The sequence below is a fragment of the Condylostylus longicornis genome, unplaced genomic scaffold (genome assembly GCF_029603195.1).
Source record: "Condylostylus longicornis isolate FDR11 unplaced genomic scaffold, ASM2960319v2 ptg000126l, whole genome shotgun sequence".
Taxonomy (NCBI): Eukaryota; Metazoa; Arthropoda; class Insecta; order Diptera; family Dolichopodidae; genus Condylostylus; species Condylostylus longicornis.
The window spans coordinates 50,415-194,593 of record NW_026578094.1 but is presented as its reverse complement, the minus strand read 5'-3'; the positions used below and the strand labels follow the sequence as shown (position 1 = coordinate 194,593).

General features: G+C 32.5%; 1 protein-coding gene across 3 annotated transcripts; it reads left to right on the top strand.

Moving 5' to 3' along the window:
* The first annotated feature begins 52,858 nt into the window (after nt 1-52,858).
* Nucleotides 52,859-137,002, top strand: LOC129614907 (inactive hydroxysteroid dehydrogenase-like protein 1). 3 transcript variants are annotated; one of them, XM_055529872.1, is made up of 5 exons: nt 52,860-53,366; nt 90,967-91,089; nt 91,155-91,265; nt 135,671-135,894; nt 136,415-137,002. In XM_055529872.1, the coding sequence occupies exons 1-5, from the start codon at nt 53,156-53,158 to the stop codon at nt 136,766-136,768; spliced, it is 1,023 nt and encodes a 340-aa protein (XP_055385847.1). In that variant the 5' UTR covers nt 52,860-53,155; the 3' UTR covers nt 136,769-137,002. The 3 variants fall into 3 exon arrangements, with proteins under 3 accessions (XP_055385849.1, XP_055385847.1, XP_055385848.1); XM_055529873.1 differs by having other exon boundaries at nt 52,861-53,366; nt 135,674-135,894; XM_055529874.1 differs by lacking the exon at nt 91,155-91,265 and having other exon boundaries at nt 52,859-53,366; nt 135,674-135,894.
* The last annotated feature ends 7,177 nt before the right edge of the window (nt 137,003-144,179 follow it).

Here is a 144,179-nt window from a genome sequence, read left to right as displayed (position 1 = left end):
CATACAATCTACTATTGAAACACACAATAACAAGAACATATGTATTTATAGGATTGTGCCTATTGCACTAATTAAATTATGAATTTTATTAATACAACATCATAGTTGCGGAATTAATAAGAATGTGCTTATTACACTACTAATTTATCTTAATGGAAATTTCTTCATGCAACTGCAGAACAGATGGATGACGTAATCAGAGGAACGAGTTAAAGGCAGAAAAATTCATTAAAAAAATTTTTTCTCCTCGAACTGGACTCAAACCAGTGACCTACCGCTTTCTAGGCGGACGCTTTACCAACTGAGCTACAGAGGCATGAAGAAATTGCCAACGAAATGTTCTCTACATTGCTTATACTGTAATTCACATTATTACTAAGTATTTGTTTTGTTTACATTGATTGCTACATACAATCTACTATTGAAACACACAATAACAAGAACATATGTATTTATAGGATTGTGCCTATTGCACTAATTAAATTATGAATTTTACTAATACAACATCATAGTCGCGGAATTAATAAAAATGTGCTTATTACACTACTAATTTATCTTAATGGAAATTTCTTGATGCAACTGCAGAACAGATGGATGACGTAATCAAAGTAACGAGTTAAAGGCATAAAAATTCATTAAAAAAATTTTTCTCCTCGAACTGGACTCGAACCAGTGACCTACCGCTTTCTAGGCGGACGCTCTACCAACTGAGCTACAGAGGCATGAAGAAATTGCCAACGAAATGTTCTCTACATTGCTTATACTGTAATTCACATTATTACTTAGTATTTGTTTTGTTTACATTGATTGCTACATGCATTCTACTATTGAAACACACAATAACAAGAACATATGTATTTATAGGATTGTGCCTATTGCACTAATTAAATTATGAATTTTACTAATACAACATCATAGTTGCGGAATTAATAAAAATGTGCTTATTACACTACTAATTTATCTTAATGGAAATTTCTTCATGCAACTGCAGAACAGATGGATGACGTAATCAGAGGAACGAGTTAAAGGCAGAAAAATTCATTAAAAAAATTTTTTCTCCTCGAACTGGACTCAAACCAGTGACCTACCGCTTTCTAGGCGGACGCTTTACCAACTGAGCTACAGAGGCATGAAGAAATTGCCAACGAAATGTTCTCTACATTGCTTATACTGTAATTCACGTTATTACTAAGTATTTGTTTTGTTTACATTGATTGCTACATACAATCTACTATTGAAACACACAATAACAAGAACATATGTATTTATAGGATTGTGCCTATTGCACTAATTAAATTATGAATTTTATTAATACAACATCATAGTTGCGGAATTAATAAGAATGTGCTTATTACACTACTAATTTATCTTAATGGAAATTTCTTCATGCAATTGCAGAACAGATGGATGACGTAATCAAAGGAACGAGTTAAAGGCAGAAAAATTCATTAAAAAAATTTTTTCTCCTCGAACTGGACTCGAACCAGTGACCTACCGCTTTCTAGGCGGACGCTCTACCAACTGAGCTACAGAGGCATGAAGAAATTGCCGACGAAATGTTCTCTACATTGCTTATACTGTAATTTACATGATTACTAAGTATTTGTTTTGTGTACATTGATTGCTACATACAATCTACTATTGAAACACACAATAACAAGAAGATAGGTATTTATAGGATTGTACCTATCGCACTAATTAAATTATGAATTTTACTAATACAACATCATAGTTGCGGAATTAATAAGAATATGCTTATTACACTACTAATTTATCTTAATGGAAATTTCTTGATGCAACTGCAGAACAGATGGATGACGTAATCAAAGGAACGAGTTAAAGGCAGAAAAATTCATTAAAAAAATTTTTCTCCTCGAACTGGACTCGAACCAGTGACCTACCGCTTTCTAGGCGGACGCTCTACCAACTGAGCTACAGAGGCATGAAGAAATTGCCAACGAAATGTTCTCTACATTGCTTATACTGTAATTCACATGATTACTTAGTATTTGTTTTGTTTACATTGATTGCTACATGCAATCTACTATTGAAACACACAATAACAAGAACATATGTATTTATAGGATTGTGCCTATTGCACTAGTTAAATTATGAATTTTACTAATACAACATCATAGTTGCGGAATTAATAAAAATGTGCTTATTACACTACTAATTTATCTTAATGGAAATTTCTTCATGCAACTGCAGAACAGATGGATGACGTAATCAGAGGAACGAGTTAAAGGCAGAAAAATTCATTAAAAAAATTTTTTCTCCTCGAACTGGACTCAAACCAGTGACCTACCGCTTTCTAGGCGGACGCTTTACCAACTGAGCTACAGAGGCATGAAGAAATTGCCAACGAAATGTTCTCTACATTGCTTATACTGTAATTCACATGATTACTAAGTATTTGTTTTGTTTACATTGATTGCTACATACAATCTACTATTGAAACACACAATAACAAGAACATATGTATTTATAGGATTGTGCCTATTGCACTAATTAAATTATGAATTTTATTAATACAACATCATAGTTGCGGAATTAATAAGAATGTGCTTATTACACTACTAATTTATCTTAATGGAAATTTCTTCATGCAATTGCAGAACAGATGGATGACGTAATCAAAGGAACGAGTTAAAGGCAGAAAAATTCATTAAAAAAATTTTTTCTCCTCGAACTGGACTCGAACCAGTGACCTACCGCTTTCTAGGCGGACGCTCTACCAACTGAGCTACAGAGGCATGAAGAAATTGCCGACGAAATGTTCTCTACATTGCTTATACTGTAATTTACATGATTACTAAGTATTTGTTTTGTTTACATTGATTGCTACATACAATCTACTATTGAAACACACAATAACAAGAACATATGTATTTATAGGATTGTACCTATTGCACTAATTAAATTATGAATTTTACTACTACAACGTAATCAAAGGAACGAGTTAAAGGCAGAAAAGTTCATTAAAAAAATTTTTTCTCCTCGAACTGGACTCAAACCAGTGACCTACCGCTTTCTAGGCGGACGCTCTACCAACTGAGCTACAGAGGCATGAAGAAATTGCCGACGAAATGTTCTCTACATTGCTTATACTGTAATTTACATGATTACTAAGTATTTGTTTTGTTTACATTGATTGCTACATACAATCTACTATTGAAACACACAATAACAAGAACATATGTATTTATAGGATTGTGCCTATTGCACTAATTAAATTATGAATTTTACTAATACAACATCATAGTTGCGGAATTAATAAAAATGTGCTTATTACACTACTAATTTATCTTAATGGAAATTTCTTCATGCAACTGCAGAACAGATGGATGACGTAATCAGAGGAACGAGTTAAAGGCAGAAAAATTCATTAAAAAAATTTTTTCTCCTCGAACTGGACTCAAACCAGTGACCTACCGCTTTCTAGGCGGACGCTTTACCAACTGAGCTACAGAGGCATGAAGAAATTGCCAACGAAATGTTCTCTACATTGCTTATACTGTAATTCACGTTATTACTAAGTATTTGTTTTGTTTACATTGATTGCTACATACAATCTACTATTGAAACACACAATAACAAGAACATATGTATTTATAGGATTGTGCCTATTGCACTAATTAAATTATGAATTTTATTAATACAACATCATAGTTGCGGAATTAATAAGAATGTGCTTATTACACTACTAATTTATCTTAATGGAAATTTCTTCATGCAATTGCAGAACAGATGGATGACGTAATCAAAGGAACGAGTTAAAGGCAGAAAAATTCATTAAAAAAATTTTTTCTCCTCGAACTGGACTCGAACCAGTGACCTACCGCTTTCTAGGCGGACGCTCTACCAACTGAGCTACAGAGGCATGAAGAAATTGCCGACGAAATGTTCTCTACATTGCTTATACTGTAATTTACATGATTACTAAGTATTTGTTTTGTGTACATTGATTGCTACATACAATCTACTATTGAAACACACAATAACAAGAAGATAGGTATTTATAGGATTGTACCTATCGCACTAATTAAATTATGAATTTTACTAATACAACATCATAGTTGCGGAATTAATAAGAATATGCTTATTACACTACTAATTTATCTTAATGGAAATTTCTTGATGCAACTGCAGAACAGATGGATGACGTAATCAAAGGAACGAGTTAAAGGCAGAAAAATTCATTAAAAAAATTTTTCTCCTCGAACTGGACTCGAACCAGTGACCTACCGCTTTCTAGGCGGACGCTCTACCAACTGAGCTACAGAGGCATGAAGAAATTGCCAACGAAATGTTCTCTACATTGCTTATACTGTAATTCACATGATTACTTAGTATTTGTTTTGTTTACATTGATTGCTACATGCAATCTACTATTGAAACACACAATAACAAGAACATATGTATTTATAGGATTGTGCCTATTGCACTAGTTAAATTATGAATTTTACTAATACAACATCATAGTTGCGGAATTAATAAAAATGTGCTTATTACACTACTAATTTATCTTAATGGAAATTTCTTCATGCAACTGCAGAACAGATGGATGACGTAATCAGAGGAACGAGTTAAAGGCAGAAAAATTCATTAAAAAAATTTTTTCTCCTCGAACTGGACTCAAACCAGTGACCTACCGCTTTCTAGGCGGACGCTTTACCAACTGAGCTACAGAGGCATGAAGAAATTGCCAACGAAATGTTCTCTACATTGCTTATACTGTAATTCACATTATTACTAAGTATTTGTTTTGTTTACATTGATTGCTACATACAATCTACTATTGAAACACACAATAACAAGAACATATGTATTTATAGGATTGTGCCTATTGCACTAATTAAATTATGAATTTTATTAATACAACATCATAGTTGCGGAATTAATAAGAATGTGCTTATTACACTACTAATTTATCTTAATGGAAATTTCTTCATGCAATTGCAGAACAGATGGATGACGTAATCAAAGGAACGAGTTGAAGGCAGAAAAATTCATTAAAAAAATTTTTTCTCCTCGAACTGGACTCGAACCAGTGACCTACCGCTTTCTAGGCGGACGCTCTACCAACTGAGCTACAGAGGCATGAAGAAATTGACGACGAAATGTTCTCTACATTGCTTATACTGTAATTTACATGATTACTAAGTATTTGTTTTGTTTACATTGATTGCTACATACAATCTACTATTGAAACACACAATAACAAGAACATATGTATTTATAGGATTGTACCTATTGCACTAATTAAATTATGAATTTTACTACTACAACGTAATCAAAGGAACGAGTTAAAGGCAGAAAAGTTCATTAAAAAAATTTTTTCTCCTCGAACTGGACTCAAACCAGTGACCTACCGCTTTCTAGGCGGACGCTTTACCAACTGAGCTACAGAGGCATGAAGAAATTGCCAACGAAATGTTCTCTACATTGCTTATACTGTAATTCACATGATTACTTAGTATTTGTTTTGTTTACATTGATTGCTACATGCAATCTACTATTCAAACACACAATAACAAGAACATATGTATTTATAGGATTGTGCCTATTGCACTAATTAAATTATGAATTTTACTAATACAACATCATAGTTGCGGAATTAATAAAAATGTGCTTATTACACTACTAATTTATCTTAATGGAAATTTCTTCATGCAACTGCAGAACAGATGGATGACGTAATTAGAGGAACGAGTTAAAGGCAGAAAAGTTCATTAAAAAAATTTTTTCTCCTCGAACTGGACTCAAACCAGTGACCTACCGCTTTCTAGGCGGACGCTTTACCAACTGAGCTACAGAGGCATGAAGAAATTGCCAACGAAATGTTCTCTACATTGCTTATACTGTAATTCACATGATTACTTAGTATTTGTTTTGTTTACATTGATTGCTACATGCAATCTACTATTCAAACACACAATAACAAGAACATATGTATTTATAGGATTGTGCCTATTGCACTAATTAAATTATGAATTTTACTAATACAACATCATAGTTGCGGAATTAATAAGAATATGCTTATTACACTACTAATTTATCTTAATGGAAATTTCTTGATGCAACTGCAGAACAAATGGATGACGTAATCAAAGGAACGAGTTAAAGGCAGAAAAATTCATTAAAAAAATTTTTCTCCTCGAACTGGACTCGAACCAGTGACCTACCGCTTTCTAGGCGGACGCTCTACCAACTGAGCTACAGAGGCATGAAGAAATTGCCGACGAAATGTTCTCTACATTGCTTATACTGTAATTCACATGATTACTTAGTATTTGTTTTGTTTACATTGATTGCTACATGCAATCTACTATTGAAACGCACAATAACAAGAACATATGTATTTATATGATTGTGCCTATTGTACTAATTAAATTATGAATTTTACTAATACAACATCATAGTTGCGGAATTAATAAAAATGTGCTTATTACACTACTAATTTATCTTAATGGAAATTTCTTCATGCAACTGCAGAACAGATGGATGACGTAATCAGAGGAACGAGTTAAAGGCAGAAAAATTCATTAAAAAAATTTTTCTCCTCGAACTGGACTCAAACCAGTGACCTACCGCTTTCTAGGCGGACGCTTTACCAACTGAGCTACAGAGGCATGAAGAAATTGCCGACGAAATGTTCTCTACATTGCTTATACTGTAATTCACATGATTACTTAGTATTTGTTTTGTTTACATTGATTGCTACATGCAATCTACTATTGAAACACACAATAACAAGAACATATGTATTTATAGGATTGTGCCTATTGCACTAATTAAATTATGAATTTTACTAATACAACATCATAGTTGCGGAATTAATAAAAATGTGCTTATTACACTACTAATTTATCTTAATGGAAATTTCTTCATGCAACTGCAGAACAGATGGATGACGTAATCAAGGGAACGAGTTAAAGGCAGAAAAATTCATTAAAAAAATTTTTCTCCTCGAACTGGACTCGAACCAGTGACCTACCGCTTTCTAGGCGGACGCTCTACCAACTTAGCTACAGAGGCATGAAGAAATTGCCGACGAAATGTTCTCTACATTGCTTATACTGTAATTCACATGATTACTAAGTATTTGTTTTGTTTACATTGATTGCTACATACAATCTACTATTGAAACACACAATAACAAGAACATATGTATTTATAGGATTGTGCCTATTGCACTAATTAAATTATGAATTTTACTAATACAACATCATAGTTCCGGAATTAATAAAAATGTGCTTATTACACTACTAATTTATATTAATGGAAATTTGTTCATGCAACTGCAGAACAGATGGATGACGTAATCAAAGGTACGAGTTAAAGGCAGAAAAATTCATTAAAAAAAAATTTTCTCCTCGAACTGGACTCGAACCAGTGACCTACCGCTTTCTGGTCGGACGCTCTACCAACTGAGCTACAGAGGCATGAAGAAATTGCCGACGAAATGTTCTCTACATTGCTTATACTGTAATTCACATGATTACTAAGTATTTGTTTTGTTTACATTGATTGCTACATACAATCTACTACTGAAACACACAATAACAAGAACATATGTATTTATAGGATTGTGCCTATTGCACTAATTAAATTATGAATTTTACTAATACAACATCATAGTTCCGGAATTAATAAAAATGTGCTTATTACACTACTAATTTATATTAATGGAAATTTCTTCATGCAACTGCAGAACAGATGGATGACGTAATCAAAGGTACGAGTTAAAGGCAGAAAAATTCATTAAAAAAATTTTTTCTCCTCGAACTGGACTCGAACCAGTGATCTACCGCTTTCTAGGCGGACGCTCTACCAACTGAGCTACAGAGGCATGAAGAAATTGCCGACGAAATGTTCTCTACATTGCTTATACTGTAATTCACATGATTACTAAGTATTTGTTTTGTTTACATTGATTGCTACATACAATCTACTACTGAAACACACAATAACAAGAACATATGTATTTATAGGATTGTGCCTATTGCACTAATTAAATTATGAATTTTACTAATACAACATCATAGTTGCGGAATTAATAAAAATGTGCTTATTACACTACTAATTTATTTTAATGGAAATTTCTTCATGCAACTGCAGAACAGATGGATGACGTAATCAAAGGAACGAGTTAAAAGCAGAAAAATTCATTAAAAAAATTTTTCTCCTCGAACTGGACTCGAACCAGTGACCTACCGCTTTCTAGGCGGACGCTCTACCAACTGAGCTACAGAGGCATGAAGAAATTGCCGACAAAATGTTCTCTACATTGCTTATACTGTAATTCACATGATTACTAAGTATTTGTTTTGTTTACATTGATTGCTACATACAATCTACTATTGAAACACACAATAACAAGAACAAATGTATTTATAGGATTGTGCCTATTGCACTAATTAAATTATGAATTTTACTAATACAACATCATAGTTCCGGAATTAATAAAAATGTGCTTATTACACTACTAATTTATCTTAATGGAAATTTCTTCATGCAACTGCAGAACAGATGGATGACGTAATCAAAGGTACGAGTTAAAGGCAGAAAAATTCATTAAAAAAAATTTTTCTCCTCGAACTGGACTCAAACCAGTGACCTACCGCTTTCTGGTCGGACGCTCTACCAACTGAGCTACAGAGGCATGAAGAAATTGCCGACGAAATGTTCTCTACATTGCTTATACTGTAATTCACATGATTACTAAGTATTTGTTTTGTTTACATTGATTGCTACATACAATCTACTATTGAAACACACAATAACAAGAACATATGTATTTATAGGATTGTGCCTATTGCACTAATTAAATTATGAATTTTACTAATACAACATCATAGTTCCGGAATTAATAAAAATGTGCTTATTACACTACTAATTTATCTTAATGGAAATTTCTTCATGCAACTGCAGAACAGATGGATGACGTAATCAAAGGTACAAGTTAAAGGCAGAAAAATTCATTAAAAAAAATTTTTCTCCCCGAACTGGACTCGAACCAGTGACCTACAGCTTTCTAGGCGGACGCTCTACCAACTGAGCTACAGAGGCATGAAGAAATTACCGACGAAATGTTCTCTACATTGCTTATACTGTAATTCACATGATTACTAAGTATTTGTTTTGTTTACATTGATCGCTACATACAATCTACTATTGAAACACCCAATAACAAGAACATATGTATTTATAGGATTGTGCCTATTGCACTAATTAAATTATGAATTTTACTAATACAACATCATAATTGCGGAATTAATAAGAATGTGCTTATTACACTACCAATTTATCTTAATGGAAATTTCTTCATGCAACTGCAGAACAGATGGATGACGTAATCAGAGGAACGAGTTAAAGGCAGAAAAATTCATTAAAAAAATTTTTTCTCCTCGAACTGGACTCAAACCAGTGACCTACCGCTTTCTAGGCGGACGCTTTACCAACTGAGCTACAGAGGCATGAAGAAATTGCCGACGAAATGTTCTCTACATTGCTTATACTGTAATTCACATGATTACTAAGTATTTGTTTTGTTTACATTGATTGCTACATACAATCTACTATTGAAACACACAATAACAAGAACATATGTATTTATAGGATTGTGCCTATTGCACTAATTAAATTATGAATTTTACTAATACAACATCATAGTTGCGGAATTAATAAGAATATGCTTATTACACTACTAACTTATCTTAATGGAAATTTCTTCATGCAACTGCAGAACAGATGGATGACGTAATCAAAGGAACGAGTTAAAGGCAGAAAAATTCATTAAAAAATTTTTTCTCCTCGAACTGGACTCGAACCAGTGACCTACCGCTTTCTAGGCGGACGCTCTACCAACTGAGCTACAGAGGCATGAAGAAATTGCCGACGAAATGTTCTCTACATTGCTTATACTGTAATTCACATGATTACTAAGTATTTGTTTTGTTTACATTAATTGCTACATACAATCTACTACTGAAACACACAATAACAAGAACATATGTATTTATAGGATTGTGCCTATAGCACTAATTAAATTATGAATTTTACTAATACAACATCATAGTTGCGGAATTAATAAAAATGTGCTTATTACACTACTAATTTATCTTAATGGAAATTTCTTCATGCAACTGCAGAGCAGATGAATGACGTAATCAAAGGAACGAGTTAAAGGCAGAAAAATTCATTAAAAAAATTTTTTCTCCTCGAACTGGACTCGAACCAGTGACCTACCGCTTTCTAGGCAGACGCTCTACCAACTGAGCTACAGAGGCATGAAGAAATTGCCGACGAAATGTTCTCTACATTGCTTATACTGTAATTTACATGATTACTAAGTATTTGTTTTGTTTACATTAATTGCTACATACAATCTACTACTGAAACACACAATAACAAGAACATATGTATTTATAGGATTGTGCCTATTGCAATAATTAAATTATGAATTTTACTAATACAACATCATAGTTGCGGAATTAATAAGAATGTGCTTATTACACTACTAATTTATCTTAATGAAAATTTCTTCATGCAACTGCAGAACAGATGGATGACGTAATCAAAGGAACGAGTTAAAGGCAGAAAAATTCATTAAAAAAATTTTTTCTCCTCGAACTGGACTCGAAACAGTGACCTACCGCTTTCTAGGCGGACGCTCTACCAACTGAGCTACAGAGGCATGAAGAAATTGCCAACGAAATGTTCTCTACATTGCTTATACTGTAATTCACATGATTACTAAGTATTTGTTTTGTTTAAATTGATTGCTACATGCAATCTACTATTGAAACACACAATAATAAGAACATATGTATTTATAGGATTGTGCCTATTGCACTAATTAAATTACTAATTTTACTAATACAACATCATTGTTGCGGAATTAATAAGAATGTGCTTATTACACTACTAATTTATCTTAATGGAAATTTCTTCATGCAACTGCAGAACAGATGGATGACGTAATCAAAGGAACGAGTTAAAGGCAGAAAAATTCATTAAAAAAATGTTTTCTCCTCGAACTGGAGTCGAACCAGTGACCTACCGCTTTCTAGGCGGACGCTCTACCAACTGAGCTACAGAGGCATGAAGAAATTGCCGACGAAATGTTCTCTACATTGCTTATACTGTAATTCACATGATTACTAAGTATTTGTTTTGTTTACATTGATTGCTACATACAATCTTCTATTGAAACACACAATAACAAGAACATATGTATTTATAGGATTGTGCCTATTGCACTAATTAAATTATGAATTTTACTAATACAACATCATAGTTGCAGAATTAATAGGAATATGCTTATTACACTACTAATATATCTTTAATGGAAGTTTCTTCATGCAATAGGCACAATCCTATAAATACATATGTTCTTGTCATTGTGTGTTTCAATAGTAGATTGTATGTAGCAATCAATGTAAACAAAACAAATACTTAGTAATAATGTGAATTACAGTATAAGCAATGTAGAGAACATTTCGTCGGCAATTTCTTCATGCCTCTGTAGCTCAGTTGGTAGAGCGTCCGCCTAGAAAGCGGTAGGTCACTGGTTCGAGTCCAGTTCGAGGAGAAAAAATTTTTTTTAATGAATTTTTCTGCCTTTAACTTGTACCTTTGATTACGTCATCCATCTGTTCTGCAGTTGCATGAAGAAATTTCCATTAAGATAAATTAGTAGTGTAATAAGCACATTTTTATTAATTCCGGAACTATGATGTTGTATTAGTAAAATTCGTAATTTAATTAGTGCAATAGGCACAATCCTATAAATACATATGTTCTTGTTATTGTGTGTTGCAATAGTAGATTGAATGTAGCAATCAATGTAAACAAAACAAATACTTAGTAATCTTGTGAATTACAGTATAAGCAATGTAGAGAACATTTCGTCGGCAATTTATTCATGCCTCTGTAGCTCAGTTGGTAGAGCGTCCGCCTAGAAAGCGGTAGGTCACTGGTTCGAGTCCAGTTCGAGGAGAAAAATTTTTTTTAATGAATTTTTCTGCCTGTAACTTGTTCCTTTGATTACGTCATCCATCTGTTCTGCAGTTGCATGAAAAAATTTCTATTAAGATAAATTAGTAGTGTAATAACCACATTATTATTAATTCCGCAACTATGATGTTGAATTAGTAAAATTCATAATTTAATTAGTGCAATAGGCACAATCCTATAAATACATATGTTCTTGTTATTGTGTGTTTCATTAGTAGATTGTATGTAGCAATCAATGTAAACAAAACAAATACTAAGTAATAATGTGAATTACAGTATAAGCAATGTAGAGAACATTTCGTTGGCAATTTCTTCATGCCTTTGTAGCTCAGTTGGTAGAGCGTCCGCCTAGAAAGCGGTAGGTCACTGGTTCGAGGAGAAAAAATTTTTTTAATGAATTTTTCTGCCTTTAACTCGTTCCTTTGATTACGTCATCCATCTGTTCTGCAGTTGCATGAAGAAATGTCCATTAAGATAAATTGGTAGTGTAATAAGCACATTCTTATTAATTCCGCAACTATGATGTTGTATTAGTAAAATTCATAATTTTATTAGTGCAATAGGCACAATCCATTAAATACATATGTTCTTGTTATTGTATGTTTCATTAGTAGATTGTATGTAGCAATCAATGTAAACAAAACAAATACTTAGTAATAATGTGAATTACAGTATAAGCAATGTAGAGAACATTTCGTCGGCAATTTCTTCATGCCTCTGTAGTTGAGTTGGTAGAGCGTCCGCCTAGAAAGCGGTAGGTCACTGGTTCGAGGTGAAAAAATTTTTTTAATGAATTTTTCTGCCTTTAACTCGTTCCTTTGATTACGTCATCCATCTGTTCTGCAGTTGCATGAAGAAATTTTCATTAAGATAAATTGGTAGTGTAATAAGCACATTCTTATTAATTCCGCAACTATGATGTTGTATTAGTAAAATTCATAATTTAATTAGTGCAATACGCACAATCCTATAAATACATATGTTCTTGTTATTGTGTGTTTCAATAGTAGATTGTATGTAGCAATCAATGTAAACAAAACAAATACTTAGTAATCATGTGAATTACAGTGTAAGCAATGTAGAGAACATTTCGTCGGCAATTTCTTCATGACTCTGTAGCTCAGTTGGTAGAGCGTCCGCCTAGAAAGCGGTAGGTCACTGGTTCGAGTCCAGTTCGAGGAGAAAAAAATTTTTTAATGAATTTTTCTGCCTTTAACTTGTTCCTTTGATTACGTCATCCATCTGTTCTGCAGTTGCATGAAGAAATTTCCATTAAGATAAATTGGTAGTGTAATAAGCACATTCTTATTAATTCCGCAACTATGATGTTGTATTAGTAAAATTCATAATTTAATTAGTGCAATAGGCACAATCCTATAAATACATATGTTCTTGTTATTGTGTGTTTCATTAGTAGATTGTATGTAGCAATCAATGTAAACAAAACAAATACTTAGTAATAATGTGAATTACAGTATAAGCAATGTAGAGAACATTTCGTCGGCAATTTCTTCATGCTTTTGTAGCTCAGTTGGTAGAGCGTCCGCCTAGAAAGCGGTAGGTCACTGGTTCGAGGAGAAAAAAATTTTTTAATGAATTTTTCTGCCTTTAACTCGTTCCTTTGATTACGTCATCCATCTGTTCTGCAGTTGCATGAAGAAATTTCCATTAAGATAAATTGGTAGTGTAATAAGCACATTCTTATTAATTCCGGAACTATGATGTTGTATTAGTAAAATTCATAATTTAATTAGTGCAATAGGCACAATCCTATAAATACATATGTTCTTGTTATTGTGTGTTTCAATAGTAGATTGTATGTACCAATCAATGTAAACAAAACAAATACTTAGTAATAATGTGAATTACAGTATAAGCAATGTAGAGAACATTTCGTCGGCAATTTCTTCATGCCTCTGCAGTTTAGTTGGTAGAGCGTTCGCCTAGAAAGCGGTAGGTCACTGGTTCGAGGAGAAAAAATTTTTTTAATGAATTTTTTTGCCTTTAACTTGTTCCATTGATTACGTCATCCATCAGTTCTGCAGCTGCATGAAGAAATTTCCATTAAGATAAATTAGTAGTGTAATAAGCACATTCTTATTAATTCCGCAACTATGATGTTGTATTAGTAAAATTCATAATTAGATAGAGTTTTGCCTCTAGGGTCCCAGAAAAATCTGATATTGGAACTTTTTAACCCCGAAATAGCTCTATTTTAAGATTTTCTGAAAAAATTTTTGTATAACAAAAGCATGTTTTTCTTTTATACTTTTTATAATTAGAAACACAAAGCAAGAAATAAATGATATGTTTTACGTTATTATTAGAAACACAAACCGAGAAATAAATAATATTTGAAAATTATAATGATCTCACATTTTTTTGGTTCGGAAAATCGAATTAATCTTAACGTAAATAAATGTCAGCTTTTGTGGAAGACATCAGATGTTTTGTGGCACCTGAATAATAATGCTTCATTTGTTGTTGTTTTCGATATGTTTCGTCACCATTCACCAAGCTTTAAAAAAATATACATACATAATATAATATATGTATGTACGTACGTAGTTAGAATTTTATTTTTATTGTTTCAAGCGAAAAACTGTAAAATGCTAAATTTTAATTTATTCATATGTACATACATATATATGAATAAAATTATTATTTTTTTTTTGCCTAATCCTTTTCTTTATTTGAAAAATTACATTCATATGTACATACATATATTTGAATACAATTATTATTTTATTTTTGCCTAAACCTTTTCTTTATTTGAAAAATTTATTTCTATATTTTCACCCGCAGTTTTAAAAAAATAGGTATACAATCATAATTATGTATGTTTATGCTCAAAATTTTATTCCTAATTTTTTGGGCAAAAAATTTTAAAATGTTCAATTCTAATACATTCATGTACATACACATATATTTGAATAAAAATATTATTTTATTTATGCCTAAAAGTTTTCTTTATTTGAAAAATTCTTTATGTATATTACCCCCATGATTTAATAATTATTATGTGTTTCTATATGACAAACCAGAGTATTGAATATTATTCAATTCATATATGAAGCTTAAAAAAAATTAGATGGAAAGCTTTAAAAAAAAATATACATACATATATATGTACTTAACTATTATAACAATATTTTTTTGGAAATTTTCTTTAAACTTTTATAATAATATTTATCTGTTATATATTAAATAAAAATAAAACAAACATTTTAAACAAACTAAAAAAATGCGACAATACCCAGGCAAGCATAGATCCAATAACCTTCTGGTTATCAGACTACCACGCTACCCACTAGGCTACGCAGTACCTTGAATTTCCCTTTATAATTCTATATTTTACTTATATTTTGTATAATTCTTCAAAAACCATCCTATTTTACATTATATATATGTGTAGCTACTTCTCAGGTGTCAAAAAGTACGCGTACACCTAAGCAAGGGCTAGAGACACCCTCCCAAAATGCTTTTTGACCGCTTTTTACAAAATGCTACTACATCTTGTAGGGGTAATTTTTTTACTTTCGGAGGTATAAATATTGTATGTAAATTCATATTTGGAAGTGTGAGTTATAACAAACAGTGAACCCTTTTTTGAGAAAATTGTAAAGATTCAATAAAATCTACATTGTTTTTTAATCTATATTATATTTTACAAGATTTTTCCAGTTCATGAACAGGTATATGTATACCTGTTTTTGTTATTTATATCTAATAAATAACAAAAACAAAAAAATGAAAATAGCAAAAGAGAATACTGGGTAGATAAATTACTCAATTGATTATGCATACTGTAAAACAAAAAATGAAAAGCGAAAAGCGAAAAGCGAAAGAGAATAAAAAAAGAGTAGTAATATTTTTTTTGTTTTTTTGCTTTACTACCATAAACAAAAATAAAAAGCGAAATATTTTAAATGAGTTAAGTAAGAGTAAAATAATATTTTGTTGTTGTATTTAACATGGAATGGAATTAAAAAAAATAAAACTAAAAATTGTGAGAGATATAAGAACACGAATAACGTTGCGTTACGTACTTATCTAGATAACGTTGTTTATTAGGAAATTTTTCGTTCTTAATTGTTAACTAATTCTTACTTTGAATTTTAATCATATCTATGTAATTAACAGTGACACATATTACATCTTAAAATTTATTAAATTAAAAATATTTCCATTACTTTTATTTATCATTAGTATTCAAACCAATATGATATTTATGCATATACAAGTATATACCTGCATATGTATACCATAATATGTACAAATTTTTCTAAACTTATTTTAAAATTGATTGCCACAATCCTGTTTTTACAACAGATAATGCTGCTTATAAGCCCCTAGTAGGTATGTACGTACGTATTTATGTATGTATTTTTTTCGCGATCTGCTGCAAAATGTATTAGTAAGCAAAACATAAGTGTACAATAAATTTATTGACAATATATTTTTAAGACAAAATTTAATAAGAAAATGTTATTCTATTGCATTAAACTTCTTACAAATAGGGTATTTTTAAAAAAATATTTAGAATGGAAACTCGCTGATATTGATTTGTAAGGGTGAAGCTTTTTACCGACCGTGTTGTGTATACAATAGGTAGGTTATGTGATGGCAACAAATTTTGCATATCGAGTTTTCGGTGGGAATGCACTTCTCCATAGTAGGGAAGTGTAAATAAACTATTTTTGCAACCTGTCGGTCTGTCGGTCTGTGTGTGCACGCGTGTATCTCAAGTTCTGCCGATTTTACATTTTTCACTATATCTACGGAACGAATTCATGGAATTTCTTGAAATTTGATATTTGAGTTCTGGTTGTCACCGAAAATAACTGGCAAACATTTCAGGGTATTCGGGTAGCACAAAGCGAAACTCTGCTAAGAGCCAATTTTACATTTTTCTAGGTATGTTAACTATAAGCGTGCTAATGTCTTAAAAATTGGAAAGAAGTATTTACAAGACATTTTTGTAATATTCTTTAACACTTTCACTTAACTAGACAATAGACAATGCGGTCGGTTATGTGCTGATCACATCAGATTTTTTAATTTTATTTTAAAAAAAATAAATGTTAGTATTAGTATTAACTCAATCTACATTCACGCGTTTTATTCGCATGTATTATAAAATCTAAATACATGCGTGCATGCATTTTAGTAGCGAATTATTTCATGCGTATACAGTAATTTATCGCTTAAAGTGCTTATTGTCAAAGGTACGAGTATTCTACGATTTTATGCGACATAAGTCAAATCTAGGTTCTAAAATAAATTGCTCAAAAGATATTAGATCTCAAAGGAACTAATTATTTGTTTAATTATGTACTTTTTCGTATTTATTTTTAAGAACTTTTCTTATTTTAAGCTGTATCTTACTATTTATTAGGAAAAAGACGTAGCTAAATGCATATTACGGGTGCGCTTTTGAAGAAAACAAGTAAACTTAAAATATCTCACACACAGAATGGAATACAATTTCACAACTACAGACATAATACTTGCAAAGCTTGCTATACAAGCACACACAACTAGTTATATATATATAGCTACTTCTCAGGTGGTAAAAAGTACGGGTACTTCTAGAAGGGCTAGAGACATGGGACAAAAGGCATTAGATAGAGTTTTGTCTCTAGGGTCCCAGAAAAATTTGATATTGGAACTTTTTAGCATCGAAATAGCTCTATTTTAAGATTTTATGAAAAAATTTTTGTATAACAAAAGCACGTTTTTCTTTTATACTTTTTATAATTAGAAACACAAAGCAAGAAATAAATGATATGTTTTACGTTATTATTAGAAACACAAACCGAGAAATAAATAATATTTGAAAATTATAATGATCTCACATATTTTCGGTGAAAATCAAAATCACAATTATTTCGATTTTTCGAAATCACAAGTGGTTTCGAAAAATCGAAATAATTTTAACGTAAATAAATGTCAGCTTTTGTCAAAGACATCAGATGTTTTGTGGCATCTGAATAATAATGCTTCATTTGTTGTTGTTTTCAATATTATGTTTCGTCACCATTTACCAAGCTTTTAAAAAATGTACATACAGAATATAATATATGTATGTACGTATGTAGTTAGAATTTTATTTTTATTTTTCCAAGCGAAAAACTGTAAAATGCTAAATTTTAATGCATTCATATGTACATACATATATTTGAATAAAATTATTATTTTGTTTTTGCCTAATCCTTTTCTTTATTTGAAAAATTACATTCATATGTACATACATATATTGAATACAATTATTATTGTATTTTTGCCTAAACCTTTTCTTTATTTGAAAAATTTATTTCTATATGTTCACCCGCAGTTCATAATTATGTAAAATAAACTTTTTTAGGTTAAATTTACTTTTATGTTAATGGAGAATAAAAATAATAATAATTTTTTTATTAAATCAAAGAGCTTATTTTATTTTTTAATGTGATCTCTTTGCGATCTAAATTTATTCTCCGATATAATTTTTATATAATTTTCTTCTAACTTATTCCTAATGAACTTTTATGCAAATTCTGCAATTTTACAATTGCGCGTGTTATAATTAAAACAAGTAAAAACGTTTCAGTCGGTATGAACCGATTGAATTATACCCTGCACCTTTCATTGTTGTATAGCAATTACTCAAACCTGTGAAACCATTCTATAGAAACTTCACGGATATGTCTGACCTATAACTGAACACACAACTACCAAGTTTCGTGAAACTGACTTTATTATTTTTCCAAATATTTAAAATTAGCTTTTGGAGTTGTATGGCAGGTACCCGAACGTGTCAAGCAATTCCACTAAAACTTCGCTAATATATCTGATCTATAATTGGACACACAACTGCCAAGTTTCAAGAATCTAACTTTATTACTTTTCCAAATATTTAAAATAAGCTTTTGGACTTGTATGGAAGCCAGTCGAACCTGTCAAGCAATTCCACCAAAACTTCAGAAATATCTTTGACCTATAATTGGACACACAAATGCCAAGTTTCATGAATCTGTCTTTATTATTTTTCCAAATATTTAAAATTAGCTTTTGGAGTTGTATGGCAGGTACCCGAACCTGCCAAGCAATTCCACTGAAACTTGGCAAGTATATCTGATCTATAATCAGACACACAACTGCCAAGTTTCATGAATCTAACTTTTTTATTTTTTCAAATATTTAAAGTTAGCTTTTGGACTTGTATGGGAGCTACTCGAACCTGTCAAGCAATTCCACCAAAACTTCAGAAATATCTTTGACCTATAATTGGACACAACTGCCAAGTTTCATGAATCTGACTTTATTATTTTTCCAAATATTTAAAATAAGCTTTTGGACTTGTATGGGAGCCACTCGAACCTATCAAGCAATTCCACCAAAGCTTCAGAAATATTTTTGACCTATAATTGGACACACGACTGCCAAGTTTCATGAATCTGACTTTATTATTTTGCCGAATATAAAAAATTTGCTGTTGGAGTTGTATGGCAGCCACCCGAACCGGTGCAGCTATCTCATTAAAATTTTTAGAGTATATGTAGAATATAATTGGACAAATTTATACAAAATTTTATATTTGTACCTTTATTAGTTTTTGAAATAAGTAAAATAAACTCTTTGAGTTGTATGGCAGCTACCCGAACCCGTTGTCCGAATTGGTCCAATAACAATAGGGTTCGTCCTTGGCACAAAAGAAGCAACTTGTGAAAGTTTGCTGTCGATTGCATTATTCGTTTTTGAGTTATCATGCGATCGGACGGACGGACGGATGGACATGTCTAAATCAACGCAGAATTTTACGCTCCATACCGCAGATGACTCCTTCAAGTAGTTACAAACTCCATACCAAAGTTAATATACCCTTCACGAAGTGCAGGGTATAAAAATACAAAAATATTGTTGAATGCACAAAATGCCAATTTTGCGAATAAAATTTTAGAATTTAAATTAAAAAATTGTAATATGAAACTTAACATTTTTCGTGTGTGAAAAAGTTGTCTCTGCCAACTATGGTATATCGTTAGCTCCGCTAACTCCTCCCCTCGCTAAATTCCGAACGTCCTGGTTGAATTTGTTGAATAATTTCGTTTATATTTGGAATTTCAAATTGCTTCGTTTTTTTTCTTGCATAATCTGATGCTAGTTACTATTGCTATCAAAACTAAAAGAAAAAGAATTATTATCCATTTATAATTATTATGGTTTGACAATTCATCATAAATTAAGCCTATGTGATTGGTATTATCGATATTCATTTTGTGTAAATACGGTAATGACAGCTTGGCTTCGTGATGAGTTTGTGATATTTTATGTATTTCGGTGTAAACATCAGGCAAGTTTATACGATTATTTCGATACAATGTACCGTTAATTTTTATGGTCTCTTTGAATTCTATTAGAACCATTCCATTGATTGTGACTTCCTGATTGTCCAATATTGTTGTTGGAGGGACGTTATTAAGAATAATCATGTCGTTTCTTATTTGGAGAATTGCTGGACTGTGATGCGAAGTTTCAGTTGGGCATAACGCTGTGTCCTGATTTAGTAACTGTTTGACACATTTTGAGTAAGATGGTTTGCAAATTTTTATGGATGCTGTTATGTTGCAATCACTTAGTGGTGTAAAGAAGTTTTCGCATTTCGCCGCTTTATTTGTCTCCATTTTAATGATAGTATCATTTCGTATCACCGGAAATATTGTAATGAAATTACAAGAATTTATAATTTTTTGTATTTTTAAAACGTAGTGAATTAGGTCATTATTTTGTAAAATTTTTATTTTTGTTACAGTAAGTAAATTATTAATACTAATTGGCAAATTGCCAAGATTGATTACATTTCTCAATTCAATTTCATCCAAAAGAAGTGGGTTTACAATATTGTTTCTTGCCAATACTATTGATATTGAAATTGTATTTAAATGGTTTATTATATGATTATTCCGATTAATTAGGAATTGTGCAACACGCTCTTGTCTACCATCTGAGTTGTCGAAGTCACGTAAGTCATTTTTGTAATTGTCACGTATTTTATTAATTTCGTCCGTAATTGTATTTATACGGTTCTGTAAAATTGAGTTTATTTTAGTCTGTCTGTTATTATTTTCTATTAGCACGTTATTTTTTGTGAGCAGGAGTTCATGATCGGGAATCATCATGATCGGGAGTTCCCGCTATAAATTTGAGAGCACTGCTAAGAAAATCTATTGATCTAGGCATGCGTTTTGGTATTTCTAACGTGTGAATTATGTGCGAGATTTCGCCCACTTGTTGTTCTAGAATACTTCGGTGCCATGATGCACTTGTCAATTTGTCCAGAAAGTCCCTGTTTTCGTCAGTTGTTTCCTTGTACTTTGTTAGGCTAGTTGTGTGAACAATATACGTAAAGGTATCATATAATGCTACATGTCCCTGTGTAATAGTTATAAAATTGGCCGATGAGTAGTCCAAAATTTTGGCCGTTATAAGCCGAATTAATAGGAATAGTAGTCTGAAAAATTAACGAAAGTTACTTTTATGAATTTTTTTACCATTTATTAGCACGGTTGTGCCCAAATCTTTTTCTACAATTTTCTCTACGTAAGTTTTAGAAAATTTAGTTCCTAAACGTTTATTTACGCGAAGAAAGATTTTATCACCGGGTTTGTATTTCCTTGTAATTGAATTAGAGTTCATTCTGTTTAGTACTTTTTCTTGAGATTGTGAAAGCTTAGCTTTATATTGTACTATTTGTGATTGTGAGTGCGGAGGTGAAGTATGTCTATGGGTTTTTCCTTTATAACAAAATGAAAGGTGTGGTTATATTTATAAGTTGATAAGAGTATTAATTCAGTGGGATCGATTATATTATGTTGTTCTTTAATACAACGAGCTATTTCCAGCAACGTCGAATGGAAACGTTAAATCTGTCCGTTGCTCTCACTATGTAATGTAGGTATAAAGAATTGTTCTATACTAAAGTGATCCCTTAATAATGTTTTAATGCTGTTTGAAGTAAAAGCTCTTTCATTGTCTGAAATAATGGTCTTGGTATTTTTAAATATTAACAAAATCTGTAGTAGAGCCTCTTTAATATCAATTATAGTTCTAAATGCTATCGGTTTAACTATGGCAAATTTAGACAATTTGCCAATACAGGTAAGAAAATGTTGCTTTTCAGTAATTAAAATATCAATATGTAAGACTTCACCAGGTAGATTTGGTATTGGTGTCTTACTGATTTCAGGTTTTGGGGGTTTTCGCTGATATTTATTTTCTGCACAAATCCCACAATTTTGTAATTATTGACCGTATCATACTTTCCATATTAGGGAAGTAGTATTCGTCAGTTATTTGTTTTAGATTTTCTTGAAGGGATCTGTGAGCCCTATTGTGTTCCGTGTTAATTGTTTCCAGTTGGTCGTCTTTATTTGTCAAGTCTATTACTAGTTTTTCAGTATGAATGAATTTTAACAGATATTCGTAACAGATATTGGGTAAGGGTAGCCCTTTGTGTATATGGGTTCGTTTGTGGTTGTCCTTATTGTAGCTTTAACTTTAGTGTTATATGGTAATTTTTCATTAGATTCAGCGAATACATCAAAATGTTTTTTCATTAAATGTTCGAAATCAAATAAAATTGTTCTAGGAATTGAATTATAATCTATTGTTACCGAATTTGCCTGTATTGAGGAAACATGCTGAAGTTTTTCCTCCCCCGATTTATAAGTAAGTATACCTGTTTTAAAATTAATATGTGCGTCCAACCCCTTTAAGAAATCATAGCCGATTATGGCATCGAAAGCTTTCAAAGCTGGAAGAATATAAAATGTGGACGTTTCGCCCAAAATGTTTATTTTACATTGATTCGTAATATAATTACTTCCATTTACAGACTTAACCACGAATGGTTTATTTACAGGGGTACCACCCCCTAGAAACGGTACATTTTGAATATAATTTTTAGAAGTCCCTGTATCTATCAATATTCGAAGCTCTTGACCATTCTTACTAGTTTTAGTAATGAACGGCAAGAGCGACCTTAGGCTAAAAAATGAACATCTTCGATTGGATCGAGGGTCTCACGTCCAAACGTCGATGAGACCGCAGAGTCGTGATCATATGTTTCCATATGATTTACTCTCGGAATCTTTAGAAACGGAGACCTCCCCGAGCCATGACCATCCCTCGGCCGCTTCATATTTATGGGTGGAGTATTAGGGTTAAATTGTTGTGGAGTGTTACGGTTAAATTGTTGTGGATTATTACGGTTAAATTGTTGTGGCGGCGCATTGTGATTGAATTGGGTAGTTTCTCTGAACTGTGAGCTTCCACGGTCAACTTCCTGCGTGCAAATTCGTAACGTCTATAATTAACCTCTAACTCTTGAGCTGTCTCAAGAGTTACTAAGTACTACTTACTAAATACTCTAAGAGCAGTCTCTCGAGCCCGCTCGTTAAGTGCTGTAGTTAAAGCCCTGTTTTGGCCACCAGTCATGATATTTTAATTGATAATTAAAGTTAATTGCTTGTCAACCATGTCGTAATATTCTGTCAGTGTTCGGTTTCCTTGTCTTAAGATACTGAGTTCGTTTTCTAGTACGTGCAAAGGTCGTTTGTCGGAATATTCCTGATCCAGCTTTGCCAAGATCGCATCGAAATTTAAAACGGTATTGAAGGCCGCCAAGGTCGCGTTTGCAGATCCCGTAATTTTGTTTCATAAAATTCCGGTAGCGATGTAGTAAGTTTCGGACCCATATGTATGGTAGTCCATGGCAAACCTCGCAGCGGTTCTCCAAGCAGGATATACCGCGGGTTCACCCCGAAATTCAGGCAGAGATTTGACTAAATCAAGGCTAGTGTGTGTCTCGCGAGTGCCATCAATTATTGAAACAGGTTGAAAAATCTGTGGTTAAACTTTCGATTGTTGCGGTCAAACTAGATATTTGAGCCGAAAGTTCATTTTTAGTTCGCTCAACAATTGTATTAACTAAGGTCTGTACTTGTTCTGGGGTTAAACTCACTTTTTAAATGGTAGACAAAGAAAAACTAAAAATAAAATATAAAAAGGAATAGTGGTGGCAAGATTACAAGTAATTAAAAATTTTCCACTGAATTTTTTTGTTTTCTAGTATATATTTTTTGTAAATTTTAAAATTTTTCACTTACTTTTTTTTATTTTTTCTTTTCTAGTATATTTTTATTTAATTTTAAAATGTGTTTCTTGGAAATTTTTCAATAAATTTTGTGAATATTTTTTTCGGTTACCCACTTCTATAGGGTAAATTTATAGAATTTTTATTTTGATTTATAATTTTTTATTTTTAGTAACTTTTATTTTATTTTATAAAAAAAAATTTCTTTTTATATTTATGAAAAATAATTTTTTATTTTTGGTAATTTTTATTTTAATTTATAGAAAAATTTTTTTTTATTTTTATGAGAAATTTAGTATTTAATCTTGACTTACAATTTCATGGGTTCTTGGGATGACCACAGTGTTAGCGAAAGGATACTATTATGATGTCTTGCTGTTGCTGGTCTAGGTTTTGTTGATGTTTGCGTCTTCTTCTGTGAGAATTTTGTTGAAACACCGCAATATCCTGACGTTAGTGCTGATTCAGCCTGGTTTGTGCCTGATCTTGTATTCGTTGTTTTAGCCTACTTTTTATAAGGCTTTGCATAAACTGTTTGATTCGGATTTAAACCGTGACACGTTCTAGTATTAACTTTCACACTGGGCCACGTTGGGCGCCAAATAAACTTTTTATGGTAAATTTACTTTTATGTTAATCGAGAACAAATATAATAATAATTTTTTTATTAAATCAAAGAGCTTATTTTATTTTTTAATGTGATCTCTTTGCGATCTAAATTTATTCTCTGATATAATTTTAATATAATTTTCTTCTATCTTATTCCTAATGAACTTTTATGCAAATTCTGCAATTTTACAATTGCGCGTGTTATAATTAAAAAAAATACAAAAATATTGTTGAATGCACAAAATGCCTATTTTGCGTTTTTTGCGAATAAAATTTTAGAATTTAAATTAAAAAATTGTAATATGAAACTTAATATTTTTCGTGTGTGAAAAAGTTGTCTCTGCCAACTATGGTATATCGTTAGCTCCGCTAACTTGTATGTTTATGCTTAAAATTTTATTTCTATTTTGGACAAAAACTTTTAAAATGTTCCATTCTAATACATTCATGTACATACATCTAAACCTTTTATTTATTTGAAAAATTCTTTATGTATATTACCCCCCTGATTTAATAATTATTATGTGTTTCTATACGCCAAACCACTGTTTTGAATATTATTCAATTCATATAGGAAGCCTAAAAAACAATTAGATGGAAAGCTTTAAAAAAAAATATACATATCTATTTATGTACTTAACTATTATAACAATATTTTTTTGGAAATTTTCTTTAAACTTTTATAATAATATTTATCTGTTATATATTAAAAAAAATAAAACAAAAAATTTAAACAAAATAAAAAAAAAATTTTTAAATAATCCAAAAAAAGAAAAATACGATAACGTCCCAGGCAAGCATCGATCTAATAACCTTCTGGTTATGAGACTACCACGCTACCCTCCAGGCTACGCAGTACCTTGAATTTTCCTTTATAATTCTATATTTTATTCATATTTCGTATAACTCATCAAAAACTATCATATTTTACATTATATATATGTAGCTACTTCTCAAGTAGCAAAAACTACGGGTATTTCTAGAAGGGCTAGAGACATGGGACAAAAGGCATTAGATAGGGTTTTGCCTCCAGGGTCCCAGAAAAATCTGACATTGGAACTTTTTAGCCCCGAAATAGCTCTATTTTAACATTTTCTGAAAAAATTTTTGTATAACAAAAGCACGTTTTTCTTTTATACTTTTTATAATTAGAAACACAAACCAAGAAATAAATGATACGTTTTACGTTATTTTTATTATTAGAAACACAAACCGAGAAATAAATAATATTTGAAAATTATAATGATCTCACATTTTTTGGTTCGGAAAATCGAAATAATTTTAACGTAAATAAATGTCAGCTTTTGTCAAAGACATCAGATGTTTTGTGGCATCTGAATAAAATATAATGAAGCAAGAAATAATATAATAATAAATAAGGTCTGAGTTAGATTTGTTCTCTTCTTATGTTGAGTTAGATTTTTATATGTTCCCAAAATGTTCAAAAATGTAAAACAGGCCCGCTAAAAAGTGCAGTTCCCGAGGCCTGATATATCCCAAAAGTTGATCAATCCGTGCCATGGTGGAAATAAACTTACATATAAAATTTCATCAAAATCGGTTCAGCCGAACTTGAGATACACGCATGCACACACAGACCAACAGACCGACAGGTTGCTAAAAATAGTTTATTTGCACTTCCCTATTATGGAGAAGTACGTTCCCACCGAAAACTCGATATGCAAAATTTGTTGCCATCGCATAACCTACCTATTGTATACACAATACGGTCGGTAAAAAGGTTGTTTGTATAAACTGTTTTTGTAAAATATTTTTTGGAAGTCAATTTTTTAAAATCTTTCACTTAACTAAATCTTTTTCACTTAACACAGTTTCAAAAAGTATTTCAATGTAAAAAATCTGATGTGGTCAGCACATAACCGACCGCATTGTGTATTGTCTAGTTAAATGAAAGTGTTACAGAATATTATAAAAATGTCTGTTAAATACTTCTTTCCAATTCGCTGTGTGCTACCCGAATTCCCTGAAATACTCGCCAGTTAGTTCCGATAACAACCAGAACTCAAATATCAAGTTTCAAGAAATTCCATCAATTTGTTCTGTGGATATGGTGAAAAATGTAAAATCGGCCCGCAAATCAGTTCTCGAGCTCTGATCTTTCCAAAAAAGTTATATGTTTATTGCTTTAATATGAGGAATTCATATATTAAATTTCAATGAAATCGGTTGATTATTTCTCTTTATATACACAAAAATGTATGCTTGGCCCGTAGTAAACGTCTAGTTGCCGATGCCTGATCTTTCCAAAAGTTAGGAATTTTTGCGTATGATCGAGCAAAGCTTATATATGAAATTTCAAGTAAATCGGTTGAATACTTTCTTCAAAATGGTGAAAAACATAAAATCAGCCCGCAAATCCTTTTTCGAGCCCTGATCTTTCCAAAAAATTTATATGTTCATCGTTTTAATACGAGGAGTTCATATATTAAATTTCAATGAATCATTCATAACAATGCGGTCGGTTATGTGCTGACCACATCAGATTTTTTTATATATTAAGACGAGATGTTACTAGTTAGATTTTCGAGATATACTCCAAATTGAAGAAGACGAGAAAATTAGTCCCAAAAAAGAAAAACTTAGAGTACTTAATGCAATTTATTGATCCTTTGGTTCACAAATTTTACAAAACGATTAAGACTGGTGGTTTAGCAGATAAGAGGGAGGGAGAATAAAAGACACTGTCACTTTTCTTAAATTTAATGAAACAATTATTTTTAAATTTTTGGAAATAATTTTTACTTGAAGTTTGTTCATTTTTTACCTCAATTTATGTTTCTTATGATAATGATCTGAAATACAGTTGGGTCAAACCAATGGAAAAAAAATTTCTTCTAAGGAAATGAACAATTTGTTAATGTCAAAAAGCCGCTAAAATTTGAAGCTTGTACAGGCTCGGGTCTAGAAGAAAAACCGCATCAAAAATTTGGAAAAAAGGACTTTAGATAACGGTAAATTTGAACGACTATTTTGTTTTTCTAAAGTTTAACTATAATATACCGCGCTAGGGGAAGCAAACCATTGCCTTTATGCATTTGCAAAATTTCAAAAAAGGTTATGGTTTCATTGCAACAAATTATAAGACTACTATTGGTTGTTTTACTTCAGATTATAAGTTAGTCGCTTCCCTTTTTAATTATCTTTCATTCAAAAAAAAAAAATTGTTTCAAAAAACTTCATAACTTTTTTCAAAATTTATTTTAAAGTTTTAAATTCATTTATCACGAAATCACAAAAAGACTTAAGTCATTTTTGCTTGAAGCCACTGAATTGTTTCATATCCAGTGTTGTAATATGACAAAAGAAGATTTCGAAACAGAAAAATATAAGTTGTGTATTTCTTGTAAAGAAAATTGTACGAAAAGAAAATCAACTAACGCAACTGGTCGCATCAGTAAACAAATCGAATGTTTCTGAATAAGAATATATCGGTATCCAATATGTTGGAATTATATCAAATTCGAAAGTTATTCGAAATTCAAAAGTTAGTCGGAAGCTGTTAGAAAGAAACTGTTGACGGGTCGATAGAAGAAAAGATGCAATTTCGAATTTAAAATATTAAAGATACAATTCAGAATAATTCAATATATTTATATTTGACATAAAAATAATGAAGCAGGAACAAAAACAAAAAGTACATAGAAATTAGGGGAGTTCAAAAAATTTTTAATTCTGATATGTTTGAAATTGTATATAACATAGTAAAAGTGTTAGAAATCGAATTGAAGCCTGAGGATGTTAGGGAAATAGAACGGAATTTTGCAAGATTCGCGGGAGTATCCTAATTGTAGTTATTTTAAAATAACATAGACATTAGGAAATAAACCATGAAAAGCATTAGATAGTAACAAAATATTTCCACGCATGAATCACTCGGAAATTATCTACATAGCCCCGAAATAGCCCTATTTTAAGATTTTCTGAAAAAATTTTTGTATAATAAAAGCACGTTTTTCTTTTATCCTTTTTATAATTAGAATCACAAACCAAGAAATAATATTATATTAAATAAGGTCTGAGTTAGATTTGTTTTTCTTCTTATGTTGAGTTAGATTTTTATAACGCGTGCAAAAAAGAACAAAACCCCAAAATTAAGCGTTTAGTGTTCGAAATAATACATGATCAGTATAGAATATTTTTTAATTTTTTATAATAAAAAATATTTCATAACGCTTAACATATTATTTTATGTGACATATAGTGTAGGTACTTTATGTCAATGGTTTAAAACTTGTTGACTATAGTTAAAATTAAACCTTACATTCAGCGACAAGTAAAATAGTTGCATTTTAAACCTACTTAACATTTTTTAACCGCGTTTAGGTTTTGAATTCTTTTATTTAACAGATAATTTTGTACGTCATTTCATTATTTACCTGCTACAAATGCTTTTTTTCAACCAACGGAGTTCCTATGTAAAAATAACACATTACTAGCTACCTGATCGATGATTGTTTTGCCTTTGTGATCTGGTTGTATTATCAAACAAAATATTGTTTTATTACGCCCTTATAAAACACATGTTATTTGGAAGATCAAATTTTTGTGTTTAACAAGAGTTTCCATTTTAATTATGGTATTACAAAGCAACACTTTTATTATACATTAGAAAACACATTTTGTTAGGAAACTCAAATTTTTATAATTTGTAAGGGTTTTCAATAAATAAAATTGGTACATCTGGGAATAACAATATTTTTTTATACTTTTTATTACTCTTTTCCGTGAGATCAAATTTTTTCGATTTCCAAATATTTATAAAATTTTTATTACATTGGAGGAAGTACTTTTTACAAATACAGTTATTTATTATTGTTTTTAAATATGCTAATGTTGGAAATTGTTAAATAAAGTAAAAATTATCCAACATAAGCTTTATCCGCGCTTAATAAATGTACGTTAAAAATTTTGGAACTGAACTGAAAACCGCATTTGACTTTGTTTATGGTGACTGTATTAGTGATCCTGGTCTTAAAATTTCTAAAAAACAATTCTTCAGGACCCGACGTAAATGACGAGCTCATTGAAATAAAAGAAAGTAGAAAAAGATGTTCAAAAAAATATAGAAAACTCGGTTCCAAAGCAAAGCAAATTAAAGTAATATTCAAGAGAAAGGGCTTTCAACGATAGGAATTTGGGAAATGAATATAAAAGTTAACAAGACAAGTAAGTTTCTTTTGCCAGATAAACTAACAACATATGAACAACATATCAGCAATTTCAGAGAGCGAAAATGTCACACACAATATAATTTACAACACGAAGCGTATAAGGTTGAAATTTGTGAAGCACGCTTTACACTATGCCTTGAGGAAACTTGTTTCCAAACAAGGGTTTTAAACAAAAACAAATAGATACTACATATAAATATCTTCATGTTACAACTTTATTTAATGGCATAACTTCGTCAGATCCGTTGCACAATGAAGCCTTTTTTACATTGAAATACTTTTTGAAACTCTGTTAAGTGAAAAAGATTTAGTTAAGTGAAAGATTTTAAAAAATTGACTTCCAAAAAATATTTTACAAAAACAGTTTATACAAACAACCTTTTTTTGTATATTAAGACGAGGTGTTACTAGTTAGATTTTCAAAATATACTCCAAATTGAAGAAGACGAGAAAATTAGTCCCAAAAAAGAAAAACTTAGAGTACTTAATGCAATTTATTGATCCTTTGGTTCACAAATTTTACAAAACGATTAAGACTGGAGATTTAGTAGATAAGAGGGAGGGAGAATAAAAGATACTGTCACCTTTCTTAAATTTAATGAAACAATTATTTTTAAATTTTTGGACATAATTTTTACTTGAAGTTTATTCATTTTTTACCTTAATTTATGTTTTTTATGATAATGATTTGATATAAAGTTGGGTCAAACCAATGGTTTGTATTGCAGCACTTTTCCCTTCAACAAGTGAAAATGCTGCTTTTAAATACAGTCTATGTATACCTATCTGCAGATACCGATCTGCAGTCTTTCAAAGATAAAGCAAAAATAATATAAAGTGGGGTTAACATAATGCTCGAGTTTAAGGGTTAATTGTGTAAGTTAAGAAAAATAATTAAATTTTTTAATGTCAATTTTTTAATGGAATTTACCGTTAGCTTTTTGCATTTATAGAAATTTGAAAAACCTTGCGGTTTCGGAAATATAAAGTGTCGAAAATTCAAATTTTACGAATTTCAAAAGGCGATAACTTGAGAGGAGGTGGAGATGAAAAAAAATTTTCTTCTAAAGAAATGAACAATTTGTTAATGTCAAAAAGCCGCTAAAATTTCAAGCTTCTACAGGCTCGGGCCTAGAAGAAAAACCGCATCAAAAATTTGGAAAAAAAGGACTTTAGATAACGGTAAATTTGAACGACCATTTTGTTTTTCTAAAGTTTAACTATAGTATACCGCGCTAGGGGAAGCAAGCCACTGCCTTTACGCATTTGCAAAATTTCAAAAAAGCTTATTATATCATTGCAACAAATTATAAGACTACTATTGGTTGTTTTACTTCAGATTATAAGTTAGTCGCTTCCCTTTTTAATTATCCTTCGTTCAAAAAAAAAATTGTTTCACAAAACTTCATAACTTTTTTCAAAATTAATTTTAAAGTTTTAAATTCATTTATCACGAAATCACAAAAACAGACTTATTTGTGCTTGAAGCCACTGAGTTGTTCCATATCCAGTGTTGTAATATGACAAAAGAAGAAGTTTCGAAACAGAAAAATATCAGTTGTGTATTTCTTGTAAAGAAAATTGTACGAAAAGAAAATAGACTAATGCAACTGGTCGCATCAGTAAACAAATCGAATGTTTCTGAATAAGAATATATCGGTATCCAATATGTTGGAATTATATCAAATTCCTTCGAAATTCAAAAGTTAGTCGGAAGCTGTTAGAAAGAAACTGTTGACGGGTCGATAGAGAAAAAGATGCAATTTCGAATTCAATATATTAAAGATACAATTCAGAATAATTCAATATATTTATATTTGACATAAAAATAATGAAGCAGGAACAAAAACAAATAAAGTTGGGTCAAACCAATGGTTTGTATTGTAGCACTTTTCCTTCAGCAAGTGAAAATTCTGCTTTTAAATACAGTCTATGTATACCTATCACACATTCTAAAAATTATTTTCATTCATATACAAAACTCTTTCTAGGATTGCATATATTTGGGATGAACGATTTATGCAGTCTTTGAAATAAAGCAAAAATTAATATAAAGAGGGGTTAACATAATGCTCGATTTTAAGGTTTGATTATGTGAGTTAAGAAAAATAATTATATTTTTTAATGTCATGGAATTTACCGTTAGCTTGTTGTGTTTATAGAAATTTGAAAAAGCTTGCGATTTCGGAAATATAAGGTGTCAAAAATTCAAATTTTACAAATTTCAAGAGGCAATAACTTGAGAGGGGGTAGAGATGGAAAAAAATTTTCTTCCAACGAAATGAACTCTTTGTTAATGTCTAAAAGCCCATAAAATTTCAAGCTTCTACAGGTTGGGGTCTAGAAAATAAACGACATCAAAAATTTGGAAAAAACGGATTTTAGACAACGGTAAATTTGAGCGACCATTTGGTTTTTCTAAAGTTAACCTTTAGTATACCCCGCTAGAGGAAGCAAGCCACTGTCTTTCTGCGTTTGCAAAATTTGAAAAATCCTTATGGTTTCATTGCACTAAATAGTTAAAGAATGGCATTTTTAGGGTCTCGGAGGGGTATAACTTCTAAAGGAGGGGAGATAGATAAAAATTTTGTTCTACGAAAATAAGTTTCTAGTAAAGATCTATGTACATACAAAATTTCAGCTTTTTATCTTCAAGGGTGTAGAAGTTTTGTAAACAGACACACGGACAGACGGACGGACGGACGTACGGACGGACGGACGGACGGACGGACGGACGGACGGACGGACGGACGGACGGACGGACGGACGGACGGACGGATGGACGGACGGACGGACGGACAGAGTGAAACTAATAAGCACTTTTTTCGAAAAATTTTTTGGAAAAGTGCTAAAAATACATAGAAATTAGGGGAGTTTAAAAAATTTTTAATTCTGATATGTTTGAAATTGTATATAACATAGTAAAAGTGTTAGAAATCGAATTGAAGCCTGAGGATATTAGGGAAATAGAACGGAATCGTATTTGTAGGGAAATAGAACGGAATCGTAATTGCAGTTATTTTAAAATAATATAGATATTAGGAAATAAACCATGAAAAGCATTAGATAGTAGCAAAATATTTCCACGCATGAATCACTCGGAAATTATCTACACCAATGAACGACTTACGAGATATAATTTTCTCTACAAGAAAGCACGTGACTTTGAGCGTGGAAAATGTATTAAATATGCTTGGGTTAAGGTTAGGAAACCTTATATGCGCGAAATGGATAATAGAATGTTGGATGAAATAACGTTTATATTAGATCAATTACAATTTATTGTTTACGTTCTTATTTTTATTGTCTTGGATACTAAATGATGAAACTGATTTAGTCAATTTTAGATATTATTAGAAGTGTTTATTACACTTTTTCATTTTAAAGTGTTTATTTCATTTTTCGTGTCGACCAAATAGAAAAACTGTTGGTATCGCGAGTTTTATTCATGATTTTGTTAGATATACCATGAAGAATACTTTCTGTGATGACTACAATCGCTTAATTTCAATACGAATCACTACAAAAACAAAAACGTATATATTACGACTACATATAGGCGGATAGGAATAAAAATAGTTTAAATTTTTATTTCACATATAAGATACTTTATTGACTGAACCACAGAATAATAATACATTTTTAATAAGCGAATTTAAATTAAAAGCATTAGAAAATTTATTAAATGTATTAAAAACTTAAATGTATTAGAATACAGAGTGGATCAATAAAGAGTACAATATTATACTCGTATATCATTGTTTACGACATCAAAAGTGAGCAAAAATTTTTATTTGGGATAAGTTATCAAACCTCAACCGTTTCCGATATCTATGGGTTTTAACAAATTTTCACAATATTTCTGCTTATCCAACCCTTTTTGCTTATAACTTCCATTCCGAAAAACATGAATGTTTTATTCAAACAAAGTAAGATATTACATAATTAAGTATTATATGTACTTTCGGAATATCAAGCATTCGAACTTTAGGAAAAGTAAATTTTTTAATCGAATGGCTTCTACATTACTGATACCTCAGTAACTAGGCCAGAAAATTAAATACAGCAGCTCGTACGTTGTTCGAGAATGTTTACGATTGATAAAAATGAAAAACTATTGAAACCGAAGACACGTAAGGGAGAAAGTTAATTTATTAAAGCAAAATTATCATTTTTGACTAAATTAACTTACGTCAACAAAAAGGAAATAAAGGTGGGTCAAATCAATGGTTTGTAATTTAGCATTTTTCACTTGAACAAATGAAAATACCGCTTTTTAAAACCATCTATGCATATCTACTACACTATAAATTCTTACTTATAAAATTACTTTAAGTCACATATGAAACTATTTCAAGCATTTTATACATTTAGAATGAGCAATTTATGAAATATTTGAAATAAGGCATAATTTAGTTAGGAAAAACAATCATATTTTTCAATGGCATGGCATTTTTTTTTTTAAAGGAGTTTACTGTTAGCTCTCTGCATTTATCACCATGAACTTGGAATGGAAATAGTGCATACGAAGGTGGAAAAATGAACATCATAATGGGAGACTTTCATGCTAAAGTTGGTTGCGGAAAGGCGGAAGGTATAGTTGGACCTTTTGGTCTTGGAGCTACAAATGAACGTGGTTGTCGACTTGTCGAATTTTTCCCGTTAAACAGTCTGAAAATTACGAACATTTGGTTTCATCTCCCAAAACGAAGATTGTACACTTGGGTATCTCCACGAAATAATGAAAACCACATAATTCGCAACCACAGAGATTGTATTTTGAATAACAAGCGCTTTAGTTCTTCTGTAAAACAGGTAAAAACATATCCTGGTGCAAATGTACTGATACCTCAAAACCTTCTTCTGTCAGACATCAAAATCAAACTGCCAAAACCAAGAAGATTCATTGAGAGCAAAAAACTTGGTGTTGAAAGGTTGAAGAATAGGAATATTAACAAGTGAAAACGTTTCAGTCGGTATAAACCGATTGAATTATACCCTGCACCTTTCGTTATTGTATAGCAATTACTCGAACCTATGAAATCAGTCTATAGAAACTTCACGGATTTGTCTGACCTATAATTGGACATCTGACTGCCAAGTTTCATGAATCTGACTTTATAATTTTTCCTAATATTTAAAATTAGGTTTTTGAGTTGTATGGCACGTACCTGAACCTGTAAATCAATTTCACCAAAACTTCACAAATATATCTGATCTATAATCAGACACAACTGCCAAGTTTCATGAGTCTGACTTTATTATTTTTCCAAATATTAAGAATAAGCTTTTAGACTTGTATGGGAGCTACTCGAACCTGTCAAGCAATCCCACCAAAACTTCAGAAATATATCTAACCTATAACTCGGCACACAACTGCCAAGTTTCATGAATCTGACTTTATTATTTTTCCAAATACGTAAAATAAGCTTTTGAAGTTGTATGGAAAGTACCCGAACCTGTCAAGCAATTCCACTAAAACTTCACAAATATATCTGATCTATAATCAGACACAACTGCCAAGTTTCATGAGTCTGACTTTATTATTTTTCCAAATATTAAGAATAAGCTTTTAGACTTGTATGGGAGCTACTCGAACCTGTCAAGCAATCCCACCAAAACTTCAGAAATATATCTAACCTATAACTCGACATACAACTGCCAAGTTTCCTGAATCTGGCTTTATTATTTTTCTAAATACTTAAAATAAGCTTTTGAAGTTGTATGGCAAGTACCCGAACCTGTCAAGCAATTCCACTAAAACTTCACAAATATATCTGATCTGTAATCAGACACACAACTGCCAAATCTCATGAATTTGACTTTTTTATTTTTCAAAATATTTAAAATAAGTTTTTAAAATTGTATGACAAGTAGCCGAACCTGTCAAGCAATTCCTCTAAAACTTCAGAAATATATCTGACCTATAATTCGACACACAACTGCCAAATTTCATGAATCTGACTTTACTATTTTTCCAAATATTTAAAATTAGCTTCTGGAGTCGTATGGCAGGTACCCGAACCTGTCAGGCAGTTCCTCTAAAACTTCAGAAATATATTTAACCTAAAATTGGACATATGACTGCCAAGTTTCATGAATCTGACTTTATTATTATTCCGAATATAAAAAATTTGCTGTTGGAGTTGTATGGCAGCCACCCGAACCGGTGCAGCTATCCCATTATAATTTTTGGAGCATGTGTAGAATATAATTGGACACATGTATACAAAGTTTTATATTTATAGCTGTATTAGTTTTAGAAATATTTAAAATACACTCTTTGAATTGTACGGCAGCTACCCGAACCCGTTGTCCGAAATAGTCCAATAACAATAGGGTTCGTCTTTGGCAAAACAAAAAACTAGTGAAAGTTTGGTGCCGATTGGATTATTCGTTTTTGAGTTATCGTGCGATCGGACGGACGGACGGACAGACGGACATGTCTAAATCGATGCAGAATTTTACGCTGAGCAAGAATATATATATATGTATGTCCATACCGCATATGACTCCTTCAAGTAGTTACAAACTCCATACCAAAGTTAATATACCCTTCACGAAGTGCAGGGTATAAAAACCAATTTCCAGTAGAAATAAATAGGCAGCTAAAGAACATTAACCATTTGCGCGAAGATCCATGACCGGAAGTGAAACGTATTTTAAACGAGTCATATTTTAGTGTTCTCGGAACAAAGAAGAACACCGCTAAGATAAAATTGATAACAAATGAAATACTGAAGATTATGGATGAAGGATAGGAATTTAGAAACTCAAACGAAGTCTTAAATCAAAAGTGAGGTTGACTAAGCAAAAATGGTTAAAAGAGCAAAATGATGAAATTGAAAAACTTCAGCGTTGTCATGATGATTTCAATCTCCATAGAAAGGTCAAAGAATTGTCTGGAATATAATATAAAAGATCAAGTCCTTCCGCATTAATTATTAATGGTTAAATAATTGTTAATAAGTGAGAGAAAAAAGTGATCTGGGAGAAGTATATTGAAAATTTGTTTACTGATCGAACTAGACCAATCAATTGTCCAGAATGGCCTGCAGCAATGACTGGCTGTTCCATTACAAAAGAAGAAATTAAAGCCGCTATTCGAGTTTCAAAAAACAGAAAAGCGACAGTGTTAGAAGATGTTCCAACTGAAATAATCAAGTTAATTGATGACGAAATTGTAGTTTTGCTACATAGACTCTTCAACAACATACATGACACAGGTGTCTATCCTGCAGAATGGCTTACCTCGACCTTTATTCCGCTGCCAACGCCAAAACATGCAATGAACATCGCTTAATATGTTTAAGGAGTCATACGCTTAAGACCTTCCTCAAGGTGATTCATAACCGTTTGTATCCGAAAGCAGAAAAACATATGGGTCGGATACAATTCTGTTTTAAGAAAGTTACGGGTGTTGGGGGGGCTCTTTTTTGCACCCAGGTACTTGTACAGAATAACTGCGATGTAAGAAAAGACATTTTTATGTGCTTTTTGGACTATGAAAAAGCTTTTGACAGTGTCGAGCACCACAAACTTATGAACATGTTGAGCATGTATTTAATAGTGTAAATATTAAACGAAGAGTCCGACAAGGTTGTATTCTGTCACCATTACTTTTCAACTTGTATGCAGAAACTATATTTTGTGAAGCATTGGAGTTGGCTGATGTCGGAATCAAAGCAAATGGTGTGTATATTAATAACATTCGGAACATTGATGACAGCAAATTATTAGCAGATAACATAAACGACTTTAATATTTGGTAGACATAATAAATCGACGCAGCAAAAATTACAGCCTAAAAATGAACGTAACAAAAGTAAATTCATGATAATTAGACAAGAGGGGACACCATATCCAACGGCAACAATTAACATAGATAACATTCCTGTGGAACGCGTTACCAGTTTTAGTTATCTCGGGTGCTTGATGGAACTATGTTATAGGTCCATACACAAGAAAATCGAGATTGCAAGAAGAGCATTTTGCAAGTTCGAAAAGGTTTTATGCTGCAGAGATTTAAATCAAGGATTAGTCCTGGACGTTGAAGGTCAAATGAACAAATTGGAGCTTTCAAAATTGGGCTATATTGACGGATTTTAAAAATTTCGCATGTGGATCATGGAAGTCCTGGAACGCATCCATGCTCAACGAGAACTATTATTAAATGTAAAAAGAAGAAAAACGGCGCTTTTTTGACATACAATGTGTGGGGAAAAATACGAGCTTCTACAGCTTATAGTTCGAGGGAGAATTGAAGGCAAGAGAGGTATTGGAAGAAAACAGTTATCAAGGTTGAGAAACATCTGGAATTGGACCGGCATTTTAAACATAGGCGAACTAATGCATATGGCGACGAAACGTGAAAAGTACAATAACATCGTTGCAAGAATATAACAACAACAGCAATCGCCAACGATATATGACCGCTAACATCCAGAAGTGGATAGGCACATTAGAGAGATAGATCTAGAAACCCATTTCCGTGGAAGAAAATTTTTACCTATCTCACTCCCTCTAAAAGTTATACCCCCCCCCCCCCCTCCACAAAACTCTGAAAATGTCCTGTTTTAATTATTTGTTGCAATAGAACCATATTTTAGGAGCTTTTGGATGCTTTATGTTAATGCCTTAGTTCGGTAGTCGATGACTTGAGCATGATTTAATTAAAATCGCTTGTAACAGACATTAATCTGAACGAACCTGAAAAAACGAGCTCCTTTTCTATTGTTTGGAATTTAAAAGGGCGAATTTCGCATTGCCAAATGATTTCTTTTCTACTTACGACTTCTCTTGAGTGTTTCACTTTACTGATATTGAGTATAAGACGGGTAAGTTTTATGAAATCTTTTTGGCGCATTTGAATTGTTTATTCCAGTGTTGAAAGCTAAAGATAATGGCTGTGGTGCAAATATCTCTCCACTAAAGGCGACAGGCACTATAATAATTTCCGATTGTCGTATGATCAATTTAAACTAGCGGCAAAAGAACGTTACGACTACTATATCTATATATCTATAAAACTTTGGATAACTTAATACGTAATCCCTGTTTTTTGGAAGTTCATAAACTTTAAGAGGAAAATGATAGTTATCCAAACTTCTTGAAATCCGGCGGGAATACAAGTAATAATTCTCAAACTATTTCCGAATTTTTTCGTACCTTTTTCGCCGACTCTTACACTTTTTCATCTTTTCAATTAGATGTTGACGACTTTCGGCACATTGATAACTATCCTAAAAGTACCTTTACAAATTTTGCCACGAACTCTTTTGCGGTTGAAAAATATCTTTCCAATTTGGGTTCTAGTACTTCTCCTGGACCAGATGGAGTTTCTGAGGTTATCGGAAGCAGGTGCTGCTCTTTTCTGGCGCCCATCTTAACCGTAATTTTTAATAAGTCTTATTCTTCGGGCATTTTTCCTTCCGTGTGGAAAGAAGCTTTCATTAGGCCAATCCATAAGAAAAACAATAAAAATTACGTGTCAAACTACCGTCCTATAGCCAAACTGTCGGCAATTCGTAAAGTTTTTGAGTTGATGGTATATGACAACATTTATTTCCATTGTATGCCATTCATTAGTGAGCGTCAGCATGGCTTGTTCAAAAAGAAATCCACGGTGACTAACTTAGTTTAAGCCACGACAGTTTTCTCAAATAATATGGAAAATGGGTATCAGACGGACGTAATTTACACAAACTTTAGCAAAACTTTTGACATACTACCACATGAAATTATTATTTTAAAATGGAAAGTCTTAGGATTCCCTGACAACTTCTTAGCCTGGATAAATTCATATCTCTCTGGTAGGACTTACAGAGTCCTTTTTCGTTCAGCAATTTCTTCGCCTCTTTCGTCTAATTCTTGTGTACCCCAGGGTAGTCACTTAGGTCCACTGCCGTTCATAATTTAAATCAATTATGTTGTTTCCATGCTAACACACAGTGAGGTATTAATATATGCTGATGACATGAACATTTTCACAAAAATGAGCTCTGCAAATGATTCGATGTATCTTCAGAATGATCTTAACCGCTTCTACGGGTAGTATTCAAGTAATAACCTGAAAATCAATGTAAGTAAATGTGCAAAAATGTGCTACTCTATGCAAAAACCACCATTTTTTACAATCTATACTTTGAATTGCCAAGCTCTTAGTCGAGTAGATTCAATAATGTACCTGGGTGTTTGCTTCGATAGCAAAGTTATCATTCATAAACCAATACTATCATATCATATGCAGATCAAGCTCGATGCTGGTGAAAGGGTTAAAGGTTGGATAAAGATAATTTTATGTCTTAAAATCGTTCTACACATGCCTGGTTCGTCCTCATCTTGAATATGCTTCACAAGTATGGTCACCCTTTTACGATATACATACGAGTGTTAATGATTTGTTAATCATTTTTCAGCTTATCAAAACTGACTTAATCTCTTCCGACATTTTAAATAAAATTGTGATCAACTCTAATTTTAGGTCTCGTTCCCCTGATCTTTTCATAGGACCAAATATGAGAAACATGAACCTGTCACCAGATTGCTACGTTTATGCAACAAACACAAACTTGACTTTTTACTGACAAAAGACACGATGAAAAGCTTCTATTTACTTATAGTTGAGTATAGCCCTTTTCTTTATTTTAACAAATTCTTGTTTTAGTTTTTAATTGTTTATATTCATACATAATGAAGTATTTATACTAATAAGTTTTATTTTGTATATTTTAAATTTGATTTTTAAGCCAAATATTTGTTATACCTAAAAAATATTTATCTGTATATGAATCCTTATGTAAATATTTTAAGTTATGTAAAATGTTTGAGCTAATAAATAAATAAATTTATGAATTTATTTATAATCCGCTTATTGCCATCATTTGTAATCGTCGATTTGTTGCTATATGTAAATTCAAGTAGGTATTCACCTCTCATTCATATAACTGTTTTCCCAGATGGTGTGGTGGGAATTAGCATCACTTCCGAGTGTGAACTGGAAGTTCCTTCTCCCACAGAATTCCACTGGGTCCTTCAATTGTTTGTCTAGATAGGCAGAGTTACCCTGGAGGTAGGATGAGCATACAATAAACTCTGTCCGACCCCCGGGACACCTCACCTTCACCAATTCAGCTACCTGACCCTCAGAGCAGTAATCTGGAATTGGAAAATATGTTAATCTTTCACTAAACAAGATGCAGGCCCTAGGACTTCCCCCAATTGTATTACCATACAATATCTCTATCATAAAGCTCTTAATCTCGCCCTTCACTACGCAAGGCTCTTGGAAAAGGGCAATGTCGAGGTGATCCTTCATAAATATATGAGCCAGAACATCTGTGGATGTCTTGGCATATTGTTAATTCATTTGGATGCACCTCATCTGAAGCTCATCTTAAGGCTGGGATTTTGTTTCTCTATCCTTGCCATAAACTTTTCCCTGAAGAGGCCGATGGTTGCGTTACTTTCGGGACGTAAGTCTCACAGATGTGAGGTATTTTCCTGATAATGACATTTCATTTGGTTTGCAGTAAGTAGGTTTCCAATACACTTACCTTGAAAAGACAGTAAATCTTTTTTCATTATCTCTTTTTTCTCCACATTTTTAAAAATATTTTGTTTACTTGTTATTATTTCATTTGTATTAGTATTAAGTACTAAGAAATTATTCTTACTAGCAATTTTTTCAATAATTGTTTTAAAACAAGTTTCTTTAATACATTTCCGAATAGACAATATTAAAAATAAAGTTGGGTCTAACCAAAGTTGGGTGGTTTGTATTGTAGCACTTTTCCCTTCAACAATTAGTGAAAATACTGCTTTTAAATACAGTGCATGTATATCTACCACACTATTAAAAATATTTTTATTCACATACGAAACTATTTCTAGGATTGCATATATTTAAGATGAACGATTTATGCAGTCTTGGAAACAAAGCAAAAATTAATTTAAAGAGGACTTAACATAATGCTCGATTTTAAGAGTTAAGTGCGTGAGTTAAGAAAAACAATTATATTTTTTAATATCATGAAATTTACCTTAGTTAATATCATTGTTAATATCTTAGTTAATATCATTGTTAATTTGATTTTAGGCTAAATTTACATGGTTAGACACTTGATCGTTAAAATTATTTATTATTTAAGCGTTATTCTTTTCAATAAGATCAAAGTGTTCTTGAATTTCTTTTCTATCATAATTATTCATGGTTCCGGCCAGGAAACGTAAACCACATCCAACCACATTTATTAAACCTACCTTCGCGAGATGATGCGGCATGATATCATTGAAATTTTCCTTTAATTTTTTTAAATTATAAAGAAGAGAATTAGGTATTTCTGTTTGTTAATACTTTCTTCATATGAGGAAAGGTTAACCACATGCATTGTACGCTTATAACTATGAATTATTTTTGCTTCTGATTTTTGGAAAAGAATATAACCATTACTCGCTGGTATAGGATTTACTTCAATTTCAGACAATGCTAGAGTAAAAAATATAATAAGTTAAAGCCTTAAGGTACCTAAAAGAAAAATAAAGTAAATAAATGATTGTCAGAATAATAACTAATTTTAACTTTCAAATTCAAGTTTCCTTTTAAATCGATTACAATAGCCCGGTAGAGATTATTTATTTATTTCAAAATGATTTTCCTTAGAATGGGTGAAATCTACTTTTTTGTGATAGGGTTGTAATTTGGTTATTCTTTTTAGTTTTAGGTAATTAGTAGGGTTTTCTTTTTTTCTTTTAAGATTAATTTTATTTATTGAAGATTAATTTTATTTTATTTATTTTATTCTTTTACTTTAATTAACTTGTTATAAATGGTCTGGTATTCATCTGGGGCGATGGTTCCGTTAAAGAAATCAATAGGTCATGAGTGAAAGGTCTCATAATCAACCAGTTCATGAGTGAATGGTCTCATAATAGGTTTTTAGACTTATAATTATTAGGTCCTCGTCCAATGGCGTACATTGTTTCTTTTCGACCACATTCAAGAAACGAGGGTTTTCATTCAATGTATTATAAAATTTTTTATTTTTCAGAAAATTTTGAAAATTTTGAAAATTTAGATACGTGAAACCTTTTTCTTGATCCGTTATGATTTTGATGGGTTTCCTAAAGGAACCAATATATTGCGAAACCCCATTTTTCAGATCAATCCAGTTTCTTGAACCTGAGTTTCTTAAATGGGTACAAATTGAGCATGTTTTGTAAACTTATCGATAAATGTTAAGCAAAGTTTGCCCTTGCTATGAAACCACACGTTCATACGCAACAATTGGTTTCAAGTAATTTCAACGATTTTAATGGTTTCCTCTCATATTTTGCTACGTTGCAGACATGACAATTATTTATTACCTGCTGAATTTCAATTTTCAATAATAATAAAATTTTTCTTTTAAATTGAGGGAAACATCATTAATTCCTCTATGGTTTGATTTGCAATACTGCCACAAAATAATTTTTTGCGATTCATTTCTATCTTTTACATCTAGCACTTATTTACCCTTAACAGTTTATTTTTTGGAAAATGCTTTAGATAAGTATTTTGGAAAATACTATAAATATTGATGACATCAATCGTCACACCTTTAATACCCTTGCTTGGTATGTGGTCATTAAAAATTTTCTTCATTGAAATTGTTACTTTTAATAATTGTTCGTTTTCTACCATACATTTTAGTTTGCTTTATGTTTTTTGTATTTCCCTTTTCAATAATTAGTTGTGTCTTATAGAAATTTATAGGTAATTCGGATATTTGCATATAGTCCGAGCTATCCTCATCAGCTGAGTGAATAGTTGCTCGAGTAGAAAACGCACCTTCAACATCATTTTCACTTGAATTAATTTCCATTCACGACAGAGCGTCAGTAACATGATTTTCTTTCCTTTGCAAATATTCAATATCAAAATTAAACTCCTCTAACCTAATTTTCCATCTCTTTCCATCTCTAGAAATTTACGACCGTATAAATACGGACGGAAGTATTTGGTAGCCCAAGCTATGGCAAGTAATTGCCTTTCAATTGTTTAATACTTGGTTTCATGTTCTTTAATGGTGCGAGATGCAAAACATATGTGAAGGTTTTCTTGAGAGAGTGCTGCTCCAAGAGCAGTATTACTACCATCAGTAGTTAAAGTAAAATTTTTTTTATAAAATCGGGGTACATAAAAATTAGATCTGTACTCATCAAAAGTTTCGGTTTATTAAAAGCTTCTTTATATTCGAACTTATCAGCATTTATTTGTTTTTCCTTTTTCAAGCAAACAATCATAGGTTTAACATTTTTCGAGAAATCTTTTATGAATTTTCTATAGTAACCCACCAAACCAAGAAAACTTTTTATTTGTTTGGTGGTCCTGGGAATTGGAAACTTGTTAATTGCTTCAATTTTATTAAAGCTGGGTTTTATTCCCCCTGGTGTTACTATGTGACCCAAAAATTCGTCTCTTTTTTCATAAATTGAAATTTATTTAACTGTATTTTTAAATTAGTGTCTTGAAGTCTTTTTAAAACTTTTGTAAGCAATCAAAGTGTTCTTCCTTACTGCTACTAAAAATAATTATATCGTCTAGGTGAGCATTGCATTTGTTTACCTATAAAACTTTTTAAAACAGAATTCTTAAACCTCTGAAAATTCGCAGAAGCATTTTTGAGACCGAATGGCATTCTTAAAAATTCATAATGTCCACCATTCGTGCTAAATGCGGTCTCTATTATATCTTATTTTTCTATTTAAATTTGGTGATATCCCTTGGATAAATCAAGGGTCGTAAAGTGGTCGAACGACCTAATTTATTTTAGATGCCGTCTATGTTAGGTATAGAAAATCTGTTATCTACAGCGAATTTATTAAGTTTGCTATAATCAATGACTATACGTCAGTTTTGCCCGCCGGAGTTGTCCAACTTCTTAGGGAAAACCCATATTGGAGAAAAATATGGCGAATCTCTTTGTCTAATTATACTCCGCTATAACATCTCATCGATTTGTTTATTCACCTCTTCGCGATGCACTTCAGTATAACGGTAAATTTTTGTGTAAATGGGAATTTCATTTACCATATTAATTTTGTGCCTTATTTCGTGCTTGAACGTCAGATCCCCGCCTTCCTGATAAAGACCTTACCGAATCCTTCTAGAATTTGCAATAGTTCGTTCCTAGTTTTATAATCAAGCTGACGACAATTAATACTATCCTCACTCCGAAATACTTCATTATCAAAAATATTTAATTCACTAATAGACACAGGAATATGATAATTACTTTCTTAATTTTCACATAGATTTCATTTTCAGTCCCCAATTTTAGAATTTTATTTTCGAAATCAATTTGTGATTGTAAAAGTAAAAGTATGTTGTTCCCTATTAACCCTTCGTGGAGGTAAAATTCTAAAAACTCTTTTTCGTATCTTTTGTATCACAACTATCAGTATTTTTTAATGTGTTAGTTTCAGTTGGACTAATTCTAGTTTAAAATAGGATTACAAATTTCTGAATTAATGATGCTCATAGAAGCATCAGTATCTCTCATTAATCGTAAGGCCTAAATTTTGAAATTTTGATGGGGGACAAAAGTTGGCATGGGTCCTAGTCAGTCTCACATTTTCCTAACATATGAAACTGAAAATGCTAGGTAATGCCCTCTGAAAACATCAACTCTGCCAACAAATCCGACTCTCATCTCCCAGAAGGTAGGTAATATAGTTATCTGCCGGATGTCTCCTGGGCAACTTACTTAGTAAGGCTGACGAGAGCGGGTAAAAGCGAGTACTCGGCGCTTAATCCGGGTATCGTTGGTTAGGAAGCGCGCGGGCGGTAAATCCAGAAGCATCTGACCTAGAATAGGCGGCTCCCTGGTCTGCGTCTGATCCCTGAGGGACGGCAGTTTTTGAATCCTGGCAGTAGGTATAAAATGCAGAATTTATTCATTTGTGCAATGGACAAAACAAAAGGATTTAGTACCCCAGGTGATAATTCAACTATGTTGGAGAATCCACCCTCTTCGGAGGTCGGCTCTACGGATTCTGGGGATAGTTTTTATTGCATTTGATTGATCGGTTCAGGAGAAACGCGAAAAGCCGGCGTTCACCACCTACATCTGATGTGCGGATTTTAGAAAAGAATAGAAATATAGAAGGTGGACTACCGAACATTCAAGCTCCACAGACCAATAAGGATATAAACATGAGTAAAGCTCAAGACAAAGAAAGTGATGATCAGAATGCTGACATACACAAAAGAATTAGCCAACTGAAACAGCTCTGTGTGACTTTGAAATGCGAGGTTCTTCAACTGAGAGCTGAAAATGAGAAGCTAAAGAAAGAGAAGCATACGCAAATTACAAACAATAAGTCTAATGTGGGCAATCATAAAGAAAAAGACGCTGCACCACGAGCAAAGCAGGTGAGGTCAGTCTTGGACGCCTACTCAACAGATGAGTAGAACTAAAACAAAAGAGGTCCAGTAAAAAAAGAAAAGCGGAATCGTCTCCGGAAGTGGTTCAGATGACGACCAACGCTGAGAAAGCGGATGTTCCTGATTCTAAGAGTCGAGGCAATGTCACGAAAAACTCTAGGCCGCCTCCAGTAGTCATAAGTAATGTGGTTGACTATAATAAAATAGAGTCAACATTAAAAAATAAGGACATCAATTATAAAGTTAAAATGATGAGCAACAATCAATTTAAGCTTATTGTAAATTGCGAAATGGGCTACAGGAATCTTACCAGGGCCATGAATGGATCTAGACTAGAATGGCATACCTATGAGAACAAGCAGACCAGACCAATAAAAGTCATGGTAAGAAATCTTCACCCCAGTTGTAAACCGGAAGACATAAAAGAAAACCTAAGCTCCAAGGGTTACAAGATCTTAGATGTAACCAATAAAATTAAAAAAATAAAAGAAAATGGGAAAAACATTATGGTGCCTCTACCGCTGTTTATGTTAACATTCTCAAATGAAAAGGAGATGAAAAAAATTTATGAAATCGACCACATAAACAGGATGAAAGTTAAGATAGAGGCACTTCGAAAGGACAGGACCATTCCGCAGTGTAAAAGGTGTCAAAGGTATGGGCATACACAAAAATTTTGCCAGAGAGAACCGAGTTGTGTTAAATGTGCAGGCAGGCACTTAATATCAGATTGTAGTAAGCCAAAAAGTACTGCAGCAAAGTGTTCCAATTGCTTGGAGGCCCACCCAGCAAACTATAGGGGATGCCTTGTAGCTAAGGAACTACAAAAACGTAGAAATAAGAACAACAACCAGAACTTGAAGAATTCTAGAACATGCTAGATATGATGGACAAAATCTCTCAGAGATTGAGCATTTTAGAGAGCGAAGGGGAAAAATCGAGTACCAAAAGGCTTGGTAAATGATGGCACAAGGTAATTTTAAAATAGCAACATAAAATTGCAATGGCATTGCAAATAAAAGGGACATGCTTGAAGCTTTTCTTTATACACAGAATATAGGCGTGTGCCTCGTAACTGACACACATATGACCTCAAGAAGCAGGATTCGGTTTCCAGGTAATAGAATTTACAACTCGGACCACCCTGGAAATATAGCGAAGGGCGGAACGGCCATACTAATAAAAGAAAATGTGGTGCATTGCGATCTGCACCAGATGCAAACCGAGGGAATGCAAATGACGGCGGTTCAGATCAGTTCGACTAAGCAAAAATTATTCAAAATGGCTTGGAGTAGTTCCAAAATTAGTGGCATAAACCTTGCAAATCTGTAGACCTGGCGACTTCTTATTGATCAATCTCATTGTTGCCTATGATTTCAAAACTGCTAGAGAAACTTTTATTGAGAAGATTTCAGCCTATAATTGAAAGCAAAAGGTTAATCCCGAATCATCAATTTGGTTTTCGCCGGAACCACTCAACCGTAGATCAGATTCATAGAATAACTGACCTAATAGATAATTCATTGGAAGAAAAAACAATATGTTCTATTATATTTTTGGACGTAGCCCAGGCCTTCGATAAGGTTTGGCATTGTGGATTAATAAAAAACTTAGGCGATTACTACCAAGACAGTATGTTGACCTGCTCGAATCTTACCTGATTAATAGGGTATTTCGAGTTAAACAGGAAGAGGAGTACTCTTCGCTTAGGGATATCAGGTCGGGGGTACCACAGGGGAGTATATTGGGCCCGATACTATACTTGCTATACACGTGTGATATTCCTGAATCGGAAGGAGTGACAACAGCTACATTTGCTGACGATACAGCAGTTATCGCAATAAGACGAAATGAAAATGAATCTAAGCTCAGATGGAAGGAGCACATAAAGAAAAAGAGATCTCAACTAGAGGAGGAATACAGAAAGTTTGAATGGCTTTTGGGGAGGGGTTCCAAATTGACAATATACAACAAAGTTTTGATATATAATCAAATATTTAAGCCAATCTATACAAAGATTTCAAAATAGAGTATTACGGGACATTGTAAACGCCCCTTGGTATGTCCGTAATGCCGATATACACAGAGATCTCACGATCCTAAATGTCACAGACGATATTAAAAAGCAAGCAGCCAATCATAAAATCCAATCATGTCAATATCGAGGCGGCTCGATATCGAGCAAAATTAATGGTTAGCCCTTTTCGACTAGTTTTATAGTTTATTTTGAGGAGGGTGTTTTTTAGTGGATTAAAGTTCCACACTACTGCTTTTTGTCTGGCGGTGTCTTTCGAGATTTTTCACCCTTCCTCTCTTTAAAAAAAAAAAAAAAAAAATTTTGTTTGAATATTTATATCAGATAATTTTGATTGGGCTTTGATCCCGAGGCAGATATTTGAAAATTTTCCAAGCCACCCCGTTTATTAACTTCAGCTTAAGTACAAGCGTTTGAAAACTCTGCATTTTTTATTTCCAAATTGTTCGCTCTCTGATTTGTTGACGGTAATGGATCTGCATATTCTATCGGTCGGGAAATAACATCACTTCTAGAATTATTATTATAATTGTTGTAGTTAAAGTTACGGTTAGTAGAACTTTTCCTTAAATATTTTAGAATTTTTTCTTAAATATTCGCCAACTAGTTTGAATATTGGCTCGGATAATGGCCTATGACTCATCTTTTATTTTATTACTTAATTTACGCAAAACTTTTTTAATTTCATTATAGAAGTCTACACTTGTTGTTTTAAATTTTACGCTTTGCAATTCTTCGAAAAGTTGCAAAGCTCTTTTCTTTTCGCCAAAATTATCTATTAGAATTTTTTTTATTTTAAGCCAGGTTATAACATGAGTGTTTATTTTAACAACCTCCGTATCTCTATTTATTAATTTAGCCTTAAATCTATTAATTAAAATAATTTGACTATTTTCATCATATTTTGCTTTCAACGGTATTTTTCTGATTTACCATTAAAATCTGGGAGGTCCGGTGTATACCTCATTGGATCCAACGATAGCCTCAATTCCGGTGTATTTTGTTTCGCTGATATTGTTGGAGCCTGCATAGTGTAGGTACCGCGCCGCTGGATTTGGCAATGTTGTTGTTGGTTTCCTTCGGACGATCAAACTGTGATAGGTTTTAGAGGGAGTATCGTATAAGCAAGCGCTTCAAAGCAAAACAGAATATAAGAAAAATAAGGAACCTGAGATTCAGGTTCCTTATGCAAACTCAGACATTATGCAAATGATGCATAGTATGTTGATTAGAATTAACGAGATCTCTAAAAGATTATTAAACGTAGAAAATGGATACACGAGATGTATACGGGGACACCAAAGAAATTAAGAAAAGATATACGTAAACAAGGTATGCGTAGTAACGTATAGTATGGAATGCTAATAGTGTTCTTAATAAAAAACAAGAATTGGAGAGTTTTCTTAAAATATAGATATTTGTTTACTGTCGGAGGCTCGTTTGACATATTATACGAGCGTTAAAATAAAAGGCTATGATTGCTATAAAGCCGTACATTCCAGCAATGAGCCAAGAGGAGGATTGCAGCATTAAGAGAAATGCTTTTAAAGATCATGTACAAACATGGACACAGATATCTAATAGGAGGTGACTATAATGCCAAACATACAGATTGGGGCTCTAGAATAACCTCAACTAGCTGAGGAGAGCTGAGAACAGCTATTCAAGAACTAGGTTGTTGCCATCACTCCACTGGCACTCCTACTTATTGGCCTACTGACACTAACAAGATTCCTGATGTTATTGACTTTTTTATAACCAAAAAAAATTAAAAAAATTTATCTTCAAATCTTTGAACATACGAAAATTATATAAAGAACTTATCAGCTACGAAGGAAACGAATTATTCCTTATGGAAGGCAGCAAAGAGCAAAAAGAGGCCGATTGAGCACGCCCTGCCACTAATGAAAGCAAATGCCTGTTGGGCGAGGAGAAATATAGAGGAAACCGTATTGTTTGCTGATCACTTAGAAAATATATTCATACAAACGGAATAACATCACATGTAAGCTTGGTAGAATCCAAGAAGTTGAAAAAATCGTCAGGTTTTGATCTTATTGCTGCTGATATACTAAGAGAGCTACCAGACGAGGCATTGGAACATTTGAGGAAAATCATGAAATGCAGCTATGGATTTTGGGCATGTTCCTTGAGCTTGGAAAGTCAGGGAGGTAAATAGAAGTATATTGGGCCCAACGTTGTACCTGCCTTACAGGAGTGATTTGCCAAAAATAGAAAATGTCACTTTTGCTGACGATACTGCAATAGTTGCAATAGAAGCGAACATTGACGATTCGACAAAAAAATAACAGGAGACAAGTAACAAAACAAGCCAGTGCACTAGGGATTGGAAAACGAAGTTGACTGAAGCAAAATCGGTTCACACAAACTTCACCAATCGGAAAATAGTGAATCTACCGCAAATTAAATTAAATGGAACAAACGTAGCGATCCATAACTCAGCAGAATACCTGGGAATGACTTTAGATGTCAAGCTAAGGTGGAAAGAGCATATAAAGATGAAACACATAGAATTAGAAAATAAATATAGAGAAAATTATTGGCTTCTGGGTCGTAAGTCCAATTTGGTAATTGATAATAAGATATTAATCGTTATATGGCATTCAACTGGATTGTGCCAAGAAGATTCACATTAACAAAATTCAAACCTTCCAGAATAAAGTTCTACGGAGCATGCGCCATGGTATATACGTAACGTTGATATCCACAGGGACTTAGAAATTCCTTTAGTTGTAGATGGTCCAATTTCCTTATGGAAGGTATTTCATTCCTGTACGGAAAAACCAAGTTAGCGCAGAGGTAATAATTAATCTGTAGGACCAGTTTTATCCGTCCTTCTTCGTCTTTCGCGATTTTTTTACCTAGCAGAAAAAAAAGAGAAAGAAAACAAAAAATTTGTTTTTTGTGTTAATTCTTAAAAGTCACTGTTATATTTTTTTTTTATTATTATTAGTTCCAAAAATTAAAAAATGGAATGCCAGTAAAATAACTTAGATGCAGTAATAAAAATTTCAAAGTTTTAATTTTTGTTATTATTTAGATATGTAGTTATTTTGCTACACTTTTGAGTTAACTTTTATGGTGTGAGTCTTTTATTATTCAACTGTTTATTTTAATCTTTAGCACCTTTTTTATTTTTCCTACCGATTCTCGCCAATACAGTACAAAGGCGCTCCACGGAATAAAATAATAATATTGAATAAAACGATAAACGGCTTACCTTTCATTCAATCGACTGATCGCTTAATTGGTGACAAATAAACTGACTTTATTGATTTTACAAAAATTTACAAACGTTCTTAAAATTTCAAAAATTATGCAAAGCAAAAAAAAATGCTTTTTAAATTTAAAACACATTACAAAAAAAATATGGAAAAAATGTTAATCGTTAGTTATTTCATTGCTCATTATGCATTGTATGATATTAGGTTTAAACATAGTGTAAAAACAATAATAAAAAATCTGATATGGCCAGCACATAACCGACCGCAATGTGTATTGTCTAGTTAAGTGAAAGTGTTACAGAATATTATAGAAATGTCTGTTAAATACTTCTTTCCAAGTTTTAGTATATTAGCAAGTTTATAGTTAACATACCTAGAAAAATGTAAATTTGGCTCTTAGTAGAGTTTTGTTTTGTGCTACCCGAATTCGCTGAAATGCTTGCCAGTTAGTTTCGCTAACAACCTGAATTCAAATATCAAATTTCAAGTAATTCCATCAATTCGTTCCGTAGATATGGTAAAAAATGTAAAATCGGCCGGCAGGTCCGTTTTCGAACCCTGATCTTTCTAAAAAATTTAAATGCCATTGTTTTAATACGAAGAATTTAAATATTAAATTTTAATGTAATCTGTTGATTATTTCACTTTATATACGCAAAAATGTATATTTGGCCGTAGTAAACGTCCAGTTGCTGATGCCTGATTTCTTCCAAAAGTAAGGAGGTCTCTTGGACGGTCGAGCGAAGCTTATAAATATTATTTCAAGTGAATCGGTTGAATATTTTCTTTAAAATGATCAAAAATATAAAACAGGCCCGATTTCTGAGGCCTGATATATCCCAAAAATATAACAATCCATGACATAGATGAAATAAACTTTCATGTAAAATTTCATCAAAATCGGTTCAGCCGAACTTGAGATACAAGCGTGCACACGCAGACCGAAAGAGTAACAGGCTGCTGAAAATAGTTTATTTACCCTTTCCTATCATGGGGAATTGCGTTCCCACAGATTGTTGCCATCACATAGCCTCCCTTATTGTATGCAATGTGGTCGGTTAAAGTTTTTTTGTTCATGGAAAAAAAATCGGAATTTAACACAAAACTTTACAAGAGCTTTAGATTTGTTTTATTTTCCATTCTGTAGTCGAAAGTTTTTTTATACAAGTAACCAAAATTAATTATCTACTAAACCATACAGTTGCAATGCTTCCTAAGCGTAAGTCACTCGTGTAGATTATGTGAATTAGTAAATTTTGTTGGAATTAATATTTTGTTTTGCTATCGTTATTCACAAAATTGAAAAAAGTGAAAATCTATATAATTAATTTTATTTGATTTTTGTTATAATAGTAGAATAAAATTATGTTATTTTATTAATAAAATATGTAATTAGGAACATGTATTAGTGATATATACGGTAATGCAACAGTATTTTAAAAAAAAATTAATTAATCGAATGATCTAAATTAGAATTTTTCTGGAATTATGGTTTTATACGATATTATAGAAAAAACATTTACATCTAATTTTTTAAGAACAACAATTTTTTTTTTAACCATAATCGGACTTTTGGCAATAGTACATTATGCTGTGGATAATTTAAAATCGTTTATACTAATAATTAAAAGTGTATTAGACCCTTATTTTCAACCACATCTAAAGAAAACTTTGGCTGAGAAATTCGGTAGTTGGGCGAGTAAGTGTTAAATTACATTAATTTGAAAATATTTCCAAAAATCTTTTATGAACTTAATTTTTGTAGTGATAAAGAAATTTAATGAATGTTTTAAACCCTAAAAAATGTTTTTTTTTTAATACTTAAACAAACATAGCACAAATGCTTGCTTTTATTAAATCTTTATTTTAAATACCTATCTTTATTAAATTTTTATGATGTTAATCAAAGAATGTATGTAAGATTCAAACAGTATACATATACTTTCATATTTGCTTCTACAAAAAAAAAATTAAAAACCTCAATTTGTGAAAATACGATTATTACAATAGAATTTAAGACGTTAAAAAATTGAATTTTTAACTTTTTGTGATGTTTCTCATTTCGTAAGCTTTTTTTCGTACGAAGTTTTTTTTGTGATAAAATTTTCACCACCATGTCCGGTGACTTTACCTTTCTGCTTTTACATAATTAGAAGATACAATGCAAAGTTTTCAAGACCCGCAATTTGTAGCGTTTCTAAAAGTAAGTTTTTGTTTTAAGAAGTTACATAGCAAGTAAAATACGATTTCTGTTCGTTATAATTTTAATAACGGCGAAATGATGGAAATTATTTTGTAGCTTTTTAAACATATGTATGTTTTTCTTTTAGCTGTAAAACAAAATCGAACTATAATTTTTTTTGCAAATTTATTTGCATAATGTAGAGCAGATGTGTTACATAATATAAAACAATTAAATTATGATGAATAGGAGGAAGAGGTATGTGGAGTAACTTTTCCTACCTGCGGACAAACAAAATTTTCGTTTTCGTCGCTTTAAGTCTTATCATGAAATAAAATTTAAAATTTTTTGTTTACATAGATATTGATACTGCAATTCTAATCATAATTACGAGAACTATCCTCAGTTTATTGTATATGTGTATAACAATATTGTAAACAAACAAGTGTATCAAAAATAGCGAAATAAAATAAAATTAGGTTAAACTATAAGTAAAAATTTTTTTATTTTTATTTTACTAAAAACAAAATTAATTTTCATTATACATACCTACGTTTTTTTCATTTCATAAAAATTAGGTAAAAACACTCGAATGTATGAAAGCCATAGATATAACTTTAAACTTTCATGTATTGCTATATTGTATTTGTGTGCGTATGTACATGTGCATATAGCTGGTACAGTAGATATGCAGCATGTATTAGTTAGTGATAAAGAAAAAAAGCAATTTATAAAGAAAACGAGAAAAAAAATAGAGTTGACCTTGTCAACTCTTGGATACCCGTACGAATTTGTTATCCTATGTGCGAATAACTAATGTACCATAACTAACTATGGGGCAGACTATGACTTAAAGTTGCCGTATTACCATATTAATTTATGCAAAATTTCAGTACTATGTGTTTTTCCAAATTCCGGTTGTGCTAAACCACTATTGAAGTTGTATGGCAGCTACCAGAAAGTGCCAAGAAATTTTAACGAATTTTATCAAGCACATCGGCCCTACTAATATATTCACTTGTGTGAAATCTCAATATCACAGCTTTTATAGTTTCTGAGATATAGCCAAATAACTTTTGAAGTTGTATGGCAGGTACCAGAAGGAGCCAAGTAATTTCAACGACTTTTATGTGACACATTGGCCCTACTAATATATTCGTCTGAGTGAAATTTCAATACCATAGCTTTAATAGTTTCTGAAATATAGCCAAATAATTTTGGAAGTTGTATGGCAGGTACCAGAAGGAGCCAAATAATTTCAACGACTTTTATCAGGAACGTTGGCCCTATTAATATATTCGTTTGTGTGAAATTTCAATACCACAACTTTTATAGTTTCTGAGGTATAGCCAAATAAATTTTGAAGTTGTATGGCAGCTACCCGAACCGGTACCCTGATCACGTCCAATTTAAATAAGGTTCTGGCACTTACTACAATAAATCATTTGTGAAAATTTGGTGAACTTAGCTCAATTAGTTTTTGAGTTATCGTTTGGACGAACGGACGGACGGACAGACAAAGCTAAATCAACTCAGAATTCGACGCTGATCAAAAACATACACTTGAGTCTATATCTAACACCGTTATTTCTTAGCGTTACAAACGGTAAGGCAAATTTAGTATACCCTTCGAACATACGTTCGTACGGGTATAAAAATGTTTATGCATACTGATTCACACTCTATTACTTACATTGTTCTCTATATATATGCATATTCATAGGAAGATTGAAATAAAGCTAAAAATTCATTATTTATATTAATACCATTTATTGAGAATTGTTAGTTACAAATTAAATTTTTTCTATTTTTAATGTTATTTGTCTTTTTGTAATTTATTTTATAATTTTTTATAATTATATATATTCACAGGAAGATTGAAATTAAACTAAAAATTCATAATTTATATTATGGCTTTAATTTGTATTATTGGCAATGGTTAGTTACAAATTAAATTTTTTCCTTTTTTAATGTTATTTGTCGTTTTTGTATTTTATTTTATTTTTTAAAATTATATATATATTATAATTTTTCTTTGAATCGCTTCTCTTTTATAATATTTCTCTTTTATAATCTCTCTTTTTTTGCCATCTTGTATTGGAATGAATTACGGAAAGAAAACTCTCGCTTTTAATCTTCTTAACGTTTTACTCTACTTTATATACAAAAAAAGTGATGTGGTCAGCACTTAATCGACCGCAATGTATATTGTCTAGACCAGCAAAAGTCTTCTAGAAGATTATGAAAATGCCTTTTGAACACTTACGTTCAATTTTAAGGACAGTGCTTTTAGTTAACATACCTAGAAAAATGTGAGTTTGGCCCTTAGTAGAGTTTTGTAGTCCAGGCTATACGAAAAGTTCGTCAGTAATTTCTGGTAACAACCAGAACTCAAATATTAAATTTCAAGAAATTCCATCAATTCGTTCCGTGGATACGGTAAAAAATATAAAATCAGCCCGAAAAAAAAGTTTGCTTCCGAGCCCTGATCTTTCCAAAAAATTTATAAATTCATTGTTTTAACACCTCGAATGTAAATATTAAACTTTAGCGAAATCAGTTAATTATTTCCTTTTATATACGTAAAAATGTATATTTGGTCTGCAGTAAATGTAAAAATAGTTGCCCCCTGATTTCTTCCAAAAGTTAGTTGTTTGCGCGTACGGTCGAATGAATATTATTATATATTGAAATTTTAAGTAAATCTGTTGAAAATTTTCTTAAAAATGTAAAACAGGCCCACAATCGCAAATATAAACAGGCCCGTTAAAAGGTCCAGTTCCCGAGACCTGATATATCCCACAAGTTGATCAATCCGTGCCATAGTTGAAATAAACTTACATATAAAATTTCATCAAAATCGGTTCAGCCGAACTTGAGACACACGCATACACACAAAGGCCGATAGATTGCTAGAAATAGTTTATTACATTTCCCTTCCATAGAGAAGTGCGTTCCCACCGAAAGCCCGATATCATTTGTTGCCATCACATAGCCCACCTTATTGTATACACAATGCGGTCGGTAATAAGATGCTCCCTCGTTTAAAAATGCATTAAAAAAAATATGTTGACACCTATTGTATACAGTTCCCTCTCCCAATAATCCCTATGTGCATAAAAATGAAAATAAGAAGGCATACTTCTTAACTGGGGGAATTTTTTTCATGTTGTATACAAATATTGGTGAGTGATTGCATTAGTGTTATGTAAACTAATTTTTAATCTAATAATAAATAAATATTTTCGAACTAATTTTTAAATAAGCATATTTTCGTAAAATATTGAATGAAAATATTACTTTTAAAATAATTAAACTTTCACTTTGTCCAAAAGTATACGCACATACATTGGTATGCACATAAATACATACATACGTAATATACAGAATGAAGCAGTAAATTTATTTTATAAACATACAATATGTTAACACGATAAAGAAAGTGAATGAGAATTACATAAATGCATGCATAAACAAATTTATGTTTGTATGTGCGTGCTATCTATATGTATTTCCTTATAAAATTTATAATACAAAAAAATGTATGTAAGAAACAGCGCGCTAAATTATGTACGTGGTAAGCAAATGCAATACAATTTTAATTTTATATTCACAGAATTACATGTGTATATTCTGGCCTAGATGTTTTATAAAAGAAGTGTTATGAACAAACCTGTGATTTTCACAAAATATTGAAAGACTTTATGCCTTATATCTATGAATGTACATACACACATATGTTAGTGTATGTGGGTATTAAAATATATATACGTTAAGAAATTATAGTTCAATTTCTTGTAAAAAAATATTTTTCTGGACTGATGTCCGTTTTATTGAGTTAATGTATTTCAATATAATAACAAAACTTAACTGAACTTAATTACTATTTTTGAACATATAGCAAATAATTGATTATTAAGCAAAATATCACAATTATAAAGTTAAGGCTAAATTATAAAGTTAAAAATGCTTGTGAGGCATTTATTGTGGGAATTATAAAAATAAAGTTTTCACAGGTAAATTGCTAAACAATATTCTCATGAAAATTATGCTGACTTCAGTGTCTGATGTTATGCGCGTATATCATAGTGTATCATAACTCTTCCCTCCTTTAAGATCCGCGTCCACGTGGATCAGAAGCTCAATTTTACTGGTTGGAGTTTTGATTCCAGTTCTCCTAGTTCTTGCGTTTTTAAAGAGATGTTAAATTTTTTCCGGTTTTGGTATTTGTAGATAGCTGCTGGTAGTAAAATGGCAATGATAATTAAGGTGAATTAGGCATTGAATGTTATGCTAACTGCTGAAGTTGTGGTGAGCTCGCTCAATTGTTTGACATTACCCAAGTGCAAATTATGCAGATAATCTAGGTTGAGTTTCATTTTTCCTGGGGAATGGTTGTCGCTCATTATTGGTGGCAAAATGATTTGAGACGGTTGAAATTCTTTGTTGGTATAGGTCTCGTTTTTAATTTGTCTTGTTTCATTATAAAATTCTATGACGAAGTTACCTTTAAGGTTTTTTGTTGTGCTGTTAGCTTTGACTGCTCCATTGAAATTATTGAGGAATATCGTATTTTCATTGATTACTTCGACTGATTCCCTTCTGTTGAACTCGTACTCACAAGTATTGTTGCTGTTTCACAGAATTTGGGTGATGCAGTGGTCATCATGTAATTCTTCTATTTGATCCATTTTGCAGATATCCTTGGAGATGGTTTTTATATAAGTCCTGGAGCAACTAAATTCGATTTTCGGGTATTTTAATACCATTGAAAATTGATGGTGATAGTGTTCTTTTTAACGCTTCTAATAGATTTGTATTTGTTATATCCTGAAGACCAATATAATGGCGGTGGTAATTTGGATGAGGATTTTCTTAGGCAGAAGGTATTGGTCCTTGTGAAACGATGATCTGATTTTTGAACATGTTAAGCGGAGCTTCGCAATGTGGTATTAAGTCGCTGCTGTCCTCTTCTGAGCTGTGCACTATTACTGTAGTTTCTGTGTTGTTGAGTTCTTGTTTTAGTCTTGAAAGTGCATCGGCAACCTTGTTAGTAACCCCTGGTTTGGTTATTAACTCGTAGTTGTATTCCTCTATTCGTGATTTCCATCTTTTAAGCTTGGCATTATTATTTCTGTTGCCTAGACTGAACGTTAGAGGTTACTGGTCCGTTAAAATCGTTACTTTTTTTGCTCCATAGAGGTAACACCTGAACTTGTCCAAAACCCAGACTATTGCTAATAGTTCTCGCTCGTTGGTCGCGTATACTTCTTCTGTCTTGTTGAGTGCTCGTGACTTATATGATATTGGATGATCTTTGCCTTGCGACAACACTGCGCCAAGTGCTATATTCGAAGCGTCGGTCGTAAGGATAAAAGGTTGTTCACAATCGGGGAATACTAAAAGCTCTGTTGATGATAAGGCCTGTTTCAACTCTTTGAATGTTCTGAGTTCCTCTTCATTGAATGTGATTGCTATTTTCCTTGATTGATTGGCCTTTGCTTGGGCATTTTTACCTCGGGTAAGGTTGGTAAGTGGTTTAGCTAATTATGAGAAATCCCTGATAAATCTCCTGTAATATAATGCTAACCCTAGGAAACCTTTTTAATTCTTTCAAATTTTCTGGTATCTTAATTTTTTGTATTGCTGTGATTTTTTCGGGATCTGTTTTTATGCCTTCACTCGTGATGATGAAGCCTAAAAATTTTGTTTCTGCCTTCATAAATTCGGTTTTATCTAAATTCACTTTCAAATTGGCCTTCTCTAATGTATAGAAAATTTTTTCAACGTTTCTCAGATTTTCATCCTCAGTCTTTCCTTCGAATACTATCACATCATCGATGTACACATAGCATATTTTCCAATATATTCTTTTAATACGTCGTCGATCATTCTCTGGAAGATCCAGGGTACATTTTTGAGCCCAAAGAGTAGGCACAAAAATTCAAGTTTACCATTCAATGTGGAGAAGACGGTTTTCATTATATCTTCGTCCTTCATCTTGATCTGGTGGAAGCCGGAAGTTAGGTCTATCGTGGTGTAGTATTTAGAGCTTCCTAAACTCGCTATCGTTTGAGTAATATCCGGTATTGGATATGCGTCGGATATGGTAACAGCGTTGAGTCTTTTGAAATCCTGTGGAGTCCCTTTTCTTTTCGACGACCCAAATAGGTGCGTTGTATGGACTTTTTGAAGTCCTGATAATTCCATTCTCTAAAAGATTCTGAATTTGGTTGTTTACCTCATTCCTCATGTCTGCTGGATATGGGTTAATTTTTGATAGATTGGTTCGCTAGTAAGGGTTTTGATTTCTGCTCGAACTTGAGTTTCGATAGTTTCTTGATCGTTGAGAGGACCGAAGGGTTCTGGTACTTGATAAGAAGGCTGATGATTTTTTTCCTGGATTCTTTGTATAGGTGATCCATCCTTGTTTCGATATTGTTGACTTGGATCGATTTATTGCCTCTTAACTGTATAGTGATGTTCGGCGATATTTTCAACGTGTGTTCTTTGTGATCGATGATTGTCTCCAGTTGTTTCAGAGTATCATCGCCGATGATCCCATCGAACGATTTTAGTCCTGCTAGCAGGAAGAAGTCTAATTTCGTGTTGTTGCCCTATGGTTTGAAGAGTCTCGCACTGAGTTTTTGTGTGATAGTAATATCTCCTCCAGCTGATCGTATAGTAAATGAGCGTACTGTGGGCTTTGGTTTCTTGGCGTGTTCTGGCTTTATGAAGTTTTTGTTTGCACCAGTATCTACAAGAAACTTGAGCATTTTGTTATTGGTTGTGTTTTATACTATGTATAGAATGCTCGAGAGGCTGGGAGCATAAAGTTTAATTCGTCTTCTTCTTCTCATTCCGATTTCTCTGATTCGTGCTCGTAATTGTATCTTAGCTGTTCTTCATACAGTGCTGCATCTTCAGAAGTTTCTAAGTTATAAAATCTCTGCTGCTTACGATTCATATAACTTGTGTCGCTTGGTCGTTTGAAATTTTAACTGGGCCGTTTTGAATAGTCCACCTGTTTTGTTTGTATCGAGTGATCATTTTACATCGGGACAGGCGGTTTCAGTTGGTTTGGTCTGGCTGGTGCCTCTTCGTTTATTCCCCTGAATGCGAATCTATTGCCATTGTATGGCTGTTGGTAATAGGGGATTATTCGCTGTGGTTGGTGAAATTACGGTTCTTTCCTCGAAAGAGCATTGATTCGAGCTACCACTCTATTGCTTGAGCCCTTGCTGTGTATCGGTATACTACGTATGCTGGCATTCTGGATTTCGAGGCAAGAAGCATACGCTTCTGGTAAGGATTGAGGTCGCTGAATGATGAGAATTCTTGATAGATCTCCGTTTAGCCCTCTTATGAACATATCTAGGGCAGTGTTCCGATATGTTTCGCTTAGTGCTTGTAATGTGTCGATAGTGTAATTTTCGGTTTTTATTTTATTGATTATCAGAGACAGCTGATGATGGACGTTAGCGTAGAATTCCTCAATTGTGAGGTCTTCTGAGTTAGATTAGATAGTTGGTGTACCAGTATCCTGATATCTCGTTTATCAGCATAATGAAGGGACAAACATGCCTTTATTTAATCCCAACTGTTGTCAAAAATATTGTGCGATATTAAAGCACCATTCGTAATATCGCTCTATATATTGGTTTATGCTTCACGATTGCGTAATCTGCCAGTATGCTTTCAACGCTATGAACCCATGATACCTACTGCGTCGGGTTTCCATCGAACACTTGCAGCTCCTTTACCGCATCTTGAAATTTACAAATGTCTTTTAGGTCCTGCTCTGTCTTTGGGCCTACGAGTCCTGACGAGGAGGGTTGTTGCGCTGGTTTTCTTGTATTTTCTAATGATTCTAATTTAATTTGCAATGCTTTGATCATGTTGAGTTGGGCGTTAAGAGCCCCGTTATTATTATTTTTTTATTTTTTATAAATAATGATTCGCTACTTTTTAGCTTGAAAAATTTTTGTCACTCGTAAAAGTTTAATGAAGAATTTTTATTCTTGGGTTTAGTTGTACTCATGCTAAGAGTAGAATGCTTTGCATTGGTTTTCGTTGGATACGTCGTAGTGATCCTTTTTAGCCTAGAGCGTTGATAATTGCGGTAGGCCTACTGCGGTACGACTGGTATCACTTTGTTTAAGTGATCTGCAACTAACTCGTTATGTTCCCACGGTGATAACGTTCTGTAGTTCCAGGTCCCTGCTACTCGGGCGCCAGTTAAGAAAGTATAGTTCAATTTCTTTTAAAAAAATATTTTTTTGGACTGATGTCCATTTTATTGAGTTAATGTATTTCATTATAATAAAAGAACTTACCTGAACTAAATTACTATTTTTGAACATATTTATAGCAAATAATTTATTATTAAGCAAAATATTACAATTATAAAGTTAAGGCTAAATTATAAAGTTAAAAATGCTTGTTAGGCATTTATTGTGGGAATTATAAAAATAAAGTTTTCACAGGTAAATTGCTAAACAATATTCTCATGAAAATTATGCTGACATCAGCGTCTGATGTTATGCGCGTGTATCATAGTGTCTTAACTTATATATTTGTTTTTGTAACCCTAGGTTCTTTGGATGTCGACCCATAGGATCTTTGATTTCCATCCCCACCTACATTAGAGCTATATCTGGATCCCTGAAAAATTGCAGTATAGAGGCCGCCTCAAGCTGTGAGACCTCCATTTTGGTCACACAGCTCCTTCCGCAACATCTCAGTAACAGGCGAGGCACCGCTTCGCATTCACATAATAAGTGCTCCATCGTTTTGTCCCCTTCCAGGCAGAAATGGCAGATCTCATTCTCCACCTTGCCCACCTTCTTCAGGTGGACCATGGAGAGCCAGTGTCCAGTGAGTACACCAGCCACTAAACTCAAATCTGAAAAACCGAGTGTGGTCAGTTCACGCTTCTTCGGTCTCAAGGAGATATGGATTTTTGGAATTAGATAAGCCCGGGCAGTAGTCTCAAAGGAGTTGACGTTCTCCTCCGAGCGAGTCCATCAGCCGCCTCATGCCCACCTATGCCGCAATGCCCTGATCCCCACATTCAAGTTACCTTGTTACACGTAGCCAGGACGTTAAGGGCATCAACGCTTAGTAGTTTGGATCTGCTTTTATCAGACGAGAGGGCCCCAAAAACAGCTCTACTACCTGCCATAATAAACATCCTGCTCCTTCTGACGTTCCTTCTGTTACTTACTTCTTCCAGAGCACACCTGTTCCGACTGCCTTTTCTCCTATGATGTTATTGAGTCTGAGAGAGTGTTTGAGTCCCTCTTCGGCAGTTCTGGTCCAGCAGTGCTACTTTCCAGCTTTTCATTGGAGAGCAGCGATATCTGGGAGTATCTACTGCTTCCCGGATCTTCGGACAGTAGGCCATCTTCACTGATTGGGCTTTGGAGACCAACCGCTGCCGATGTGTAAGTGCTACCACTTAACAGTAGTCAAGTTCGTTATATTGCAGTCGGCTTCCACTTTTGTACCTACAGCCTGCCCTGATGGCCCAGTAGTCTTCCTTTGGGGCAATATAACGAACTTTCGTTGTTGTTATTGTTGTTTTGTTTTTATAATTTTCATTTTGAATTTGTTTTTATAATTTTCATTTTGAATTTGTTTTTATAATTTTAATTTTGAGTATACTATATAAAAAATATTTCACTTTAGTATTTGTGATCAACGTTAATTAATAAGAATTACTTTTTACTGACTGATTGTGAAGTTGCCGAAAAAGGGTGACCTCAGAGAGTGTTCTAACTGGAGGGGAATCACCGTGCAGAACTCAGTAAATAAGGTTCTGGCACTTGTAATCCTCGCAAGAATTGAGGACAAGCTAGAAGAAACATTACGAGAAGAACAGGCCGGATTTAGAAGGCAAAGAGGCTGCATTGACCAGTCAAACACTCTCAGACTAATAGTGGAACAATCAGTAGAATGGAGGTCACCCCTATTCATAACATTCGTCGATTTCGAGAGGGCATTTGACACTGTTAGACGCGCAAGCATTTGGGGGGCATTAGCTAACAGAGGAGTACCACAAAAAATCATCAAGATCATACGGGCTCTGTACGATGAGTCAGAAGTCAGAATCCTGCACAATAATGAACTCAGTGATCCATTCGAAATAGAAACTGGAGTAAAGCAGGGATGCCCTCTCTCCCCCCTACTGTTCAATGTGGTTCTGGACGAAGTTATGCGTAAAGTAACATCCACCCCTAAAGGCATACAATGGAACCTAATGACCCGTCTTGAGGCCCTAGAATATGCAGATGACATTGCCCTGTTGGCCCACACATATACAGACATGCAAACTAAACTCAACAATTTGTGTAGTAAGGCAACAGAAGTGGGGCTCAAAATAAATGTCAATAAAACCAAATCGCTCCGCATAAACACAACGAATATAGTCCCGTTTGACGTCAACTCAAGACCAATAGACGATGTAGCAAGTTTCAACTACCTTGGCAGCATAATAACCACATCAGGAGGCGCCAAGGAAGACATAGAAAATAGGTTGAAACTGGCAAGGATGGCGTTTGGTAGATTATGGGCGATTTGGAGGTCATCACATATAACAAGGGCAACGAAGTTGTCAATATTCAACGCCTGTGTGAAATCGGTCCTCTTATATGGCTCAGAAACCTGGCTGGCCCAGAAAGACACAACAAACAAACTTCAGGTCTTCGTAAACAGGTGTTTAAGGGCCATTTGCAAGATATACTGGCCCCAACGTATAAGTAATATCGACTTGTGGGCCCTAACCAAACAAGAGGATATAGCGACGGCCATAAAGAGAAGAAAATGGGGTTGGATTGGGCATACCTTGAGGCGTCCACCTGAAGCAATTGCCAGACAAGCACTAGAATGGAACCCTCAAGGAAAAAGAGGTGTTGGGCGCCCCAAAAATACATGGCGCAGAACCGTCGACAAAGAAACAAGTTACACATGGGCAGAAATCAAGAACATGGCCCACAACAGAGTGCGATGGCGAAGCTTTGTAGCGGCCCTATGCTCCCGCGAGGAGTGAAGAAGGAAAAAAAAAAAAAAAAAAAAACTTTTTACTGACTACTAATTTCTTTTTGTAGCAAGTATTTTTAACTTTAATTTCCAAGTTTAATTTTTTGTTTAGCTTGTAAAATTTTGTTAAAGTTTTTTTTGTATATTAAATTTCTATTTACATGTTATAAATAACTGATGTGATTATTTTGTAAAAGAAAAACAACAAAAAATATTTTGCCTAAATATTTTGCTAAAAATGCCGTTTTTAACTATTTACTGTAGTAGAGTCATATGCATTTTGTAAATTTTGCAAACGCAGAAAAGCAGTGGGTTGCTTCTCTATCACGGGATACTATACTTGAACTTTAAAAAACAAAATGGCCGTTAAAATTTTCCGTTATATAAAATCCGTTTTTTTTTTTCAAATTTTTGATGTTGTTATTATATTTTTCAATGTTATGGAATTTACCGTTAGCTTTTTGCGTTTATAGAAATTTAGAAAAACTTGTGGTTCCAGAAATTCAAAATTTACAAATTTCCTCAAAAATTCAAATTTTACAAATTTCAAGAGGCGTTAACTTGATAGAGGGTGAAGATGAAAAAAAATTTTCTTCTAATAAAATGAACTATTTATTAGTTCCTAAAAGCTACTAAAATTTCAAGCCCCCTCAACCAGGAGTTTAGCAGAAATAAAGTTGAGTCAAACCAATGATTTGCATTGTAGCACTTTTGCCTTCAACAAGTGAAAATTCTGCTTTTAAATACAGTCTATGTATACCACCTGGACCATTAAAATTATTTTCATTCATATACAAACCTATTTCTAGGATTGCATATATTTAGGATGAATGATTTACGAAGTCTTTGAAATAAAACGAAAATTAATATAAAGTGGGATTAACATAATGCCCGATTTTAAGGGTTAATTGTGTGAGTTAAGAAAAATAATTATATTTTTTAATGTCATAGAATTTACCGTTACCTTTCTGCATTTATAAAAATTTAAAAAAGCTTACGGTTTCGGAAATATAAGGTGTCAAAAATTCAAATTTTACAAATTTCAATTTACAATTCAAATTTTACAAAAATTCAAATTTTACAACTTTCATTTTACAAATGTAAAGTTTAACTATAGTATACCGCGCTAGGGGAAGCAAGCTACTGTCTTTCAGCGTTTACAAAATTTGAAAAATGCTTATGGTTTCACTGCTCTAAATAGTTAAAATTACCACCGCCAAAACCCTAAAAATACCATTTTTAAAGGGGGGGGAGATATGTAGGTAAAAATTTTGTTCTACGAAAATAAGTTTCTAGTACTATGTACATATTAAATTTCACCTTTCTATCTTTAAGAGTGTAGAAGTTTTGTAAACAAAAAAAGTGTCCACGGACGGACGGACGACAGAGAAACTAATAACTACTTTTTCTCAAAAAATTTTTGGAAAAGTGCTAAAAAAGAGTTGCCATTTTTAGCGCAGACAACCTTTCTTGCCTTGCAAATGGAAGAGTACTGAATTCGTTTTCTTTTTGCTTGTTATTTCTTCTACAAGTTTTGGAAATCTTACTTGGGCTAATATTAATAAAATTTGTTCTCAATATTATGGTCTTGTTAAACATTTTTTTCAAAATGTATAAAATCAGCAAAAAAATATAATTCGCGCATGAATCATAATACATATAAAGTACTGTTAAAAACAGTTTTTTTTTCATTTCTGGTTTTACTTATAAAATTTGGCTATTTAATTTTTGAAGTTTTGCTTTAATTGCGAGTGCATGCATTTATATTATGTTGTAAAAGAAAAAATAATATTTATGTTTATGTAAAGTGATCGATCCAGCATAATGTGATATAAAGTCACTTTATCAACAGAGGAAAGCTTATAGTGCTGTACGTAAAGAGTCCTTGTATACCATTGAATGTACGTAGTACCTAGATGCACTGATAGGCAGTAACATATTTATATTTTATTGTGCGCTATTTCAGCTTTTACGGGTCGTATTCCACAAATGGGTATATGGTCTACATGTGTAGATCTGTATTTTCATTTCGGCTGAACCGACTTTCATGAAAATTCATACCTGATTTTACTTCGGTTATGTCACAATTTTATCAACTTCTAGGATATGTCAGGTCTCGGAAACTGAAACAGATTTTCTTGGAATTTCATATATAAGCTTCGTCTGATAGTAGGAGAAGGAATCCGATGTTAGTAACAGGACTTTTAGTACGTTACAAGCCAAGTTTACATTTTGGTGCATATAAAGGGAAGTAAATTTAATATAACCCAATTTCTGTGAAATTTTTTGTTTACATTCAGGGTGCAGCATTGACACCTCAGATTCACATCTTGATATTCACATCTTGAACATATTTTTTTTTGGAACGTCTGGAGTCGGGAATCGAACCAAATATTTTAAATTAGCTTTTGGAGTTGTATGGCAGCCACCCGAAGCTATAAAGTCATTTCATCAAAACTTCAGGGATATATGTACACCTATAATGGGACACCCGAATGCCAGGTTTCATGAATATAAAATTATTATTTTTTCAAATATTTAAAATTAGCTTTTAGAATTGTATGGCAGCTAGCCAAACCAGTGCGGTGCATTTCCATTGAAATTTTCAAAACTTATTAGAGTGTAATTGGACATCATTACAAGGTTTCATATTAATATCTTTATTAGCTTTTGAAATATTTAAAAAAATCTCTTTGAGTTGTATGGCAGCTATCCGAAACTGTTGTCCGAATTGTTCCTATTACACTAGCGGCAGTCGTTTCCATAAAAGAAACAACTTCTCAAAGTTTGACGGACGAACGGTCGCACGAACAGAGGAACGGACGAGCGGGCGGCTGCATGGCTCAATCAACGAAGAATTTAGACTGAGTAAGAAGTGAGTACCACTCCTGCAAGTGTAAACAAACTTAAAAAAATAATTTTTAAAGTTTTTAACTACTAGTCAACATAACATTTTGAATTAAATTATTCCATCAAGTTTGTTAAAATATTTTTAAACATTTAAAAAAAATATAGACTCCAGTAAAGTAACATAAATATCAAAATTCATTAAATCCAAAATTAAACATATTTAGCAAAAATGTTCAACGTACTTTTCGTCAAGTCCCTTTTTATCAGTATAAAAAGAGCAAAAATGATTATTACAACGAAATAATAAAATTGGAATAATAAATCTAAAGATTTGTTATTAATTTTTATGTAGTGAGAATTACTAATTATAACAGTTAATAGTTTTTACAATACTATAAAAATGTTGTAAAAAATAAGCTAAAAACTACTTTTAGAATTTTACCTAAAACTTAATGTTACACTAGCTAAAACTAAACATAATACACAAAATATTATATCTCGCCGGCTGAGTGCTATTTTGATCCGTGCGCCACTTTCATAATTTCTGACTTAAGACCACTTTCATAGGTTTTCGAAGATGATCTTTCAGTATATGTAATAAATTTTTCGTTATCTCATTTCGTTTCGTAGATACGCCGATGGAATTTTCATCCACCTCCACTTAAAATTGGATTTGGGACGCATTTTGATCCATATCCAAAATCGTTAGCGCATGGACCAAATTTCCATACAAATTTCTCAAAAAATTTTTGAGGGCGATAATGACCCATGTGATACAAAAAATTTTTTTTATATGACATGGATCATTATATAGCTCATTAACTGAAAAACATAATTAAACAATTCAATTTCGCTATTTACACAGTTCCAAAATTTTTTTTATCCGATTAATTATTTTTTTGTTTATTCACCTTGATTTTTTTTCACATACTTAACTAAACAAAAAATATCTTAAAAGCTTTTTAAAAGCATTAGATCGCTTTGTTCTTATATTTTAAGGGATGCTTAAAAAATTCTCCTTATAAAATATATTTCAAATATTTGAAAGTTTCTTCTTACAAAATGGAATAATAACGAAAGATGCCAAGACATATCACTAAAACTTCTAAAATATATCTGAGCTGCAGTTATAGACACATAACTGAAACCCTTATTACTTCAAATATTTAAAATTAGTCTTAAATATCTATACAGCATACAACTCTTTCAAGTGATTACGAACTTCATACAGAATTATAAGTGTAGAAGAATTAGTGTGTAAAAACCATTGCTCAAATTCTTTGCAATTAGGTTAAAAGCTAATATTTTACGTACATATTATGTTTTAAATTTAAACTTCTTATTTTTGCTATATAATCATTTTTTTATAATACAAATGTTCGAAAAATAATTCCCGCTAGGGAACCTAGAGAACAATTTTTTTTATGTTTATGCTATTTTTATCTATATCCATAAATTTCATATGGATCAAAATCGTACAGGACCTTCTCTAATAAATTTTCTATCTCTATTTTCTATGACTTTCAACAAAGGAAATTGAACAAAACTTATTATTCGAACTCTTAAAGCTATAATAAAACTACTAACCCAAATTTAAGAAAACCTATTGTTTTGTTTTGAAGTAAAGTGTTGTTAAACTTCAAACGCGATTTTCTCGATTCAAAAATTATGGCGTATGGATCAAAACAGCACTCAGCCGAAGATTTAACTAATTAAATTTTCAATCCTTTTAATAATTTTTTATACCCTGCACTTCGTGAAGGGTCCGTCCGTCCGTCCGTTCACACGATAACTCAAAAACGAATAATGCAATCGATACCAAACTTTCACAAGTTTTTTCTTTTGTGCCAAGAACGAACCCTATTATAATTGGGCTAATTCGGACAACGGGTTCGGGTAGCTGCCATACAACTCCAAAAAACTCCAAAAGAAAATTTTTTATATTCGTTAAAATAATAAAGTCAGATTCATGAAACTTGGTAGTCATGTTCGGGACAACTCCAGAAGCTACTTTTAAATATTTAGAAAAATAATAAAGTCAGATTCATGAAACTTGGCAGTTGTGTGTCTAATTATAGGTCAGACATATTTCTGAAGTTTTTGTGGATTTGCTTGACAGGTTCAGGTAGCTCCCATACAAGTCTAAAAGCTTATTTTAAATATTTGGAAAAACAATTAAGCCAGATTCATGAAACTCGGCAGTTGTGTGTCCACTTATAGATAAGATAAATTTGGGAAATTTTAGTAGAATTGCTTGACAGATACGGGTACCTGCCATACTACTTCAAAAGCGAAATTTCAATATTTGGAAAAATAATAAAGTCAGATTCATGAAACTTGGCAGTTGTGTGTCCACTTAAAGACGAATCCGTGAAGTTTCTATGGAATGGTTTGAGTAATTGCTATATAACAACGAAAGGTGCAGGATACAATTCGATCGGTTTATACCTACTGAAACATTTTAACTTGTTTAAATTACTTTAATTCATATATCAAAACATATAATTAATTACATACATTTAGAAAAAGTGCAAGGAAAAAAAATCACATAACCGACATCACGTCAACATATAAGTCACATTGTCCGTGTTACAAAAAAATGCAATTTAAAAATATTTCTGGTGAAATGAATGGTCAGTTTTATATGGATGCAGGATTTTACATATATCGGATTAAATATTTTGGCAATAAAATTTATAAATGTAAACTTACGAAAACTTTTCACACATCACTAATAAATTTTGCAACCAATCGCGGTTGAATCGATTAAAACAATATGTAGATCCATACTTTAGTGAAAAGTTCTGGGACCACAAAAATCGCAAAAGCCTTTTGCGATTTTTCCCAAATCTCTAGCCTCAGGAGTAACTATCATCTCCCTGGCATATATCATTGCCCTTACTAAAAACTTCTTTAGTACTTTAAAATATAGAAGATATTGTAATGGAAGAAATCGAAGATCCAGAAATAAACTGAAACTACTAACCATACGATTTTTGTTACAAATTAACCGAAAAAGACATTTCTGCTGAACTAAAATTGGCTGAAACAAAATATTATATGCACTTAAATAAAATTTAAAAACAAATTGCTACTACAAAATTTTTTTTTAGATAATAAAAATATCTAATAACAACATTAAAATAATTTTTCAACATATTTATATGGTTTGACCAGTTAAATTTAGTATTCAAATTAATTCCTTAATATTTAAAATAATTTACACGTTCAATTTTAATGTTCCCCTTTGAGCAACTTACTTGATCATAGAAACAAAGAACATTATGGAGTCACACAAATTATATTTTTTAAAATTCGAACCATGAAAATAAAAACTATTATTAACATTGGCGTCAAGCCAACTAAATTATAAAACATTTTTATCGAACGCATTGTATGCAATGAGGTAGATTATGTAACGCCACCTTTGGACGTCGAGTTTTGGGCAGTTGTCCATAGTAGAGAAGCATAAATAAACTACTTTTAGAGAGATGTCGGTCTGTGTGTGCAGTCATATATCTCAATTTCGGCTGAACCGATTTTGATATAATTATATATGTGAGTTTATTTTGGCTATGGCAAACCTGGAAACTGAACCTATTTGCGGAGACAAATAGGTTCTGTTTCCGCGAAATTTAATATTTCCGCGAAATTTAATATTTAATTTCGTTTAATTAAAACAATGAATCTATAAATCTTTTGGAATCACCAGGGCTCCGATACCGAACTGGGGACCGATTTTACGTGTTTTATCATATCTAGGGAACGGATCGATGGTATTTCTTGAAATTTGATATTTGAGTTCTAGTTGTTAATGAAACTAACTGATAAACTTTTCAGGGATTTCGGGTAGGACAAAGCGAAAGTAAAAGCTTAATTATTTGCTGAAAGTGAATTGAAAACTTTCAATAACCTAGGCAGTACACATTGCGATCGGTTATATGCTTACGACGTCAGATTTTTTTATATTAGAATAGAAGTAAAGCAATCAATCAAAATAAAATTAGAATCAACTTACAATGAATAAAAAAACTTTTTTTTTCTTCTTTTTAGCACTTTTCCAAAAAATTTTTTGAAAAAAGTGCTTATTAGTTTCACTCTGTCCGTCCGTCCGTCCGTCCGTCCGTCCGTCCGTCCGTCCGTCCGTCCGTCCGTCCGTCCGTCTGTCCGTCCGTCCGTCCGTCCGTCCGTCCGTCTGTCCGTGTGTCTGTTTACAAAACTTCTACACCCTTGAAGATAGAAAGCTGAAATTTTATATATACATAGATCTTTACTAGAAACTTATTTTCGTAGAACAAAATTTTTACCTATCTCCCCCCCTCTAGAAGTTATACCCCCCCAAAACCCTAAAAATGGCCTTTTTTAAATATTTGTTGCAATGAAACCATAAGTATTTTTGAAATTTTGCAAACGCAGAAAGGCAGCGGCTTGCTTCCCCTAGCGCGGTATACTATAGTTAAACTTTAGAAAAACAAAATGGCCGTTGAAATTTACCGTTATCTAAAGTCCTTTTTTTCCAAATTTTTGATGTCGTTTTTCTTCTAGATCCTATATTCTAGAACTTTGAAATTTTAGGGGCTTTTAGACATTAACAAATAATTCATTTCGTTAGAAGAAATTTTTTTTCCATCTCCACCCCCTCTCAAGTTATCACCTCTTGAAAATCGTAAAATTTGAATTTTTGACACCCTATATTTCCGAAACCGCAAGCTTTTCCAAATTTTTATAAACGCAAAAAGCTAACGGTAAATTTCGTGACACTAAAAAATATAATTATTTTTCTTAACTCACACAATTAACCCTTAAAATCGAGCATTATGTTAACCCCTTTTTATGTTAATTTTTGCTTTATTTCAAAGACTGCATATATGCGTCATCCTAAATATATGCAATCCTAGTAATAGTTTTGTATATGAATGAAAATAATTTTTATAGTGTGATAGGTATACATAGACTTTATTTAAAAGCAGAATTTTCACTTGTTGAAGGGAAAAGTGCTACAATACAAACCATTGGTTTGACCCAACTTTATTGATGTTTAATTGATGTTGACACTAAGACAAATCGAAGTTAACGATAGAATGGTACTTTCCACAAAAATTTCCCACAAAAATTGCTTCTAAAACTAAATTTCGTAATTTTTCGTAAGTATAAAATTGTAATTTGAAATTTTTATTTTTTAAGTAAATTTCAATTTTTAATTGTTTACTTTGCATACTTAGCACAAAATTATTTCTCATATTTTTAATACACAGGAAATACAAAGGAATCGATTAATTAATATAAATAGAATCAAACTTATAGAATTAAAGTTTAATTTTGTAACTCAATTTAAGATCAACAAAAATTTGGATTAACATCCAAATAAAATTGTTGTTTAAACTTCGAACGAACTGGCGATCATGATACGACATGCTTTGCAGCTCTATTTCAGTGAAAACAAGAGGTTGTCGGAACTAATAAGATATCTATACCCGTTAGTACATAGTCAAGGGATCTTGCACCGAAGTGATACTCGTCGTACCGTAGGGTAATTATAAGCGTAAACGTTTTTACCCAAACGGGAGCTCTATGAGGCATCCAACTGTCTAAGGAAACGTCAATCTAAGGAATCTACTTAACATTCTTCGAGGAAATGTCAATCAAAGAGGAAATTTTTTTTAATAATCCGATGAACATTGAATTCTGCAGGAAGCGAATCAATTAATTACATTAATAAAATAGAAGTAATGCAAATTACCTTAACACAATTAAATGGGTCAGTAAATTCCCAGCTAAAAATGATTAAAATATAAGGAAATAGGCTCAACCAAATGGAACAGAGACTTAAAAGTGCCGGGGGAATACCTCAAGCTGTTCTCCAAAAAGAGAACTTCTCAAGCTGTTTTTCTACGTCTGGCCCTTCTCTTTTCACCTACTAAATCAGTTATTTCTCGAGGATAGCTATTTGCTGTCGGTTTGTACTTTGACATTTTTGTATTGTTCCATGCAGCTTTTTGTATGATTTTAATAAATCCTTCTAACTCCACATCTAATTGCTCTCTTGATTGTATATTAATATTTACGTCAATATTGTTTATTATTTCGTATCTAAAGCTCACCCAATCCGTAGTGCTATTTGTTAAACTAGGCCTAAATAATGTTTTAGTTATTTTTGCACTTAGTTTAATATGACAGCAGAGTGATCCGAATTAAAATCATAGTTATCTTCAAGACTTAGAAAGTTTTCTGATATTTTTTTGGTTATAAAAAAGTCAATAACATCAGGAATCTCGTTAGTGTTAGTAGGCCAATAAGTAGGAGTGCCAGTGAAGTGAGAGCAACAACCTTGCTCTTGAATAGCTTTTCTTAACTCCCTTCCTCTAGTTGAGGTGATTTTAGAACTCCAATCTGTATGTTTGGCATTATAGTCACCTCCTATTAGATATCTGTGTCCATACTTGTACAGGAGATCTTTAAAAACTTCCCATGTACGGTAATGATCAAGAGGTCGCAGACGCTGCCTAAGGCTTATTCTTCTTGTACAGAAACTTTAACAATTCAATCGTAGGATCTGTGCGTTAAATGACGAAGAGACGAGTTGTGCCACTCCAACGTAACCATAACATTTACTTGCCACAAACTAAAGCAGATAGCTCAACTCTGGCTAGACCAATACAGACAAAACTGCTAGTGCCAATGAGCATAAATGGATCAGTAAATATTAATTACTTATCTGTTAACAGGAAACTTTCTAGTACAATATTGAAATGAAAAAATAAGTGTAAAAAACTGGACGTTTTCCAAAAAACCGATAAGAAGAAGTCAGGTTCTACTACCCAAGGCCATGTATCTAAATCCGACAAAGTAAAAATGAGAATCAACTTGAGCTATTTACACAGCTCACATCTTGTCAAAGTGAAGCAACTAAAGAAACTCATCACGAATGACATAATTACAATTACCACAAACATCACCATAACATTAGTTATTCTCTTTATAGCAGCAATACTAATTGCAAGAAAACTTATGTACTCTATTTGAATACCACCAGTTATTGAATCAACCAAAATCCAGCTAAATAATATCATAACGGATTTTCTTTCAGAAACTTTCCCACAAAAATTGCTTTCAAAATCAAATTTCATAATTTTTCGTAATTAAAAAATTGTATTTTGAAACTTTTATTTTTTAAGTAAATTTTAATTTTGAATTTTTATTGCTTACTTTGCATACTTAGCATAATATTAATTTTCATACTTTTAATAAACAGGAAATGCAAAGTAATAATTTGATTAATATAAATGAAATCAATTTGTAGATTAGAGTTTAAGTTTAATTTTGTAATTCTGATTGAAGTTCAATAAAAAAATTGGATTAACCAAATAAAATAATTATATTAAACTTCGAACGACTAAACTCGTACTTCGAGTAGAACCTATTTGAAAACTCTACTGTGATAAGAGATATAAATATTAATACAATAAATCAAAATAACTTGAATCATTATACAAGCTTGAATTGCTTAGTAATGGACACGTAATATGTAACAAAATTTCATTAGAATATGCTACAAGAATTAGCAAAACGACAAAAACGATAATTGATAATTTTATTACTGACTTGATCAGAAAAATTGGATTTTTATTTTTTGAACACTTCTACGTCTCACCATCACTTATTTCTTAAAAGTAAGATTCGTCAGATTACCTTTGACGTTAAGTGTATAAATATAAAAATGATTTTAGATTATAATAGAAAAGAGGATGATGATATATTGCAAGTTTCATTACTGCCCCGCAAAATCTGCACTTTACAGAGCTCGATTTCCTCAGCCTATGCAGGTGATACCTAACCAATGGCCCGTGAAAAATTCGTAATAGCCCGAAGCCGGCCCTTGCTCATCCCCAACATCTCCGCTGTGAACTTCTCCGAGCACGTTGGAAGAAAAATCATACCCTTTCGTGTCCCGCCAGTAAAGGACGCATTCCACCTCGAGCAGGCAGGCGACCCTAGCCGCCACGACGAAGGAAGGCAGACCACAAAAAGGCAGCGACTGCTCAAAGTCAGGCCTAGATCCCCTTCGCGGCATTTCATTGGCAACTTCGTTCGTATGCCCATTGTGGCGAGGCACTCAAATCGGCAAACAAGCGTTGCTCTGTTTGCCGATGCCAATTCCACAAGTGCAATAGGGCAGCTCCAGACCAGCCTTGATGTAACCTTGGCTGACTGAAGTGCTAGCAATGCCGCCTTGATCTGAGACAGATCTTAATTGCATGTCAGACAAACTGACTCTGAGACAGATCTCTATTGCATGTATTTCGGTCTGAAACACTGTGCAATACGGGTCCAGACCAACATGTATACGCGTGTCCGGCGGCACCGTATACACTTGACTCCGTTTTGGACCCGTCTGCGTACCACACGCTTGAATCCGACTCAAGTACGGGATCGTCCTGCTCCCACGTCCATCGGTCGGGAAGCAGAACTCTGTACCTGCAGTCGAAATTGTATCGTTGCAGACAAGAATGCGACATAGTTATTCTCAGAATCCGATCGCCCTCAATAAAATCTCTGTGAGTCCTGTGGGCCAATTTTCGCCCCACCTCGTCCTCGCCAGAAAGAAGTTGGTAAGTTACTAGCCGAGCTTCCCTTACTATATGGAGACGCAGTGGTCACAATTCAATCATTATCTCAAATGCAGCACTGGGAGCTGCCGTATAGCTCTGGTCACTCCTGAACTGGCCAGCCTCTGAAGCTTTTCCAGCTGGGCCCGCACACCCACTTGTAGGGCCTTCCCGCACCATACGCCCGACGCTTAGGTGATGATGGGCCTAGCAAGAGCTGTATATAGCCACAATGCCATCCTAAAACTGATGCCCCAGGCCCCACCGATGAAGCTCCTACACGTCCATAAGTCAGGTATAGCCCTCCTGATGAGTCTATCTATTCCAGAAAACGCGATTTTCTAGGGTCCAACAAATTCAACTCCATAGAGCAACCAATACGTTCACCAAACAGAATTGGGCTCGTTAATTTGTCGCTGCTTCTGCGTCTGGTGAGGCCAACCAAAATGCTTCTGCTGGGACCTAACCCAACGCATCTGCACCACAACACATATTTGCGCAACACGTAAATTTTACTGTAGAAGGTCAGAAATAGGGCTCTCAGATTTGCCTATGACGAAAGCCACGTCGACGGCGTAGTCCCAGACATACAGCCCGGAGCGCCCGAATGCAGCGATTAGATCATACACCACAATGTGCCACAGAAGGGATGAAAGAACCCCGCCCTGCGCAAACCCTTTTTCAGTGGAGATGAAGAGTGTGTCGTCAGCTATATATCTCGAAACATTCGACCAACCCATGTGCCCGTGTTCGCATCAATCCCACGTTTGTGCAACGACTCGGAGATGACATGATATGAAGTGTTACCAAAAACATCCTCAATATCAAGAATGTAGCCAACTGCCACCTGCTGCACGTCCCGTAAGTTCTCTAGGGCCTTAATAGACATTGCAGAATTAGCATAGTACACTTTCCTGATTACTAGGCCTACTGAGACTAACGCAACCACCTTTTCTATTGCTCTTAATAAAAAAGAGCTGATGGGACTAAAAGGCTTTGGGTGGTTGCTTGGTCGCTTACTTGCCTTCGGAATATACGTCACCTTGGCCACCCTCCATGTCTGGTGGATGAAACGCGTCATCACCTGGAGATGTGATAGTCTAGAGAGAAACAAAGGGACCGTTTCCAGTCACCTCTCTTGGACCAAGGTGCCCTTGGTTCAATGAGTGATTCCGAAGAACCTCCGAGCCACGAAAGTGTGTTGAGGCTATCAGCTCCAACGTCTGCTTTCCCGACTCGGCCATAGAGCCATCAGGCCGTTTCATCAGGCCTAGCCCCCTAGCACACTTTTTGGAGAACAGCCTATGAAGATGTGCACTGCTGGGGAGTTCATCTATGCCTTTGCAGAACACTCTCCATGAGATTCTTCTTGCTTTCCTTATTTCTGCTTTCGTTTATTGTATGTCGTGAGTGAGTCTTTATACTACCCCCACGAACCCGATGCCTTGGCCCTATTGAACACGTTCCTGAACCTTTTTCTAAGCCTTAAAAGGTCCTCATTCCACCAGTTCGATGTGCACCGTTGTTCTAACAGAAGCAGAAATTGAACCAACCCTCCCCCCTGGAGGAGTATTTCGAATTGCCTCCAATCTGTGGACTGAGCCACGCAATGTATTTCTTCTGCCAGGCCCCCGGACACCAAAATATCAAAATTAATCTGTCTATGGTCAGACATGGATGTTTCATTTGAAACATGCCATCCATGTATTCTATTACTGATTAACTCAGTACAAAGGGTGATGTCAAGAACCTCTTCCCTAATTGCATTTTTGAATGTCCGCCTATCACCTTCATTCATAATCGTTAATTTGTTACTAAATATAAATTCAAGTAGGCATTCACCTCTTTTATTTATATCACTGCTTCCCCGGCATTGGAATTACTTGCTATTATCAACTGGAAGTTCCTCCTTTCACAGAGATCCAACAGGTTCAACTGTCCGTCTGGCAGGCACTGTCCCCCTGGAGATAGACTGAGCACACAACAAACTCTGTCCAGCCTCCGGCGGATCTCACCTTCATCAACGCACCTATCTGATCCTTGAAACTGTAATCTGGAATGGGAAGGCAGGACCTAGGTCTATCCCCTATTGCATTATCATACAATTGCTCACCTGTTACACTTTTAACCTCATCCTTCACTATGTAAGGCTCTTTGATAAGGGCGCTGTCAAGATGATCCTTTACAAATCTAAGAGCAAGAACATCCGTAAATTCCCCGGCATGCTGTAGATGCAACTCACAGCCATATATCTTGTCTATGGGTTTTAGTCCTTGAGACAAAAGCCCTACATGGGACCCTCTTTCCCTTATGGCCTTCTTGACTTGTGCGCCGATAAATTCTTTCTTTTCCGGCCAACCCTTTTTATTTGCCTTTGCAGGTCCGGCGCTCTCCTTTGAAGTGTTGGCCACACCCGCTCAAGCTGCAGTCTTTTGAGCTGTTTCAGTTTACGCCCTTTTAGTTCCTTTCAAGAGCTCGCCATTTCTGCACCAGACGTTGGTATTATCGGCTCTTTAGAGACTCTCCTGATGCCAGCGTACTGTAGTAACTTTCTCCCTCTGAACTTGTGAAGGTTACTTCAACCTTCTGTCAGCTCCACGGAATATAGCTAAAGCTGCAGCTTACCCTAAACCTTCGGTTTAGAATGTATTCAAGTTCCTCCAAACCACCTGCAGTAATATTAGAAGAATACCATCACCGCCAGGAGACTTGTAAGGACTGAAGGACCACAGAACCCGTTCAATTCACTTCTGATTGAAGATTCTTCCCAAAAGACAATTCTATTTTTCACTACGCAGTACCTCTTTAACTGGCTATCAATATTCCGTCAGGATCCTAACACGACGAAATCAGGACAGTATATTCGCAATATCGCAGTCTCCTCCCCATTCTGCGTGTGGGATCCATTGGGTCTTTTTAGCATTCCTTTGCCTTTCGTATTATCCCTGGGAAACAGGCTTAACAGCTTCGCAGCTGTCGGAACCTCTCCCACCTTCTCGCAGAAGATTCAGCAAGTTTTCCTCTTACACCCCCGGACCACTTGTTATCAACTAGTGCTTGATGTTGTTTGGGAACGACTTGGCAGAGCATATCATTCTCCACTGGTTGGGGCGTCGGCCACCAGCTATCCCAGTGTGCATCTGGCGGTGTCCCGGAGCTTCAGCCTTGGGTGGCTTAAATAGAAATAGCAGGTTACCACCGATTGTAAAAAAAAGTAAAGCTGAATTTAGCTGGACCACCTTGTAGTGAACCAGAACGTGAAGCATTGGTATAGGGTACACCACAGGATACATCAATATGCTGACAGGGTGACGAATCACGACTGTCCCGAGCCCTACCCTTCCCTGAGTCCAAGATGTTGTTGAGACTCCCGATATTTGCTCGAAAAACCCCTAAAATTTAAACACTCCAAAGAAGAATGAACTTACAACTCGATTACCATTTTATGGAAGCATAAGCAAAAGAACAACAAAAAAATATAAAATAAAGTTGGGTCATTATTCTTAATATTAAATTATTTTCATTCATAAACGAAACTATTTCCAGGAATTGCATATATTTAGGATGAACGATTTATGCAATCTTTGAAATAAAGCAAAAATTAATATAAAGTCGGGTTAACATTAAAGAGATGAAACGTTTAAGCATCAATGTTCTCGGTGTAAGCGAAACATGGTGGCCAGATGTGGGAGAATTTCATTCAGAAGAAACAAAAGTTTATTACTCGGGAAACAAATCGACAAGACACAGGCAAGGTGTAGGAATAATTGTCTCAAAAAATGTAATAAAATCTGTTCAACAATTCATCCCTTTCTCAGATAGGGCGCTCTTACTCAAAATAAATGCTAAACCAATTCCTATAAATATAATTCAGGTCTACGCTCCTACAGCTGACAGTAGCGATAGTGATATTGAAAGTTTCTACAGTGAGATTTTGGAATTATTAAAACTTACCAAGAGACACGAAATGAACATCATCATGGGCGATTTCAATGCAAAAATTGGCACCGGAAAAGTAGAAAATATTGTTGGTCCATTTGCTTTAGGAACCAGAAATGACAGAGGTGAACGTCTTATACAATTCTGTCAAGAAGAAGACTACAAAATCACAAACACCTGGTTCTCTTTACCGCCTAGAATTTTGTATACATGGAAATCTCCCCAAGATACTACAGGAAATATAGTGCGAAACCAAATAGATTTCATTTTAATTAATAAAAGATTTAGTACATCCGTAAAAAGCGTGTCTACTTATCCAGGAGCTGATGTTCCGTCAGACCATAATCTACTTTTGGCTAAGTTCAAAATTAAATTAACCGTAACCAGACCGCAGCAACCGCGGAAAAATCAGCTAGATCTAGATAAACTTCAAAATAGTGAGACAAAAGTACAAACCGCTTTAGAGATAAACGCTCAACTTAGATCTCTAAACGTAGGAAGTACTAACATTGCACTATGGAATCAAACCAAAGAAATTTTAAACAGCACTTCTAAAAGAATACTAGGTTACAAGAATTTCACCCCAAAACAAAAGTGGATGACAGAAGAAATATTTAATTTAATGGAACAAAGGCGAAAATATAGAGGCAAAAATGATGCTACATACAAGCAAATACATCGCTGCATAAGAAGAAAAATAAGACAAGCGAAAAGCGAATGGCTCACTCGAGAGTGCGAAGAACTAGAAAGACTTCAACGCACCCATGATACTTTTGCATTACATAAAAAGATTAAACAAACTGCTGGCATCTACCGAAATACGAAACCATCTGTTCTAGTGAATGAAAATAATCAACTCGTAACTGATCTTAAAGAAAAAGAAACAGTCTGGGAAAAATATATTGAAAACCTCTTCTCAGACGCTACAAGATCGGCGGAAACTTTAATTATTCCGTCATCAGGAAGATTATTAACGGGACCACCTATTACTAGAGGTGAAATTCGAAACGCTATTCAGTTTTCAAATAACAGAAAAGCCGTAGGACCTGACGAAATACCAGTAGAAATTTTAAAACTTATTGATGACAACAATCTAGGAGTGCTGGAAAGAATTTTTAATATTATATATGATACCGGGACTTTTCCAAAAGATTTCTTACAATCCACATTTATTCCGATACCAAAGAAAAATAGCGCACGTAAATGTAACGAACACAGACTAATAAGTATAATGAGTCATGTTTTAAAAATTTTTCTCAAAATCATCCATAGCCGAATATATAAAAAATGTGAAACAAAAATGGGACATGAACAATTCGGCTTCAAAGCCGGCATGGGAACACGGGAGGCATTATTATGTGCCCAGGTGTTGGTGAAAAACTGCCGCGATGTAAAGAAAGATGTCTTTATATGTTTCATCGACTATGAGAAAGCATTTGATCGAGTCAGACATGACAAATTAGTTGAGGTGTTGTGCAATACAGGAATAGATGAAAAAGATATAAGGTGTATCGTTAATCTATATTGGCATCAAACAGCAACAGTCAAGTCAGGAGATATTAACACGGATGACGTTAAAATCTCAAGAGGTGTGCGTCAAGGATGCGTATTATCTCCGTTATTGTTCAACATATATTCCGAAGCAATTTTTGAAGAAGCCTTAATGAACATAGAAAAAGGAGTTAAAGTAAACGGAAGATATATCAATAATATACGATACGCTGACGACACCACCCTGATAACTGACAGTTTGGAAGACTTGCAACACCTAGTAAATGCGATAAACACACACAGCAAAGTCCTTGGTTTAAAAATGAATATCAACAAAACCAAATACATGATCGTAAGTAGAAGTAACCACCAATACAGTAACGCATCCACCATAATCGACAATTTAGCTATTGAAAGGGTGTCAAGCTTTAAATATCTCGGTTGTTGGCTGCACGAAAATTGGACCGCGGATAAGGAAATTAATTGTCGAATACAAATGGCGAGATCCGCGTTTACCAAATATAAAAAGATTTTCGTCAACAGAGACATCAACATAAATCTGCTAATACGTTTCATGAAATGCTATGTGTGGTCAGTCCTGCTTTATGGTTCTGAAGTATGGTCGTTGAAAACTAAACATATGAACAAGTTGGAGGCTTTTGAAATGTGGATCTACAGAAGAATGGAAAAAATATCGTGGACAGAGCACATTTCGAATGCAGAAGTCTTGCAAAGGGTACATATGAATAGAGAACTCTTGATTACAATAAAAAAACGCAAAGCTGCATACTTCGGTCACATAATGCGTGGTCCCAAATATAGTTTGTTGCAACTTGTCATTCAAGGGAAAATCGAAGGCAGGCGTGGTGTTGGTATGAAACAAATGTCCTGGCTAAGAAAACACTGGACTGGTATTCGTACAATAGGAGAATTGGTTCATATAGCAACAAATAGAGAGGAATACGCAGAAATCGTTAACAGTATTCAATAAAAACAAACATAAACAGCAATAGTAACAGCAAAGAAAATCAAGATCAACAAAATTGCACGACAAATAAAATAAACATTGCGCAACAAATAAGATTAACATCAAAACATTGCACAACAAATAAAATTAACATCAAAATTTGCACAAAAAACATTGTATTACGCAACATTCAGGAGTGAATAGGCAGTTGAAGAAGAAGAAGGGTTAACATAATGCTCGATTTTAAGGGTTAATTTTGTGAGATAAGAAAAATAATTATATTTTTTAAAGTCATAGAATTTACCGTTAGCTTGTTGTGTTTATAGAAATTTGAAAAAGCTTGCGATTTCGGAAATATAAGGTGTCGAAAATTCAAATTTTAAAAATTTGAAGAGGCGATAACTTGAGAGGGAGTGGAGATGCAAAAAAATTTTCTTCTAACGAAATACACTATTTTTTAATGTCTAGAAGCCCCTAAAATTTCGACCTTCTACAGGATGAGGTTTAAAAGAAAAACGAAATCAAAAATTTGGAATAAAAGGACTTTAGAGAACGCTCAATTTGAACGGCCATTTTGTTTATCTAAAGTTTAACTATAGTATATCGCGCTAGAGGAAGCAAACCACTGCTGTTTCTGCGTTTGCAAAATTTGAAAAATGCTCATGGTTTCATTGCAACAAATAGTTAAAAAAGGCCATTTTTAGGGCTTTGATGGGGTATAACTTCTAGAGGGGGGGGAGGATAGGTAACAATTTTGTAGTTGTCGAAAATAAGTTTCTAGTAAGATCTATGCACATATAAAATTTCAGCTTTCTATCTGCAAGATAGAAATACAATACTATCAACTAATTATAAAAAAAGATCATAGTAAAAAAAATATAGCTTTGCTTGCTGTAATTTCATTTTTTTTGTTCTATTATTTAGCAATAGAATACGTTTATTTTATTTTCTTATTTTTATGTGTGTAAATACCACAAATAAGGATACAAATTATTTATTATTTAATACATATATGCGTATATTTTCATCCCAAGTAAAATGAAAAACTTTCTTTTCAACCGCAGAATACCTTACTAATATTTTACAAAATGTTCAAAAAAGAATAAAAGATATAAGAAAAAAAACTTTAAATCAAAATAAAATTTTAGGGCTAGTTTGCTCATTTTTATGACAATATAATAATTTGCAAAATGAAAACGAAATAAGATCCAACATAGGCTTGCACCTAAAAAGAAAGAACATGATATTTTTTTTCTAAATTTTGCAAAAAAAAATTATTTTATGCCTTATTTTAAAATTTTGAAAACAAAACCAATAAGCATTTTTTTTTTTCAAAAAAAATTTCAAAGTTGACCAAAAACTAAATATTCTAAAATTTAAAATGAAAATCTCAGTAATTTTATTCATCGGATACTTTCAAAATCAAAAAAAAAACTTAAAAAAAAAATTAAAAAAAAACTGGGTCCAGTACTAACATTGCAGGTGCCTCGTTTCTCGGGGCTCCATGCTCGGGGTTCCTTCCATTTTTTTGTTTGCGGTTAAAATATATTACTAGCCAAGGTGGCATATTAAACATTTATAATATCATTAATGTAATTTTTTGTCATAATCCAATGCACTTTATGTCCATTATATTCAGTTTATTCATTTATTTGCTTTTTAGATATAAGTAGCTTAAGATTGTACAAACTTTTTACCATTTATGCTATTACATAGCTAGGATATACCTAGCTGTGTTCATATAAAAATATTATTATATAAGTATAATTATTATATAATTATATATCAAAATTTAACATCAACTGAATTGTTAAATAATAATTATTAAAAATAATTATTAAAAATGAGAATAATATATGTCTACAAGTATTGCTATGTATTTGGACACTGTATATATAGATATATAATGAAATCACCAATTTGATTTTAATATTACTTATATTTTATTTAATTAATTAATTGTTTCAAAAATTTTTATTTTGTAAATAGGTATATGTATTTAATCCTGCAGTAGAGTTTATTACGAATTAATTTCTTAATTATTATTTTTAAAGAACTATTTTTGCACCAGAACTTGATGGATATCAAAAATAACCAAAATTAGATTTTCATTTTAAAATCTTCAAATTGTATCTTTTTACTACTTCGTTGAAATTCCTTATAAAATTATTTGGATACTTTGAATATACATCCATATAAACAGTGTAATAGAGTGCATAATATTTATATATATATATTTTTTTTTTCCTTTTATTACCGACCGTATTGTGTAAACAATAGGTAGGTTATGTGATGGCAACAAATTTTGCATATCGAGTTTTCGGTGGGAACGTACTTCTCCATAGTAGGGAAGTGTAAATAAACTATTTTTAGCAACCTGTCGGTCTGTCGGTCTGTCGGTCTGTCGGTCTGTCGGTCTGTCGGTCTGTGTGTGCACGCGTGTATCTCAAGTTCGGCTGAACCGATTTTGATGAAATTTTATATGTAAGTTTGTTTCCACCATGGCACGGATCGATCAACTTTTGGTACATATCAGGCCTCGGGAACTGCACTTTTTAGCGGGCCTGTCTTACATTTTTGAACATTTTGAAGAAAATATTTAACCGATTTACTTGAAATTTTATATATAAGCTCAGCTCAACCGTCCGCAAAAATTCGTATGTTTTGGAAGAAATCAGGCATCGGCAACTAGACGTTTACTACGGGCCAAATATACATTTTTGTGTATATAAAGAGAAATAATCAACCGATTTCATTGAAATTTAATATATGAACTCCTCGTATTAAAACAATGAACATATAAATTTTTTGGAAAGATCAGGGCTCGAAAACGGATTTGCGGGCCGATTTTACATTTTTCACCATTTTGAGGAAAGTATTCAACCGATTTACTTGAAACTTCATATATAAGCTTTGCTCGATCATACACAAAACTTCCTAACTTTTGGAAGAAATCAGGCATCAGAAACTGGGCGTTTACTACGGGCCAAATATACATTTTTGTGTATATAAAGAGAAATAATCAACCGATTTCATTGAAATTTAATATATGAACTCCTCGTATTAAAACAATGAACATATAACTTTTTTGGAAAGATCAGGGCTCGAGAACTGATTTGCGGGCCGATTTTACATTTTTCACCATATCCACAGAATAAATCGATGGAATTTCTTGAAATTTGATATTTGAGTTCTGGTTGTTACCGAAACTAATGCTCGCCAGATTTCAGGGAATTCGGGTAGCGCAAAGCGAAACTCTACTAAGAGCCAAATTTACATTTTTCTAAGTATGTTAACTATAAGCTTACTAATATCCTAAAAATTGGAAAGAAGTATTTAACAGACATTTTTATAATATTCTGTAACACTTTCATTTAACTAGACAACACACAATGCGGTCGGTTATGTGCTGACCACATCAGATTTTTTTTCTTTATATACTAAATTTTTTTGAGCGATATTTTCTTATAACGATCTTAACTTTCTTACGATTAAAATAAGACTACATTTCATTTTTTTTTAATAATTTCTCTGTATTCCATATAAGCGAATAAAACACCACTTTTTCTAGCTCTATAGACTAACTAACTCTTTATTTTATAAATTAATTTAACATCAAGAGAAAAAAAAACCTTTCATACATACATAAAGAAACTCCAAAATTCCTAACGTAACTACAATCGTATGATATTTTACTAGAAAATTCGTTTCCAAAAAATTCCTAATAGAAATAAACCAGCAACAGTAAATCAAATCATGACAAAAAAAAAATTTACATGATCCGACATTTAATCCTAAACAGGATTCTGCCTAATATTTAATACAATTTAATCCCCTCTAACACCAACATGATCATACACACTGTACACATTTTTTTCTATGAATATTATGTATGTTTATGAACAACATTGTGTATACTACATATATACATGGGTTGTATGTACGCATACAAAATCACTTTGTTAAAGCAAAAAAAAAAATTCAATTCGTATATGAAAAAATCTGATGTGGTCAGCACATAACCGACCGCATTGTGTATTGTCTAGTTAAATGAAAGTGTTACAGAATATTATAAAAATGTCTGTTAAATACTTCTTTCCAATTTTTAGGACATTAGTAAGCTTATAGTTAACATACCTAGAAAAATGTAAATTTGGCTCTTAGTAGAGTTTCGCTTTGTGCTACCCGAATTCCTTGAAATGCTCACCAGTTAGTTTCGGTAACAACCAGAACTCAAATATCAAATTTCAAGAAATTCCATCAATTTGTTCTGTGGATATGGTGAAAAATGTAAAATCGGCCCGCAAATCAGTTCTCGAGCCCTGATCTTTCCAAAAAAGTTATATGTTCATTGCTCATATATTAAATTTCAATGAAATCGGTTGATTATTTCTCTTTATATACACAAAAGTGTATGTTTGGCCCGTAGTAAACGTCTAGTTGCCGATGCCTGATCTTTCCAAAAAATTTACATGTTCATTGTTTTAATACGAGGAACTCAAATATTAAATTTCAATGAAATCGGTTGATTATTTCTCTTTATATACACAAAAATGTATATTTGGCCCGTAGTAAACGCCCAGTTGCTGATGCCTGATTTCTTCCAAAAGTTAGGAATTTTTGCGTATGATCGAGCAAAGCTTATATATGAAATTTCAAGTAAATCGGTTGAATACTTTCTTCAAAATGGTGAAAAATGTAAAATCGGCCCGCAAATCCGTTTTCGAGCCCTGATCTTTCCAAAAAATTTATATGTTCATTGTTTTAATACGAGGAGTTCATATATTAAGTTTCAATGAAATCGGTTAATTATTTCTCTTTATATACACAAAAATGTATATTTGGCCCGTAGTAAACGTCTAGTTGCCGATGCCTGATTTCTTCCAAAACATACGAATTTTTGCGGATGGTCGAGCTGAGCTTATATATAAAATTTCAAGTAAATCGGTTGAATACTTTCTTCAAAATGTTCAAAAATGTAAAACAGGCCCGCTAAAAAGTGCAGTTCCCGAGGCCTGATATATACCAAAAGTTGATCGATCCGTGCCATGGTGGAAACAAACTTACATATAAAATTTCATCAAAATCGGTTCAGCCGAACTTGAGATACACGCGTGCACACACAGACCGACAGACGGACAGACCGACAGACCGACAGACCGACAGACCGACAGACCGACAGACCGACAGACCGACAGACCGACAGACCGACAGGTTGCTAAAAATAGTTTATTTACACTTCCCTACTATGGAGAAGTACGTTCCCACCGAAAACTCGATATGCAAAATTTGTTGCCATCACATAACCTACCTATTGTTTACACAATACGGTCGGTAAAAAAAGAGGTATAAAATCTGACCACTATTTTAAGTTGTTTTATTGAAATTACTATTAGGGATGGAGATATTAAATTGCGTTATTGTTACCTAGAATAGCGCAATTTATATAAAATTAAAATTTGTATGTATGAAAAATTCCTTTTGATCTTGTAATTAAATCTTTCATATGAAAGAAAACTTAGTTATTCCAAACGAAAAAAGAATGTTAAGTGCTTATACTTAGCCCATGACACACTCGATCACATATTTCAAGAGACCTATAATAGAGGCTCCATTGGTATCTCTGAAAACTTGCCTTGCGTCCCTTTTTATTAATTTTATTTTTACGAACTCGCCATTCCACCACGGTACGTCCTTATTAAACTTACCCCTTATTGGCGGGCAACTGATTTCGTAACATTAGTTAAGCAACAAGCCCAAGACGTTGGACACCCCGTTCAACCGTTCGATGGACCCTATGTTCCGATTCTCCCTTAATCCTTTCCTTGTGTATGGACCAATAGGGCCTACATAAACGCTAAATGTATCCTCTAAAGCCTCCGCCCTGTCCAATACATTAAAGACAATGTGCATGTGATCTGGCAAAGAGATTTTTGTCAAACACGCCAAGCCAGTTTTTTATTTGGACCGTCATAAAGCTTGTTCAATCTTAACGTTGCGTACTGAATTTATAAAGGTAGCTTCATTAACTCTATTAACCATATCTAAGTAATTTTGGAATAAGAATTCAAATTGGTACTCACCTCTTGAATTTCTTTCTTGTTAACCCATACTGTGTGATACGAATTATCGGAAGTAATTCACAAATTTGTTTACGTCCTCTGGAGAGTCATTTTTCTGCTCAGCAGCCGATCTTCAATTTCCATTGTCATCAGGTCTCTTTTTATGTACCCTGGAAGCGGAAGAAATTTTATTAAATAATAAAATAATAGTTTTATAAGGGCACATGGCGGCCTTGGCACTTTAGATGCGGAAGAATAAACATTTCTAAAGGCACAGCTCAGCTCCACTTGGTGCGTGCGAAATATCAGCCGTAGGAGTTCCATCTTGATCTATCGGTTAGAGTTCGGCGCGCCAAACGCCACTGCTGACCCAGCTTCCATGGGGCCCATGGTTGCTGGTTGAGTTAGCTGATAGTTTTGTACAATTCACGCAGACAGAAGATCAACTGGAATTATTGAGAGGGCCCGGTCCTGACCAATTTCTTCTCAATAACTTTCGATTGATCTGTGCGTAGTCCGACCCAACTAGAAAGATATAGTAACAAATTTATAAAGTTACGGGAATTGACGGGAGAAGTTACGGGAATTGACACAAAAGTCAACACAATTTACTTTGATTAAACGAGTTGGTGTGAGTGACAGTGGCGATATAGGGCATGTCAATCAAAAATCGTAAAATTCTCGTTACATTTTTATACACTGTTACAAACAAAAGACACTGTTACGTATTTTACTTCAAATAATGTCAAAAATGTTTTGTTTATATAAGAATTATATTTTTCTCTTTCATTCTTATAGAAAATATAATGTCTTTAAAAAAAGTGTATAAAATATTAAATTTTGTTTTTTATAAGATATTAATTAAAATATATCTTATATAACTATTAAAATTTAATAGTTACAAACATTTAGTTTCATATTAGAACATAGCCATTTTGAAAAATGGAATTTCAAACATTTTAATGTAAGTATCAATGTATTACTTTTTACCGTATTGGAGTTAAAATCTATAAATTTATTAAAAAAAATTTAAACAAGTCTATCATAAAACAATGACGCATGTCACAAACGAGAAAAAATGTTACCTCTTTGAACTGTTGTTCCTTTCTCGCATCAATGTAACGAATCGGCGACTTTTTAATCTATGAAAAATGGGTGGTCCGAAACAGTTTAACTACGCTTAAATATATTCTTCATATGTTTTATGTTAACTATGGACATTGAAACAAACTACACGTTAAAATATCAATTTGGTCAATATTAAATTCCCTCTGAATTCTCAAAATCTTTTCATACAAAAAAGCCTGAAATCCTCAGAGCGTTTTTTTGAATTAACATTTTTTTTTATTAATTGTGTCACCCATTAAAAACTTGCTGTCTGTCTGTCTTAATACTTAAAGTAGCAAGCATAACGGTTTCACTTTCGCTTTTAACAAAATCACCTAATATATTATCTATTAATAAGTAAAATTCCTCTTGTTATATCTGAACTCTATAATACACAGGTAAAAACTTCGATTTCCACTCTATGTCTGAAATAACAAAAATGTTAGATATTATCTTATAAGAGATAATATCTAACATTTAGAAGAGGTTATAACGTATATACCAGGACAAGTTTGATAGTGAAACTCTTCACCCGCGCCCAAAAAGTTAGGTTCCAAAAAAATAAATACCTCAGCCATAGTGCGTTCATTCATATCAAAATCTTCTACTAAACAAACACTAGAATTCAGTTCATTTGTTTGAAAAAATCCGTCCAAGTGATCGCCAAATAGTTCAGCTTTATCTCTGTTACTCGTCGCCCATGATCCATACGCTTTTTACAATGGGAAAATTTCCTTTATCGATTTCTTGGTACTCTACTTTGCATTCCAGAACGAATAAATCGTTTCTTTAGTTCCTGATAAGTCCTTTATATAATTCTTGCATCATACTGATTTGAAATTTTCTATTTCTCTTTTAAGTGTTTGAGAAAGTCTTTTCACGACTCTTTTATTGTCTGGGTGACGTTTATAACGTTTCTGCGCAGGTCATCTACGCATTTGTTTGACGTACTGCTCAGTTCTTGTGGGAAAAAATTAATTTTTCTATTATAAATTATTATAACAACAAAAAGAATTCCAAAATTATATAGCTATTTTTCCTGAATTTCTTTTTAGTTGTGACAGGAGCAACTGATGGTATTGGAAAGGAATACTCAAGAGAATTGGCTAAACGAGGAATCAACGTCATATTAATTTCGAGAAGCTCCGAAAAGTTAGTTAAAACTGCAAGTGAAATCGGTAACATAAAACTCATAAAAATGCATTGCATTAAAATGTATTGAACACAATATGATAATTTTCAGAACAAGAGTTTAAAGTTAAGACAAAATGGATACAAGCAGATTTTAGTGAAGGAAAGAAAACTTTTAAACATATTAAAGAAAAATTAAGGGGTATTCCAATTGGTATTTTAGGTAACTTCTTAACTAAGCAAAAGAAACTTTATTATTTAATCAACCAGTTTTATTAAAAATTTATAAAAAAGTGTAAACTAAAAATTTTTAACACACAGAACTTAAGATATTATTTTTTTAAAGTTTAGAGTATTCACTGAGATTACTTTCTTAGTTTTCTAGTTTTTAACTAAAACGGCAACTTTTAGCTTCTCACTTTTACACACTTTTTATTAAATTTTATTCATCTTAATTTAAAAAGGATACCACCCTAAGTGCGTCAGTAGGACTAAACATTTTGTCAAGTTACAACATTTTCTATTTTAATGTTCAGTAATATTTTTTTTATCTTCATATTTAAAAAAAATCTGATAACTGGCCGCAATGTGCATTGCCTAGTTTAGTGAAACTGTTACAGAAGATTATGAAAATGCATTTTGACTACTTCCTTTCAATTTTAAGGTACTTAGTAAGCTTTTAGCTAACATATCTAGAAAAGTGTAAATTTTGGCTCTTAGTAGAATTTTCAGTAAGTTCACCAGCTAGTTTTGGTAACAACCAGAACTCAAATATTAAATTTCAAGAAAATGATTGATTACTTCTATTTATATAATTTACTATTTAGCAAAAATGTAAAATTGGTCCGCAAAAAGGTCCAATTTCCGAAGTCTGATGTATCCCTAAAGTTGATCAATCCGTGCCATAGCCATTAAGCTTCCCTACTATGGAGAAGTACGTCCCCAAAGAAAACTTGACATTCAAAATTTAGTTCCGTCACATAAGCTAGCTCATTTGTACAATGCGGTAGATAAAAAAGACTGGCGCTTGTAACTGAATTCATAAATCTAGTATAAAACTCGCGCAAACGTCAACTTTACTCATTGTCGAATATTGGCATAAAACAGAAAACATTTAGATTTTTGAGTTAGAACAGACAACATTCAGGTGAAAAATGTACCTTAACTGCGGAAAATGAATGTTGGGTATGAGAATTGCATTGTGTATACAATAAGGTAGGTTATGTGATGGTAACAAATTTTGCATATCGAGTTTTCGGGGGAACGCACTTCTTCATGGTAGGATAGTGTAAACAAACTATTTTTAGTAACTTGTCGGTCTGTCTGCCTCTCTGTGTGTAGACACATTATCTCAAGTATGGCTGAACCGATTTTGATGAAATTTTATATGTAGGTTTATTTCGACAATGGCACGGATTGGTCAACCTTTGGAATGTATCAGGTCTCGGGAACTGAATCTTTTAAGGGGCCTGTTTTACATTTTTGATCATTTTAAAGAAAATATTTTATAGATTTTTGCGTATATAACGAAAAATAAATAACAATTAATGAGTATCTGAATATCTTTTCCATATGAAATTTTATACATATTTGAAAAATTAAAACTTTGTTTAAGATTAAGGCGTAAAATACTACCGTGAAATGCCTTTCCAAAACTAAATAACGTTAAAATAAAAAAAAAAAACAGTTTTCTTCTTTGTAAACTTTCCCTACCACAAAAAATTGAAAGTTTTACATTATTATTTAAATAAGCAAAAACAAAATATTGTCCATTGTTTTCTTATTTTTTTACAGAAAGTATTTCATTGTTATAATACATTCTGCAAATGAATAAAAACAATTTCAGTAAATCGGTAAGTTAAAACGGGTTTTAAGTAATATAAATCAAAATTAGAAATAATATTCTAAAACTATTTCTAATATTCTAAACTAATATAGTTGAACTATTAATGTAGTAAGTTAACAATATATTAGATAATATTAATAAGTATTATTTTATTGTTTTTATTAGTGACATAGTTAAGATTGATAAAGTAAGATGATAATGTTATCGAGGTTTAATATTAAAAACGTCAGACAAAGATTAAATATACTTCTACTTATAAAATTTCAAGTTATTCTGTTAAATATTCTCTTAACAAAGATTAAAAATTTTAAATCTGTCAGTAGTAAAAGTCCGGCTCTCCAAATCTGACATATTTAAAGAGTTGATCAATCGCTAACACAGCCAAAGTAAAACTAACGCACAAATTTTCATCGATTCTCCTAAAAATCATTTATTCAAGCTCACACATGACCTGCAGACCGACATCTAGCTAAAACTAGTTTACTTACCATCCCTAGAAGCTCCACGTGCCAAATTTGGTGTCATCACATAGGCTTCGTTGTACAATGCGGTCAATAAACATGTAATCAGTTATGGTTTGTAAAATGGTGAACATTTATAATTTATAGGTTTAAATTTAGAATTTATAGCTTCTGTTTTGTGAAATGTGGATTTGCAAATAAATGTAAATAGTTGTTTTTCTGTACTAACCTACGTATTTAAGTAATTTTAATTAGTATGTATCTATAAAATACATTTTTAAAAAATATAATGTAACATAGTACGTAAGATTTAATTCAGTTGAAAGTAAATATTTTTATATTTTCAATTCATACATGTCAGAAATTTTTAGAATATAAATTGTGCTTCGATTCGAATAAATTCAGGCAAATCAGCGTTACTTACCTATATACCTATATATTAAGTCACTATCAAGAAATGTTTTTATTATTATAACTAAAACTATGTTTCAGTGTTTCTGCTGCATATACAAATATATATTATAAAACAGATTAGGTATCTGACCATTGGTGCAGTGGTTATGGCACCGGCCCTTTAACCGAAGGGTCTCGGGTTCAAACCCCGGTCAGGTCACTATAAAAATTATATTCAATATTATATAACTTAATATGCAATGCTAATAAATTTAATATTATACAAGTAATTTTCGAATATTCATAATATTCGATACTAAAGACTAAGAATAAACAGTAAATATTAATAAACTGAAATATTTAATATAAATAAAAACTACGGTAGGCTAGTAACCTACCTAGCTAACTCTCTATGACTATAGAAAGAAGGACATGATAGATATCATGCACTAGCCCTATACTCCTCCTAGGAGTGAAGAAGGAAAAAAAAAACAGATTAGGTGCTTCTACTTAATTTAAGATAAAATAAACGTAAGATTAGGAGTAATTGTTTGATCTCAATGCTAATTAAGGAAAGTTTAGCCTATTATGAGGAAAAAAGACTATTGTATATTCGGTGATCTTCACGTATTGAAATTGACAAGCAATCTTTTCGAATAAATCGGCAATGAAAGAACTTAGAAAAACCGCGACAGAAATTTGTCCTAAGCCAAGAAATATTTCATATTCAAAATGGAAATTCAAACAAGCATAAAATTTTAAGCAAAACGAGCAGGAATCAGTTATAATATCAAGACTGTAAATATTTAACAAGCAATAAGTATGGCATCATTGACAGACAAGCAGCACGAAATGATGAATTATCTGAAATTTGAAGCAAGAACCAACAAATCGAACACCAAAACAGCAGATTACCTCAAAAAAAGAATCAAAGTTTTATATAAAAGTTGAAAAGAGTTCGAGGAAAAATGAACAGTTCATGTCGTACAGATTTGCAAGAGAAATATCGGGCTGGATCATAGTTGTTTTGCAGTGGACTATTATAACAAAATTGGAGGAATATACCAAGAATACCATGAGATACATTTGAACAATATAAATCAGGAGAGTGATGTATCAAAAAGCAATCTGCCTAAAACGGGATAGAATATCAATGTTTTCGTATAAGGAAGTATGGCGACGAATTAAGATATATAATAAAGAGAATGAATTTTTCTGCCTTTAACTCGTTCCTTTGATTACGTCATCCATCTGTTCTGCAGTTGCGTGAAGAAATTTCCATTAAAGATAAATTAGTAGTGTAATAAGCACATTCTCATTAATTCCGCAACTATGATGTTGTATTAGTAAAATTCATAATTTAATTAGTGCAATAGGCACAATCCTATAAATATATATGTTCTTGTTATTGTGTGTTTCAATAGTAGATTGTATGTAGCAATCAATGTAAACAAAACAAATACTTAGTAATCATGTGAATTACAGTATAAGCAATGTAGAGAACATTTCGTCGGCAATTTCTTCATGCCTCTGTAGCTCAGTTGGTAGAGCGTCCGCCTAGAAAGCGGTAGGTTACTGGTTCGAGTCCAGTTCGAGGAGAAAAAATTTTTTTAATGAATTTTTCTGCCTTTAACTCGTTCCTTTGATTACGTCATCCATCTGTTCTGCAGTTGCATGAAGAAATTTCCATTAAAGATAGATTGTTTTGACTTTTCAACAGGATGAACCTGAAATAATAACGAAAAAAAAAATCGTATCTGAAACAGTAAAGTTATTCGATCCTCTATGTTTCGTTGGTCCATTTTATAATAAATAAAGATTTTAGTTCAAAATTTATGGCATTAAAAAATTTATTGGGACGTTGAATGTACGATTTGAGCTACAGGGTTTTTCAGGCGCTAGTCAAAAGGCTTATGGTGCTGTAATATATTGTAGAACAGTCGATATTCATGGAAACAAAACCAATTAGAACGATTCCTCGTCTAGAGCTATGTGCTGCAAAATTCTTGTCAAAGATGATGAATAAAGTCAAAAATATTATAAAAAGAAAAATTGGTGCCATAAACTATTGGGCAGATTCAAAAAACGTCTTGTCGTGCATACAAGGTGAATCTGCTTTATACAAAACTTACGTAGCAAACCCAATAACAACAATTTAACAAAATCTGATGTAAAATAATAGAACTAGTTTAACTCAAAATGAATCGAGCAGATTTAATATCAAGAAGTGAAGCAGCTGATATTCTTATTGAGACAAGAGCTGAGTACAAGAAACTTGGCAAATTCCTGTACAACAATAATTAAGAAAATTCAAAGAAATTAAATTCACACTTTAAAGAAACAACAAAATATAAATAAAAGCAGCAATATAGAGTCTCTAGCACCTTTCCTAAATCCAAAAGCAATACTGCAAGTTCGTGGCAGGTTAGAAAGTTCTTCGATATGCTACAATCCGAAACATAGCAATTTTACTACCTGGTATTGATTTTGTGTCAAAACTGCTCATGAATAAACTACATTTACAGCATTTACATGCAGTTCCACAAGCTCTAATAGCTATATATCTAGGCGAAGTTATTGGATCCTTAAATCAAAAAATTTAGCTCGAACAGTAGTCAGCAACTGCGTTCCATGTACAAGAATGAATCCAAAAATGTTTGAACAAAAAATGTGAAACAGATGTCTTCTGTTGTTTTGCAAATAAGACTGTCCATATGGAAGTTGTTTCAGATTTAAAAGCTGAAGACAACGCTCCTATGGTTGCTTAGATTTATGGCTAGAAGAAGAATTTTTACAAATTTATTTTGCGATAACGCTACTAGAAATATTTTGGACAAAAATTTGAAGAATTAGAAAAAATGTAAACTAAAAAAAAAAATAAAAGCAAGGTTATAAAAAATTGTCAAGAAAATGGGGTACAGTTTCGTTTTGCCCACAAAGATCCCTTCACTTTGGAGGACTTTGAAAAGCAGCTGTAAAATCTGCAAAAAAACACGTTTAATTAGTGTATTATTATGAGCTTCCCTAACATACGAAGAACTGTGCACATGAATTTCTGAAGCAGAATCAATTTTAAACTCAAGACCTTTAACACCATTGCCATCAGATCCATAAAGACTTAACAGTTCTAACACCAGATTATGTTTTAATTGGTGAACCTTTAACATCTATTCCAGAGTTGAATGTAGAATATAAAAATATTTCCAATTCAACTAGATGGAAATTCGTATCAAATATTTATGTGAACTCCAAATGAGAAATAAATGGGCAAGATGAGCTGAAAATGTGATGCCTGGCATGTAAGTTTTAATAAAAGAAGACAACACGATACCTTTGAATTGGGCAATGGGACAAATACAAAAAGTTGTAATTGGAAAAGATGGTTTAGTACGAGTGACGACAATAAAAACTAACAAAGGTATATTCAAAAGAGCTATTCTTAATTAAGCTCCATTGCCTGTCAAAATAACATATCACAGGAAAATGCAACCAAAGAAGAGTTGGCAGAAACAGCTCTAGATGACAAAGTTGAAAATAAAAGAAAGACGTAGTCATCAAATACATATTAAAAGCGAAAGAAATATAAATTTACCGGAACTATTTTTAAAGTAACACTTCTCTTATAGCCGCTGATAGTACTGGGATATTCTAAGTCATCAGCACCGGTTAAGATAACACACTTTAATGAAAGCAAGGACATATACATTGATAAAATTGGCTCCATTAATCTAATAAAAGGTAAATGGCAGATAATAGCATTTTTAAACCTGAAAAAGTATTGGCGTACGTATTCGTCATTAAAGGAAGATGTTCAGAAATTAAATGAATTAACAAACAACACGACTGATTATCATTATGCATATATATTAGTTGAACAATTTAATTATTGACTACAAGAAATAAATGAAGGAAGCTAAGTAGCTTCCTTCTAGTTCATCATTTATAAATTGTAAGCAACGAGGACTGATTAATAGTGTTGGTAATCTAGCAAACTTTTCATTTGGAGTTTTAGACGACAATTATGCTAAATATGCATTAATGGAAATTTTGAATGTAAATCACCTCCATTGGCGATTGCTGACAAAAATGGCAGAATTAAGGATGATAACTCTGAGAAAAAGTCTAATAAGTTTGCAGAAGACAAAAAAATGTAAACCCACGAGGGTAATATGAGAAGGCATCTTATACAGGAGAGTAAATTGGATACTCAGGACTCGAGAATAACCGGGTTAGTGAGTCTTTGTAAGGTGTTACAAAACGAGATCTGCAAATTGCAGGCTGAGATAGAAGATTTAAAAAATAAAATAAAAGTCTGTATCAACAGAAAAGAAGAACAAAGATGCAGAAGTTATTTTATATGAAACCGACAAGGAAGAACTAGCTAGAAAAACTGACTAGATCCTAAAACAAAATAATGCAAAGAAGTGAAAAATGGAAAAGTCTCCTGAAATAAATTTAGAGAGGACCGTTAAAAAAATATTGAAACTAGCCCTAAAATGAAGGATGAAAACCCAAAGAAGCACAAGCCTCCTTCGGTTATATTGAGTAACATTAAAAACTGCTCCCACATAGTTAAAATATTAAAAGAAGAAAGAATAAACGTTAGGCTCAATATGATGAATAATTATCAATTAAAATTAAATGTGGAAAATGAAAATGAATACAAATTACTAACAAAAGCTATAAATAAGGCTAGACTGCTAGAATAATAGACAAGGCCAGTTAAAGTTATGGCTAGAAATCTCCACCCATCGTGTGAGCCAGAGGATATAAAATAAAGTTGGGTCAAACCAATGGTTTGTATTGTAGCACTTTTCCCTTCAACAAGTAAAAATTCTGCTTTTAAATACAGTCTATGTATACCTATCACACTATTAAAATTATTTTCATTCATATACAAAACTGTTTCTAGGATTACATATATTTAGAATGAATGATTTCTGCCTTTGAAATAAAGCAAAACTAATATAAAGTGGGGTTAACATAATGCTTGATTTTAAGGGTTAATTGTGTGAGTTAAGAAAAATAATTATATTTTTTAATGTCATGAAATTTACCGTTAGGTTTTTGCGTTTATAGAAATATGAAAAAGCTTGCGATTTCGGAAATATAAGGTGTCAAAAATTCAAATTTTACAAATATCAAGAGGTGATAACTTGAGAGGGGGTGGAGATGGAAAATGAGGTAGACCCTCCTAGCTATCGAGATTGTTTGGTTGCAAAAGAATTGCAAAAAAGAAGATTAAAAAAGAATAAAACCAAACAAAACCAAGTTAAATTTAATGAGCAAAGAACTCCAAAAATAGCCAGAATAACGACACCTAGCAAGGTTATAAAGCGAGTATCGTATTCACAAGCGCTTCAATCCAAAACAGAATATAAGAAAAATAAGGAACCTGAGAACAAAACCACACATATAAGAAGAACCGACGCAGACATTATGCAAATGATGCATAGTATGTTGATTAGAATTGACGAGATCTCTAAAACATTTTTAACAATATAAAATGGATACACTGAGGTGTATACGGGGACACCAAAGAAATTAAGAAAGAATGTACGTAAGTGAGGTACGTATAGTAACTTTGAATGCTAATGGTGTTCTTAATAATAAACAAGAATCGAAGATTTTTCTCAAAACGAAAAATATAGATATTTGTTTGCTGTCGGAGGTTCATTTGACATTTATACGGGTCCTAAAATAAAAGCCTATTATTGATATAAAGCGTTACATTCCAACAATCAGCCAAGAGGAGATAGTATAATGTTAATCAAAAAAAGTATAGAACATAATGAAGAATTAAAGACAGAAACAGCTGAAGTTCAGCTTATTTCGATAAAAATTAAATCGAGATTAGTGTTGGTTCTATATACTAACCACCAAATTGACGCATTAAGAAAAATACTTTTAAGGCCCTCCTGTACAAACATGAACATAGATATCTGGGATATCTGTATTACAGATTGGGGATTCTAGAATCACCTCAACTAGAGGAAAAGAGCTAAGAAAAGCTATTGAAGAACTAGGTTAGGGCTATCATTCCACTTGCACTCCTACTTATTGGCCTACTGACACTAACAAGATTCCTGATGTTATTGACTCCTTTATAACCAAAAAAATATCAGAAAACTTTCTAAGCCTTGAAGATAATTATAATTTTAATTCAGATCACTCTGCTGCCATTTTAACACTAAGTGAAACAATGTACAAACGTTTCAGTCGGTATAAACCGATTGAATTATACCCTGCACCTTTCGGTTTTGTATAGCAATTACTCAAACCTTTGAAACCATTCTATAGAAATTTCACGGATATGTCTGATTTATAACTGGACACACAACTGCCAAGTTTCATGAATCTGACTTTATTTTTCCAAATATTTAAACTTTTGGACTTGTATGGGAGCTACTCGTAGCTGTAGAGCAATTCAACCAAAACTTCAGAAATATATTTGATCTGTAAGTGGACACATGACTGCCAAGTTTCATGAATCTGACTTTATTATTTTTCCAAATATAAAAAATTTGATATTGGAGTTGTATGGCAGCCACCCGAACCGGTGCAGCTATCCCATTATAATTTTTAGAGCATGTGTACAAACACATGTATACAAAATTTTATATTTGTAGTTTTATTAGTTTTTGAAATATTTAAAATAAACTCTTTGAGTTGGATGGCAGCTCCCCGAACCCGTTGTCCGAATTAGTCCAATTACAAAGAGTTCGTCCCTGGTACAAAAGAAAAAACTTCTGAAAGTTTGGTGTCGATTGCTTTATTCGTTTTTGAGTTATCGTGCGATCGGACGGACGGACGGATGAACGGAAATGTCTAAATCGACGCAGAATTTTACGCTGAGCAAGAATATATATATATGTCCATACCGCAGATGACTCCTTCAAGTAGTTACAAACTCCATACGAAAGTTAGTATACCCTAAAACGAAATAATAAACAATATTGAAGTAAATATTAATACACATTCAAGAAAACAATTAGATCTTGAGTTGGAAGCATTTATTAAAATCTTACAAAAAGCTGCATGGAACAATACAAAAATGTCAAAAAAGAAACCGACAGCAAATAGCTATCCTAAAGAAATAACAGATTTTGTAGGTGAAAAGAGAAGGGCCAGACGTAGATGGCAACGTTCGCGTCACCTTGATGATAAAACTGTTCTAAACAGATTTTCCCAGGTGCTTAAACGAAAAATCCAAGAATTTAAACCGGCAACATACGAAAATTATATAAAGAACTTGGCAGCTACGAAGGAAACAAATTATTCCTTATAGAAGGCTTATCCGATTAAGCATGCTCCGCCACTGATGAAAGCAAATGGCAGTTGGGCGAGGAGCAATATAGAGAAAGCCGAATTGTTTGCTAATGACTTAGAAAGAATATTCATACCAAACGGAATAACATCAGATGTAAGTTTGGTAGAACTATCGCAAATGAAGTAAACATTTGACGAAAATCATGAATGCAGCTTTGGATTTTGGGTATGTTCCTTGTGCTTGGAAAGTCGCGGAGGTAATTATGGTGCCCAAACTCGGGAAACCTTTGAGAGTGACAAAGTCTTAAAGGCCCACTTCACTGTTACTATATATGTCTAAGTTTTTTGAAAAGCTACTATTAAGGAGATCGAAGTCAATAATAGGAAATAGGGGCCCCATACCAAATCATGTGGAAAGAGCATATAAAGAAGAAACACATTGAATTAGAAAATAAGTATAGAGAAAATTATTGGCTCCTAGGTCGTAAGTCCAATTTGGCAATTGATAATAAGATATTGATTTATAACCAAACCATTAAACCAATATAGCTATATGGCATTCAACTGTGAGGTCGTGTCATGAAGACTAACATTAAGAAAATTCATTTTAGGGTAGCAGTCACGCCCCATTATCGGAAGAAATGGGCAGATACCATCATCCTTCTTCGCCTTTCGAGATATTTTCACCTAGTACAAAAAGCAAAAACACAATTACATCCTCTTATCTTCAACTGTGCACAAATTATGTAAATAGACAAACGGGCGGGCGGAGGGAATTGCAGTTTATTACCCTTCGTATTCATTTTCGGCTCATATGTATTCCAAAAATTTGAAAAAGAATTTGGAAAAAAATTTCCACCGACTTTTTCTCTATCTGTCTGTTTAAGATAGAAAAATGAAATAATGTACACAAGTAGATTTCAAGGACTTTATTATCTTTCTTAAACACTATGTTGGCGTATCCCCCATTTCTTCAAATTAGACAAACCAGTGTTGCTGAAACAAAAGCCGTTTGTAAATTTTGTAAACGCAGAAAAGTTAAACTTTTTTGTGTTGTCATATAAAACAATACGTATTTGTATAAGGTTATAGAATTTTTCAGTTGTATGACGTTATTCTTACCTTACCATTGGTGCAGTGGTTATGGCACCAGTCCTTTAACCGAATGGTCCCGGGTTCAAACCCCGTTCAGGTTACTATAAAAACTACATTCAATATTTGTAAGTTAATATACAGTACTTATAAATATTATATAAGAAATTTTCATATATTCATAATATTAGATATTAAAAAACTAAGAAAAATAAACAGTAAATTTTAATAAACTTAAATACTTAATATAAAGAAAAAACTACGGCAGGCTAGTCATTTACCTAGTTAAAAAAACAAAAACAACTATGACGCTATGAAACTAGTGCATGATATCATGCACTATTAGTAAAAATAGATGGTAATAAGAGTTGCGTAGGCAAGAACGAAACAAAACACTGTAAACAAACGAGTATATCAAAAACGTCGAACTGAAATCTATATTATACTATGCAAGCCAAATCCGAAGGGGCAACCATCGAGTATTTTCGAAAAAAAAAAAACGAAAAAAAAAACAAAAAAAAAAAATAATTCTGAATTCTGCCAAGATTTTAGGTATGTGAAATGTAAATTGTGCACAGATTTGTTGTAGAACTTTTTTATTTTTGTGTTATGTTTATTTTCTCATAAGTCTAATAAGCCTGTTACGCATCGCAAAGGCGATTATTTTCGTTTCCGTATAATTTTTTCTTTATAATATTATTATTCTGTTAATCATTTTCTGCAAAATGAATTGAATCAACAAAGAAACATAATTCGTGCATGAATCATATTAACGCATGTGAAATAAAGTAACACTCAAAAAAGTTTTTTTTAAGTTTGGGTTTACTCACAAACGTAAGTAGCCAAAAAAGTTTTTATGCATTTATATCATGTTGTAATAAAAACATAATGTATATGAAATGTGTACATATGTATATAACAATAAGGGTTTAATTCGTTTACAGCCGAGGTGATCGACACATCCGACGTAATGTAAACATAAAGTAAATAAAACAAAAAATACGGGCCAAATTTATATTTTTGCGCATATAAAGAGAAAAAATCACCCAATTTCGGACAAATTTTATGTTTACATTCGAGGTGTCAACACCATGAACATATAAATATTTTGGAAATATCAGGGCTCGGAAACCGGACAAGGAAATTTGTTATCCATGAAGCTAATTGATAGAATTTCTTAAAATTAAAAATTTGAATTCGTGTTGTTACCGAAACTAACTGAGGAATTTCTCTGGGTCTAAATGGTTAGCATAAAACGAGCCTCTGATAAGAGCTAAATTTAAATTTTTTTAGGTATGTTAACTAAAAACGTACTAGCCTTCCTAAAATTTGTAAGGATTATTTAAAAGGAATTTTCGTAGTCTCACGCAACATTTTAGATAAATTAGACAATATCTTTCTTTCATGTGTTCGTATCAGCTTTTTTTGATGTAAATCAACATAATGCTTGCAAAAAATATTATAACTTATTATGTTAGTTAATATGTTAAGTTTATGTAGAACCTAATGTGTATATTACATCTGCATGTTTATGCAATTGTGAACATAAGAAAACCTATGTGCATTGAATCGTTGCTGAACATACGAATAACTAACGCTACTATAAGTAACGCAGAGATAAATTTGATTTTTCCGGAGAAAAAGGCTAAAATGTTTTATACGTAGCTATTTTACTTACACATATATTTAGTTTCACATATATTTAGTTTCTCTAAATTGTAGGACTACCCCTGTGATATGGGGACTGGTGAAACTAAGTCACCACAGGTCAGCACGGACTCTACGAAGTTTTTAAGAATTGGTTTTAAAACTTTGTTTTTAAAAATATTTTAAATTAGTGCGATTCGCACTTGGGCCTACTAGTAAAATTAAATTAGGTTAGGTAAAAATTTTGTTATTTTGTTCATAAAAGTTAGGCAAAAACATTCGAAAATATGAAAGCAATAGTTATAAATATGAAATTTCATACTTTGCTATACAGTACGTACCTATTCAGGCCTAGACCCTAAGATATAGTGACAGTTCACAGCTGACGAATTTACACGTATTTTTATGGGATTTATACAGGGCCCTTTTTAACATCATAAATCTCCCACAAGATCAACCTTTTTCATATTTTTAATTAGAAAAAGTTAAAATTCAATCTTTTTCTACTTTACTAGTGCTTAAATTCTTAAAGTTTTGTTTTATTAAAACATTCAAAAATTGATTTAAAACAACCTTCCAGGTTCTGTTATTTTTTTTAAGATTTCAATAAATGCTACACTACAAGAAAAAAAAATCTGATGTGGTCAGCACATAACCGACCGCATTATGTATTCTCCAGTTAAATGAAAGTGTTACAGAAAGTTAAAAAAATGTCTGTTAAATACTTTTAACAGAATTTTTTAGGACAAGTCCATTTTTAGTACATTAGTAACCTTATAGTTAACATACCTAGAAAAATGTAAATTTGGCTCTTAGTACAGTTTCGTTTTGTGCTACCCGAATTCCCTGAAATACCCACCAGTAAGGTTTGGTAATAACCATATATTTGGCCCACAGTAAACGTCCAGTTGCTGATGCCTGATTTCTCCGAAAAACTAGAAATTTTCGCGGACGGTCGAGCAAAGCTCATATATGAAATTTCAAGTAAATCGGTTGAAAATTTTCTTCAAACTGGTGAAAAATGTATAATCGGCCCGCAAATCAGTTTTCGAGCCCTGATATTTCCAAAAAATTTATATGTTCAAGTTTTTAATACGAGGAATTCATATATTAAATTTCAATTAAATCGGTTGATTATTTCTCTTTATATAAACAAAAATGTATATTTGACCCGTAGTTAACGTCTAGTTACCGATGCCTGATCTTTCCAAAAAATTTATATGTTCATTGTTTTAATACGGGAAATCCAAATACTAGATTTCAATGAAATCGGTTGATTATTTCTCTTTATATACGCAAAAATGTATATTTGGCCCGTAGTAAACGTCCAGTTGCTGATGCCTGATTTTTTCCAAAAGTTACGAATTTTCGCGGACGGTCGAACAAAGCTTATATATGAAATTTCAAGTAAATCGGTTGAATATTTTCTTCAACATGGTGAAAAATGTAAAATCGGCCCGCAAATCAGTTCTCTAGGCCAGATCTTTCCAAAAAATTTATATGTTCATTGTTTTAATACGGGGAATTCATATATTAAATTTCAATGAAATCGGTTGATTATTTCTCTTTATATACACAAAAATATATATTTGGCCCGTAGTAAACGTCTAGTTGCCATGGTTGAAAAAAACTTGCATACAAAATTTCATTAAAATCGGTTCAGCCGAACTTGAGATACACGCGTGCACACACAGGCCAACAGACCGACAGGTTGTTGAAAATAGTTTACTTACACTTCACTACTATGGGGAAGTGCATTCCCACCGAAAACTCGATATGCAAAATTTGTTGCCATCACATAACCTACCTATTGTATACACAATACGGTCGGTAAAAAAGTGCAATTTTGTTTCGAAGTATTTAGTTGATTTTGGTGTATATATTCAAATTTGAGAAAATGTATATTTGAAATTAACAAGTTCGCTAATTTCGTATGTCTCCCACAGCGCATACTTCTGATAATCAAATGTATATCTATATAATTTTCATGTGTATAAGTTAACAACTTCTGATATTTATTTTTAAAATAATAAAAAAATAAAATAATTTTACGTTTAACCTTTTTATATATTTTTATTTTTTTAACAATAACTAGTACCCCTTCAAGCAATTGTTGCAATAATAATCAATAATCTTTTTAAAATATCGGAAATTAATACAAGTTTATGAAAAAAACACCTGAATAAAAAAAACTCGATTTGTAAAACTCCATTTCAGCATTTTCAACACGCGCAACCAAAAATTCATGTTCAAAAGTTGCGAAATCTGCATAATAGCATTTTTCAATATTTTATTTTTGCGCGTGTTAATTTCCGTAACCAAAAGTTCAGTCCCCAAAAGTTTCGAACTCTGCAGAATAGCATTTTTGCACTTTTCCAAAAATTTTTTGAAAAAAAAAAGTGCTTATTAGTTTCACTCTGTCCGTCCGTCCGTCCGTCCGTGGACACTTTTTTTGTTTACAAAACTTTTAAACCCTTCAATATAGAAAGCTGAAATTTAATACGTACATAGTTCTTTAGTAAAAACTTATTTCAGTAGAACAAAATTTTTACCTATCTCCCCCCTCTAGAAGTTATACACCCCCAAAACCCAAAAAATGGAATTTTTTAATTTCTTGTTGCAATGAAACCATAAGCATTTTTGAAATTTTGCAAAAGCAGAAAGGCAGGGGCTTGCTTCCCCTAGCGCGGTATACTACAGTTAAACTTTAGAAAAACAAAATGACCGCTCAAAGCTTGAAAAGCTTTGTAGAAGCTTGAAATTTAAGGGGCTTTTAGACATTAACAAATAGTTTATTTTGTTTGAACAAAATTTTTTTCCATCTCTACCCCCTCTCAAGTTATCGCCTCTTGAAATTTGTAAAATTTGAGTTTTTGACACCCTATATTCCCGAAACCGCAAGCTTTTTCAAATTTCCATAAACGCAAAAAGCTAACGGTAAAAGCCATGACATTAAAAAATATAATTATTTTCCTTAACTCACACAATTAACCCTTAAAATCGAGCATTATGTTAACCCCTCTTTATATTAATTTTTGCTTTATTTTAAAGACTGCACAAATCGTTAAATATATGCAATCCTAGAAATAGTATCGTATATTAATGAAAATATTTTTTTAATAGTGTGGTAGATATACATAGACTGTATTTAAAAGCAGAATTTTTACTTGTTGAAGGGAAAAGTGCTACAATACAAACCATTGGTTTGACTCAACTTTATTCAATATTTTATTTTTGCGCATGTTAACTCTTCCACCCTTAAAAATCTAGTGTCTTCACTCAATCGGTGTTACGAGAACGATGTGCTGAAGGGACTTCTTTGGGAAAGTAGAGATTTTTGATTTGTGATGCACCATTTCTCGGCACTGCTTTTGGTATCGTTTTGGATGCGGTTACATTTGCTTCGGATGCGTTTTCCTTTGAAGCGACGTTTTTCAATGCGACTTCTACCTTGGGTTCTACGTCGACGATTTTTAGCTGTCTTTTTCTTCTTATGGTGATAATTATCGACGCTGCGAATATTAGTATGACAATGGTGACTGGCCCGACACTGATAGAATGTAAAATTCGACTAATAAGTAATTTACCTTTCAGGAACTCAATTTCTTGGGTGTTGCTGATGTTAACATCTCTTAGTGATTCTAAAGATAAATGTTCATGCACTTTTTGTCTGATCATTTGGGGTTGAAGGATAGTCGGTAATATTTTGCTGGTTGATAATTCTTTTGTGAAAAATAGTTCTCCGTCGATTGTGACTGTAGAATTTTGAATAGTCAAGAAGTAAGTATCATTGATGTATTTCTCTTCGTTGTCTATTAAGATTACTCCTTTATACTGGTTAAGGAGGATGATACCATCTTCTACTGCTTCTACACTAGGGATGTGATTATTGTTGGTGACATTACAGGTGGCCGTTTCTTCTCTTAGTAGCGGCAACACGCAGGTGGAATTTCCTAAACTTTTAATGTTATTTTTATTACATATTGTTATGTGACTTAAGTTCTTACAATTTTTTTAAATTTTAAATGAATTATTTCTACTATAGAGTAGTTGGTTTAAGTCAAGTTTTATTAAATTATTACCATTTTTTATTGGTTTTATTACTAATTTATCATATAAATCATTTTTTGTTATTGGTATTTCTATAAGAAAAAGCAAACAAGCTTCATTGGATATTACTTTTACAGTAGCTATATTGAGGGCTTCCTCTGCATAAGGGAAGTTTTCATAATTTAATAAATCTAAAATATTTTTTAATTCTGCTTTTGACAGTAACATAGAATTGGATATTCCCGCTTTGCCCAGTGGATTGAATAAATTATACTGGTTATTTCTTGCTTTAATAATCTGAGTTTGTATTGGATTCGCATAGTACAGTTGTTATCGAATCCATACCTTGAATTTATATTCTCAAGAATTTGTTTCGTAATTTGTGTTACTCATTTTATTTGATTACTGAAAATTTTGTTCACAACAACCTGTTTATTACTATTTTCCCCAACATCATTAACTTTGTTGCCAACAATACTGAAATTTTCGTGGTCTGGGGACCCGCTTGTCCACTTCCAGATGGTACCTATCGCTTCAATAGCCCTTTTCTTTTATTTGGTTTCAGTTCATCTAATAAATCCTGTATTTGTGGTGCTTCGAGCTGCAGGTAGGGATGTAGTGGGTGGCTTCTAGTGCTGTCTTCATTCAATACAGTTTGGATTTCCTTTAGGGCATCATTCAGGACCTTCAAATTGTTAACATGAATAAATCTAAAGATTCCTTCCTGGAGTTTTGCTTTTCCAACGTTAATTGTTACAAGCTTTTGTCCCGTGTAATCTACAGTCTGGACATCTATTGCGAATTGTATGAATAAGCTAAAAAGTAATAAATTTGCTTAAGAAAAAGGAAAAAGGTAGTGTTAAATCCTATGTGAGTTTAAAATTAAAAATAAGAAGTATGGTAAAATCAAGAGTAAGTATTAATAAAAAAATAAAAATTATGATTTTATATTAGATTTATGCACTATCCTTCCTGCCTCTGTAATAACGAATGACGAATGGTTTTCTTTTACTTTTGCTTTTTTGTACCTATGCGTCAATTTCGTAGCTAGTCTCTTGTTATGTCTAACAAAAATTACTTGTCCTTTTTCGTATTGTCGAAGAGGGTTTCTGTGCTTGTTATGGTATTCCAGGTCTCTATGTTGTTTATCCTTTAAATTTTTAATGTTGCTAAGCCTGTTTTCTTTGAATTTTTCAGTTGTAATATTTGGGGTAATTTCCCAAAGATCAATAGGTTTTTTTTTTGTAACCGAATGGATGGTATGGTTATATTCATATACCGCCCTATTTATGAGATCTTCGAAATTAACTACTACTCCCTCTGCCATTAGGCAATGCATAATTTCAGATAGAGTAGAGTGAAACCTTTCTATCTGACCGTTCACACTGTTTTTATAAGGAGGAGTCGTAAAGACCTTTATGTTTAATTCTCTTTCCATCATGGATTTTATGATAGCTGAATTAAGTGACTTTTCATTGTAAATTACGACAAAGTCCGGTTTTCCGTAAAAGAATAGAATATCTCTGAGGGCCTTTTCCACTTGTTTGATAGATTTGCCCTTTATCTTCCTTGTTTCTGCGTATTTACTGAATTTTTTTATGGCGGCGAGTGCTAGGCTTGAGTTTGTCGAAAATATCTCTATATGGATTATTTGATCAGCGTAGCTGGGAACTGGGGTTGGATTAATTTTGAGATTTGTGGGATGCCTAGCGTATTTGCTCTCTTTGCATACTATATTTGATATTTTTCTTGCCATAGCCGGGAAATAATAATTTTCGATAATTTGTGCTTGATTTTCCTTCGAGTTTCTATACGCCCTTTTATGTGTATTAAGGATTATTTCTTTTTGTTTACGTTATGTCCCTTATTATTTTGTTAGAAAATTTAATTTTATAGTTCTTAAAATGATCGAAATAAATTCCTTGAATCTGATACATGATATCTTTTTCTGTTATAATTCCGTTTACTACACTCGGATTTAATAGATCACGTAAAATTTCTATTTTACGTGATCTATTATGTTTCTGAGAGACCCTGTGTTTCTGAGAGTATTCTTCCCTACTAATTGTGTGTCTGTTATACTTTGAGAAGATAGTTTCCTTTTTGCAATGCTCGTCTTTCACTATTCTGAAGATAATTTGGTTTTTGAATGCATTGAGGAGGGGGGGCGTTAACCAGAGGGATATTACTGTGGCAAGAGCTATTTTGTGCTACAGCCAGTGTGTTTGAGAAAGAGTTTGGCACAAGTCGAGATAAAGTGTCTACAACTACGTTGCAGGTACTTGGCTTATATTCAAATTCATAGTTATACTCTTCAATTATGGCCTTCCATCTCTTCATCTTACAGTTGCTATTTTTATTACTTAAGAGGTTGATGGTCGGTAAAAATGATAACGCGTCTTGATCCGTAAAGGAAATTTCGTAGTGAAGTTAATGCCCATACGATAGCTAATAACTCTTTCTCGTTAGTCGCGTAATTTTCTTCTGTCTTTGTTAAAGTTCTTGAGAGAAATGTTATCGGTCGGTGTCCTTGTGCTAACACAGTTCCAATCGCATAATTCGATGCATCGGTTGTTAGCTCAAAGTTCTTATGAAAATCAGGATCATAAGAAGAAGCTCTTTTGATATTAGGGAATCCTGTGTGTTAAAAGTTCCTATAGCATCCGCATCCAAACTTATATCGGTCCTTTAAGATTGATTCTTTGAAACGCGTCCTCCTTTCCCTCTGAGAAGGGATGTCAAGGGTTTAGCAATTTTAGAATAGTCACAAATAAATCGCCTGTAGTACCCTGACATTCCCAAAAATGATCTCAGGTCTTTTAGTGTTTTTGGAATGGGTAGGTCGCAAATGGCCTGAATCTTTTTCGGGTTGGTTTTAATTCCCTTCGAGGTTACTAGAAACCCTAAAAATTCAATTTCATGTTTGAGAAATTCGCTCTTGTCGAGCTGAATTTTCATATTGGCAAGTTCCAAAGTATGGAAAATTTTTTCTAAATTTTTAAAATGTTCATTTTCTGCTTTCCCGAATAATTATGTCATCGATATAAACGTGGCATCGCACCGCAATATGGTCTCGAAAAATGTCGTCTAGGGTCCTTTGAAATATGGAAGGGACGTTTTTCAATCCAAAGGGAAGACGCGTGAATTCGTACTTTCCGTTATTGACTGAAAAAGTTGTTTTTTCAATATCTTTTTCCCTCAAAGAAATTTGGTGGAAACCACTTTTCAGATCGACTATAGAAAAGTACTCATTTTGACCAAGATTTGCCAATACTTCGTCAATTTCTGGTATTGGGTATTTATCAGGAATTGTTATCTTATTAATTTTTCTGTAATCTATGACCATTCTGAACTTTTTTTCTCTGGACGCATCTTCCTTTTTTGGTACTATCCATACAGGAGAATTGTATGGTGACCTAGAAAGTCTGACAATACCATCGTTCAGAAGTTACCTTTTTTGTTTATCTATATCTTGTTTCAGAGCCATCGGATAAGGGTATGACTTGGAAAAGACCGGTTCATCTGTGGTCGTTCGTACCTCAGCCTTTACTACTGTGGAATAGGTCAATCTTTCGTTTGGATCAGCGAAGAGTTTATGATGTTGTTTTATTAGTAAATTAAGTTTTTTTTTCTGGTCTTCATTTAAGTGGGCGGTTCTTATTTCAATTTTATCAACTGTTTCTGTGACATATTGCTTTATAGGTATTACTAGGCAATCGTTTAAAATTAATTTGTTTTCGTCTGTGTTAATTATGGCTCTTAATTCCTATAAGGTATCGTTTCCTATAATACCTTCAAAAGAATTCAAGTTTGGTAAAAGAAAAAAAATTTAATTTTGGAAAGTTATTTTTGAATAGATCTACTTCAGCATGGTGCGTGATTGTAACTTCACCACCAATAGAATTAGCCTGAAATTTTTGATTATTTAGTTTTGATTTCTTATGAATTTAGGATTAATATAGTTTTTATTAGAACCCGTATCAACAATGAACCTTAATTCCGACTGGAAGAGCCACTTTTAATCTAAAAAAGGATTTTCTGTGTTGGTTGAGCAAGTGGCACAAGTTAAACAAGTTATTTTGTTATTTTCCTCGTTCGACTTTGCCTTCATTTGAGGGTTGGTGTGGTTTATCTTTTGTATTTTGTTTCGTTTGAAGGACCGGTTGGTATTGTTTCTTTTATTTTGTATCTCCACAACCTCCAAATCCTCCACCGAAGAGCCCCTTTGTGATTTTGTAGACATCTGCTCCTCCAGCGCGACGATGTCCCTCTTATCCGCATAGTGCAAGGCGAGACATTTCACTATGCTTCCCCATTTAAGTGGAGTACTGTATGATTCGAAGGCCACGTCTGTACTGCCCACGATCTTGTTTTGAATGGCGTTAATGATGCCGTAATATTTTGGTTTCCCTCGCAAATGCTGATAAATACTGAGAACACGCTCTACGCTCTTTTTCCAAGAGCCGTATTCTCCAGCTTCGCCTGAGAAGACCCGTAGTCCTTTAACTACATCAGGGATTTGCCCATGCCCACCAGATCTGGATCCCTTTCAAAATTTATGTCCTCGTCAAAGAATTCTTCTTCTAATAAATTCGATATGCCTCCGTTCTTAAATATTTTCCTCGTCTCGTAATGTCTCTAATGGTTTCTCTGATGGTCTTTAACCATCTCTCTAATGGTTTCTCTGATGGTCTGAGATCTTTCATGTTCATGTAAAAGAGATGCATGAATTGGACTAACATCATCCTCACCATCAACCTGGTAGGGTGGTATTTCAGGAGTAGAAATACCACGTGGGGATTTATCAAAGTTTGTACAAGTCGCCATATTAAGGTGTCGAGAAATATTACAATTGATTAAAGTGTGGTTGTTGCAGAAATTTCGATTATCGGTAATTTAAAATTAGTAATTTAAAAACGGGCAAAATCGAGAATAGAGAAAAGAAAAAATTAGTAGTTTTAAGCTGCTTGTTTGCTTTTAACTTTTTACAAGTGTATTTTTCCTTTCTTTTTATTGTATTTTTTTATTATTAAACAAGAAAAATTTTATTTAAAATTCTCAAATTGTAATTATGGTTAGAAAAATCTATTAAAATTCTATTAAAATTATAAAATTATATAAAAAATCAATTAAAGTTATTATTGACAGTAATTATTATTAAAAAAATCTATTTTAAATTAAATATTCCAAATTTATTTAAAAACTGATTTATTTTAAAAACAATTTCTTTGCTTTTAATTATTTAAAAAGTAAATGATTTTTTTTCTTTTTAGCTTTTCAAATTTTATTTTATAATTAGGTTTTGCTGTTTAAAAAAATGAAAATTGTGTTATTTAATTTTATTACAGTAGAATATTTTATTTTCTTAGTTAAATTACCACCGTTTCTAAGGCAGCCTCGCCTTAGGTATCGAAGAGTAGGCTTGAATCACAGTAGTTATGATAGTTTTTAATTATTAGTAGTTTTGTTATTCTCTTAATATTTGTTAATTAAAGTTAGTATAACTACGATAGCAAATTTTGTTATTAATTCATTAATCTACAATTTAGTTCAAATAATATTTCTAAATATTTTTCGTGGCCACTTTTATTCTTATTTATGCAGAGTAAATTGTTTATCTTTATTTTTATTTAATAATTTTTTCTTACAACTTTTAATTTTATTCTTCTCAAAAATTGAAATTATTTTTATTAATATGGTTGGTATACTGCTTTTCTCCCTTTATCGGGATACTTATTGACGCATTTAACCAATGTTATGATGAAATTTTATATGTAAGTTTGTTAAGTTTGGCACGGATTGCATATATCAGGCCTCGGGAACTGCACTTTTTAGCGGGCCTGTTTTACATTTTTGAACACTTTGAAGAAAATATTCAACCGATTTACTTGAAATTTCATATATGAGCTTTGCTTGACCGTCCGTGAAAATTTTCTAGCTTTTGGAACAAATCAGGTATTAGCAACTGGACGTTTACTACGGGTCAAATATACATTTTTGTGTATATAAAGAGAAATAATCAACCGATTTCATTGAAATTTGATATTATAATTCCTCGTATTAAAACAATGAACATATAAATTTTTTGGAAAGATCTGAGCTCGAAAACTGATCTGCGGGCCGATTTTACATTTTTCACCATATCTACGCAACGAATTGATGGAATTTCTTGAAATAAACTAACTGGTGGACATTTCAGGGAATCCGGGTAACACAAAGTGAAACTCTACTAAGAGCCAAATTTACATTTTTCTAAGTATGTTAACTATAAGCTTACTAATGTCCTAAAAATTGGAAAAAAGTATTTAACAGACATTTTTATAATATTGTGTAACACTTTCAATTAACTAGACAATACACAATGCGGTCGGTTATGTGCTGATCACATCAGATTTTATTTTTTAATGTTATGGAATTTACCGTTAGCTTTTTGCGTTTATAGAAATTTAAAAAAGCTTGCTGTTTCGGAAATATAAGGTGTCAATTTTACAAATTTCAAGAGGCCATAACTTGAGAGGGTGTGAAGATGGAAAAAAATTTTCTTCTAACGAAATGAACTACTTGTTGGTGTCTAAAAGCTACCAATTTCAAGCTTCTACAGGCTGGGGTTTAGAAGAAAAACGAAATCAAAAATTTGGAAAAAAAAGGACTTTAGATAACGATAAATTACAACGGCCATTTTGTTTTTCTAAAGTTTAGCAACCCACTGCCTTTTTAAAAGGAAGCAACCCACTGCCTTTCTGCGTTTGAAAAATTTCAAAAATGCTTATGGTTGCAACACTTAGCTAAAAAAGGCCTTTTTTTGGGTTTTGGGGGGGTATAACTTCTAGAAGGGGAAGATAGGTAAAAAATTTGTTCTACGGAAATAAGTTTCTAGTAAAAATCTATGTACATATTAAATTTCAGCTTTCTATCTTCAAGGGTGTAGAAGTTTTGTAAACAGACACACGGACAGACGAACGGACTATTTTTTAAAAATTTTTTGGAAAAGTGCTAAAAATATAGCACCAAGTTTTTTTTTTATTCAGTGTATTATCATTTTTTACTCTCAATTCTATCAGATATGTTGCCTGACATAGCGGTACGAAAAAATGCGGAAAAACTCGAAAATATATTTAATCAAAATCACAGTTAAAATTTTGAGTTGAAATTTGAATTTTTGATATGTTATTCAAAAATTTTAAGTTAATATAAAAATTGTTGGGTTTTATTCAACTTTTCCTATTGAAAACTCGAAATCAAAATAGGCAAAAATCATCATTTTTCAAAAAAAAAAACAACAAAAAAAACTTATTCTTCAGAAATATCATTTTGCCAAAACACACAGGCAAGTTTACAAATACATTCACAAAAAAAAACAGGCTCCAGGACATAATTTTTTTAATGTCAAGGTATATACTACTTCGTGAAGGGTATATTAACTTTGGTATGGAGTTTGTAACTACTTGAAGGAGTCATCTGCGGTATGGACATATATATATATTCTTGCTCAGCGTAAAATTCTGCGTCGATTTAGACATGTCCGTCTGTCAGTCCGTCCGTCCGTCCGTCCGATTACACGATAACTCAAAAACGAATAATGCAATCGACACCAAACTTTCACTAGTTTTTTCTTTTGTGCCAAGGACAAGCCCTACTTGCTATATAACTCCATATTAATGGGTACTTGCTATACAACTCCAAAAGCTTATTTTAAATATTTGGAAAAATAATAAAGTCAGATTCATGAAACTTGGCAGTTGTGTGTCGAGTTATTGGTCAGATATATTTCTGAAGTTTTGGTTGAATTGCTCTACAGCTACGAGTAGCTCCCATACAAGTCCAAAAGTTTAAATATTTGGAAAAATAAAGTCAGATTCATGAAACTTGGCAGTTGTATGTCCATTTATAAATCAGACATATCCGTGAAATTTCTATAGAATGGTTTCACAGTTTTGAGTAATTGCTATACAAAACCGAAAGGTGCAGTGTATAATTCAATCGGTTTATATCGACTGAAACGTTTTTACTTGTTTTTTATTTTAATAGTCAAATTTTTCTTTTAAATCGCTTCGCTTTTATAACATGGAATTTTATAATTTGTTAAACCTTTTATAATTTATGAAACCTTTACTTTTATAATTTATGAAACCTTGTAGTAGCATAAATTACAGAATCTCCCGCTTTTAAAATTCTTAATATTTTTTCCTATACTATATATGCATTATAAAAAAACGGGTAAACATCTATTGCGTACTCTTTCCCTTTCTCAAAAATTTTTATGCGTATGAAAATGAAAATAAGAAGGTTTTATGCTTAACTTTCTTAGCTAAGGGATTTTTTTGTATACAAAAATTGGTGAGTGATTGCATTAGTGTGATGCTAACGGAGAGTCGAACTACTTCTTGGGTAGATATACTTTGTTATAATTGATAATAAACTAGAACCAATTGCAACAACAATTCCGTTTTCTAATTTTAATTAGAAGAAAGAACAAAAAATGAGAGAATGGAAAGAACAAGGAAAAAGAAAATTTTTTGATAATTACCGAATGTATTGTGTATACAATAGGTATGTTATTTTTATATGTGTATACAATAGGTAGTTTATGTGATGGCAACAAATTTTGCATATCGAGTTTTCGGTGGGAATGCACTTTTCCATAATAGGGAAGTGTAAGTAAACTATGTTTAGCAACCTGTCGGTCTGTAGGTCTGTGGGTCTGTGTGCACGCGTGTATCTCAAGTTCGGCTGAACCGATTTTGATGAAATTTTATGTCTAAGTTTATTTCGATCATGGCACGGATTGATCAATTTTTGGGATCAGGCCTCGGGAACTGCACTTTTTAGTAGCCCCGTTTTACATTTTTTACCATTTTAAAGAAAATATTCAACCGATTTGCTTTCATATATGAGGGGCTCAGAAGCAAAGTGGCCTAACCATCATAAAATTTTTCTCGAGAAAATTACATTTTAAAAATAAAAAAATTTAAAAGGCTTCTAAAATTTATATTTATATGGTTTCGACTAGAACAAAATATGCATAGTTTTTTATTTTTGCTTGGTTTTACGAATGTGTGATCGTTTTAGCTCTATTTTTAATTTTAACGGTAAAAATTGTTGGTTAGGCCGCTTGCTTTTTTTCAAAAATTAAAAAAGTAAAAACAAACTGATGGTTAGGCCAAAAATACTTGAAAAAATTTTCAAAAAATTAAAAACAAATTTATTCAATTTTTAAAATTAATACAATAAAACATTACTATGTACTATACATACTAATATAAACGCACTGAGTATTAAAAGGTTTTTGATTTATAAAATATCTTGATCTTCTGACTCAGTAAAATTTACACCTTCCATATCATTTTCTGTTTCCAGAAAATTATAAAAAGAATGATAAACTGGTGGTATAAAAGGAAGTAAATCTAACAAATCTTTTTTTTTCGTTAAAGATATTTTCCTCCCATTTGGGTATACAAGAATATCTGAAATGTCTGGGAACAATTGCATTCTTTTTTGAATACTCAAAGTTGAAAATGAATCTTCATTTTCACAGGAATACTTAAAAAAAAAGTGGAATCGTACTTCAACCAGCATATCTTGAACCAGTTTAAGTTTAGCTTCCATTTTTTAAAGAATATATTCTGGTATATTTTCTTCGACTTATTCTATTTTTACTAAATTTTCTCTTTATTTCGGTTAACTTAATGCAACCAAATATAAAAGCAGTTTGCAAATTAAAATTTGCAAACTTATAATAATTATTGAAAATAATTTTTTGCTGGGGAACGGTAATTCTTGCAGGACATTTTTTTTGCAATTGCATTCAGAATTTTTAAATATTTTTTCACGTATAACTGCACCTCTATAATTTTCATATTCTTGTCCTGAATCTCGTTTTTTATACCCTGCACTTCGTGAAGGGTATATTAACTTTGGTATGGAGTTTGTAACTACTTGAAGGAGTCATTTGCGGTATGGACATATATATATATTCTTGGTCAGCGTAAAATTCTGCGTTGATTTAGACATGTCCGTCCGTCCGACCGTCCGTCCGTCCGATCGCACGATAACTCAAAAACGAACAATGCAATCGACACCAAACTTTCACAAGTTGTTTCTTTTGTGCCAAGGACGAACCCTATTGTTCTTGGACCAATTCGGACAACGGGTTCGGGTAGCTGCCATACAACTCCAAAAGCAAATTTTAAATATTTGGAAAAATAATAAAGTCAGATTCATGAAACTTGGCAGTTGTGTGTCCAGTTATAGGTCAGACATATCCGTGAAGTTTCTATAGAATGGCTTCACAGGTTGTAGAATGGTTTCAAGGGTTTGAGTAATTGCTATACAACAACGAAAAGTGCAGGGTATAATTCAATCGGTTCATACCGACTGAAACGTTTTTACTTGTTTTTTTTCACATTTCTCTTCCAAGTATCTGGCAGTCTTGCCCTTTTTCTTGATTTTTCAACAGAATTATTTGCGTCCCTTACATCTTTACAATTATTAGAGGATGTAGTAGCATGATCTATACAAGATTGTAATAAAAACATTTTTATACAAGATTTAATAAAGTAAAATAAGTGTACCTTCAGGTCTATATTGGTACTGAAATAAAGACTCTTCTGAACTAGAACTTAGATTTGATGGAATATATTCCGAACCGGAACCCCCAAAAAAATCTAATAATAAATTTTTTATAAAGTTTTTCATATAAAATATGGAAATTTATATCTTTACCATCATCGGTGTCCATATTAATTATAACTTTTAAATTTGTAACACAATATTTTTATTTTACAATATAAAATTAAACATGTGTTTCCATTCAAACGTAACACCAGACTGTACTTCAACGTATTTATTTTAGATAATTGCGTATGAATATCACAACATGCATTTTATTATAATATTTCATTAATAATTTTGATAATCCGCAATTATAATTTTGATAAACATAAAACCCGTTTTTATCAAGCATGAGTAAATAAAAACAGTAAATAAATTAATGAATTTAATACAACGTTTATTTAATTTCAATTAGTATTTTATACCTACTAGAAAAACTAATGTAACGTAATTAAAATGTTGCTTTTTTTAAATTTGAATTTTTGCTTAGAGGCAAAGTGGCCTAACCGACAATTGTTAGTTAGGCCACTTTGCTTCTAAGAAAATTCAAATTTTTCGTTAAGCCACAAAAAAAATTTACCGTTACAAGCGACATTTGAGCTAACTATCAATGCACATCGATTTTTAACCTATTTTTATACATGTTTCTACAAAAAAACCGAAAATTTTAGAATTGATGGTTAGGCCACTTTGCTTCTGAGCCCCTCATATAAGCTTTGCTCGACCGTCCGCGAAACCTCCTGATTTTTTGGAGAGATCAGGGCTCGAAAACTGATCCACGATTTCACATTTTTCACCATATTTACGGAGCGAATTGATGGAATTTCTTGAAATTGGATATTTGAATTCTGGTTGTTACCAAAACTAACTGGTGGGCATTTCGGGGAATTCAGGTAACACAAAGCGAAACTCTACTAAGAGCTAAATTTACATTTTTCTAGGTTTGTTAACTATAAGTTTACTAATGTCCTAAAAATTGGAAAGAAGTATTTAACAGACATTTTTATAATATTTTGTAACATTTTCACTCAACTAGACAATACACATTGGGGTGTAAAAATGGCTTTATTTTAGAAAAAGGACATGAGTTTTGGAATGTTGAAAGGTGTTATTTTTTGCAATATTTCTTGCATGAAATGTTGATTTTCAACTATTGCTATAAAATTATGTGCAATAAATCACTGTATTTAAAAATATGAGAAAATGCCAATATTTTAGCAACTTATTCCATCAACTTATTGAACAAAAACGGACTAAGTGTCCGTGACTTGATAATTCGACTTGACTGGTAATAGCACCGTGCGAAAAAATTGCCATTGTTGTAGGTTTAAACAAAGAAGAGCAATTTGTTGAAAATGAAATGTTTGACAAAGCAAACAAACACACAAATATAACCTTTTATTATCTTGGTGCTACGCAACGTGAGTAAAACGTGAGTAAACGGTGGGGAAATCATCGTATTCCTAATATTTTATGTGACTCAGGTTGTCTATTTTCCATTTCAACGTATTTTGTCGGCATTGCAATGTTTGTGAGTTGTGGGTTGTTATCTGTCTATTTGTAAAGTCTAAAGCCAGCGCTTTTTAGGATGTTTGCAAGTTGTAACTTTCCTTTTTCAACTCGGTTCGTAAGATTTTTGCTTCCACTGGAAACATATTTTGTTCATTTGTGCTTAGTTTTAGCAGAGTTTTCATTTCTAAATGTGGAGTTGCAGCTGTTCCGTAGGTAACTGTGTTGAACATATACTCTTGAATCGGGTCATTAGGTGAATATTATCTAGACAACTTTTTGCATATTCCCGTCTTCGTTATTGATTAAAATCTGGTTATACTTCTTTCAATGTCTGACGCATAAACATATTTGTTTATGCGTCAGACATATTCCATCGGGTTATAACAGAAATTAAATCTTGTTGAAGTTTAGGCCCTGTCCTCATGACATCATTGATACTTATGTTGTTTTGCGACTTTTTGGATCCATCAAATACAACACGAAGTTTAGAGATTGCGCTCTCTTCTTGTATAACTGCATGATGTGGTAAAAAGTATGATTCTTCTAGGTTGCCCATTTCACATCTTTTCATATGGCCTAGGTTCTCATATTCTCACATAAATTCTTTGTAACTTTCAGCAAGTTTTTGATTTTTTGCGAACTGTTTTTCCATATTAATTAGGCGTGCGATTGCACTTTTTATACCCGTACGAACGTATGTTCGAAGGGTATACTAAATTTGCCTTACCGTTTGTAACGTTGAGATATAACGGTCTTAGATATAGACTCAAGTGTATGTTTTCGATCAGCGTCGAATTCTGAGTTGAGTTAGCTTTGTCTGTCCGTCCGTCCGTCCGTCCGTCCCAACGATAACTCAAAAACTAATTGAGCTAAAAAAATAAATTGGACATGATCGGGGTACCGGTTCGGGTAGCTGCCATACAACTTCGAAATTTATTTGGCTATATCTCAGAAACTATAAAAGCTGTGGTATTGAAATTTCGCACAAACAAATATATTAGTAGGGCCAATATGTTTGATAAAAGTCGTTGAAAATACTTGGCTCCTTCTGGTACCTGCCATACAACTTCAAAAGTTGTTTGACTATATCTCAGAAACTATAAAAGCTGTTGTATTGAAATTTCACACAAACGAATATATTAGTAGGGCCAATGTGTTAGATAAAAGTCGTTGAAATTACTTGACTCCTTCTGGTACCTGCCTTACAACTTCAAAAGTTGTTTGACTATATCTCAGAAACTATAAAAGCTTTTGCATTGAAATTTTACACAAGCGAATATATTAGCAGGGCCGATGTGCTTAATAAAATTCGCTAGAATTTCTTGGCTCTTTCTGGTAGCTGCCATGCAACTTCAATAGTAGTTTGGCACACACAGTATTTTGAAAAACACAGTACTGAAATTTTGCATAAATTAACATTGTAATACGGTAACTTAAAGTCATTGTCTGTTCCATAGTCATCTATAACATATTTATTCGCACATAGGATAACCAATTCGTACGGGTATCACAAAGTTGACAAGGTCAACTCTATTTTTTCTCGTTTTTACTGTCGTTATTAAACAATGCGGCTTTACAGTCTTCTCTGAATGGGATTCGAGAATATATCTTCCTTCGATACTACGCTGAGTAGTTGCTTCATAAAATGCTTCACATTCTTCACGTTCTTTCACCATTCCATTCTTCGGAATTTCTTTGGCGGCCCAGAATTGTTTGACTTGTGCATCAATGTCATCCAGAGTAACATGACATATCAAACTGATTTTAAGGGTTTTCATTGCTCTAGGCTTGAGTTTGTCGAAAATATCTCTATATGGATTATTTGATCAGCGTAGCTGGGAACTGGGGTTGGATTAATTTTGAGATTTGTGGGATGCCTAGCGTATTTGCTCTCTTTGCATACTATATTTGATATTTTTCTTGCCATAGCCGGGAAATAATAATTTTCGATAATTTGTGCTTGATTTTCCTTCGAGTTTCTATACGCCCTTTTATGTGTATTAAGGATTATTTCTTTTTGTTTACGTTATGTCCCTTATTATTTTGTTAGAAAATTTAATTTTATAGTTCTTAAAATGATCGAAATAAATTCCTTGAATCTGATACATGATATCTTTTTCTGTTATAATTCCGTTTACTACACTCGGATTTAATAGATCACGTAAAATTTCTATTTTACGTGATCTATTATGTTTCTGAGAGACCCTGTGTTTCTGAGAGTATTCTTCCCTACTAATTGTGTGTCTGTTATACTTTGAGAAGATAGTTTCCTTTTTGCAATGCTCGTCTTTCACTATTCTGAAGATAATTTGGTTTTTGAATGCATTGAGGGGGGGGGGGGGCGTTAACCAGAGGGATATTACTGTGGCAAGAGCTATTTTGTGCTACAGCCAGTGTGTTTGAGAAAGAGTTTGGCACAAGTCGAGATAAAGTGTCTACAACTACGTTGCAGGTACTTGGCTTATATTCAAATTCATAGTTATACTCTTCAATTATGGCCTTCCATCTCTTCATCTTACAGTTGCTATTTTTATTACTTAAGAGGTTGATGGTCGGTAAAAATGATAACGCGTCTTGATCCGTAAAGGAAATTTCGTAGTGAAGTTAATGCCCATACGATAGCTAATAACTCTTTCTCGTTAGTCGCGTAATTTTCTTCTGTCTTTGTTAAAGTTCTTGAGAGAAATGTTATCGGTCGGTGTCCTTGTGCTAACACAGTTCCAATCGCATAATTCGATGCATCGGTTGTTAGCTCAAAGTTCTTATGAAAATCAGGATCATAAGAAGAAGCTCTTTTGATATTAGGGAATCCTGTGTGTTAAAAGTTCCTATAGCATCCGCATCCAAACTTATATCGGTCCTTTAAGATTGATTCTTTGAAACGCGTCCTCCTTTCCCTCTGAGAAGGGATGTCAAGGGTTTAGCAATTTTAGAATAGTCACAAATAAATCGCCTGTAGTACCCTGACATTCCCAAAAATGATCTCAGGTCTTTTAGTGTTTTTGGAATGGGTAGGTCGCAAATGGCCTGAATCTTTTTCGGGTTGGTTTTAATTCCCTTCGAGGTTACTAGAAACCCTAAAAATTCAATTTCATGTTTGAGAAATTCGCTCTTGTCGAGCTGAATTTTCATATTGGCAAGTTCCAAAGTATGGAAAATTTTTTCTAAATTTTTAAAATGTTCATTTTCTGCTTTCCCGAATAATTATGTCATCGATATAAACGTGGCATCGCACCGCAATATGGTCTCGAAAAATGTCGTCTAGGGTCCTTTGAAATATGGAAGGGACGTTTTTCAATCCAAAGGGAAGACGCGTGAATTCGTACTTTCCGTTATTGACTGAAAAAGTTGTTTTTTCAATATCTTTTTCCCTCAAAGAAATTTGGTGGAAACCACTTTTCAGATCGACTATAGAAAAGTACTCATTTTGACCAAGATTTGCCAATACTTCGTCAATTTCTGGTATTGGGTATTTATCAGGAATTGTTATCTTATTAATTTTTCTGTAATCTATGACCATTCTGAACTTTTTTTCTCTGGACGCATCTTCCTTTTTTGGTACTATCCATACAGGAGAATTGTATGGTGACCTAGAAAGTCTGACAATACCATCGTTCAGAAGTTACCTTTTTTGTTTATCTATATCTTGTTTCAGAGCCATCGGATAAGGGTATGACTTGGAAAAGACCGGTTCATCTGTGGTCGTTCGTACCTCAGCCTTTACTACTGTGGAATAGGTCAATCTTTCGTTTGGATCAGCGAAGAGTTTATGATGTTGTTTTATTAGTAAATTAAGTTTTTTTTTCTGGTCTTCATTTAAGTGGGCGGTTCTTATTTCAATTTTATCAACTGTTTCTGTGACATATTGCTTTATAGGTATTACTAGGCAATCGTTTAAAATTAATTTGTTTTCGTCTGTGTTAATTATGGCTCTTAATTCCTATAAGGTATCGTTTCCTATAATACCTTCAAAAGAATTCAAGTTTGGTAAAAGAAAAAAAATTTAATTTTGGAAAGTTATTTTTGAATAGATCTACTTCAGCATGGTGCGTGATTGTAACTTCACCACCAATAGAATTAGCCTGAAATTTTTGATTATTTAGTTTTGATTTCTTATGAATTTAGGATTAATATAGTTTTTATTAGAACCCGTATCAACAATGAACCTTAATTCCGACTGGAAGAGCCACTTTTAATCTAAAAAAGGATTTTCTGTGTTGGTTGAGCAAGTGGCACAAGTTAAACAAGTTATTTTGTTATTTTCCTCGTTCGACTTTGCCTTCATTTGAGGGTTGGTGTGGTTTATCTTTTGTATTTTGTTTCGTTTGAAGGACCGGTTGGTATTGTTTCTTTTATTTTGTATCTCCACAACCTCCAAATCCTCCACCGAAGAGCCCCTTTGTGATTTTGTAGACATCTGCTCCTCCAGCGTGACGATGTCCCTCTTATCCGCATAGTGCAAGGCGAGACATTTCACTATGCTTCCCCATTTAAGTGGAGTACTGTATGATTCGAAGGCCACGTCTGTACTGCCCACGATCTTGTTTTGAATGGCGTTAATGATGCCGTAATATTTTGGTTTCCCTCGCAAATGCTGATAAATACTGAGAACACGCTCTACGCTCTTTTTCCAAGAGCCGTATTCTCCAGCTTCGCCTGAGAAGACCCGTAGTCCTTTAACTACATCAGGGATTTGCCCATGCCCACCAGATCTGGATCCCTTTCAAAATTTATGTCCTCGTCAAAGAATTCTTCTTCTAATAAATTCGATATGCCTCCGTTCTTAAATATTTTCCTCGTCTCGTAATGTCTCTAATGGTTTCTCTGATGGTCTTTAACCATCTCTCTAATGGTTTCTCTGGTGGTCTGAGATCTTTCATGTTCATGTAAAAGAGATGCATGAATTGGACTAACATCATCCTCACCATCAACCTGGTAGGGTGGTATTTCAGGAGTAGAAATACCACGTGGGGATTTATCAAAGTTTGTACAAGTCGCCATATTAAGGTGTCGAGAAATATTACAATTGATTAAAGTGTGGTTGTTGCAGAAATTTCGATTATCGGTAATTTAAAATTAGTAATTTAAAAACGGGCAAAATCGAGAATAGAGAAAAGAAAAAATTAGTAGTTTTAAGCTGCTTGTTTGCTTTTAACTTTTTACAAGTGTATTTTTCCTTTCTTTTTATTGTATTTTTTTATTATTAAACAAGAAAAATTTTATTTAAAATTCTCAAATTGTAATTATGGTTAGAAAAATCTATTAAAATTCTATTAAAATTATAAAATTATATAAAAAATCAATTAAAGTTATTATTGACAGTAATTATTATTAAAAAAATCTATTTTAAATTAAATATTCCAAATTTATTTAAAAACTGATTTATTTTAAAAACAATTTCTTTGCTTTTAATTATTTAAAAAGTAAATGATTTTTTTTCTTTTTAGCTTTTCAAATTTTATTTTATAATTAGGTTTTGCTGTTTAAAAAAATGAAAATTGTGTTATTTAATTTTATTACAGTAGAATATTTTATTTTCTTAGTTAAATTACCACCGTTTCTAAGGCAGCCTCGCCTTAGGTATCGAAGAGTAGGCTTGAATCACAGTAGTTATGATAGTTTTTAATTATTAGTAGTTTTGTTATTCTCTTAATATTTGTTAATTAAAGTTAGTATAACTACGATAGCAAATTTTGTTATTAATTCATTAATCTACAATTTAGTTCAAATAATATTTCTAAATATTTTTCGTGGCCACTTTTATTCTTATTTATGCAGAGTAAATTGTTTATCTTTATTTTTATTTAATAATTTTTTCTTACAACTTTTAATTTTATTCTTCTCAAAAATTGAAATTATTTTTATTAATATGGTTGGTATACTGCTTTTCTCCCTTTATCGGGATACTTATTGACGCATTTAACCAATGTTATGATGAAATTTTATATGTAAGTTTGTTAAGTTTGGCACGGATTGCATATATCAGGCCTCGGGAACTGCACTTTTTAGCGGGCCTGTTTTACATTTTTGAACACTTTGAAGAAAATATTCAACCGATTTACTTGAAATTTCATATATGAGCTTTGCTTGACCGTCCGTGAAAATTTTCTAGCTTTTGGAACAAATCAGGTATTAGCAACTGGACGTTTACTACGGGTCAAATATACATTTTTGTGTATATAAAGAGAAATAATCAACCGATTTCATTGAAATTTGATATTATAATTCCTCGTATTAAAACAATGAACATATAAATTTTTTGGAAAGATCTGAGCTCGAAAACTGATCTGCGGGCCGATTTTACATTTTTCACCATATCTACGCAACGAATTGATGGAATTTCTTGAAATAAACTAACTGGTGGACATTTCAGGGAATCCGGGTAACACAAAGCGAAACTCTACTAAGAGCCAAATTTACATTTTTCTAGGTATGTTAACTATAAGCTTACTAATGTCCTAAAAATTGGAAAAAAGTATTTAACAGACATTTTTATAATATTGTGTAACACTTTCAATTAACTAGACAATACACAATGCGGTCGGTTATGTGCTGATCACATCAGATTTTATTTTTTAATGTTATGGAATTTACCGTTAGCTTTTTGCGTTTATAGAAATTTAAAAAAGCTTGCTGTTTCGGAAATATAAGGTGTCAATTTTACAAATTTCAAGAGGCCATAACTTGAGAGGGTGTGAAGATGGAAAAAAATTTTCTTCTAACGAAATGAACTACTTGTTGGTGTCTAAAAGCTACCAATTTCAAGCTTCTACAGGCTGGGGTTTAGAAGAAAAACGAAATCAAAAATTTGGAAAAAAAAGGACTTTAGATAACGATAAATTACAACGGCCATTTTGTTTTTCTAAAGTTTAGCAACCCACTGCCTTTTTAAAAGGAAGCAACCCACTGCCTTTCTGCGTTTGAAAAATTTCAAAAATGCTTATGGTTGCAACACTTAGCTAAAAAAGGCCTTTTTTTGGGTTTTGGGGGGGTATAACTTCTAGAAGGGAAAGATAGGTAAAAAATTTGTTCTACGGAAATAAGTTTCTAGTAAAAATCTATGTACATATTAAATTTCAGCTTTCTATCTTCAAGGGTGTAGAAGTTTTGTAAACAGACACACGGACAGACGAACGGACTATTTTTTAAAAATTTTTTGGAAAAGTGCTAAAAATATAGCACCAAGTTTTTTTTTTATTCAGTGTATTATCATTTTTTACTCTCAATTCTATCAGATATGTTGCCTGACATAGCGGTACGAAAAAATGCGGAAAAACTCGAAAATATATTTAATCAAAATCACAGTTAAAATTTTGAGTTGAAATTTGAATTTTTGATATGTTATTCAAAAATTTTAAGTTAATATAAAAATTGTTGGGTTTTATTCAACTTTTCCTATTGAAAACTCGAAATCAAAATAGGCAAAAATCATCATTTTTCAAAAAAAAAAACAACAAAAAAAACTTATTCTTCAGAAATATCATTTTGCCAAAACACACAGGCAAGTTTACAAATACATTCACAAAAAAAAACAGGCTCCAGGACATAATTTTTTTAATGTCAAGGTATATACTACTTCGTGAAGGGTATATTAACTTTGGTATGGAGTTTGTAACTACTTGAAGGAGTCATCTGCGGTATGGACATATATATATATTCTTGCTCAGCGTAAAATTCTGCGTCGATTTAGACATGTCCGTCTGTCAGTCCGTCCGTCCGTCCGTCCGATTACACGATAACTCAAAAACGAATAATGCAATCGACACCAAACTTTCACTAGTTTTTTCTTTTGTGCCAAGGACAAGCCCTACTTGCTATATAACTCCATATTAATGGGTACTTGCTATACAACTCCAAAAGCTTATTTTAAATATTTGGAAAAATAATAAAGTCAGATTCATGAAACTTGGCAGTTGTGTGTCGAGTTATTGGTCAGATATATTTCTGAAGTTTTGGTTGAATTGCTCTACAGCTACGAGTAGCTCCCATACAAGTCCAAAAGTTTAAATATTTGGAAAAATAAAGTCAGATTCATGAAACTTGGCAGTTGTATGTCCATTTATAAATCAGACATATCCGTGAAATTTCTATAGAATGGTTTCACAGTTTTGAGTAATTGCTATACAAAACCGAAAGGTGCAGTGTATAATTCAATCGGTTTATATCGACTGAAACGTTTTTACTTGTTTTTTATTTTAATAGTCAAATTTTTCTTTTAAATCGCTTCGCTTTTATAACATGGAATTTTATAATTTGTTAAACCTTTTATAATTTATGAAACCTTTACTTTTATAATTTATGAAACCTTGTAGTAGCATAAATTACAGAATCTCCCGCTTTTAAAATTCTTAATATTTTTTCCTATACTATATATGCATTATAAAAAAACGGGTAAACATCTATTGCGTACTCTTTCCCTTTCTCAAAAATTTTTATGCGTATGAAAATGAAAATAAGAAGGTTTTATGCTTAACTTTCTTAGCTAAGGGATTTTTTTGTATACAAAAATTGGTGAGTGATTGCATTAGTGTGATGCTAACGGAGAGTCGAACTACTTCTTGGGTAGATATACTTTGTTATAATTGATAATAAACTAGAACCAATTGCAACAACAATTCCGTTTTCTAATTTTAATTAGAAGAAAGAACAAAAAATGAGAGAATGGAAAGAACAAGGAAAAAGAAAATTTTTTGATAATTACCGAATGTATTGTGTATACAATAGGTATGTTATTTTTATATGTGTATACAATAGGTAGTTTATGTGATGGCAACAAATTTTGCATATCGAGTTTTCGGTGGGAATGCACTTTTCCATAATAGGGAAGTGTAAGTAAACTATGTTTAGCAACCTGTCGGTCTGTAGGTCTGTGGGTCTGTGTGCACGCGTGTATCTCAAGTTCGGCTGAACCGATTTTGATGAAATTTTATGTCTAAGTTTATTTCGATCATGGCACGGATTGATCAATTTTTGGGATCAGGCCTCGGGAACTGCACTTTTTAGTAGCCCCGTTTTACATTTTTTACCATTTTAAAGAAAATATTCAACCGATTTGCTTTCATATATAAGCTTTGCTCGACCGTCCGCGAAACCTCCTGATTTTTTGGAGAGATCAGGGCTCGAAAACTGATCCACGATTTCACATTTTTCACCATATTTACGGAGCGAATTGATGGAATTTCTTGAAATTGGATATTTGAATTCTGGTTGTTACCAAAACTAACTGGTGGGCATTTCGGGGAATTCAGGTAACACAAAGCGAAACTCTACTAAGAGCTAAATTTACATTTTTCTAGGTTTGTTAACTATAAGTTTACTAATGTCCTAAAAATTGGAAAGAAGTATTTAACAGACATTTTTATAATATTTTGTAACATTTTCACTCAACTAGACAATACACATTGGGGTGTAAAAATGGCTTTATTTTAGAAAAAGGACATGAGTTTTGGAATGTTGAAAGGTGTTATTTTTTGCAATATTTCTTGCATGAAATGTTGATTTTCAACTATTGCTATAAAATTATGTGCAATAAATCACTGTATTTAAAAATATGAGAAAATGCCAATATTTTAGCAACTTATTCCATCAACTTATTGAACAAAAACGGACTAAGTGTCCGTGACTTGATAATTCGACTTGACTGGTAATAGCACCGTGCGAAAAAATTGCCATTGTTGTAGGTTTAAACAAAGAAGAGCAATTTGTTGAAAATGAAATGTTTGACAAAGCAAACAAACACACAAATATAACCTTTTATTATCTTGGTGCTACGCAACGTGAGTAAAACGTGAGTAAACGGTGGGGAAATCATCGTATTCCTAATATTTTATGTGACTCAGGTTGTCTATTTTCCATTTCAACGTATTTTGTCGGCATTGCAATGTTTGTGAGTTGTGGGTTGTTATCTGTCTATTTGTAAAGTCTAAAGCCAGCGCTTTTTAGGATGTTTGCAAGTTGTAACTTTCCTTGTTCAACTCGGTTCGTAAGATTTTTGCTTCCACTGGAAACATATTTTGTTCATTTGTGCTTAGTTTTAGCAGAGTTTTCATTTCTAAATGTGGAGTTGCAGCTGTTCCGTAGGTAACTGTGTTGAACATATACTCTTGAATCGGGTCATTAGGTGAATATTATCTAGACAACTTTTTGCATATTCCCGTCTTCGTTATTGATTAAAATCTGGTTATACTTCTTTCAATGTCTGACGCATAAACATATTTGTTTATGCGTCAGACATATTCCATCGGGTTATAACAGAAATTAAATCTTGTTGAAGTTTAGGCCCTGTCCTCATGACATCATTGATACTTATGTTGTTTTGCGACTTTTTGGATCCATCAAATACAACACGAAGTTTAGAGATTGCGCTCTCTTCTTGTATAACTGCATGATGTGGTAAAAAGTATGATTCTTCTAGGTTGCCCATTTCACATCTTTTCATATGGCCTAGGTTCTCATATTCTCACATAAATTCTTTGTAACTTTCAGCAAGTTTTTGATTTTTTGCGAACTGTTTTTCCATATTAATTAGGCGTGCGATTGCACTTTTTATACCCGTACGAACGTATGTTCGAAGGGTATACTAAATTTGCCTTACCGTTTGTAACGTTGAGATATAACGGTCTTAGATATAGACTCAAGTGTATGTTTTCGATCAGCGTCGAATTCTGAGTTGAGTTAGCTTTGTCTGTCCGTCCGTCCGTCCCAACGATAACTCAAAAACTAATTGAGCTAAAAAAATAAATTGGACATGATCGGGGTACCGGTTCGGGTAGCTGCCATACAACTTCGAAATTTATTTGGCTATATCTCAGAAACTATAAAAGCTGTGGTATTGAAATTTCGCACAAACAAATATATTAGTAGGGCCAATATGTTTGATAAAAGTCGTTGAAAATACTTGGCTCCTTCTGGTACCTGCCATACAACTTCAAAAGTTGTTTGACTATATCTCAGAAACTATAAAAGCTGTTGTATTGAAATTTCACACAAACGAATATATTAGTAGGGCCAATGTGTTAGATAAAAGTCGTTGAAATTACTTGACTCCTTCTGGTACCTGCCTTACAACTTCAAAAGTTGTTTGACTATATCTCAGAAACTATAAAAGCTTTTGCATTGAAATTTTACACAAGCGAATATATTAGCAGGGCCGATGTGCTTAATAAAATTCGCTAGAATTTCTTGGCTCTTTCTGGTAGCTGCCATGCAACTTCAATAGTAGTTTGGCACACACAGTATTTTGAAAAACACAGTACTGAAATTTTGCATAAATTAACATTGTAATACGGTAACTTAAAGTCATTGTCTGTTCCATAGTCATCTATAACATATTTATTCGCACATAGGATAACCAATTCGTACGGGTATCACAAAGTTGACAAGGTCAACTCTATTTTTTCTCGTTTTTACTGTCGTTATTAAACAATGCGGCTTTACAGTCTTCTCTGAATGGGATTCGAGAATATATCTTCCTTCGATACTACGCTGAGTAGTTGCTTCATAAAATGCTTCACATTCTTCACGTTCTTTCACCATTCCATTCTTCGGAATTTCTTTGGCGGCCCAGAATTGTTTGACTTGTGCATCAATGTCATCCAGAGTAACATGACATATCAAACTGATTTTAAGGGTTTTCATTGCTCCAGGACCCATTGCAGTCCATCCAAAGACTGTTTGCTGAGCTATTGGATGGTATGATTGTTCTTTTATTATTCCACTAAGCAATATTTCAGCAATGACATCTGACCCTAATATAAGATCAATTTTTGCAAGTTTTTCAACTATGTTTTTGAGGTGCTCTATGTTCTTAAGGTGCTAACTCTATGTTCTTAAGGGCCCCCATCTGTCTTTATGTACTTTTCCTTGCGGCAGGATTTTCGGCAGGTTTTCCAGAACGTACCGTGGTGGTAACCGGAAATTCTTTACATTTCTTTAATGTAATTTTTATACTAATACTATTTTTTAAAGAGCTTATTTCTTTTGTTCCGATTCCAATTATTATGGCATCAATTTTTGTTCTTTTGAGTTGTAATTGATTTGCAACTTCTTTCGTTATAAACGACGACTGTGACCCTTGGTCTATTAGGGCTCGCAATGGTGTATTTCTAACGCATACGTTTGCTGTAGGTAATAAAACTGCCGCATTTTTCGGTATGACGCAGTTCTATGATTACCCATCTGAATTACTAGGTACATTATGTGTTTTTACTCTGCTTTCACCATGTAACAGGCTATAATGATTTTTACTTTTGAAAAGTTGATTTCATGCAACTGTTCTTTGAAATGCACTTGTTTCTCACATGATTGCTGCTAAGACAGTTTGAGCATAAGTTGTGCCGTCTAGCTGCTTCCCATTTTTGAGTAATACTCATGTCTTTGAATTTTTGACATGAGTACATTTTGTGTTACTCTTTATAAATTGGACATATTTTTACCTACACCGCGGTGAGATACATTTGGTTGCATCGCTTTTCATGTTTTTGTTTTGTTGCTGGGCCCCCCACAGTTTCTAACGCCTGAAACCTTGTTTCCAGGAACTGTAACATAGCTGTCAATTCTGGGATTTTCTAGAGATTTGCCTGTTGTTCGTAGAGCCAATCTATATTAATGAAAGATTAACAAGTTTTTTTAGCTTTTTATATAAAAAAGCTAGAGACTTGAAAAGAGAAGGAAAAATTGCATTTACGTGTGTTAATGATGGAAAAATATTTATCCGAAAAGATATTAACAGCAAGGCTATCAATATTATAAGTTTGGATGCGCTAAATGGATGTATCAACTAATTCTTCCAATCTTTTCCTATCTAACCCACTAAATAAAATTTTCAATGCACTGGATGAAATTTGTATAAATTCCAAAAATGATCTCACTGTTTTATACTTAAATGCCAGAAGTGGAAAAAATAAAATTGATGACATGGAGGTTATGTTGAGAATATTGAATGATTCTATTGATGTTAAATGTGTGGCTGAGACATGGTTGAAAGACGAAGATTTAGCATTTTATAATATTTCTAATTTTTTATCTGTATGCGCTTGTCGACCAAGTAAAACTGGTGGAGGATGTGGTATCTTCATTAATAAAAAACACTCTTACACTATTGCGTACTCTTATAGCGATAATTATGATAGCATACTAAGCGTAAATGTAAAAATAAACAATATCTCGCAAAATATAATTAATGTACATAGATCACCAACCGAAGTTGTTAATAGATTTGAGAATTTTATTGATGAATTTGAAAAATGTATAGCTAAAACAAATTGCAATTTAAACACATATATATTTGGCAATTTTAATTTAAATTTATTGGACAATTCACAGAAAGTAACTAATTACAATAATATTCTTATAATTGTAATAAGCATTTAGCAACAAGAAATATTAATAATATGTACATTCATTGATCACTGCTTTACGGATAATTTAAATCAAAAACTAAAATTATCTCATGTAAATATTGATCTTTTTGACCATAATATCATAGTTTTTGAAGTTTTTAAAATAAAAGAAAGTACTACATGTAATCACAGTGAACCGCCTAAATATAAAACTACAAACTACGAAATTGCAAACTATACTAAAAAATGAGCCGATTATTCTAAATTCTGTTAAAAATTTTGAAGAAATTGTTGCAGATTTTATATAAAAAATGCAAATCAAAATCAATAAAGCGTTTAAATTTGTTGTGCCGTATAAAAATAAAAAAGCTGATAAAGTACGGGTAGATGAGGAATTTTTATCAGTAGTAAAAACAAAACATTATTGGTACGCAAAATGGAGAAGAGACTGTACTAATATAAATTTGGCACGTCAATATAAATTTTATAGTAATGAGGTGACCAGATTAAAGAAATTCAAAAAAAGGGCTTATTATACTAGAATATTTGGTGAGTGTGAAAATAATGCGTCTCAAACTTGGAGTTGCATAAATGAAATAATCTATAACAAAAGAAAAACAGATAAGGTTTTCGGCTTTCTACAAGGTGTATCAGACAACGACATTCAACCAAAATTATGTCTTCTAAACGAACATTTTGTAAAAACTTTGCATGTCAGCTCATATGTTTAAAATTTGTAAGGAGGAATTGTATGAGCCAATCTCAACTATAGTTAACAAGTCTATATGTGAAGGCATTGTCCCAGTCTCTCTTAAGGTTGAAAAAGTGATCCCAATTTACAAAAAATGGAGATAAAAGCAATTTCAATAATTACAGTATCTGGGCCTGTGGATTGATGACAATTTGAAATGGAATGTAGAAATAGATGAATTAAAAAAGAAATTATCATCGATTGCAGGAGTATTTTATAAAGTTTCAAATTACTTACCTGAAAATGTGAAGAGATTAGTATATTATGCTTTATTTCACAGCCATCTCAGTTACGGCATTAAATTATGGGGAACAAGCTCAAAACGGGTAAAAGAAGAATTAGAAATAATTCAAAATAGTGCAATCAAAAATTTATTTAATTATAATTGGAGGGAAAGAACTGAGTTCATACACTGACAAAACTGTTTCCTACTTATTAAGGATTTTATTGACTTAAAATTAATTCTCCATATACATGATATTGCTAATGATAACATCCATACAACATCTGAGGTAACATAGAGGAAAAATATTTACAATATTAACACGAGAAATAAAAATATACTGCATACCAATAAAATAAGAACTTCGCAATTTGGCTCTGAAACAACGTTATATTTAGGTACCAAATTGTACAGCAAACTGGATAGCGATTTGGAAATTTGACAGCACATCTAAATTGAAAAATAAATTAGTGAAATCATTCATTAGTAATTACAACGATCAACAATATAGATTATAGGGTTTTTGTATTATTAAAAAAAAAAACGAAAACAAAAAAAACAAAGCTTCTTATTTATCTAAATATTTTACAACTTTATTATACTTACATTCATGTGCACATGAATTCTTATATTTTAAATTTTGTATAGTCTGTAATGAGATTTGAAATTCTCCTTAGACATTATACCTTGAAATAAATAAAATAAAAAAAATAAAAATTAATTTATTTATTAAAAATCTGACCTATTTATATAAAAATTATACTACTTAAAATGTTTCCCACAGAAATAGACTAGTAGGCAATTTTCCCATGTTAACTTACGTATCATATAGGTTTCAAATTTACTTAAAGTAAAATTAACAAACAAAATATATGTAACTTGACTCCTACTATAATATTGTGAGAAACCTATGTATGGAAAAATATTTACATCAACTAACTAAAATGTTTGTAAATACATGTGCGTTAATATTAAGTTTTGCTAAATTATAATTTTAGCAATTTTGGTAATTTAAATAAATGGAAAAAAAAATAAAAGATTTAGAATTCAGAATAATTGTTGTTATACAACAGTATTTGCTAAAAAGAAGTTTTAAGAACCATTTCCTGCCATCGAACTCGGAATAATTTTCTCCGAATTCAGGTACCGTCCCTCTGCCCAATCAACGAATTTCGTGATGTTGCGCTAAGAATGTCTGTAAAACCTCTCTTTTATTACTAAAATTCAGTACGTGCTGCTTAATGTGTTCTAATTTTGCACCATTTGACATGTCACTTACGGCTTTATCTAGATCAATAATGTGGTCTAATGTTCGAACTTTCAAGCCTATTGTGCTAAAATCTATTAGACCACGAAGTTTATGAAAAAAATAGTAAATTGCACACTTTAAAAATATAATTTGCAGTACTATATTAATTTAAATATTTTTTAAGCAGTCAATAATGTCGGGCGCATGTACGATTATCCAGAAGAGTTAGAAAAAGTTTCTGAAAAGGTCCTTTGGGATATAATAAATATAAACATTGGTGCTACAACAATGATGACTAGAACTATAATCGGCACTCTAAAATCCAATAGAAAAGGAGCAATAGTTAATATTTCATCTGGAAGCGAAGTTACTCCACTACCATATATGAACGTTTATTCTGCTAGTAAGGTACGTAATTGGCCATATATAATATACATATACATACTTATACTAAAAATATAAAAAATATTCACAACTTTAAATTTTCCGAGAAGGGGACGGGGGTAACTCAGAGACTTAGTGGTTATTTCGGGAGATTATATCCATAATTATCAATAACAGTTTTTTTTTTCTCAGTAAATAGACCTATAAAACGGTAGTTTCATTAGTTGATGTCATAATTACTGATTTTGGTGATAGCTGCTTAAACTCGATATTTTGGGATAGAAAACCCAAACTATGTTAATTGTCTAAAAAAAAAAATTTTATCGCTATTTATTTGTTAGAACTTGGTCTCACATATTTTTCATGTAAATTGATAATTAATTCATGTAAGCAGTATTTTATATACCGGTAGATGTCCAAGTACCCCCTCCTCTACATACCAACAAGTTTTTACCAAAAGCCCAAAGGAAAGATCCCCCAAGTGCTTTTGCACTTGTTTCAAACCATTCCATATGTTTCAATTTTTTTATTTTGATATATTTAGATGTACATAAAAGGATTCACATTGGCATTGCAACAGGAGTTGTTGGATTACAATATTGTCGTACAACTAGTTACACCAATGTATATAGTAACAAAAATGAATGCATATTCCAGTTATGTTATGAAAGGAGGACTTCTATTTCCAGACGCCAGGACATATGTAAGATCCTTAATATTCACACTCGATAAGACTCCAGAAACAACCGGGTATTGGTCTCACGGTATACAATACGCTTTAATAAAGCTTGTTCCTTTATGGTTGCGGATTCGACTAGCAAAAGCGCTTACCAAAAAACTCAGAGAAATGTATTTCGCTGAGGCAAGAGAACAAAAGGAAGTTGATAATGATATATAAAAGAGACTAATATGAATGTAATAAAAAATATGAAAATAGATTTTTAAATATTAATGAAACATTACTATTTTCAAAAAAATTTACATGTATTTCTAAAAGTTAACATACGATTCAGGAGCGTCGAACAAAATTAATTTATTTTATATCAAATGAAATTTAACAAACGTTTTCTGTTGATCAATCAATATTTGGTAAAATGTAAATAACAATAAAGTACAATATTTTTTTTATAAAGGCAAAGTTTTTTTTCTTAAACCTTTTTATATGAGCGTTCAAAAACACAAGTGAAAAGAAAACAAAAATTTATTAATTTTGAATTATTTATTTCAGTTAAGTGGTTTATTGTCTGGACAACTGGCTAGAAAGTTTTGCTCCCAATAATTTGAGCAAGCACTTGAGATATTGAACGAATTGAAAAAATAACAACAAAAATTTTTAAATTCAAATAAATTATTTGCTAATTTGGTAATTAGTTTACCATTGGCAACTAATGGTAAACTAATTACCAAAAAGTACATAATTAAGCAAATAATTAGTTGCTTTGACATCTAATATCTTTTGAGTAATTTATTTCAGAACCTCGCTTTGAGTTATGTCGCATAAAACTGTAAAATACCTTTTATAATAAGCACTTTAAGCGATCAATTGCTGCTTACGCAAAAAATAATTCGCTACTAAAATCCACGCACATATATATTTGGATTTGCAGGCGAATAAAACGCGTAGGGTAATGCGTATGCCATACGATTTTTATGCAAAAAGTCTCAGGTTCGAACACTATTATAAAATGCGATTTGTTTAAAAAAATTACGCGAAAAGAGTACATAAGTAAATGCGTAGGTACATACTTATTTTTAAACAATGTAGATTTAATTAAATCTTTACAATTTTCTTAAGAAAGTGTTCACTTTTTGTTATAACTCACACTTCCAAATATGAATTTACATATAATATTTAAACCACCAAAATTAATAAAAATTTACCCCTACAGGATGTAACACCATTTTGTAAAAAGCGTGAACAAAGCATCTTGGGAGGTGGTGAAGGGAGAGAGCGGGTGGAATTCTTCCTTTTTCTGGGACGCTAGAGGCAAAAGCCTATGTAATGCTTTGTGTCCCATGTCTCTAGCCCTTCTATAAGTACCCTTACTTCTTGACACCTGAGAAGTAGCTATATATATATATAATAAGCATTGTGCGTATTACACTAATAATATAAATCAATGAAAATTTCTTCATACAACTGCAGAACATATGGATGACGTAATCAAAGGAACGAGTTAAAGGTAGAAAAATTAGATAATTTTTACTACTCAGTAGTAACGATGGCACTTGGTGCTAGGATAAAGCTCTTTTCTATTATAGATAAATAAGAAAATGAATGTTGTTTATAACGTGTTTATGTAAATGAATGTGAAGGCCAGCGTCATCATGAATAAGTTCCAAAGCTTTTACGTGAATTTGGTGTATTTTTAACGCATACGTTTGCTGTAGGTCGCATAAAACTGCCGCATTTTTCAGTATGACGCAGTTCTATGATTACCCACCTGAATTACTAGGTACATTATTTGTTTTTACTTTGCTTTCACCATGTAACAACCTATTATGATTTTTACTGCATTTCATGCAAGTGTTCTTTGAAATGCACTTGTTTCTCACATGATTGCTGCTAAGACAGTTTGAGCATAAGTTGTGCCGTCTAGCAGCTTCCTATTTTTGAGTAATACTCATGTCTTTGAATTTTTGACATGAGTACATTTTGTGTTACTCTTTACAAATTGGACATATTTTTACCTACACCGCGGTGTGATACATTTGGTTGCATCGCTTTTCATGTTTTTGTTTTGTTGCTGGGCCCCCCATAGTTTCTAACGCCTGAAACCTTGTTTCCAGGAACTGTAACATAGCTGTCAATTCTGGGATTTTCTTGGGATTTGCCTGTTGTTCGTAGACCCTTGAAGTTTCCTTATAAATTTTTTGTAAAATTAGAAAACTAATTATAGGGCCCCAGGAACCTTGTTCAATGCTTAGGTTTTTTATAGCCCAAAGGCATTATTGTGTCCAACATGTTTTTTAATTCAGCCCATATTTCTTTATTTAAATGACTTAGAGATAGCGACTTATTCATGCATGTTGAAAACAAAATTCTTGTGTTGTTGTACCTGGCTGTTAATAATTCCCAAGCGGGATTGTAATTTTCATTAGTTACTAGGAGTTACTAGTTTTATTAAGTTCATTGCTTCTGGTGACAGTAGACTTTTGAGGTAATGAAATTTTCCAGCATTATCTGATTGGTTATTTGAATGTATAAGCGAATTAAATAGGTTAGAAAAGCTGGTCCACGAGTCATTCTGGCCGTTGGTATGTTATTTTGCGGTAGTTTTACTTAGTTTTCTTGTGCTCTTATAGACTCATCAGATTGAATTTGCTTCTGCGTATCTTCCCTTATTCTTGTAACGATTTCCTGATGTTTCTTTTCAACTTTTTCGAAATGCTCATCTTTGAGGTATTCTGATTCTTGTGCATTTGCGGCAAGGGAAATTATGACAATATTTGGTCAATGTTTCAAGATACTGCACACATACTGTGACAGAGTCCTTCAGTTGCATGCATTCGTCTACCTTATTGACAACTCAATAAAACATTTTTATTTTATTTTGCTGCTTTTTGTAACGTTGCTGTTGGCTTATGTCCATTAAATCATTAGAGTTTAACTCAGCTTCGTCATGATTTTTCTCTTCTAAATCACCGTCCGTTTCATTTCAACTTTGGAGCTCTTGGGTTGGTTTGCGTTTTGAGCTAGTACCGTACTTGTGAATCGGTCTTGTAGGTTCTCCGCTAACTGCTTCACCTTATTGTAGTATTCAGTTTTAAAATATGCGTGGTCAGTGTTCGCACTCCAAAACTCTTTTATTATCAAGTCGTTGATATTAAACTGCTTCCAAAGCCTAGTGGCTAAATATTCTGCTGTCTTTGTTGAAGAAGCTTGATCTTCTTAAAATTAATCAGTAACTGCCTTTTATCCCACCCTAACTCCTTTTGTTTGGCAACAATTTTATCCAGATTTAGATTTTGTTTTCATTTCTTTTGTACTTTTTGGTTGAGCCCCCAAAATGTTGGATAGTTTAAGTGAAAAAAACATCTTGTTACTTGGTTTGAAGTTAATTATTATTCAAGATGGCGAATAATATAACATTTACGTGCGGAAAGTGTAATAAAAGTTGTAAATTATCGAGAAATAACTTTATTATTTGTGACGGAGATTGTGGTAAACCCTTTCATAAAAACTGTTCCGGATTAATAATTAAAGATTTCGAAAATATTAAACAGCAATAGCTAGTTTGGTTTTGTCTGAACTGTTTGTCTCGGCGCAATCGAAATCGTAATAGTTTACTAATTATACAGAACAGTGATCAAAACAACACACCAACTCCTAATAGTAGTTTAAATAGAGATGAACCAAAAAAAACAGATCCCAACTTATCTGATATGCAGGTGCTTCATAAAAAAATTGATTTTTTACTGGACCAAAATGAATCTTTGGCAAGCGATATAAAGTGTTTAAAGAAAACGCTTGCGGACTACAAGTTAATCGCTGATAATTTAACAGAAGAAAATATAATACTAAATAATAAAATTCATTCTTTGAGATCGCGGATAACCAATACGGAGAAAAAATCGCGTAAAGTTGATCAGTACAAGCTCAATAATTCTATATCAATAAGTGGAATTCCTAAAAAAGATAATGAAACTTTGGCAGTGATCAGTTTTGCTATTATTGCACATCTAAACTTAGATCCAGATAAACTAACCATAAAGGATATCTATAAGAAATCAAATGTAAATACAAATCGTCCCGGTCCGCCAGATATAGTAATTGGCTTCATGCAAAAAGAAAGTAAGTTAAGTATCATGACAAAATCTAAAGAATTTAAAAAAACAAAAATTATCTCAACTCTGGTATGATTTTACAAGATGGTACGAAACAGCCAATCTATATGAATGAAAGATTAACAAGTTTCTTTAGATTTTTATATCAAAAAGCTTGAGACTTGAAAAGAGAAGGAAAAGTTGCATTTACGTGTGTTAATGATGGAAAAATATTTATCCGAAAAGATATTAACAGCAAGGCTATCAATATTATAAGTTTGGATGCGCTAAATGGATGTATCAACTAATTCTTCCAATCTTTTCCTATCTAACCCACTAAATAAAATTTTCAATGCACTGGATGAAATTTGTATAAATTCCAAAAATGATCTCACTGTTTTATACTTAAATGCCAGAAGTGGAAAAAATAAAATTGATGACATGGAGGTTATGTTGAGAATATTGAATGATTCTATTGATGTTAAATGTGTGACTGAGACATGGTTGAAAGAAGAAGACCTAGCATTTTATAATATTTCCAATTCTTTATCTGTATGCGCTTGTCGACCAAGTAAAACTGGTGGAGGATGTGGTATCTTCATTAATAAAAAACACTCTTACACTATTGCGTACTCTTATAGCGATAATTATGATAGCATACTAAGCGTAAATGTAAAAATAAACAATATCTCGCAAAATATAATTAATGTATATAGATCACCAACCGAAGCTGTTAATAGACTTGAGAATTTTATTGATGAATTTGAAAAATGTATAGCTAAAACAAATTGCAATTTAAACACATATATATTTGGCGATTTTAATTTAAATTTATTGGACAATTCACAGAAAGTAACTAATTACAATAATATTCTTATAATTGTAATAAGCATTTAGCAACAAAATATATTTCTAATACATTGATTGATCACTGCTTTACGGATAATTTAAATCAAAAACTAAAATTATCTCATGTAAATATTGATCTTTTTGACCATAATGTCATAGTTTTCGAAGTTTTTAAAATAAAAGAAAGTGCTACATGTAATCACAGTGAACCGCCTAAATATAAAACTACAAACTACGAAATTGCATACTATACTAAAAAATGAGCCGATTATTCTAAATTCTGTTAAAAATTTTGAAGAAATTGTTGCAGATTTTATATAAAAAATGCAAATCAAAATCAATAAAGCGTTTAAATTTGTTGTGCCGTATAAAAATAAAAAAGCTGATAAAGTACGGGTAGATGTGGAATTTTTATCAGTAGTAAAAACAAAACATTATTGGTACGCAAAATGGAGAAGAGACTGTACTAATATAAATTTGACACGTCAACATAAATTTTATAGTAATGAGGTGACCAGATTAAAGAAATTCAAAAAAAGGGCTTATTATACTAGAATATTTGGTGAGTGTGAAAATAATGCGTCTCAAACTTGGAGTTGCATAAATGAAATAATCTATAACAAAAGAAAAACAGATAAGGTTTCCGGCTTTCTACAAGGTGTATCAGACAACGACATTCAACCAAAATTATGTCTTCTAAACGAACATTTTGTAAAAACTGCGGAAAACCTAGCACAAAAGATCGACCATCAAGTGTTTTATACGCCAATTATTGTTAGAGATTGCATTAAATTAGAATTTGTGAATGAACATCAAATTGGTTGTGTAATCAAGAATTTGAATAACTCAAAATCCATCGACGCATACGGCATGTCAGCTCATATGTTTAAAATTTGTAAGGAGGAATTGTATGAGCCAATCTCAACTATAGTTAACAAGTCTATATGTGAAGGCATTGTCCCAGTCTCTCTTAAGGTTGGAAAAGTGATCCCAATTTACAATAAATGGAGATAAAAGCAATTTCAATAATTACAGTATCTGGGCCTGTGGATTGATGACAATTTGAAATGGAATGTAGAAATAGATGAATTAAAAAAGAAATTATCATCGATTGCAGGAGTATTTTATAAAGTTTCAAATTACTTACCTGAAAATGTGAAGAGATCAGTATATTATGCTTTATTTCACAGCCATCTCAGTTACGGCATTAAATTGTGGGGAACAAGCTCAAAACGGGTAAAAGAAGAATTAGAAATAGTTCAAAATAGTGCAATCAAAAATTTATTTAATTATAATTGGAGGGAAAGAACTGAGTTCATACACAGACAAAACTGTTTCCTACTTATTAAGGATTTTATTGACTTAAAATTAATTCTCCATATACATGATATTGCTAATGATAACATCCATACAACATCTGAGGTAACATAGAGGAAAAATATTCACAATATTAACACGAGAAATAAAAATATACTGCATACCAATAAAATAAGAACTTCGCAATTTGGCTCTGAAACAACGTTATATTTAGGTACCAAATTGTACAGCAAACTGGATAGCGACTTGGAAATTTGAAAGCACATCTAAATTGAAAAATAAATTAGTGGAATCATACATTAGTAATTACAACGATCAACAATATAGATTATAGGGTTTTTGTATTATTAAAAAAAAAAACGAAAACAAAAAAAACAAAGCTTCTTATTTATCTAAATATTTTACAACTTTATTATACTTACATTCATGTACACATGAATTCTAATATTTTAAATTTTGTATAGTCTGTAATAAGATTTGAAATTCTCCTTAGACATTATACCTTGAAATAAATAAAATAAAAAAAATAAAAATTAATTTATTTAGGTTTCAAATTTACTTAAAGTAAAATTAACAAACAAAATATATGTAACTTGACTCCTACTAAAATATTGCGAGAAAGCTATGTATGGAAAAATATTTACATCAACTAACTAAAATGTTTGTAAATACATGTGCGTTAATATTAAGTTTTGCTAAATTATAATTTTAGCAATTTTGGTAATTTAAATAAATGGGAAAAAAAATAAAAAATTTAGAATTCAGAATAATTGTTGTTATACAACAGTATTTGCTAAAAAGAAGTTTTAAGAACCATTTCCTGCCATCGAACTCGGAATAATTTTCTCCGAATTCAGGTACCGTCCCTCTGCCCAATCAACGAACTTCAGAATGATACGAATAAAATAATTTTTTGTTGCGTGCAATTGCAGAGGCTGTTGCATTACTAGCAGTTTTTGAATAGTGATGTTGCGCTAAGAATGTCTGCAAAACCTCTCTTTGATTACCAAAATTCAGTACGTGTTGCTTAATGTGTTCTAATTTTGCACCATTTGACATGTCACTTAAATGAAAAAAATAGAAAATTGCACACTTTAAAAATAAAATTTCCAGTACTATATTACTTTAAATAATTTTTAAGCAGTCAATAATGTTGGGCGCATGTACGATTATCCAGAAGAGTTAGAAAAAGTTTCTGAAAAGGTCCTTTGGTATATAATAAACATAAACATTGGTGCTACAACAATAATGACTAGAACTGTAATCGGCACTTTAAAATCCAATAGAAAAGGAGCAATAGTTAATATTTCATCTGGAAGCGAAGTTACTCCACTACCATATATGAACGTTTATTCTGCTAGTAAGGTACGTAATTG

Bases quoted from the DNA above. Each gene is read 5' to 3' on its own strand.
- LOC129614907 (XM_055529872.1), top strand. From the start codon at position 53,156: ATGGTTTTATACGATATTATAGAAAAAACATTTACATCTAATTTTTTA. The intron at 53,367-90,966 runs GTAAGTGTTAAA...ATTTCTTTTTAG, and splicing joins GAAATTCGGTAGTTGGGCGA to TTGTGACAGGAGCAACTGAT. The intron at 91,266-135,670 runs GTAACTTCTTAA...ATATTTTTTAAG, and splicing joins TATTCCAATTGGTATTTTAG to CAGTCAATAATGTCGGGCGC.